The 117,354-nt window shown below is 37.2% G+C and overlaps 16 protein-coding genes, 1 long non-coding RNA gene and 6 pseudogenes across 27 annotated transcripts; 12 read left to right on the top strand and 11 right to left on the bottom strand.

The window, feature by feature from the left end:
- Nucleotides 1–1,196: 1,196 nt before the first annotated feature.
- LOC104756512 (kinesin-like protein KIN-7C, mitochondrial) lies at nucleotides 1,197–7,947 on the bottom strand. Of its 6 annotated transcripts, none has more exons than XM_010479118.3 (23): nucleotides 7,194–7,947; nucleotides 7,001–7,098; nucleotides 6,801–6,890; nucleotides 6,654–6,706; nucleotides 6,277–6,342; nucleotides 6,143–6,196; nucleotides 5,766–5,825; nucleotides 5,561–5,639; nucleotides 5,219–5,286; nucleotides 5,020–5,082; nucleotides 4,792–4,896; nucleotides 4,610–4,714; nucleotides 4,317–4,424; nucleotides 4,111–4,233; nucleotides 3,707–3,871; nucleotides 3,414–3,584; nucleotides 3,067–3,264; nucleotides 2,741–2,881; nucleotides 2,523–2,648; nucleotides 2,387–2,437; nucleotides 2,241–2,288; nucleotides 1,890–2,147; nucleotides 1,197–1,796 (listed from the first exon to the last, which is right to left on the bottom strand). In XM_010479118.3, the coding sequence occupies exons 1-23, from the start codon at nucleotides 7,658–7,660 to the stop codon at nucleotides 1,599–1,601; spliced, it is 2,895 nt and encodes a 964-aa protein (XP_010477420.2). In that variant the 5' UTR covers nucleotides 7,661–7,947; the 3' UTR covers nucleotides 1,197–1,598. The 6 variants fall into 6 exon arrangements, with proteins under 6 accessions (XP_010477420.2, XP_010477419.2, XP_087351390.1 ...); XM_010479117.3 differs by having other exon boundaries at nucleotides 2,741–2,899; nucleotides 7,194–7,847; XM_087495264.1 differs by having other exon boundaries at nucleotides 6,143–6,204; nucleotides 7,194–7,715.
- A 1,740-nt stretch (nucleotides 7,948–9,687) lies between these two features.
- On the top strand, nucleotides 9,688–12,092 carry LOC147923451 (uncharacterized). Its single transcript, XM_087496447.1, has 5 exons — nucleotides 9,688–9,787; nucleotides 9,881–10,189; nucleotides 10,303–10,959; nucleotides 11,043–11,170; nucleotides 11,244–12,092. Exons 1-5 carry the CDS (start codon nucleotides 9,688–9,690, stop codon nucleotides 12,090–12,092), a joined length of 2,043 nt encoding a protein of 680 aa, XP_087352573.1.
- A 6,459-nt stretch (nucleotides 12,093–18,551) lies between these two features.
- LOC104759338 (uncharacterized) lies at nucleotides 18,552–19,664 on the bottom strand. The gene is made up of 2 exons (XM_010482282.2): nucleotides 19,452–19,664; nucleotides 18,552–19,361 (listed from the first exon to the last, which is right to left on the bottom strand). Exons 1-2 carry the CDS (start codon nucleotides 19,547–19,549, stop codon nucleotides 18,818–18,820), a joined length of 642 nt encoding a protein of 213 aa, XP_010480584.2. The 5' UTR covers nucleotides 19,550–19,664; the 3' UTR covers nucleotides 18,552–18,817.
- Nucleotides 19,665–19,742: 78 nt separating this feature from the next.
- LOC104756511 (proteasome subunit beta type-3-A) lies at nucleotides 19,743–21,928 on the bottom strand. Its single transcript, XM_010479116.3, has 7 exons — nucleotides 21,769–21,928; nucleotides 21,447–21,628; nucleotides 21,227–21,334; nucleotides 20,966–21,055; nucleotides 20,531–20,615; nucleotides 20,131–20,225; nucleotides 19,743–20,025 (listed from the first exon to the last, which is right to left on the bottom strand). The coding sequence occupies exons 1-7, from the start codon at nucleotides 21,772–21,774 to the stop codon at nucleotides 19,977–19,979; spliced, it is 615 nt and encodes a 204-aa protein (XP_010477418.1). The 5' UTR covers nucleotides 21,775–21,928; the 3' UTR covers nucleotides 19,743–19,976.
- Nucleotides 21,929–22,259: 331 nt separating this feature from the next.
- Nucleotides 22,260–23,875, bottom strand: LOC104756510 (N-glycosylase/DNA lyase OGG1). The gene is given in 4 exon segments (XM_087495260.1): nucleotides 22,260–22,435; nucleotides 22,437–22,646; nucleotides 22,776–22,986; nucleotides 23,165–23,875. Coding segments are annotated over 4 exon segments (1,107 nt in total). The 5' UTR covers nucleotides 23,818–23,875; the 3' UTR covers nucleotides 22,260–22,402.
- A 4,104-nt stretch (nucleotides 23,876–27,979) lies between these two features.
- Nucleotides 27,980–32,359, top strand: LOC104759337 (SWI/SNF complex subunit SWI3C). Of its 2 annotated transcripts, none has more exons than XM_087495257.1 (9): nucleotides 27,980–28,235; nucleotides 28,388–28,927; nucleotides 29,518–30,056; nucleotides 30,202–30,559; nucleotides 30,661–30,734; nucleotides 30,913–30,998; nucleotides 31,097–31,152; nucleotides 31,248–31,432; nucleotides 31,538–32,359. In XM_087495257.1, the coding sequence occupies exons 1-9, from the start codon at nucleotides 28,220–28,222 to the stop codon at nucleotides 32,096–32,098; spliced, it is 2,415 nt and encodes an 804-aa protein (XP_087351383.1). In that variant the 5' UTR covers nucleotides 27,980–28,219; the 3' UTR covers nucleotides 32,099–32,359. The 2 variants fall into 2 exon arrangements, with proteins under 2 accessions (XP_087351383.1, XP_087351384.1); XM_087495258.1 differs by having other exon boundaries at nucleotides 27,994–28,235; nucleotides 31,257–31,432.
- Nucleotides 32,360–32,801: 442 nt separating this feature from the next.
- Nucleotides 32,802–33,847, bottom strand: LOC104756507 (uncharacterized). Its single transcript, XM_087495259.1, has one exon. The coding sequence runs from the start codon at nucleotides 33,502–33,504 to the stop codon at nucleotides 32,914–32,916; it is 591 nt and encodes a 196-aa protein (XP_087351385.1). The 5' UTR covers nucleotides 33,505–33,847; the 3' UTR covers nucleotides 32,802–32,913.
- A 406-nt stretch (nucleotides 33,848–34,253) lies between these two features.
- On the bottom strand, nucleotides 34,254–39,902 carry LOC104756506 (replication factor C subunit 4). Its single transcript, XM_010479108.3, has 12 exons — nucleotides 37,240–39,902; nucleotides 37,071–37,149; nucleotides 36,822–36,901; nucleotides 36,155–36,277; nucleotides 35,973–36,042; nucleotides 35,820–35,893; nucleotides 35,447–35,567; nucleotides 35,304–35,366; nucleotides 35,161–35,220; nucleotides 34,945–35,070; nucleotides 34,775–34,861; nucleotides 34,254–34,559 (listed from the first exon to the last, which is right to left on the bottom strand). The coding sequence occupies exons 1-12, from the start codon at nucleotides 37,281–37,283 to the stop codon at nucleotides 34,467–34,469; spliced, it is 1,020 nt and encodes a 339-aa protein (XP_010477410.1). The 5' UTR covers nucleotides 37,284–39,902; the 3' UTR covers nucleotides 34,254–34,466.
- On the bottom strand, nucleotides 37,495–39,779 carry LOC104756505 (uncharacterized). The gene has a single exon (XM_010479107.3). The coding sequence runs from the start codon at nucleotides 39,777–39,779 to the stop codon at nucleotides 37,644–37,646; it is 2,136 nt and encodes a 711-aa protein (XP_010477409.2). The 3' UTR covers nucleotides 37,495–37,643.
- A 40-nt stretch (nucleotides 39,903–39,942) lies between the features above and the next one.
- LOC104756504 (uncharacterized) lies at nucleotides 39,943–42,225 on the bottom strand. The gene has a single exon (XM_010479106.2). It carries the CDS (start codon nucleotides 42,194–42,196, stop codon nucleotides 40,112–40,114), a length of 2,085 nt encoding a protein of 694 aa, XP_010477408.3. The 5' UTR covers nucleotides 42,197–42,225; the 3' UTR covers nucleotides 39,943–40,111.
- A 2,073-nt stretch (nucleotides 42,226–44,298) lies between these two features.
- On the bottom strand, nucleotides 44,299–48,037 carry LOC104756502 (uncharacterized). Its single transcript, XM_010479105.3, has 9 exons — nucleotides 47,011–48,037; nucleotides 46,582–46,793; nucleotides 46,265–46,482; nucleotides 46,052–46,166; nucleotides 45,877–45,974; nucleotides 45,439–45,504; nucleotides 45,143–45,232; nucleotides 44,864–45,040; nucleotides 44,299–44,629 (listed from the first exon to the last, which is right to left on the bottom strand). Exons 1-9 carry the CDS (start codon nucleotides 47,640–47,642, stop codon nucleotides 44,591–44,593), a joined length of 1,647 nt encoding a protein of 548 aa, XP_010477407.2. The 5' UTR covers nucleotides 47,643–48,037; the 3' UTR covers nucleotides 44,299–44,590.
- Nucleotides 48,038–50,327: 2,290 nt separating this feature from the next.
- On the bottom strand, nucleotides 50,328–52,315 carry LOC104759336 (auxin response factor 17-like). The gene is made up of 3 exons (XM_019238883.2): nucleotides 52,159–52,315; nucleotides 50,766–51,744; nucleotides 50,328–50,664 (listed from the first exon to the last, which is right to left on the bottom strand). Exons 1-3 carry the CDS (start codon nucleotides 52,260–52,262, stop codon nucleotides 50,485–50,487), a joined length of 1,263 nt encoding a protein of 420 aa, XP_019094428.2. The 5' UTR covers nucleotides 52,263–52,315; the 3' UTR covers nucleotides 50,328–50,484.
- A 2,069-nt stretch (nucleotides 52,316–54,384) lies between these two features.
- Nucleotides 54,385–55,470, top strand: LOC104759335 (putative diphthine methyl ester synthase pseudogene; annotated as a pseudogene).
- Nucleotides 55,471–66,286: 10,816 nt separating this feature from the next.
- On the top strand, nucleotides 66,287–67,454 carry LOC147923450 (F-box protein At1g20360 pseudogene; annotated as a pseudogene).
- LOC147923449 (uncharacterized) lies at nucleotides 67,326–71,054 on the top strand. The gene is made up of 4 exons (XM_087496446.1): nucleotides 67,326–67,493; nucleotides 68,537–68,680; nucleotides 69,887–69,993; nucleotides 70,481–71,054. The coding sequence occupies exons 1-4, from the start codon at nucleotides 67,326–67,328 to the stop codon at nucleotides 71,037–71,039; spliced, it is 978 nt and encodes a 325-aa protein (XP_087352572.1). The 3' UTR covers nucleotides 71,040–71,054.
- Nucleotides 71,055–74,835: 3,781 nt separating this feature from the next.
- On the top strand, nucleotides 74,836–75,995 carry LOC104776284 (F-box protein At1g20360 pseudogene; annotated as a pseudogene).
- On the top strand, nucleotides 75,867–79,596 carry LOC147923448 (uncharacterized). The gene is made up of 4 exons (XM_087496445.1): nucleotides 75,867–76,034; nucleotides 77,078–77,221; nucleotides 78,428–78,534; nucleotides 79,022–79,596. Exons 1-4 carry the CDS (start codon nucleotides 75,867–75,869, stop codon nucleotides 79,578–79,580), a joined length of 978 nt encoding a protein of 325 aa, XP_087352571.1. The 3' UTR covers nucleotides 79,581–79,596.
- Nucleotides 79,597–83,377: 3,781 nt separating this feature from the next.
- Nucleotides 83,378–84,720, top strand: LOC104756501 (F-box protein At1g20360 pseudogene; annotated as a pseudogene). The gene has a single exon (XR_015586012.1). The product of XR_015586012.1 is annotated as an F-box protein At1g20360 pseudogene (transcript).
- A 481-nt stretch (nucleotides 84,721–85,201) lies between these two features.
- On the top strand, nucleotides 85,202–85,882 carry LOC147923447 (uncharacterized; annotated as a pseudogene).
- A 10,148-nt stretch (nucleotides 85,883–96,030) lies between these two features.
- LOC147923446 (uncharacterized) lies at nucleotides 96,031–97,052 on the bottom strand. The gene is made up of 3 exons (XR_015585948.1): nucleotides 96,720–97,052; nucleotides 96,245–96,585; nucleotides 96,031–96,151 (listed from the first exon to the last, which is right to left on the bottom strand). It is a non-coding gene; the product is annotated as an uncharacterized LOC147923446 (long non-coding RNA).
- A 378-nt stretch (nucleotides 97,053–97,430) lies between these two features.
- Nucleotides 97,431–98,746, top strand: LOC109131632 (putative F-box/kelch-repeat protein At1g20940 pseudogene; annotated as a pseudogene). Its single transcript, XR_015586013.1, has one exon. The product of XR_015586013.1 is annotated as a putative F-box/kelch-repeat protein At1g20940 pseudogene (transcript).
- A 469-nt stretch (nucleotides 98,747–99,215) lies between these two features.
- On the top strand, nucleotides 99,216–99,940 carry LOC147923445 (uncharacterized). The gene has a single exon (XM_087495256.1). The coding sequence runs from the start codon at nucleotides 99,216–99,218 to the stop codon at nucleotides 99,864–99,866; it is 651 nt and encodes a 216-aa protein (XP_087351382.1). The 3' UTR covers nucleotides 99,867–99,940.
- Nucleotides 99,941–103,100: 3,160 nt separating this feature from the next.
- Nucleotides 103,101–115,034, top strand: SECA2 (Preprotein translocase SecA family protein). Of its 3 annotated transcripts, XM_087494395.1 has the most exons (37): nucleotides 103,175–104,815; nucleotides 104,935–104,990; nucleotides 105,128–105,400; nucleotides 105,481–105,717; nucleotides 105,818–105,937; nucleotides 106,080–106,208; nucleotides 107,188–107,322; nucleotides 107,413–107,482; nucleotides 107,607–107,671; nucleotides 107,777–107,897; nucleotides 108,089–108,180; nucleotides 108,272–108,337; nucleotides 108,435–108,499; nucleotides 108,564–108,651; nucleotides 108,828–108,893; nucleotides 108,999–109,114; nucleotides 109,589–109,679; nucleotides 109,826–109,909; nucleotides 109,992–110,084; nucleotides 110,198–110,293; nucleotides 110,400–110,485; nucleotides 110,791–110,869; nucleotides 110,962–111,075; nucleotides 111,237–111,332; nucleotides 111,465–111,528; nucleotides 111,628–111,917; nucleotides 112,309–112,364; nucleotides 112,535–112,652; nucleotides 112,756–112,836; nucleotides 113,095–113,174; nucleotides 113,282–113,336; nucleotides 113,469–113,538; nucleotides 113,641–113,830; nucleotides 113,931–114,054; nucleotides 114,135–114,209; nucleotides 114,296–114,482; nucleotides 114,727–115,034. In XM_087494395.1, the coding sequence occupies exons 1-36, from the start codon at nucleotides 103,210–103,212 to the stop codon at nucleotides 114,458–114,460; spliced, it is 5,412 nt and encodes a 1,803-aa protein (XP_087350521.1). In that variant the 5' UTR covers nucleotides 103,175–103,209; the 3' UTR covers nucleotides 114,461–114,482; nucleotides 114,727–115,034. The 3 variants fall into 3 exon arrangements, with proteins under 3 accessions (XP_087350520.1, XP_087350521.1, XP_010496319.1); XM_010498017.3 differs by lacking the exons at nucleotides 103,175–104,815; nucleotides 104,935–104,990; nucleotides 105,128–105,400; ... (1 more) ...; nucleotides 105,818–105,937; nucleotides 106,080–106,208 and adding an exon at nucleotides 106,628–106,965; XM_087494394.1 differs by lacking the exons at nucleotides 107,188–107,322; nucleotides 107,413–107,482; nucleotides 107,607–107,671; ... (26 more) ...; nucleotides 114,296–114,482; nucleotides 114,727–115,034 and adding an exon at nucleotides 106,305–106,536 and having other exon boundaries at nucleotides 103,101–104,815.
- The last annotated feature ends 2,320 nt before the right edge of the window (nucleotides 115,035–117,354 follow it).

Below are 117,354 nucleotides of genomic sequence, written 5' to 3'. Positions count from 1 at the left end.
GATTTTAATTATGTTAAACAATGGATCGATTCACAAATGTATGTTTTGTGGTTAGTGCGAGTTGGATAACCAAATATTTCTCTTTATTGGAATCTGAATGTTTCATTAATTTTGTTTGGAGTGGGAATTAATTAAGTACTACATAATATACTTATTTATGTCATTTTTTGTTTGTTATTGACGTCAACAAGATATAAATTAGAAACATCCACCAAGAAGAGTCCACTGAGTGCATGAATTGCTTAATAACGAAGATTTTTATTTTATTTTTTGTCAACATTTTTATTTGTCAATCCCGTAGAAAAATCTGCATGGGATGACAACATCAACTAAAACCAATTAGCACGTCCACATCGCACGTGGCGTTGAAAACTTCCTTAAAATGCCATAACGTTAATAGTATGTTATTCAAGTACAACGGTTAACCTAATCTGGAAAAATAAATATTAATTTTCAAGTACCCATTAGAGGGGAATCTTGAATCCAGCTGAAAGCTCAACTATTTAACACCAACCCCCAAATTCATTGTTTTTTAGAAAAACTATATAGATATATATATATATATATATATATACCTCTTGATGTAAAATCCTTATGAGGCCATGAAGACAGCCGCGTTTCATGATAATGCGACTTTAGAGAAATATAAAATACTATGGACTAACTCTTATAAAATAGATAATACTGTCTCTAATTAATGTATTGGATTTCTTATATTCAAATGCATAGTGTTTTACGTAGATCTAGCTACTACGTACGATCTATAATTCGATATAGCCAAATGCGGTTTCAGCATAAACTATACAAAATACATACCGTTTTCAAGTTGGAGAAAGAACAAAAAAAATTTTTGTTAAAAAGAACAAACATGTGAAGATTAAAAGTTTATAAATTAATTGTAAAGTAAAAAAAAAAAAAGAAATAGTGGTTGTGGAGAAAAGAAAAAGCCTGGCGGGGTGTTGTAACTTGTAAGTGTACTATAGTATTTTTGGATTATGGAATCTAGATCTTATTTTCTAGTCCCTCTCTCTTTTCACAAACAACATCATGCTTTCATCTCCATCTTCATCATTTGTATGCTTTGCCTTTCTTTTTCCTTGTCAACTTTGTTTATGGTCAATTTTTATACATCTTCATATAATGAGATTTGACCCAAAAAAACACTTCGAACTACGATAGAGTACATGTGGGAGATCTTCGTCCTAATTTGATTATGCCAATTTCAAATATAAATCTGTTACATAAATAAAAGTCAAGTTGAAAAACTAACTATGGAACTTGTTGCAACATCGTCGTTTCAACCTAAAGAACATACAAAAATCGTGAACAAGAAAACATATTTGTGAGTATATTTACATCTGTGTCTGTCATCAGAAGTTAGACTCAAAAGACTATCGAAGCAATTCAAGCAATACAAACCTATTCTGGACTGAATCCCTTGCCTTTGGGAGCATCATGATCTCCAAGAACATTGTTCCCTTTGATGCATCATCATCATCACCTTTCAAATTTGCGTTATAGGTTAATGATGATTCACTTTCGCAGCATTATCTTGGAGCTGGAGTCCCCATACAACTACAGAGAGACCTGGAATTTTTTCACCTGCTGAGTTTTGCGTTTTCATTGCAGAGTCTAGTAACTTCTTCAGCCAAATTCTGGAGTTCTACTGCTGCGGCAGACGCTAATTCTTTAGCATAAGAAGCTTCTTCAGTGAGTTTCTTATTAAGTTTACAAAGCTCATCTTTTTCCTCAATCAGTCTCACCTTCTCCTTCTTCAGATTCTCAATTTCCAATGCCTAATGATGTAAAAAATCCCCCAAAAGTGTTTTATCACAATGACTTAGTGTGTCGCGTAGATGGAAGGAGCAAATTTTGTATGGGAAAGATACCTGAGTGTTGAGAGTTGTTTCGTTGTTCATCTCTTTAGTCTCTTCCTGAGAAAATACTCTATTTAAGCTCATCACGCTAGTCGGTGTTCCTGCTCCAGAGTAGATTTCTGACTCCTCACCATTTCTGTTGCGAGTATTCTTCCCTGATGATTCGTCTCCTGCCATTTGCTGTGTATATGTTGTCTGTCTCTCGGCTAACGAATCTAGTTGTTGTCTTAGTAGCATGATTGTCTCTTGCATCTCAGCGTTCTCTGATTTCTGTGCATATTAGGGTAATAATGAACTTCAAACTGACAATTTCTAAGTGTTCGGACTTTGAAAATACAGAACCATTATGGAGTATTAACTTACAGTCATCTGCAACTGCTCCTGCAGAATCCTATTGTCTGCAGACTTTATCTTGAAATAGACATTTCATAACGAAAACATTGTCAGTGAATCTGATTAAACAAAACTGAGAATGAGAGGTAACAAGAGCTGAGAGAAGTATGGAGTACCTCATGTTCAAAGATTTTCTCATTTAGTTGCGTTGTGAGCTTCGACAAAACCTATATCAAGCAAACACGAGAATATTATCCAAGAAGTGTATTTATCCATCTAAACTCTTGTTTTGTTTTTCATCTGTTATTTTACCTGAGACATTCCAAACGAATCTGCGGCATAGGGAGTCATTCCGAAAATCTCAATAATTTGTTGCTCGAGAACACGTATTTGATTCTTCTTTTCGCTGATTTCATCTTCTAATTTCTGAATTTGATCCTGCAGTCGACAATGCAAACATGAAAGAGGTACTATTATGTTATAAGCTAATTACTTTGGCACTGTTAAGCAAGATCACACGAAAAGCTCACTCTGATATGGAAATCTTCAGGGTTGCGAGTGGCTTGTTCGGAAAGCCGATTTAAGGAGCTGGTACGCAATGCTACTTCTCCAACAAGTATTTTTGTCTGCTCGTGAAGAAGATCCATTTGATCCGCAATAGTAGTTCCAATCTGCCGTATGTCATTTTGCTGGTTATGTGTCAGTAAAAGAAATCTACACAATGACCACTTAAAAAACCTAGGAACAACCTCACATAAGATAGGATGTTCAACTAATAACGATTGAGACATCGCTACTTCCTCAAGTGTAACTACAGAAGCAACAATAAAAAAACTGTGGAAAAATATTTTCTTACCGGAGAAGGGTCTCCTGGTCCAATAGTAGCACTGAATAAGTCTCCAGCAACAGTTTTTCCTGGAAAAGACTTGATAGCTGCTGCATTGTCTCTTCTGGCTGTTTTTGTTTGTGTACACTTAGAGGAAGATGAAGGAGATCCACTTGCTTGGCTCTGGTTACCATCAGCCACTAATGTCCCAGCCAGACCATCAGATTTCTGCATCATTTACATTACCGGTCATGTATATCGCCGAAACAGTATAAAATCATGATTTTAGATTGTGTCATTCAAAATATCAGTCCACAATGCTAACTCCACCTATGAGTTTTGATACAACAGAGAGATCAAAGATGATTAGAGCCTACTTTCATTTTTAGCCAGCCAAGCATTCCACGAGTCTTGTTCCTTTTCTTGTCCTTTGTCATCTCGTCCATACTACTATTTCCATCTCTCGGCTCCTTTAAATTTTCAGAAACTGTGCTTCCAGCACCATCATCAGCCATGTTCTCTCGTCTTCTATCGGGCAAGTATGCTAGCTGTAGGAGCCATGGTGTAAAGTTAAACATCAATATCACATGGTGAAAGGTTGAAAACAGAGATATATTAGTGTGCCACCAAAATGGAATGGTATCCTCAAACGAGGAATTAACATACATACCTCATCCTCTCCAAAAGCATGCCTCCATATATGTTCAGGTTTTACAGAAGCAGCTTGCAGTGAACTTTTTGTTGAAACCAAGATTAATTTTGTCAGTCGCTGAATTCTTCCCATCAGAGCTGCTTTGGCTTCTTCATCTTCCTCCAACCTTGACTGAAGTTTAACCTGACCAGATTTTAGCTTATATAATGAGAAAGGGCACAATGAAAGCAAAGCATGTTATTTCTGAGGAATGCATATTAGGTGTATCTGTATGATCACATAATTTTCTAAAGACAAGATTCGATTAATAATCACTTCCATTTTTTTAATTAAGTAGTAATAGGCATAGCTTAAGACAATTTATTCAAACTTTCATAAAATCAGGCTGCAGCGACAAGAAAAGCTATCTTGCATACACCAACCTGAAGTTTTCGATCAGCCAACTCTTCTTGGTTAGAAACCCCACGCCTCAATTGCGTAAGTTCCTCTTGTAAACACGATATTTCTTTCTGATACTTTTTTATAAGAGACTTTTCATCCATAATCTGTATAAAAAGTTGAAATATCAACAAGAGGGCTCTAGTGAATTTAAGGAACCTCAGAGACATTAGTACCATAAAAAATGCACCTTATTTCGTGAAGCTTTGATTTCAACATGCTTGCACCTCTGAGCGAATTTTAATGTGTTGTGTGTCTCTTCACTTGTGCTGGATGCAGGTGTGATAGTGCAAATAAGCTGAAAAAAAGGTTCAGAGGGGTCAGAAAGCCTATATCGACACACAGCAGTCTCTTACTTGAACCTGATTTCTACAAGAAGAGCTATGTCATCAAAGTGATAGTTCATCAACCAAGAAACACACCTGGTCTTCAGAAACTTCTTAAACAAATTGATTTAATTAGGGAAAGGCATAGAGAACTTACTGATACTCGTCCATGACCACTAAGTGTTGACTGCAAGAGACGTGTAAGTTTAGAATCCCTGTAGGGTATATGAGCTGCCTTAGTGTCTGTCAATTTAGATATAACCTGAAGAAGGAGATTAGGAGTTTAGACACGCACAAATAGAGAAGATAAAATGTACAACTAAAAAAGAACTTCCTTACAGTGCCAAGGGTAAGTAAACTTTTATTGATGGAAGAGCCCTCTTTCCTCCGCTGTCCAGTTATTTCAGTTTTAGAACTTTCAGATCCAGCAAGATCAATAAGGTGCTGCATCGAACAAAGAATCAGAATGTTAGATAAGGAGAGGCACCTGAGTGCATTTAACAGCGACGAAGTGTGACATGGCTTCATATACAATAGCAGAATCAGAATGAACTGTAAAGTAATTACCAACTGAGAAAGAGTAACATCTTCGCCGTCATCTCCCTTTCCATGTGGACTACTTTCTATAGTCTGAAACACACTGTAAACTTTAAGAGAAAGAGCTAAAAAAGCGCCTAGTTGTACAAGAACATCACTACGGTTCTAAGGCATATGTGGAGTTGAGATGGAGACAAGAAAGATACACTTTTGAAGTAATAGGACTTACCAAGGTGAACATTGTGTGGCTCCGGCTGCTAAAAAGATTGACATTATTTGAACCAACATGCCTGTGTTCTGCAATAATTCAAGAAACGACTAAGTAAAACCACAGACCAAACAAAACAGAAATAAGAGAGGTATGGGCCTTATACAGAGATGGAAAAGTTACGACCAATTAAAGCAAATGATGATACTATACGGTCAACAAACAAAATCATTTGCTAGAAGATTACGACCTTAAAACACATGATTTGTATATATTGTCAATGAGGAAAATGTATTTGGGCCATAATAATGAAAACTATGTTAACCGAAAGATGAGCTGATGCTGCTATTAGGGATCTTATACCTTCTCCAGATGCTATTAGGGATAGAGCATGAGCAGGGGATAAGACAACCTCATCTTTAATACCTTCAACATATGTGCCCTATCAACATAAACATAAACTAAGTATACTGAAACTTACGATGCAAATGAAGCTTGGATAAATGAAATGTGTAAGCCCCACATTAGGATTTGATCGGTTTTTTGGGCGACATTATCCACCAGTTACCTGAGAATCCTCTCGTATTCTTAGATTCTGTCCTGTTGGATCTAGTAAGTCATTGATGACCTGTAAGAATAATTCAAAAGACCCTCAAATCTCGCACCAGGTTATTGTTCTAGAAATCAACGGAACGTGTAAGTAAATCTAAAGCTGCCCCAGAACAAACAGCCAATTGTCTCTTTAGAATTCATGAGTTTGCAATCACATATATAATTGAAGTGGAAATTGCTTCCTACGAATTTCTTGAGCATACTCACTGTCTTAGGTTGGATGCAACCTATAGTATTCTTCTAAGATTCTAGGAAGCAACAAATCAATATCGCCAACCATGTCCAATCAATATTGTCTTAGGTCATGTAAATAAACACAGAGCCAGAACCTACCTCATTGTATATCTCTAGATACGAAACACGAAGAAGAAATTCCCGTTCTGGTGTCTGGATAGCTGAAACATAATTAGCTAAAGAATAGAGTGAAAATCCTTTCAAGGAACAAGAACTACAGAGTAACCTATCACCTCCTGAATAATGCTAAACACATCCTTCACTGCCAACGGAATTACTCCAGGTGACCTTTGCTCCCCCTAATTGCAAAAATATATCATTAGGTTAGGTGGCGCAGAAGTGGATGTGTATAAGAGAAACACCTTCTTCGATATCTTTTGAACTCTTAATATACCTATATAACAACTTACATAGTAAGAACAACGGGAAAGGACATCCTACATCTCAATCTCTAAAGATGATAAGTCCAACATGTTATTCTAAACGTATATATATAGTAGAAAGGGTTTTGGTCGCAAATAGCTAATCCAGTTAAATAATGTCCAAGTTACAGCATCCATAGCAGATTTCCGAAAAAAGACATAGTTTCAACCTCTAAAGAATAACTTACATGCATTGTATGAGTCTTGCCACTGCTAGTAACTCCATAAGCAAACACAGTACCTGCACATGGGGAAGGGATGCATATTTTCAAGCTAAAGGAATTTAAAAGCACCAAACTTTTAAGGCCTCCCAACATCAAACATAATTCACATACCATTAATCCCTGACATAGCCCCACTAACAACTTGTTGAGCAGCAATATCATAAACACGCCGAGTAGTTGTTGGTGGACCAAATACCCTATCTGCAAAATCACACTCAATCAATTCGAAAAACAAAGTCCAAAAACAATTACTCTAAACAGCTCAACAGACTTTATGAATAAGAAAATTGTAAAAACTGTGACTGACTAACCAAAGCCATAACAAAGAGCTGGATTGTACTCATTCCGAATAGTGTAGTCTCCATCTGCATACCAAGCTATCTCATCTCCATTATTGACCTCTCTTTGACTAATTCAATATTTACCAAAAAAAAAAACCAAAAAAAAGTCAATTAGCCAAAACAAATCAAATCAAATCAACTGAAGTAGTAAAAAAGACAAAACCTGAGAGGACGAAACCGAATCGTGACGGTAATATTCTCCTTCAGTTTGGAGGAAGCAACAGCCGTAGAACCAGAGGAGGCGGCGGCGGCGGCGGAGGAAGTAGACGGACTAGGACTAGAACGTAATAACGGACTCGAAGAAGCAGCCGGAGATGCAGAAAAGTGAGAGGAAGAAGGAGTTTCCGGTCGTTTCGTCGGAATAGTCGCCGGCGATCGACGAGTACGAGCCGGAGAGATCGTGGATGATCTCTGTGACCTAGAAGCAGACATTGTTGGGAAGGTTAACAGTAAGAGGAATGTGTTCTTCTCCAAAAAGACAGTTACTGTGAAAGAGAGAGAGAGAGAGAGAGAGAGAGAGAGCGTGAGGGAGAGAGAGAGGGAAGAAGCTCGTTCGCCGAAATCAATGGAGGTCACGTCATGTATCGATTTTTTTTTTTTCTCCCACTCCCTCCAAAAAAAAGAAAACATAATCAAAATGACGAAAATAACCTCAGATATTAAAGTACTGTTCTGTCTTGTATTTAATAGGTTACAATACAATTCCTTATAAATGTTTTTTTTTTTTTTTACTCTCTGCGATTACAAATTATTATCACATGGACAAAAAATATAAATTATTTGATGAACTGACAGAAAACAAATTAGAATAATGTTTGCTGAGCTGCCAAAGGTAGTGATAATATTTTGAAAAACAAAATTGTTAGTTGGTAAACAGTATGAAAGAAACCAAAAAAAAATAACAAATTTTTGTTGATGTTTATCTCAGGGTACAGAGGCAACATTTATTTTGTAATTATGTGAATTTTATAGTAAAATAACGAAAATATCCTCACCTAACCATCATTATCAAGGGTAGAATCGGAATAAGGTCAATGAGATCGACGACGTCGTCAACGTTAATATTACAACTTTTAGAACTTGGTGGCGCCACTAGGCACTAGTAGTAGTGAGAAGAAAACAAATCGTGTGTTTCTTCTGATAACGCAACAACATCAACATATGCTGTTTCTGACAGTTCGATGATCATTTTTTGTGTGTTTCTACATTTCTAGAAACGAGCAATCATCTTTAATTACATGCTTTATGTTAGTAAATCTTCAAGTTATATATATGGTTTTCCACATTTGCTCACTAAAGCAACAATTGGTATGTTGTTGACCAATGAACTAAAAATTACCCAAGCATTGTGTTACATTTATGTAGTCCTTTGGTGTACATCACACATTCTACTATTCTAGCTGTTGCCCCTGAAGCAGTATGGAGGAGCCCAGTTACCATAAATACGATCGTTTTGTTTCAATTGAATGCATTAGAGAACTAGAGCATAGAAAACTTCACCGGTGAGAGACATTAAAAACTTAGACAGGTTTTGTATGTGATACAAAATATTAACTTCAATATATAGTTTAGAATTACCACTATAAATTTGTTTTTTTAGCCCTTCGTAGTGAATTACATTTTCAAGTTCATACTCTATGGTTATTGGACTAAGTTTCCCTAGTGTTTAGATTCGACATGTCAGATTTTTGGACTACATGTTAAGAGGAAAAAACAATTACTGTATGTGTATGTTTCTATATATATATATATATATATATTTATATTCAATTTTTTAAATCAAACTATCTAGCAGATCAACAATAGATCTGGCTTAATTTTGCTTACAATAATACTTAATTGTATACAACGAACTGTTTTGCCAAGAAACAGAGAGATTGCTCTATAAAAGTTGACCCAGCTGTGTCAATTAAACAACAGATGCATGATAAAGTTGCTAGTGGACAAACCATAACTGGCTTGTACATTGCCTCGCAGGCTCCATACAGTGATTCCGAAGCAGTTCCAGATATATGGTTCATTTCAGGCTCTGCGAGGACCATGGTGAACTCGAGTTCTGCGTTTTGAACCCTTCCGTGCGAACTTAGACTCTCTGCTCACTCTAACACCATGAACCGGACTAGTGTGAGAACAGAGAATATGCTTCTCCTTCCGAAGTGATTTTAATTGTGGAGGAGCTTGTCGCCGTAAACAGTTCCGAACTAAAATAATAAGAGTTTTAGAATTTGAATTTGTATTGCCTTTTTTTGGAAAAAAATCTCGGGATCCTTTACAAATGACCTCCCCCTTACATATTTATACCGACCCATTTACTACTCAATTAATACGGAATTAATAGTGCGCGATCCGCGCAGCCTAATTAACCCTCTTAAATGCGGGAATCTTTGACCGGGCCCGAGCTGCGAGCTGTCGAGCACGGAACGTCTCCGTGCTCCCTTCCTTTCTCCGGGCCTGATGGGCCGATCAATAACACCTCCTCGGCCCATTAGGCAAGCCTGACTTAGGCCCTCTTGCCTATTGCCCGAGATGGTAGATCGTGGGTACAACAGTTGCCCCCCAAGTCTCCCGAGCTGAATAGTTCGGGAGACTTTTGACCTTCAAGCGATCAATTTTGGGAAACTGAATATTCCCCATATCCCCACGATTTGATCGTGATAATGATGGGATTTGCCTTCCCGAACAGGCCTCGGGGCCCACTAGGTGGCGTGTTGGTTATAAGAGAGAAAGAGAACGGTGTGAGACCTTTCACTTCCCCAGGTAATCATTGCTTCCTTGTGCCGTGTATAAAGGTAAACTCGACTTCTCTCTCACCCCAATTCTTCAATCGTGTTTGTGCTTTTATGTTTTTAGACTTTTCTCTCTCCGAACTCATCGTGAAGATGATGTTCGAACTGGGCTTCGCTCTCCCCCAGATGTGCCCAAACTTCGTCCGCATCGTCATGTGTCTTCAAACTCTGGGGGAAGAGTTCAACTACAAACTGTCCCTAGCCGACTTTCTTCAAGTATACACGGTGAAGACTGGTCGGACTAAGGGGACACTCTATGTAAGCCCGCTTTCCGGACTGAAGGTCTTTGACGACCTTCCCGAGAAGGATGAGAAGTGGCGGAAGTCGTATTTTTTCTTCCCGGTCAACGAGCTCACCTTCGGCCACCTCGCAAGTTCGCACGTATCGAAGTGGACTTCGAAAATTGGTAGAACGGCGCTCTTAGTCAGGTGCCCTTAATATACTATTTTCCTTTCTGTTACTTACTCCTTGTTTTTCTTGTCCCAGATCACTTCGAGCGCGGACTGCTTTGCCCTACATTCGTAGAGTTTTTCTCGAGGTTTTGCAGCCAGGGTCAGATTGCCTGGGACTCCTTTTCGTGCGAAAGGATTAGAGAATCCACAGTGCGGCTTAGGAGTCGTTCCCTCGTTTGCTCCGACCCTATAAGCACTTCGGAGATGAATTACAGAGAGGAACGGGCTTGCCGACTCGCCGAAAAGGAGGCGAAGTTGAATATGGCGGCAGCGCTCGCCGAGGGCAAAGCTCGTCTTCCTAAGAAGTCAGGCCCCTCTTCTCCTGAGGTAGACGGGACTTCGTTACCCCCCACTGATTCTTCCGAGCCGCTTACGGGGGCCTCCGAACCTCAGCCCAGCTCGCCCGAGCCCGCAGTAATTATTATAGCTGACTCCAGTGACGAGCCGCGGGAGGTTATAGCTCCCCCCGTCGAGGTCAGTTCCCAGCGGTCGGACTCATCCAAAAAGAGGAAGGAACCTGAGACTTCCTCGCCTCTTCGCGAGAAGAGCCGAGCTCGGACTAGTTCGTCTGGAGACGAGCGAAGTAAGCCTAGCTCGAAGGATAGGGGTCCTTCCTCAGAGAGGAGATCTAAGGAGTCCGGGGATTCCTCTGGCAGGCCGCCTTCAAAGGAACGTCGTTCCTCCCCCCGAGGTAATGATAACTCGAGGTTTCCTTTTTTTTTTGCTTGCTGGGTCTCGGGGACCAAATAGACTGACGTCATTCGTCCATTTCAGTTCCCCCTGCGTCCCCAGCCGATCTGATGAGGAGTTACACCCGGCCAGGAGTTCGGGTTCCGGCGTTTGCGGACATGTCCGAACTCAACCGTGCGAACTTCTTCCGCTTCGCGGACAAGATTGGCGAGGTTAGTGACACATGCTTTCTCAGTTTTTTTTATTTACCACCTTCACCGTTTTTAACGAACTGTGACTTCCCAGCTAATGATCGAGTTCAACTCCTCGGTGGCGTCTTATGAAGATCAGCTGTTTGCATCTCCTTCATCTTCCGAGGTGAGCCTCCTCCGGGAAAAGATTGCTGACCTGGAAGCCCAGGTGAAGGAGTACGCCAGGTTAGAGGCCGAGAATGCTGCTACTGTGGAGAAAGCCGAACAAATACGGGCTCGGATGAAGAGAGCCGAGGTACAGGTGCTAGACCTCGGAATTGCCAATGAGGACCTCCGAGACAAGCTGAAGAAGGCGGGGGACCTTTACTACGAAGCCGCGGAGGATGCCAAGGCAGCAAGGAGTAGATTGCACGAGATCGAGCTTCGCAATCAGCTACTCGAGGCTGGAAACAGCTGCGAGATTGAGAGGGTGCGAAGGGAGGAAAGACAGGCAATGAGGCGGACTCTCCGTCCTCTGGTCGAGGAGGTGAAGGTCACCTTCGAAGAGAGGGAGAAGCTAGCCCCGCTTCAGATCCGAGCTGCCGAGATTAGGGCTAACCGGATGCTGGTCGAAGAGATCTCTAGAGGCGAGATCCAAGACATGGAGGCCGAGCTCGGACTCCTAAAAACTGACGAGGAGGAAGCTGACGAGAAGGTTTCAAAGGTAACTCCCCGTGAACTCGACCTCGCTGCATTCTCAAACCTTTTGGCGGATACGCCCGATCTCTTATGCAACGAGCACCCGCTTAACGTCACAATCGACGAATCCGGCACTAACCTCGGGCAACTCTCGACTCAGGGGATGGACGACTACCTGGCGACCACTAGGTCGGAAGGGGAGCTAGCGGAGTTGGGCTTGGCCCTTTCCGAGGCGGCGTCTGATCCAGCCCCTCCGAATCAATAGTTCCTATTCTGGCGTTGTCTTGGCACGAGTTGCCCCCCTGTTTTGTAGTACTTGTTTTTAGACTCGCTTCGGAGTGTTTTGGTCGTGGTGACCGCTCCGAGGTCGTTTTATTTGTTTTTTTTTTTAATGTGAACTACATTTCCACAATCTTTCGTTTAAAAAGATGGTACGAGCAGAAATGAACGCGAAGTGAGAACCTCGGCTAAATAGTTCGGAAAAATGACCTCCCAACCTATAAGTAAAGCTGGGTACGAAGTGATTACTTCGGTTTAGATAGGAATTTTGCGAAACTGAGCTTTGACTTTAAGTAAAGCGGAGGACGAAGTGAGGACTTCGGTTTAAATTTTTCGCAAAACTTAGCTTTAAAGTAAAGCTGAATACGAAGTGAGAACTTTGGTTTAGGCTTGCGAAGTTTGATTTCGGCTTTAAAATGGTAGATGCGAAGTCAGACTTCGGCTTTAAATGGTAGATGCGAAGTCAGACTTCGGCTTTTTTTTTTTTTTTTTTTTTTTTTTTTTTTTTTTTTTGGCCATTATTAATAAAAAAAAAAGTTTAAGAAAACTTTAGATTTTATTAATATGGATAGCTGGACCCGAAGTGGGCTGCCTACGTACCCTTATCGGGATCAAGCCAAATCGTAGTTCGATACAAAGACATTAACTGTAGAAAAGTTTAAGGTGTAGAGAATTCCACGACCTCGGGACTGGTTTTCCCTCTGAATCCTCGAGCTGATAAACTCCATTTCGGACTTCGCGAGTAATTCTGTATGGTCCTTCCCAATTGATTCCCAGCTTTCCTGCATTGAGCTCCTCGGTATTCTCATGGACTTTCCGCAGGACGAGGTCGCCCACTGCCAAGGGTCTGCCTCGAATTTTGGAGTTATAGTACCGAGCCACCGTGTTCTGGTAATTCTGGATCCGGACTAACGCCTGGTCCCGACGCTCGTTGATTGTATCAAGAGTATCCTGTAGGAACTCCTCATTTTCCTCTGCTCGGAGTGGGTTCAGCGAGGTACGGACTCCGGGGACTTCTATGTCAACTGGGACTACGGCATCAACTCCGTAAACCAGGGAGAAAGGTGTCTCATTAGTGGCCCGCCGAGGTGTTGTTCGGATCGCCCAGAGGACACCCTGAAGTTCGTCCGGCCAGCGCCCCTTTCGAGCATCGAGCCGTTTCTTCAAGTTGGCAAGTATGACCTTATTCATTGCCTCGGCTTGCCCGTTACCTTGCGGGTAACGAGGAGTTGACTTGTTGAGTCGGATTTTCCACTTCGCGCAGAACTCTTCGAACTTCGAAGAGATGAATTGTGGGCCATTGTCCGTGATGATTTCACACGGGACGCCGTAGCGGTAGATTATGCTCTTAAGCACGAACTGTTCCACTTCGTCGCTTGTTACTTTCGCATAGGCTGCCGCTTCTACCCAGTTGGAGAAATAGTCGGTAAGAGCGAGCACATACTGGACTCCTCCTGGTCCTCGATGTAGCGGACCGATGATATCCATAGACCACCTCATGAAAGGGTAAGGTGCGGACACCGAGGACAGGAGTTCGGTAGGTTGATGGATTGATGGGGCGTGCTTCTGACACTTCTCGCAAGCTCGAGAATACTTTTCGCAGTCCGTGACCATGGTAGGCCAGAAGTAACCTTGCCGTTTGATTTTGAAAGCCAGAGTCCGACCGCCGGAATGATTCCCATTGGGTCCGTCGTGAACAGCTCGCATTAGCATCGCGGGCTCTCTACCGGCCACGCAAGTCAGATAAGGACCTGCTACACTTCGGCGTAGAAGTATTCCGTTGTGAATGCAGTACCGCGCACTTGTGACCTTGAGTTTCCTAGCTGCCCACTTGTCGGCTGGGAGTTCCCCTTTTTCAACGTAAGCCCAGATCGGGCTCCGCCAGTCATCTGCCCCCCAGCTGTTAGAATTCGTGCTGCTCGAGGTGGCATGTGGGATAACGGCTTGATTGTCAGCTGGTGAGCCCGATGATTCCGGAGCTGAATTTTCGTCGAGCTCGGCGAGAGGTGGGTGAACTTCCATTGGGGTAAGCAAGACAAGGTCCAGATCTTCCGAGGTTCGAGAGTCCGCAGCCGTCTTACGAGCTGCTTCCTCAGCGGCCAGCTGTTTTTTCATTGCGCGGGTCACGACGTGTGTGCCCTCCAGCCGGATGCTTGGAAACTGGATGACTTCGACGGGGATGATCCTTGTTGTCGCAGGATCCGAAGTGGAGGCCAAAGATGCTAAAGCATCCGCAGCAGAGTTCTCACTTCGTGGGATCTTAGTGATTTCGAACTCCTCGAACTTGGCGACTAACTCCCGAGCTGTGGACAAATAAGCCTCCATCCGGCCATCCTTTGTTTCGTACTCCCCCAAAAACTGGTTGGTGACCAGCTGCGAATCGCAAAAAGCTCGAAGTTTTCGGACACCAATCCCCACTGCGAGGCGTAAGCCGGCGAGGAAAGATTCGTACTCAGCTTCGTTGTTGGATGCACTGAAAGCCAAGCGAAATGATTGCTCGATCACTTCGCCTGTAGGAGAAGTGAGGCGGACCCCAATTCCTGCCCCCGATTTGGAAGAAGCTCCATCAACATACAGCGTCCATGGAATTTCGACAGTGTCGCTAGCCGAGGAGGCTAGTGGGAGTTCGATCAAGAAATCGGCCAGCACTTGTGACTTCGCACAAGTTCGAGTCCGGAACTCGATGTCATATTCGCTCAACTCAACAGACCATTTAGCCAGCCGCCCGGATTGGCTCGGACTATGTAATACCGTCCGAAGTGGCTGCGTCGTCAGGATTATGATCGTATGGGACTGGAAGTAAGGCCGCAGTTTCCTTGCCGAAGTGACTACTGCTAGGGCCAATTTTTCCATCATTGGATACCTCGACTCCGCTCCGGTGAATGACTTGCTGATATAGAAAATTGGTCGCTGCTCCCCCCTTTCTTCGCGAACCAAAACTCCACTGACCGCACTATCCGATACAGCTACGTAAAGAAAGAGTGGCTCTCCGAACTCAGGCTTCGCCAAGACCGGCGGTTCAGATAGATAAGCTTTGAGTTGGGCGAATGCTTCCTCACACTTCGCATCCCACAAGAAAGTTTTTCCCCCTTTTCGTAACAGCTGGTAGAAAGGGAGGCATTTGTCCGTAGATCGAGAGATGAAGAGGTTGAGAGCTGCGATCCGTCCGTTAAGGCGCTGCACTTCGCGCAAGGTCCTAGGAGAACTCATAGACAGGAAAGCATTAATTTGCCTCGGGTTCGCTTCAATTCCTCTTTCTGTGACGATATACCCCAGAAATTCTCCTGATGGAACTGCGAAGGTGCACTTCGTGGGGTTGAGCTTCATCCCGAACTGATCCAGGACGTCGAAGCAGACTTTCAGATCGGCGAGATGCGAACTGGCTTCCATCGATTTCACCAGCATGTCATCGATGTAAACTTCCATGGTTTTTCCGAGTTGATGCTCGAACATTCGGTTCACCAGTCTTTGATAGGTTGCTCCCGCATTTTTTAGCCCAAAAGGCATCACCTTGTAGCAATAGATCCCGCGGTCCGTAATGAATGCAGTCTTCTCCTGGTCGTCCGGGTTCATTAGGATTTGGTTGTAGCCAGAGAATGCGTCCATGAAGGACATCAGCTCGTGACCCGAAGTGGACTCAACTAACCGGTCGATATGCGGAAGTGGAAAGCTGTCTTTGGGGCACGCCTTATTCAGGTCGGTGAAATCAACGCAGACTCGCGACTTTCTGTTCTTCTTTTTGACAACGACTGTATTTGCGAGCCACTCAGGGTATTTTACTTCGCGTATCTGTCCCGCCTTCAGCAAACGTTCAACCTCTTTGTTAACGATTTCAGCTCGCTCAGGACCCAGCTTCCTTCGCTTCTGCTTTACAGGTCGGAACGTAGGGTCCACATTCAGCTCGTGGGAAGGTGGCCATTCTTTCTTTCAGGAAGGTTATCAGGGCGGCACGGAGCTCGCTATCCAATCCCACTCCGATCTTGATTTCTTGATCCGGGAACTTGCCATTGATGAAAATGGACTCAGTGAGGTCACCTTTTAGCTGCTTCCGAACTGGATTTTTCGGGACCTCGAGCTGTGGTTGCTATTGGATCAGGAGTTTGTGACTTGCGAGGTAACAGCTCCTGGCCGTCCTTTGGCTTCCCAGAACCTCCCGGACTCCTTGTGGGGTCGGAAATTTGACGCACTGATGGTACGTCGAGGCCACCGCCTTCATCTGATAGAGCCAGGGAGTTCCCAAAATAACATTATAGGCCGCAGGTCGGTCGAAGACCGTGAACTCCACCATTTTAACCACTCCTTGAGTGGACACTGGTAATGTGATCGTGCCCAAAGACATCGACGTCTCGCTAGTGAACGAGACCAGGGGTGAGGGCGGTCCTGCGATGTGCTCTTTTCCGATACCAATTCTGGTGAGCGTCTCAAGGAAAATCAAGTCTACCGAACTCCCAGTATCAATTAGGATTCGGCAGACTTCGTGGTTCGCTACATCAAGCGAGATGACGAGCGCGTCATCGTGCGGAGTGTCCAACCCCTCAGTTTCCTTCTCGGAGAAAGAAATTTCAGGTAGATCACTGGCTATCAACTTAGCTCGCTTCGGCTGGGGGCTAGTGAGCTTCCGCTGATGGTCTTTGATCGCAGTGATGGAGTTCCGAAACAGACGTGATCCTCCCATTATCACATCGATTCTTTTCTTGGGAGCTTCACTTCCATCAGACTGCTTTGGTTTCTTTGAAGGTGGAGCGTCCTCGTCCATTTCGGGAATCGCTTTTTGCTCCAATTCTTCAATTGTGACATTCGGCATTTCTCCCGCCACATACTTCTCTGCGAGGAGATGCATCAACTTCTTACAGTCACGAGTAGAATGACTGTTGGTTTTATGGAGCTCGCAGTACGTGTCCTCATCTCGGACCCACTTGTTACTCGGGAGTACGCCGCTCTTGGAGCGCGGTGAAAATGGTGGTTTGGACGGTGAATTCTTTGGAGAATTCTTCTTGGGAGATTGGGTGACTGCGAAAGTGCTCGGCCCGGACTTCGGAGTCGTAGGCGGAGTCTTTTTGGCAGGTGCTTCGAAGCGCGGTTTCCCTGCAGACGGGGCGTTTTGTTTTTGCGCAGCGGCGAGTTTGTCTTCTTCTGCGACTATCCAGTTCGAAGCCCGGTGTAGTGCGTCCTGAATAGTTGGGAAACGATTCACGGACAACTCTTCGCGGAAGTGAGATTCGTGCCACAGGCCGTTCTTAAGCGCGGCCAGGGCTGTGGAGTCCGAAAGTCCGGGAATTTTGACCTGGATCTCCTTGAACTTTGTTATGTAAGACCGAAGGGACTCTCCAGCCTTTTGGCTTAAGTTCCAAAGCTGAGCATCCGTCACCGCAGTTTCGATTAGGCTAGAATACTGCTTGACGAACGAGGTCGACAGCTCGTTAAAGTTTGTTATGGAGCCAGCTGCTAAGGATGCGAACCAAAGCAGTACCGGTCCACTAAATGTTTCTGCGAACAGCTTGCAGTACCCAGCGTCTGCTTCATGGGGCTCGAGGTCCACCCGGCTAGCTGTCAGCAAGAAAGTCTTGAGGTGATTGGTCGGATCTCCTTTTCCTTCGTAGCTCGAGAACTTAATTTTGCCAGTGTTCTTGATGCGGACTCGGGCTATTTGGTCGGAAAAAGGAGTTCGCCTCGACTCCTCGATCACTCGGAATATATCCGGAGCTGAGGTGGTTGCACTATGCATCACAGACCGCATGTCCCGAATTTCGCTCTGCATGCGGAAGATCTCGGGATTGACAGTATATCCCGCAGCCGAAGTGTTTCCATCTACGGGGAGAGGAAGACGGACTGGAACCTCGGAAGATCGGACGACGCAAGGCTGAACCGGTGTGCGAACATCGCCGGCCAGCGGTAGCGCTGTTTGTGTGTTGGTTTGAGGTGGGAACGAATCTCCCGGAGTGACATTTGTTGCTGCTACTTGCGAGGTGGAAGGTGGTGTCACACCGGAGAAATCCAAAGCGCGTCGACGCGGGTTTTGGTCGGAGGACAGGAGGTCGACCCGGTCGGCGTAGGCGCGGTGGGAGGCCGAGAGATCGGCTACGGACGTCGTGACTTCCTCCAAACGAGTGGAAATCTGCCCCTCCAAATTGTCGAAACGTTCAGTAAGAGCGGCGGAGGCGGCTTGCTGATGGTCGGACTTCTCGGACAAGTCCTGCAGGAGCTTCTGGATCACCTCCAAGGATGCCTGATCGGGAGAGCTGGCTGCCATAGCGGTGGTTGTGTGGAATGAACTTGCGTATGAAGTCGGAACTGGTGAGAGTCAGGCGATAACTCCCCTCCTTCTAGCGCCAAATGTGAGAACAGAGAATATGCTTCTCCTTCCGAAGTGATTTTAATTGTGGAGGAGCTTGTCGCCGTAAACAGTTCCGAACTAAAATAATAAGAGTTTTAGAATTTGAATTTGTATTGCCTTTTTTTGGAAAAAAATCTCGGGATCCTTTACAAATGACCTCCCCCTTACATATTTATACCGACCCATTTACTACTCAATTAATACGGAATTAATAGTGCGCGATCCGCGCAGCCTAATTAACCCTCTTAAATGCGGGAATCTTTGACCGGGCCCGAGCTGCGAGCTGTCGAGCACGGAACGTCTCCGTGCTCCCTTCCTTTCTCCGGGCCTGATGGGCCGATCAATAACACCTCCTCGGCCCATTAGGCAAGCCTGACTTAGGCCCTCTTGCCTATTGCCCGAGATGGTAGATCGTGGGTACAACAACTAGCACCATCAGCATGTTGGCTCAAACCCAAGTCAGAACGATGGTCTTTCCTCACACCAACTCTAACACGATGGCTCCTCGGTCTCAGAGACTTTCTAAGACGTTCTTCTTTTCTGCATTCTCGCCTCGATCTATGGTACGTGAACGACCCATCATCATCATCATCATCAACATCATCAGTATCACTATTATCACCACAGTCATTCTCTATATATCTGTGGTGTCTGCGTCTTCTTCTACGTTTAGAGTGCAAGAGATCATAGCAGAAGAAACTACAGCAATAGCTAAGAATGTAGAACCAACAAGAGACCAAAACCCATAGGAATCCGCAGAAACCGTGGATGATACAATGCCAAAACCCAACTTTGTATAGCATGTAGATGAAGAATAGAAAAAAGTAGGATACGATTAAGATTAATGCGGTTTTGGCAAGATTTGCCACGCAGAAATTCTCAATGTAGCATATGAGATCCCACGGTGATGGACAAACCGAACTGTTCCAAGTAAGATTTGTTTTAGTTTCCGGCCTGTAAGCAGTCAAGTAAGATTATGGTAAATATAAGTGTATGATTTTTGTGTATTACCTGCAAGATTTTCCAGATAGAAAGTCAAGTGGAGAACCAAAGAAGTTTCCGATAGAATTAGAGAATCCGGTGAAGAATGAGTCCAACACGTTACCCATCACGACCAACTTCAGATTCCGATTATTATTATGGATAAGTTATACTTGTCTGCCGCAATAGGCAAATTTAACAGACAATAAATTAGAGAGGTTTGAGAAGAGAAAGCCGCTTTGTAACTGCTTAAGATCTGGTGGTTACTGCTAATTTATTTGCAGTTTCACCTGTTTTTTTTTTTAACGTTGTTTCGTGTCCTTTAGTAAAAATGAAATAAAAATAGAAACCAGTGAGAGTACAAGTGTTATTTCTTCGTTAACTCTACGAACTGAAATAAAATTATCCAAGAGGGGAGAGATCAACCATCATCAAGATTCAGGAAGCCATAATTTCAGAGAAGGGAATGATCATATGATTTAACCGGGATGTGAAGGTTACGCTACTTAAAACCGGATTACAATGAAAAACAACTTGGATAGAAGAAGAAGCTGATCAATCCATCCTTCCCTTAAGGATCCTCTCCTTAATCTCTGTAGGTGTTCTGTACAACATATCACCATGAAAGTTTGTTTTAAGAACTAATTTTTGATATCAAAAGTGGGAAAAAAAAAAAGAAGAAACCCATTGAGAAGAACTGAGAACTTACACAATGTAAACATGTCCTCCCCAACCACTCAGACAATCACGGTCAACTGATGAGAGAAGTGCTTGTGATATTGTCTCGAACAATTCCTCAGCTTCCTGAAAAATCCCCATTTTTGTTAAGCCAGAGTCTTTGATACATAGGTCTACATACAACGGAATATGGCTAACAAGCTCAAAGTTTAAACACCTCATGCCAAAATGGACAATTGAAGATATCAAAGAGATAACTAAAAGCTATTTTGATCTCTACGGGCATATATGCACCCTAATTTCAACATTCCATTTTTATATATAGTAACGACCTTAAACCTATCAAACATCAACGCCTAACTGTGGCTATGCATTTGCGCTGACAGATTCAGTAATAAAGAAACAGAGGATAAAGTTGCAAGTGGACAAACCATATCAGGCTTGTACATTGCCTCGCAGGCTCCATACAGTGATTCTGAAGCAGTTCCAGATACAACAAAATCTTTAGCCAACTCTCTGCATTTAGAAGAAAACAATCATTATACCATGTTCTCTGTTATATCAAGCAATTAAAAGAAAATGTAACAGAATATGCAGCCATTAGTTCGTAACAACAAACACAAGATAGAGAAATGTATCAAAAGTTCAAAACAGTATGCAGACGAAAGGGAAAAAGCAACCATGATCATTTCCCACTTATAGGAACAATTCCCAAAACCCCCCCAAAAGCATAATGGATAACTTTCATGAAACATATGGCTCAAGGACTAAACAGACCACACTAACCAAGCTAATGACATTTATATGCAAAAGGAAAAAGCTTCCACACGAATCAGAAATTTAACCAAGAAAATATATGAACATACTTGGCTCCGATAGAGTCCATCGTGCAAATGAAAGGCTTGTCATCATCTCCCAAGCCGGCAATCACAGGTTGGCATAAGTAAGGACCAAACCTGAAATAAAGCAGCCAATCTGAATTATCATTCTGAATCATAATTCAGAGACAAACTTAGCAAATTAGTCCTAACCAGAAGCAAATCAGTCCTAACCAGAATCAGAGGCAGCATCACAAACAACAACAGGCAACTAATAAAGCAAATCGACTTGATAAACTAGGCACTAACCTCTTCTCGTAAAGAATGGCTGAGACGAGACTAGCGAAAGTTTCAGGTTTCATGTCTCTCTCTTCCCGGAGCTGGTAAAGCTTATGACGAAACACCAACCGCTGGTACCTTTCAAACATCAAAGACAAAAACCAAGAAAAAAACTCTCGTCAATTCAATTCAAAAAACGTAAAAACAAAACAAATATGAGGACATGTGGAAGCTAGCAAGATAGTTTTACAGTGTTTGAACATCGGTAGCGAGACCAGAAAGGCCGATGAAGACACGATCGTGGATCTTGGAGATTCTCTGGAAATCAGTGGCGATTGTTTGTAGCTGGACACCGAGTCTACGATCACTGGCGATGGCGAAGCAGTTCTTACCTACCATAGCCACGACGGCACTTCCATTGTACTCGAAGATCTAAATCGCCACAAAATCATCAAACAATTTTTTATCGTTCAGTCACTATCTAAACCATTGAAGCGTAAAACTAATAGAGAGTTTGAGGTCTCTGAGATTCAAATCAAGAAAAAAAGAGAACTGGGAGTGATGAAACTTACCGACATCGGAAACTTAGGGTTTTCAGAGTAGAATTTGGAGCTTTTCCGAACGGAGGAGAAATCTGAGAAGGTGGAGGAGAGAGAGAGAGAGTACTAAGTAAAGTCGACGGTGGCTTGGAGAAAAATCCAGCCGGACTTTTTTTCGCCTTCAATATAGTTTGGGCCTAATTTACGTAGGCCTCTTTTTATTGGGCTTAATGAGGAAAATTAATTAAATTTTGTCGAGATTCATAAAATATTTCAGGTCAATGGTCAACTAAACTGTCCCATATTCATTCACACAACTCCCTTGGCTATGTGATTTCACACAATTCCACTATTCGGTACATTGCAATATACAAGTGCGAGTCGTTGAGACAAAGAGATTTGCAAAGGGAACAAACAATTCGAAGCATGAATGATTAAGAAGTTACAAGTACAAATCAATGTTGAGTTCTCTAGTAAATAATGATCATAAGAACCAACTACGCTCAAACGCCCACACCAACTAACCAGGGAGCCAAATATTGTATCAGCCAGAGAATTGCCTGACGAGCCATTAGTTCTTTGTAAGGTCAAGTTTCTGGACTTGACGCATCGAGGATGCCTTTACGTCTAGCAAATTTCCTTCTGACACTTGGGGTAGAGCATATAGTTATGGCTTCATCGTGCCACAGCTAGTTTCATTTATCTTCCGCAGATGTGTCCGGTTTGTTAATGGGCTGGGAAAACGACTGCAAGAGAGTTTTTTGAGCAGGTAACTCGGCGATGAAAAGCAATGTTTGAGCCCAACCAGCATATTCACCATATTTACTCACAAATGCTTCTGCCACTCGGCCGTGGAGTTTAGCTGTCAGTTTTGCACCAGCAAGGTCTGGCAGTAGATAATTTGTGGCGATCTGATCCATTTCCCCATAACAAAACACAAATAAAAGCTACTTAAGTCACCACAGAAAAATGTATTTGTATCTGAATTTAGCAGTAGCTATAAAATATAGAAACCAAAGATTTCGATGAGCTTTGTTTACCTTCCAGACATGTGTGTCAACGGGAATGGCACTATGCTGATCAAGAGAAAACAGAGCTATGCAAGCTGCTACCTTTGGACCAACACCAGGTAACGTACACAGCTCAGCAACTGCCTCTTGAAGATCCAATTTGCGTAAAGAAAGAAGCCATTCATTACCACCACCAGGCTTTGACTGCAAAGCATTCACTGTACCTGTTATGTATTTGGCTCTGCTCACCCACACAACATGGAACCACAATCAGTATTTGCCACTCAGAAGAACATTACCAATCAGAGAAAATGCTACGAATAATGGAGGTATAAGCTTCAATCAAAGTTTTATCCTAAATGGCTAATTGATCAATAGGCAGTAAAGTTAGATAAGTGTGATGAAGCAAGCAAGCACACCTGTAACCAAAACCAGCCTTTCTAAGTTCTGCTTCAGAAACCCTAGATAACCGATCTAACGATGGGAACTGATGAAATGCAAATCCTTCAATGTCACCCAAATGTAACCCTAAAGAGGAGACGAAATCAACCATCTTGGTAATCCTGGAGATATTATTGTTGGACGAGCACAAAAACTGAATTAAGCACTCGAGCGGATCCTGTCTCAGCACACGAGCGCCACGAAGATGTTTAGCCAGCTCTCCGAAACGAGGATCCTTCTTCGAGAAATCAGACCATAGCTCAGCTAACGAGATCTCGGCATTGAGAAAATCCAGCAGCGCAAGCTCCGCTCCTGATTTAGGGCTAGTGCTGCTGCAATGGACGCAGTAGGAAACCGTGTCGTCTCCTGGACGCTGGCGGAGAGAGACGAGGTGAGGTCCTATCGTTCCGCTGTACTGAATCGCTCCAGTCTGCTTCCACCGGAATGTTTGACCCGTCGGAAAAGTTAACGGTAGAGTCAGCTCCGTGTGGGTGAGTTTTAACGGGAACCATTTTGGTGCTCCTGTTCTGTGTAGCTTCTGTTTCAGAATCGGTGTGACCGGCGGAGACAGAGGTGGTTTCGTGGTGGCGGAGATCGCCGGCGAAGAAGATGTTGCACGAGGTCTCTTCATCGCCGTTGCTCGTTAACGGAACCACCCACGCGAGCGAGCGGACCCTTAATGTATCAATTTAAACCGGTTTAATCAATTTGAACCGGATTAATCAATTTGAACTCAAAAAGAATTGTTTTCGTTATCTCTTTCAATCAATCTAAACCAAAGTAAATGTGATTCAAAAAATTAATTAAAGCTTTTCATTATTGCGATTATGTATAATTTAATTATTATTTTTTTTTCAATCAAACATTAATTAAAAAATAACTCCAACGTTGGTTGCTCAAACCGAAACCGGAAGGTAAAAGTTTACAAAATATATTGTATATATGTATATTTTTATTATCCAACTATATATATGCAATCTATGTAATACGCTTGCTCCACAAGTCAATTGAAAATTTAATATTTTTTTCCTCAAAAACAAAAAATGTCATTTGTCGAAAAATTAAAATGTTAGACATATTAAAGAAAAATATCATAACATAATTCTTAAAGTTGGTAAACATATACTCTTCGGTAACACACACTCTCTCTCTCTGATTTGATACTTTTTCAAATAGTTGACGGTAAATTATTGAACACAGTACTTATTAATGAGAACAAGTTAATCGGCTCGATTCATTCCCAATTAGAAGAAGATAATCATGAGACATTAAAAAAAAACAAGTTAGAGTTGTTTTCAAAGTTCCAAATAAACCAATTTTTGGCGATATAATAGGTTTTTAGATTCGAAATAATTAAATTATATAAAAAATACCCCTCAGATATGATAACATTCTAAGCATTATTCACATTTTTTCATGACAATTTGGAGTTCATTGCTCGATTTGCCTTCCTAAGCAAGTTTTTTGTTGTTTTTTTTACAAAATATGTAGATTAGCTTAGACGAATCCATTGGAGGTTGCTAATCTCTTCCTTCCTACAAGTTCTATTTTTATATTTTTACTACTTCTGTTACTTTTGGTGATGAATAAGCGTAAATAAGAGATTTAGGAATTAAAATATGTTTTCAAGCTGAGATTAAATCATCTCGGCGAGGATATTTATATTAGAATTGGGTTTCATTATAACACCCTTGTGTAAGTTGTGTTCTAGTCCCCTCTTTCATTCTGTTGGATATTTATTGATTCCGGCATGAAGTAGGATTCTTCGGCTTATCTTAGGAAACTCTCCATTTAGCATGAACTATATTTTAACCCGCGGTACACCGCAGACATATAATTTTTATTACAGTTTATATTTTATGTTGTATCTGTTTGTTAAATATTGGATGTTTTGTAAATAGAGGAATAACTAAAATTTTCGGTTGTTGTACGGCTAAATATTTAAATTATTTTTTTAATTCGCAATGTACTTCATAATCATTTGTTTGTTATATTTAGTTTATTTTGTTTAGTATTTAAGATTCTATTTTGATTTTTATTTATAATAATAAAAATAAGGGGTCTAAATACATAATCAGTAATTTATACGGTGTGATTAAGTCACATTTTCCTAATGATTTAATTATTTTATACAATCTTAGTTAAATCAACTTGATTTTATGTCAAATATTCTAATATTAAATAATTAAATAAAGATTTAACCCGTGTTAACACAATAATATTTTATTAATTCCAACATGTTCTCTTTATAACTCATATACTATACAACTTTTAGACTTTTTTAATTTTACATATTCGTAATAGTTAAAAATTTTATTAAGTATATATATGTTAATGATAATATTAAAATAAATGTCAATCGAAGTTTGTTTTACGTTAAGAATCAAAGCTCAAAGGTTTTGGATAACAAAATGGGAATCAAATTGTTGTTTTTTTTTATTTGTAAAGGATTCAAATATAAAATATATTTAAAACATAACAGAATGTGTGGTTAAATATATGATAGTTTATATTTCCATATTGATTGCTGTTATTTTTTTTGTTGAAATGAAATGTAAAATATTTAGGAAACAAAATCTGGAGTGATGTTAGTTTTGGAAAAATTTTAGGGGTTAATGTAAGCAAATAACTTTTTAAATAAACAAAACTAAAAGAGCATAACACAAAATGTACTTCAAAAATGTTAATATAGATATATCTTTCTTGACTGAAAGTTTCGAGAATTGGCAGAAGCATCCACCTCCACAAGCTTAAGTAAATCATTAGTCTCTCTTTTGAACATATGAAAACCTCTATCATCATCATCATTTAGTGATTAGTGATTTAAGAGATCTCTTTAGGGCTTTGAGCTTATCCACTATGAATCCAGGTACTCTCAGTCAACTGTGTATTCGGATCCGGGTATTTTGCTTACAAACCATTACTGATTTTGTTCATCTCTATCGCTTGCAGCTCGTCTTCCTCAAACACCTTTATTTTGCTATTATGGTCGTTAATTTTAGTAATATATAAATTAGTTTAAACGAGTTCATTGGAGGTTGCTAATCTCTTCTTTCCTACAAGTTCTATTTTTATATTTTTACTACTTCTGTTAATTTTGTTGATGTATAAGCGTAAATAAGAGATTTTGGAATTAAAATATGTTTTCAAGCTGAAATTAAATTGATAATTCATGAGGATTTCAAACAGAGCAAGATTATCATTTAGAAAATCGAACCAAACACAAAAAAAAATTAATAAATTATGCCTGATTGTTTTTAATAGCAAATCCCAAAATAAAATGATATTAAAAAGGTGGATTTCTAAGAAAACTAATAATAATTACATAACTAATTATCATTGTAAACAATGACGAACAAAAAAATGAGGAAAAATGTTGAAACTAAATATATAATTATTGAAGAAATATATCTTGTTTTTTTTAAAAATCTTAAAATTTTGTAATGTGAAATCTTATAAATTAGTGTAAAACCAAAAACCATCCTCAAAATGTTAACGTGTTTTATCCCAAGTCTGAGTAAATAGTTTGTTGAATGCTAAACATCCAACTTTGCTAAATATGAAAAAAGTAAACTTAATGATGAATACATGATAGATGTTTTTCATCATCTTATTGTGTGATAAAGAACATATTAATATTTAACTTTTTTTTTTCAAAAATATTAATATTTAACTTTGATAGTGATTATATGATCGATTATTATGATATCAAAAAATATATATATGATACACATGAAATATCTCCTACTTTGTATCGTATTATTTTATGTTAAATTAGTGAAATTATGGTGGAAAATAACGGTTTGATGAGAGGAGTACTGTATGTCTATATGAAGAATTAGAAAAATACTTAGGTTCACCCTTAGGGGTGAACCTATGTATTCACCCCTCCCTTTTCAACCAATCACAATGTTCTATTTAATATTTTATTTAAAAATAAATCAAAATTAATATTTAAAAGTAAAATAAATTAAGGAAACAAATTCTGTATACTTTTATTTAAGGAAAGCTAAATATTGACTTGGTTTAGATTTTAAAATTAGAACAAAATTATATGTCGGTTTGGGTTTACAAATAAGATGGTTAAGGTTTAGATTTTACAATTAGAACGAAATCATATGTCGGTTTGGGTTTACAAATGAGATGGTTAGGGTTTAGATTTTACAATTAGAACGAAATTATATTTTGGTTTGGGTTTACAAATTAGATGGTTAGGGTTTAGATTTTACAATTAGAACAAAATTATATGTCGGTTTGGGTTTACAAATTAGATGGTTAGGGTTTAGATTTTACAATTAGAACGAAATTATATGTCGGTTTGGATTTACAAATTAGATGGTTAGGGTTTAGATTTTACAATTAGAACGAAAGTATATGTCGGTTTGGGTTTACAAATTAGATGGTTAGGGTTTAGATTTTATAATTAGAACGAAATTATATATCGGTTTGGGTTTATAAAAGAGCGGTTTAAGTTTTTAATTTTAGAATAATATACACAGATTTTATTTATTTATATAATAAGGGGGTGAATGAAGAGGTTCACCCCTAAGGGTGAACCCAAGTATTGTGAGAGGAGTATGTCCATGTTAATTGGTTCGGTTAACCACCACACCAGTATCACCCCTACCCTTAATGTATCAATTTCAATCGGTTTAACCAATTTGAACTAAAAAACCGAACAAAACCGTTAATTATATCTTAAATGTGAAACCAAACGGTATCAATACAAACCGAAGTAAATTTGATTATAAACCGAAATCGGATTGGTTAACCAAGCTTGAAATCTTGAAGTCAAACCTGCGTTTCCGAACTTCTTACACAGCCAGAAGGTTAGAATTAACAAATACAGAAGACTAAAAAGAAACCAATGGCGAAATAAATTCCGAGAAAAAGGTTTGCTGTGGGTTGCTCGAGCTCTAGAAGAAATCAGAGCGACTCGGAGGAACAGAAGAAGACAAAGAAAGCAATTCTCTCTTACACTTTTGATTCCACAGAACCCTAAACCTCAATTTCTCTATCTTACATCCACAAGAATGCCAGCTTCTGAAGGTAAAAAATTGCAATTTAGAAACGAGTTTTTTTTTCTATCTTCCCTCAAAATCCAATTTTGAATTGGGATTTGACTTACCCATTTAGATCGTATCTATGGGTATTGTTTACTTTTGCGAATTGAATTACTCTTTTTCCCAATTCCGTCGCAGATAGAAGAGGGAAATGGAAACGACGGAAGCGAGGTGGGTTATCGGCGGCGAGGAAACCGAAACAAGAGGAGGAAGATATCGAGGAAGAAGACGAAGACAACAACAACAACAACGAAGAAATTGATGACGTTGATAATAATAATGCCGATGAGCTTCACCAGAACGGCGGCGCAACTCCCGATCCAGGACACGGTATTGGCGAAGTAGTTGAAGATTCCGGTTCGCGCATCTCTGATTTCCCCTCTGTGGTTAAGCGTGTTGTGATCCGTCCACACGCGTCTGTAACCGCTGTTGTGGCTGCTGAGAGAGGTGGTTTGATTGGGGAGACTAGAGGTCAAGGCTCGCTTCCGGCTCTGGAGAATATTGCATATGGGCAATTGCAAGCGTTGTCTACTGTGCCGGCTGATGCTCTGTCTTTTGATCTCGAGAGGAGTGATGGAGCGTCTTCTGCTTATGTTATCTCTCCACCACCTATATTGGAAGGAGAAGGTGTTGCTAAACGGTTTGGGGATCTGGTCCATGTCTTGCCTATGCATTCAGGTTTGTTTGTTTCTCTTGTCCTTCTGTTCATGAGTTTGCATATGAATTGAATACTTGTAAGTGTTGGCTATGTTGAAGTTAGAAGTGAGGCTTAATGCAGTATCAGATTTTGCTGGTTGGTACTAGTATTGTAGTAGTCATATTTGTTGTCAAGAATTTGATTTTTCTTAAGATATCTCAAAGGGTTCTTATGCCGGTAGCTCCTGAATGTATAAGGTCTTATCTGACTTCTATCTAGTGCGTGGTTCTTAGTTTACATTACTCTGAAAGCAACTCCATTTCATATCAGATTTTTGTTATGGTCTGTGTGATGGAAAGGGAGAGGTATTAGAACTCTTGCACATCATCTATGTATATGTATTAATAAAATTAGAATAACTGCTGGCTTTGAGTAGCCCTAGGTTTCTTTGATCAGAATTGTATCTTGAATGGATTATGCTAGTGATGTCCTCTAAATTTTACTTGGGCTATGTTCTTGGAGGTTATGTTCAGAAGTATCCTGATTTCCCTCTTAGTTTATTTTTATTTCTGATATTTTGGTTCACAGTGCTCGAATTTATTGTTTTACTTTTGCTGTTACATTTGAACAGATTGGTTTGCACCAAATACAGTGGATCGGCTTGAAAGGCAAGTGGTGCCACAATTCTTCTCTGGAAAATCGCCAAATCATACACCCGAAAGTTATATGGAATTCAGGAACGCAATTGTTTCAAAATATATGCAGAACCCTGAAAAGACACTGACGATTTCTGATTGTCAAGGATTGGTAGATGGTGTTGACATTGAAGATTTTGCACGAGTTTTCCGTTTTCTTGATCACTGGGGAATAATCAATTACTGTGCCACTGACCAGTCACATCCTGGGCCTTCTAGAGATGCATTGGATGTGAGGGAGGATACAAATGGTGAGGTCCACGTGCCGTCTGCTGCTTTAACATCTATTGATAGTTTGATCAAATTTGACAAGCCCAACTGTAGACACAAGGGGGCTGAAGTGTATTCATCCTTGTCAAGCTTGGATGGTGACATCCCTGACTTGGACATCAGAATTCGTGAACACCTATGTGATAATCATTGCAACCATTGTTCTCGACCTCTTCCAACTGTGTACTTCCAATCGCAAAAGAAGGTTCTTAGCATGCTTTCCCTCACGCATTACTCTTTGTGTATCATTTATCTGATTTTTTTCCATTATAGACTCAAAACCTTATCTTGCTTACTGTTTCGGATATCAGAGCGCTTCTAACTAAATTTGCTTCATCTCTACTTTACAGGGGGATGTAGTCTTATGCTCTGATTGTTTTCACCATGGAAGATTTGTTGTTGGACATTCTTGTCTTGACTTTGTAAGAGTGGATCCATCCAAATTTTATGGCGATCAAGATGGAGACAATTGGAATGATCAGGAAACTCTCTTACTTCTTGAAGCTGTGGAACTCTACAATGAAAATTGGATTCAGATTGCAGATCATGTTGGTTCCAAATCAAAAGCTCAATGCATTCTTCATTTTCTTCGATTACCTGTGGAGGATGGTCTTTTGGATAATGTTGAGGTTCCAGGTGTAACTAATTCGGAAAACCCTGCAAATGGATATGACCACAAAGGACCAGATTCAAATGGAGATATACCCGGTGATTTTGCTTTCCTCATCTCAAACTATTTGTAGCAATGACGTATTGGCTTTAGTTATGTTCTTTGACATGCCATACTCATTGTCGACTTGCCTCTGCAGGATATTCGGAGCAAGATTCTGACACTGAGATCAAGCTTCCTTTTGTGAAGTCTCCGAATCCGGTTATGGCATTGGTTAGTAAACTTTTTTCGCTGCAAATTTGATATGCTCTTCTCATTAGCCTTTTGATCTCACCTGTTAGAGATACTGATCCATGAATCGGTTGATCTAAGGACTAAACTGTATGCATGTTTTGAGTGAAAAAAATAGTCCTCTAGTAAATGTAAGGGTCCTGATACCGATACATTTTAGGTTGCATTTTTGGCATCAGCTGTTGGACCTCGAGTTGCTGCGTCATGTGCCCATGAGTCCCTTGCGATTTTATCTGAGGATGATAGGTTAGCTCCATGACCCTGTCCATTTTAGATATCTTTATATCTTTGTAGTAGAATGAAGTTTAACTATGGACTATACTGAAACTTCTCAATCTATAAAGGATGAAATCTGAGGGAGTGCAAGGGAAAGAAGCTGGAGAAAATCAGCAGCAAGATGGTAAGGCAGTTTACTTGTTTGTTCTCTTTACAGTAATTTCTTGGCTCCTTTGTTTTAGTCTAATCTTCAATACCTACATGCTTTAATTGTAAAAGAAAACTCAGGAGCACATAAAACATCGAGCCAAAACGGAGCAGAACCACCGACTCCACTGCCACAGGATAAGGTTATGGTAGCATTTAGAGCCGGTCTATCAGCTGCAGCAACGAAAGCAAAATTGTTTGCCGATCATGAAGAACGTGAGATCCAAAGGCTTTCTGCAAATATCGTAAATCACCAGGTAAATACCGGAACCAGTTGCTAAGGAGAATTTGTATAGTTGGTTAATTTATTTTGTCAATAGCGTTTGTTAATTGCTGATATCATTAAAAAAAAAAAACCGCAGCTGAAGAGGATGGAGCTGAAACTAAAGCAGTTTGCAGAAATTGAAACGTTGTTGATGAAAGAATGCGAACAAGTAGAGAAAACACGTCAGAGATTTGCTGCAGAACGAGTCCGTATGCTCTCAGCAAGATTTGGATCACCTGGAGGAATCCCTCCACAGACTAATAATAATAATCTCCAAGGGATGTCTCTGTCCACAGGTGGTAACAACATCAATACTCTCTTGCAGCAGCAACAACAACAAGTTTCAGCAACTTCTCAACCAAGCATCATCCCAGGATTCAGCAACAACCCGCAAGTCCATGCGCAGATGCAGTTCATGGCACGCCAACAACAACAGCAACAACAAGCTTTCTCATTTGGCCCGAGATTGCCTCTCAATGCGATACAGACGAATGCAGGATCAACGGCTTCACCAAATGTCATGTTTGGCAACAACCAACTTAATAACCCTGCAGGAGCAGGAGCAGCAGCAGCATCCATCAACCAACCCTCGTTTAGTCACCCAATGGTTAGGTCTTCCACGGGTTCAGGCTCAGGGTCTGGTTTAGGCTTAAACTGAGAAGTATCTCATTAGCTTTACTTAATAGCTTATCAGTATCCATATTTATTTTATTTCCGCCTTGTTATTTGTTATTGGCTTTGAGACAGACCGGTAGTGTTGTTCCTAAGTTAGTAGTGTCTTGTAGTAACAAAATCATTCTCGGTTGTGAATTAAACAGTTACCAATCTTAATGTCTGCTGTCTATGTCTCTCTTCCCTAATATTTTCACTTAGGGGGGTGTATTCAACTTGAGAAATTTATAAATTCTATGTTATTCAATCATGGATTTTAAAAAGTCTATTAAAATCCACTGTTATTGAACTGATGATTTAAAAATCTACTTTAAAATCCATTAAAATCCCTTGTTATTGAACTGATGATTTAAAAATCTACTTTAAAATCCACTGTTATTCAAAACAGTTTTGTGGATTATGATTTTAATAATTTTTAGGATTCTGGAGGATTCTGGAGGATTTGTTTAGTTAAAAATACAGAAATCCAAATCTCATGGTTTTAGGTGAGATTTGAAAGAATTTTACAGAAAATCATATGAACTTCCCTAAAATCTATCAAAATTCTAAATTTCCTAAATCCCATCAAATTCTCCAAAATCATGGTTTGAATACACCCCCCTTACTCTTAACATTTCAGACCGTAGAAGTTGCCTTTTGGACAATACAGACAGTTCCGTTATAAATGTACATTATAGTTCTTGTCGGAATGAAAAAACTCAAATCCTTTTTTATTCAATTTATAATACTCTAAAAATGTTTTTTTTTGCTAAGGAATTAAAATAAAATTAAGGCTAACAGAGGCGAGACTGAGCCCCATCATTAAAATGGTGTTTTTCTCATACAATCGGAATCAGTGCGTTTCAGCGGCGAACCACGGCGAGAGGAGAATGACGATTTCGGCGAACCCCACCTCGAAGAAACCGATCCCTGGCTTGAATCTTCCGACCGAGAAAACGTTGATCCCGTTTCATAGAAATTCTCAAACTCCGATGATGACGATGACGATTCCTCCTGATCGGTCTTTTTAATATCACCACCGCTCTTACTCTTCTTCCACCCAAACAATGACTTGGGAAAGAAACACCCACCTGCTCGAGGGGAAGAAGAACGGAAATACGGAATCAGAGGTCCTGAACATTGGGAGTCGGAATCTGAAGGCGGCGATTTGAGCTTGAAAGACGACGGAGGAGCGAAGGGAGAAACTGGTCGGCTTCTGGATTCAGACGGCGGAAATGGTTTTAATCTGATAGGAGCAAGTCTTTTGGGAGGTTGAAGAAGAGTGTGGGTGGGGTGATGATGATCATCATCATCATCATCACCGGGTTGGGTTTTGGCTACACCGGGTCGGACTTCCCACTGAAAAGGCACAGCTCCGGGTCTTTTGAAAGAATAATCGTCACCTTCGACCATTGAAATTACATACAAGTACAACAACACCCCCCAAAAGAAAATAAAAAGAATCGATTTGTTTCAAATTTCAAGGTATCATCAATTCATCATCATGTAACAACAAGTAGTCAACAACAATAAACACTACTTATAGTTTTGACCAATTATTTTTTAGAACGTATCCAGATTTATTTTTTACAGTTTTATTTTTTTATGTCAGAACTATAAAAGATTCACCGAACTTTGTTGTGTTGACAGCATTTTTATTTTTATTTAGTTATGTTTTCTATAGTTTTGGATATGTGTGTATCCGAACCTTCCTTTTATGTGGGTGTGAGGAATCTTGGTATATTTATTCACTTGTATTTTGTTGCATTTTCGGAAGATTTTATATGATTATCAGAGGTGATAAACAGAATAAAATCTTATATAAAATCTACTATATTTGTTTCTCTTTTTTTTTTGACATTTTGGGATTAATATCTAACAAATATTGTAAAGAAACACATTCCATAATACACATGATCAATTTCTTACAACAATAAACAACGTCCGAGACATATGATTGAGGTAAAGTAGCACACTAAAAATACAAAGCAAAGTCACACTCTAAATATATGGAGATGGAGATTGTATGTCACTAGTACTACACTACTCCCTATTACAATTGGCATTCATTCTATTATTCTATATGTTTACATTAAGTGAGAAATGTAATGATTTACATGTTAATTGTTATGCTTATGTTTAACGATTTTACCCAATAACAATAGTCAACAGATTTTGTCAATTGATGCAATAAAATAACTCTGCAACAAACCATAAGAGTAACAACCAGAAAAACGTCATAACGCTCCAACTTTTTTTTTATCAAAACCTAAGCTATGAAAAAGTGACATTATGATAACTCAGAAGTCATAAGGAAAAGGTCCAATTCAAGCAGAATCCAAATGCAGAGCTTTATACGTTACATGGTCTTTGCTTTAGAAGTCTTGAGCCATTTCTGAGAGGGCACGAATTGTATTGCTTGCCACATCTAGAAGCTGCAAGTACTCATCTGCCCCATCTACAAGTCGCTGGATACATTAAAAGGAAAAGATATGAGATCTTTTATTTATCACTAGAGGTAACAGAGGCATGCTTAACAAGATTGCAACATATCTAAGATGCCAACTTGACTCAAAACTCGTAATATAATTGAGTCAAGATGTTGGTAATGAATCTAACTTGAGTTTTAAACTAACTCCATGAAAGAGACACAAGTAAGAAAAATTAGTACAGGAAACCTTACCTTATCAGTTTCAGCTAAACATTTGCAGATCTTAGCCTTTTGGATGTCTGTTATGTCATTGTCAGCCTCCACAATGATATCGAATAGCTGAAAGAGAGTTGTATAGAAGTGGTTACAGCCACAATTGCATGACTTAAATGGGGTAAAAATAAGAGAGGGAAGTAGAGAACCTGATTGATGATTTGAGATGCAGGATATCCTTCTGCAACTATGTTATCCACTTCCTTGTTTGCAATATCGAAATCACCACTTTTGCATGCAGTAAAAAGTTTAGTGACTACCTCCAGGGGAACTACCTGATAGATTCGTAAGAGATCCAAATTAACCGTCATTCAATCTGACTTGGTTGAACCTGGCATACACTTATGCAAAACTGGCATCCTTACCCCAGACACATCGAGTAAATCTGTAGAAGTTATCGTTGATCCAAACAACCGAGCCCCACTCTGTGATTATCAGGCAGAAAGACTGGTTCACATTTCTGTTGTCAATTTCGTCTAATAACAAATGTTTTAGATAATTATCTTACCTGCAGATATGTGATGGCCCTACGGAGATCCCCTTGTGATATGGAGCTCAAAGTTGAAAGAGCCTAAAAGGGAAATAACTATAATAAACAGCTTTTTCACAAAACTAAAACAACAAGGCGAACCTTAAGGCTTTTGTTCACACCTCTTCATCAAGGTTGAGACCTTCTTCATTACAAATATGCATTATACGGTGAGTCATGACTTCTTCAGAAAGTGGTTTAAATCTGAACTTTGCACACCTGGAAGCAAGGGGCTCTATGATCCTAAAGAGCAAGAAATCAAAGTTATAAGGGTGATCAATATCAGTAGGTTCATAGTTCAGCTCCACGATATGTTCTTTGTTATGAACTTGAGTAAACAAAAATTCAACAAAAAGCTCAGTATGGGCATATTCCAAATTATAAACAAAAATGCAATATTTAACATAACCAAAGAGAAAATTGGAGAATAAATGAAAGGGAGATGCAAATGAGAACAGAAGAAAAAGAAAAGGCCATTGGGAGAGACAGAATTACCTGCTAATGTAATTACATATGAAAAAGAATCTGGTGACTTTGGAGTAAGTTTCCATAGTGCGCCTCAAGGCGTTCTGGATAGTCAAATAAAATAGATCACGGTAAATACATATCAAGCGCACCAATGCGGAAGAGAAAAGATGTTCAATATACCTGAGCATCTTCTGTCATTGAATCAGCCTCATCTAGGATGATGATCTTAAATGCTGGGCATGGATAACCGCTGAAGAATCAAATTGTAGGTGTTAGAGGAAATACAAACCACACACAGTAAAAACGAGAAAATGACAACCACAACAACAAAAACTTAAGAAAAGCAAATAAAAATTACACACCCTTGACGATGATTAGACCCAACAGCAACAGCAGCAAAATCCTTGATCTTTGTCCGAACAACATTAATGCCTCTGTCATCACTCGCATTAAGCTCCAACACCCTAGACTTGTATAGCTCAGGTCTGTAAAAACTCTTTGGTTAGTTTTACATCCCCATGGTAAATCCACAGATTTGACCTTGCAATCACAGCAAGATGAAATAACAACACACTGACAGTCTCATGAAAACACATTAGTGATATTACTCCCTAAAGTAGCTGAAACTAACTCATATGAGACAACACGAAAAATAGCTTCCAATTTGCTCGAAAGAGGAAACAATCCGAACTCAAAAACCTAATAAAGACTTACATAGCAAAACGATAATGATAGTGTTATTATGAACCGACATCTTAATATAACGTCTAGCTACCTAGTGAGACGACTTGGTTTTTTATTACGCAACCACAAAGAGCCTGAGAGTGAAAATTATCTCAGAATCTGCATCACTTATTCGAGTTATCTAAATCACAAAGCTGAATGTATCATATCAAAGATCACAAGGTCTCTCATACAAGTTAAGCACACACTAATGAATCCATCTAAAAGAATCCAATCCATAACTAGTGCATAATGTAAAAGATACAACACACTAAAATCAGAATTTTGTATCAGATGATAGAGTACCCAAATAGCTGGTGGGCGATGGCAAGTGCAGTAGTGGTTTTTCCTGTCCCTGGCGGTCCGTAAAAGAGCATGTGCGGGCACTACAACAGAGACACAGCAGAAAAAGGAAAAAAAAAAAAAAATCCAAGAACCCAGAATTTAGAGCAGATACGAAATCTAGGGATTTCAAATGTGTATCCGAAAGTGAACCCAATGCACAAAAATCAAATTTCAAAATAAGCTGAGAGTTATTATAAGCAAAAAAATTACATCAGCAGTCTCGAGAGTGTTGGTGAGGACCCGAACCACCTCTTCCTGGTGAGCCACGTCCTTAACCTGCTTCGGCCGGCTGAAACCAAATCGGAAAACAATTGAGTCAAAATAAAATCCGTTACAGTTTCCGTCAACGGAGACAAAGATGAGTAAGAAGAAATCGTACTATTTCTCAACCCATGGCTGTGAGCTCTGAAGAACTGGCGCCATTCCTCTCTTCTCTCTCTCTCTCTTCGCCTTTTTAGTTTTTTCTTCTTCTAATTTTCGCTTCCCAGTTCATTCCCTCTACGACGGAGACTCTTTATAAAACCCTTGTGCGACGTTTTCCCAATTTTCCCGCTCCCGCCGTAAACCCTCCAACTCAGTAAGAGGGTTTGACATCTTTACGATATGACATACATACATAGCGATCTCGATCTCATTAATAGAAAGTTTTTATCTTATGCATATACATTGACAGTCTTCATATACATTGAGTCTCATATTACAACCTGGGATACTGAATCTTTGAAAAAGGATACTCTCGTACTCCACACTCACAACCATATATGTACTACTTATAGATAGATATCAACAAGAGATTTTTCGGCCTTTTAGTGTAGGGTACTTGTTGAGCCAGTGACAGTCTTCGAACGAACAGCTCGAAATATTCCTCCTGCGTAACACCACATCATCGGGGTTGATGAACCGAGGCGACCATGCCGGTGTCCCATCTTCGTAAGAGTTATGTGTCAGCCTCTTTAGATTAGAGCCATCTAGTTTCACTGTGAAGATATCGCCATATGGTTGGTAAGAATGAGGGTTTGAGATCGGTTCCGCGGAGATTCCAGCATAATCAGATGTAAAAACTAAGGATTTACTGTCAGGGCTAAAAACCGGGTGGTTAGTTCTCCCACCCGTCCCGCTTTGGATAAGCTTCCTTAACCCTGTTCCGTTTGGATGTATCAAGAACAGCTCGAAACTACCCGAGCCAGGGCTTTCTCGATCAGATGCAAACGCGATCCATTCGCCATTCGGTGACCAGTTACACATTGTGTCTGTCCACGCACCTTCGGTTAACCTCCATAGACCACCTCCTTCGCCTTTCTCAGCATCCATTATGTACAGGTTTTTGTGACCAGTCCGGCCCGAACGAAACACTATCCTCTTACCATCCGGAGATGGCCATGGGAAAGCATTGTTCTTCCCGTTAGTCGTTAGCCTCCTAACGGACGAGGACTTGTCAGCTGCATCCACATCAATGGAGATGACATCAACCTCTGTTCTCTCTGTCGCAAACGTTGGACCTGAGCTAGAATAGACAATTCCTGGTCGAACCGGATCCCAAGCTGTCGAAAACGCCATTCCATTATACACTTCACGCTGCCTTGAACCATCGGGCTTCACCACAAACACACCAGGCATCCTGACGTATGCGATACGATCACCCTCTGGTGAGAAGGAAGGAAATGAACCATCGATTCTAAAGAGAGAAAGATCCTTTGTGGTGGTTTGAATATTCTCTAGGAAAAGCAGAGGACTTCTCCGTCCATTAGCCTCGCCTCTACAACTATGGTACCCGACTCGAGACGCATCAGGGGACAAGAACGGGTTCAAATGATGACTCTCCGGCGCAACCAAACGAGTCAACTCAATAAACTCATTCCTCTCCAGATCAAATAACTCCACGTGGCGGTAATCCGAGCCAGGTCTCCTCGTCGCCACCGCTATGAACTTGTGGTTGTTCGGTGACGTTGCCGGTGTGAAAGCGTGAACTCCAGGTGGTGTGACTCGCTGAACTGTCACTGACTCTGTAGTCAACCGCTCGTTATCAGGTAAGATCGCTCTGTACACACTGATCCAACCATCCTCCTCGCTTCTTCTATGGAAATACAAAGTGGAGTCATCGACCCAAGACGGCCAACCACCGTGCTCCACCACCTTGACTCGGTGAGTCCCATCCCGAGTCAAGAACACATAAATATCCGTACTTAGCTCTTCAATTTCCCCAGTCCAGCCTCTCTCTCCGTAGGAAGCCACCGCCGTCAAATTCCCGGAAGGCGAAACCGCGGGGCTAAAATCAGCTACACCACTGGGTGTTAACCGTCGGGTTAACCCGGTTCTCAATTCGGTAGAGTAAATAGCGGTCCAGCTAGTTCTAGGCTCACCAGAGTTCTCGTGAGTTGACACGTAGACTAAAAACTCACCACTCAAACTAGGCTTATCTTTAAACGAATTTACCGTCATGCCACTCCGTTGATCAAACCCGGATAACAACAAAGGAACTTGGACTCGAGACGCTGCTTCTAACACCGATCGTCGTCTCCTTTTGGAATCAGATTCGACGCTTCCGTCGTATATTAGATCGTAGTATAAGCTAGAAGTACCGTTTCTCTCGGTGACGTAGATGAGATGCAGAGGAGACGAATCTTCTAGTTGAATTTGGGTTTCATCTGGTAAAAGAGAGATGAGCGCCGGAGAAGGAGACGGGAAATAGCCGTTGAAGTTTACAGATTCTCCATCGGTGATCCGAAACTCGCCGGAAACTGACGGCGGTTGAGCCGTTGAGAGGGCGAATATGTCGAATTCGTAACGCGATCGTCCTAGAGTGGTGAATATGATGGTGTCTCCATCACCAACAGCGTTTGAATTTTGATGCTCCGCCGTGGATGCGTGAAGAAGCATAAGCAGAAGAGACGCGAAGAAGAGCATCTGAGCAATATTCATGGCTGATTGTTCGATGGTAAGTCGTCACTCAGAAGAGACGATTGATAATCTCAAGTTTTATAAGGCGGAGGAATTTTTCAGAGTGTGGTGTCACGTTTCAGATAAGTTTGACACGTGGCTATCATTTGTAACGTTTCTGACAAAAGTATATATCCTCTCTATGTGATGGTGCACACATAATGTGGATATTATTTTAAAAAATAATGGAAATGTTAGAAAATAACATAATCCGAAGAGCAAAGTTGAACATAACAACTAACAACAAATAATTGCGACGGGATAACACACATTCGAATTGTTGCGCGCTTGCTTATCCATTGTCATTTTCACGTTTACGTCTTGAAATCTTGGATAGAGCAACTAGGACCAAACCTCGTAGGCCAGGCGACATCAACAGTAGCTTTGATCTTAGGGAACCACATGGGTGGTCCATCTTCCACGGAATTGTGGGTAAGCCTCGTCAGATCAGAACCGTCCAAATTCACCGTGAAGATCTCACCACCCGCGATGAAGAAATGCGGTACTCCGATGGGCTCAGCCGAGATTCCAGCATAAGTGGTAGTAAACACGATTCTCTTACTGTCGGGACTAAACGTCGAATGCATCGATAGCCCACCGGTCAAGTTCTGCGCCAGCTTCCTTAAACCGGTTCCATCCGGGTGAACCACATACAAATTATCTAAAAACGTACCGGGAAATTCTCGGTTCGATGAAAACACAATCCAATTACCATCTGGTGACCAAGTAGGTATCGAATCGTTCCAGTTTCCATTCGTTAACCGGAACAAACCACCGGATTCACCTTTCTCCGCGTCGATTATGTAAATGTTTTTAGCACCGGACCGAGCAGAACGGAAGACGATCCTTTTACCGTCAGGTGATGGCCATGGAAACGCGTTGTTCTCGCCGTTATTCGTTAGTTTTTTAACGGCGGTTGACGGGTTTGTTGCATCGACGTTAACGGCGATAACATCGACTAGAAATCTCCCTGGTGGTATAATGGGACCTGCGCTTGTGTAGACGATGCCACGTCGAACTGGATCCCAAACTGTTCCAAACCCCTGAGGAAGCACCTCGCGTAGACCTGAGCCGTCTGAATTCACAATGCTAAAGCCTTCTGTGGAAGAGATGAACGCGAACCGATCACCTTCGGGAGAGATAGTCGGGAACGCACCGTCGAATCTGAACAGAGAGAGGTCGTCCGAAGTGGTTTTAAGTTTCTGGAGGAGGTTGCGAGGAGTTTTACGTCCGGTTGCGTCGCCTCTGCATGTATGGTATCCGACTCGGGACGAGTCATGGGAAAGAAACGGGTTAAAGTGATGACTCTTCGGCGATACCAAACGAGTCATCTCGACGAACTCGTTCTTCTTCAAGTCGAAAAGCTCCACGTGGCGGATGTCTGATCCTGGCCTCCTCGTGGCCACAGCGATGAAGTCGTTGTTGTTTGGTGACGCGGCTGGTGTGAACGCGTGAATACCCGGTGGCGTGACGCGTTTAATCTTAACCGATTTGGTGTTAACCGGTCCGGTTTTTGGTAGAATCGCTCGGTACACGCTGATCCAGCCGTCGTCGCATTGCCGGTGGAAATACAGAGTTGAGTCGTTGACCCAACTTGGCCACCCGCCTTGCTTGACCACCTTGACTCGCTTAGTTCCATCACGTGTCAGGAAAACGTAGATGTCTGATGAACCAGTGGCATTCTCAACCAAGCTGAAGACCCAGCCTTTCTCTCCGAAGGAAGCCACGGCGGTCCATTTACCAGACGGAGACACCGCCGGAGAAAAATCAGCGATTCCAGGTGGTGTCAACCGCCGAGTCGACTTAGATTGTAGCTTGGTCGAGTAAACGGCGGCCCAACTAGCCAATGGTTTACGCGGGTTCTCATGTGTCGACACGTAGACGAGATGCTTGTTAGTCAAGACAGGCGTATCTTTCATCGAGTTCACTGCCATGCCGCTATGTTGTTCATCGCCGGAGAATAATGGAACGTGAACTCTTGAGCCGGAGTTGTCGTTGTGGACGACGTCGTAGTTTAAGCTAGGTGTTCCGTCTCTCTCGGTAACGTAGATGAGATGTACAAGAGACGAGTCGTGTGGTTGAATACGAGAACTATTGGGTAGAAGTGAGATAAGAGCCGGAGATGGAGAAGCGAAATGGCCGTTGAAATTAACGGAGTTGCCATCGGTGAGACGGTGCTCATCTGCTGGAGATGGTGGACGTTTGTTTGTTGGGAGTGTGAAGATGTCGAATTCGAAAGTGGGTCTTCCTGTCGTCGAGAACAAGATAGTGGAGCCATTCGAAGTCGTGGGCTTGTTCGATGAAGCTGACGATAAACAGAAGAGAGATATGAGGAAGAAGAAGAGAGTGGTGTTGTTTATTTTCATGGTGGAGAGTACTCTTGTTTTCTGATTTTGCATGTGGGCGGGAACATTTTATAGGTGAAAGTGGTGACATGGATGATTGACACGTAGGTTGACTTTTATACAATCTCTATTCGTATTTATTTTGTTATTTCTTATGTGTTTTATTTTTTTTTTTCATTTTGTTTAGATTTTAGTTTAAATTTTTGTAAATCACCTTTCAGAAAAAGGTTTTCCACAAAGATACTTAATTTTCTATTAAAGTTAGTATTTGGGTTTGGAAGAGCCGAATAGGGTTACTAAATTGCTTATCCTACTTTAAATAAAGACGTTCCATTGATCATAACTTTCCGTTAGATCATAGTTTAATCAAAACAATTTACAATATTTCAATTGGGTACATACATGGTACATTTACAAACTAAATAAAACTACAAATGCCCACATGAAAAATATGTAAAAATTATAGTGCCTATTGCCTAGATACCCATAGGTTTAGGTTACAAAGAATCAAGGAGGATAACATGAAATTATAATTTAACACTAAAAAGGTAAATAACTTCCGATTTTGATTAAAAAACCTTAAAACTCTTATTTTATTCATCTAAAATAATTGTAACTATTGAAAGTAATTGTTGTCTTATTTCTAGTATTTTACAAATTTTTACACATTTATTATATATGTTATGATAGAGATATTTAATTTTATATCTATACAAAACGCTATTCATATTTTACTGTGTGTTGTATTTTTAAAGAAAAGTAATAATAATACAAACATGAGTGAATTAATTGATGAATTATTTTGTACATCCTAGATGGAGAGAGAACTCCATAATTATATATAGACTAGATTAGGACCGTGCTAGAGCACAAATTGAAATTTTTTTTATTTATATTATAGTTTAAGAATAAAATATAATTTATATGATATTTTTTTAAAAGTTTTATTGGATAAAATATTATACAATAAAAGCATATGCTAAATATGATAGCTTGAAAAAATCTTTATTTTGTAAGTTTTATATTGTTAATTTTATAATCTTATGTATGAGATATGATTATGTTTGTTGTTTGTTTTTATTTTAATTTTTGAACATGTTTGGTGAAAATATTTTAATATGACACGTTATTAGGTAAAATTTTATTCTAAACTGCACAATAAGATCTCGAAAATCACGATTAAGTGTGATTGCCAATATTTTATTCCTTTTTATACCTAACAATATCTATTTTGTAACAATACATGAAATACTAAAGATTTTATTTTGGAAATTGTATAAATCATTAAAATATTTTATTTAAGAGGATTTTTTTGGGATATTCTTAAGTATATATTGACCAATTAATCGATAACATTTTTGTAACCAAGCTTTATTTAATCTATAATCTATATTGTAGTCAACTTATAAAAATTATATAGTTTACAAAATGATTTGTGTACATACGTTTTATTATATATGAGATTTAGGAAATTTTCTATTTTTGTTTATTAAATAAAACAAAGAAATATGCTATGGTTAGGGTTGTTTCCTTTTATTATTCTGTTTTTATTTCTTGAAATGGCAAAATCAATCTGACTTGATATTTCTGGAAATGGGAAGATATCAATCTAAATTGAAGCCTTGAAGGTGATGGATCAGATAATACAATTAGAGCCATTTAAAGAGAGTAGTGTCTTGATTGATGACAACAACAAAATCACTGGATGGGATAGCGAAAGTAGATATTAGCATTTTCAATATGTGGCCGTAAATCTGATTAATATGTATGTATGTCTTTATTTAGCTCGGGGAGGTCCTGCGTGGCTACATACACGTAGATCTCAAGGTTAACTTACTCTCAAAACATTATCTTTTTTTGTTGCACAAGAGTATTTTCCATGTGTACATCTTTAACGAAGTCAGTAGTTATGCTTCCGAGTTACTTACCCAAAATCTTTTACAAAAATAATTATGAACGAACTACAAAAATAACTATCGGGCTACAAAAATAATTATGAACGAACGAACGAACATACATATGATCATATCCATGAAGATACCAACGAAAGCATTTTGTTACAGTTATGGGAAATTGGGATTGAAATACACATCAGTGAATCATCTCGACGCTATAATAAGTAACATTCAATATATGATCTTCTGAGCTTTTGGGGCTATACAATATCCCCCATGGATTTTTTTTTTTTCTTTTTTTGGTTGAGCGTACAGAAGAAAGATTACAAGTATCACAAGTAGACAAGAAGATTAAAAACAAGAAAAGACTGAAGGAAACTCACAGACAAATTATGTGGCACAGACTTTAAACAAACAAGTATCAAGTTTCTTCAAGTGCCTCTATCTCTTTAATCATCCATTGCTAGAAGTAATCAGTCCCGTTTCAGGGTCTATCTGAAGCAAACTGTTGTAAAACTTGATATGGAGGCAGCCAGATCCACAACATACGGGCTTATGAGAGCTCCTCCTTGTTGAACTTGTTCCAAGCTTCCTGTACAATGCAAATCAGTAATGAGTAACGGTTTGTGATTCTATGCAAAAGACGAGAAACTTAACCGTATATCTTCAAATTACTAACACAGAGACACGTCCAACCTAATACACCTTTTTGAAATATTGTTTCCATAAAACTCTACTGATCGGTTTGGAGGGAACTAAGATTCTTCTGTCAACATTCATCTACATTAGATTATAGAAAGAGAGCTGCTCATATTTGAGAAAATACCTTCAAAATGTCAAAAACCTTTTCGGCAATATACTTCTGTTCAAGCGTGGCTCCCTTTTGCTGAACTTTATCGGGATGGACATACAGCGTTGCCTTTCTATAGACTTTCTTTACTGCTGACGAAGTGATCAAATCTGTTAGAGAAACGGCCTCCCAACCACATCCAGGCCAGAGTACCTGTCATCGTTCAAACAGAACCAGAACTCAGTGAAGTCAGGAGGATCACATGGTCAGACAGATGTAACAGAACATTAAATTATAATTCATATTTATACTCACAATTTGCAAGGAAGATAACAATGCACGCATGTTTCCTTCTTTTCCAGTTGCCCAACGCCTTATCTCAGTATCAACAGTCTCAGAAATCCTCTGAAAAGCAAAATTAACAAGAATACAATCGTTGGTATTTAAAAAAGCAACAAGGGGTCTCTATGTAGAATTACGAACGGAGATATAAATGTCAAAAACGGCACTATCATAGTGAAGACTAGCAAATCCAAAAAAGGTCAATGTCCATAAATAAGCATTATGACAATGAAGATTCAAACAACAAGATCAAGAAAAGCATTACTCACAGTTCTCTGTTCTTGTTCAATCCGAGATTGATGATCACGGTTATTCATATCAGCAACAGCTTGTGCCTACATTTTAAAAGGCACTGAATTGTGTAAAACCATCTAGAACCAAAATATACAATCAAGTACAAGCTTAACACTGATAACAATGATAAGCATATCAAAACTTAAACTAGAAATTAGTTAAACTATGCCAGACGGTTATGATTATCGTTGATTTTGACATGCTGGCAGGACCATCAAATTGAATAAGGGAAAACCTGACGTAGGGAAAACACCTTTTCTAGAGAACTTAACTAGATTTTTGAATTTGGAGGGGTACTTTCAAGATCAAAAAAAGTTATCATAGATTTTCATATCATCATAAGTTGCAGAGGGAAACAAAATTAAGGGTTGCAGCAGAAGATTTAAAGAGAAAACCAAAATAACAACACATACCACACGGCTCTTTGTTCTCTGTTCACGATCCCATCTGGCCTTTCTTCGTTCTTCGCTTTCCCCTGGGATTTCCTCGAATTGTCTAAATATAGGATCCTCTGTAGATAAGGAAACGTTTTTTAGAAACTAACTCTAAAGTAACCAATTGCTGGAAAAGACATGTTTCAACATATACCTCCAAAAAGTGCAGAAAAGTCATCCACCAGATTTGCTTGAGCAGGAGGCTTCTTTGCATTAGAAACCCCATTAGGCGTCTTCTTTGGCACATTGGATGGTTGCTTGCGAGATGTCTTTGCATCAGAAAGAAGAATAAGGATACACATCAAGTACACATTTTCTTTATTATAAGTACATTGGAACTTGGTTATATTTTGAAAGTCGTTCTTACTTCAGTTGTAGTAGTCCGTGACTTTGGTACACTGCTGGACCGATATCCAGCGCTGAAAAAGGGGTCAAGGTCATCTACACCAAATTCTTTATTCTTTGTTCCAGCATCTTCAGCTTCTCTATATTTACTAGCAGTGTCAGAAGCGGAGGCACTCCGTCGCATAGCACCCATGGCAAAGTCTTCAAGTTCGTCTATTGAAGACATTCCTGAACTCTTAACTGTGGAAATAATTACTCGACTAGTTAGAGCACAATCAAAAAATGGTAAACAAAACCTCTAGTAATTCAACAAAATTTCAAGTTATCAAAGAGATTAACCTCTGTTCACTTTTTGTGTTGGTTTAGGCGGAGGCTTAAGTATTGATGATGTGTGTGACGTAGTTGAAGGTTTTTTCCCCTGAGAACTAACTGAAGCAGCAAATTCTTCAAGTGGATCCACGAACAGACCAGGAGAAGAATGTGATGCAGACGCAGTTGATTCTAGAACCACAAAAGGATCAGACGAATCAAAGTTCAATGTGGTCGTCTTGCTGAAATATCAAACCAAAAAACAAAATATCTCAACAACAGAAAAATTCAAACCATAAACACTTAAAAAAAACAATTTCCTGTACAAAGATGATCGTATTCACAAGCCACAAGAACATTCCATACATGAAATGACATAAGAATCTCAGACGTTATATCTATGATGCAATGGAAACTAGAACCAAAATCAATAGAAATTTGGCTACAAGCGTCACAAACCTGCTAGTCGCCGTGCCACCAAAACCGGGAATCAAACCATCATAAGAAGCATCATTCTTCCCCAAACCCAACAAATCATCAACCGCAGTAGCGTATTGCTTTTCAGATGAAGAGAAAGACCCAAACAAATCATCATTCTTAACATTAGTAGTAGCAGAGGTTTTGGAAGACGGCATAATACCACCAAACAAGTCATCATCAGACGCTTTATTTCCAGAATTCCCAAAATTGGAGAACAACAAACCACCATCATCGTTGTTCAAAGAGGAGGAGGACTTGCTATTATTATTATTAAAACCAGAAGAAGAAGATGACGACTTGTTCAACCCAGAGAAAACATCAAAATCGTCAAATCCACTAGAAGAATTCGAACCCTTTCTATTAATATTATTAGTAGTAGAACTCGCCGTAAAGAAGATATCGTCACCATCGTAGACAGAGCCATTACCAGAAAACGACGTCGATTTCGATTTCGCGTTAACACCAGAGGAAGAGGATGAGGCAGTTGCGAAATTCCAGCTCTGAGCATTGTTGTTGTGATTATTAACGGAACGCTTGGAAGCAGCCATCGGAGCAGATTTACCTTGAGGCTTAATCCCGTAACGCTCCGTTAGAACTCCAAACTCGTCCATTTTCCGCCGATTAAAATCGAGATTTTCAAAAAGAAACAAATTTCACGATTCCCCTAAAAATTTCAAGCTATACCTATTCAGATCGATCCCAGGAAAGGAAACAAGAATAAAAAAATCACGGATCTCACGTAAAAATGGGGAAATTTTCTCAATACGGAAAAGGGGAAATCGGAGGAGAGAAGATTTACGAGAATCTAGCGAAAATAATGTCTCTCTCTCTCTCGCTTTAGAAATTGATCCGTGAGGTACCGCACCGACGGTGTGGAGACGACGACGATAGATATTTTTTTGTATGTTTTTTTACCCATAAAAAATAAAAATGAATAGGTGGGTCAGAGAGACAGGTGGCTTTTGCTTTAAAATTCCCACCTTCCTTTTTTTGTTTTTCCGTTTTCTTCTTCTTACCTTTTATATATCCTTCATAAATATTTATTTTATCAGATAAAATATTCCACTACATTATTAATTAAGAAAATAATTCGTTTTAATTATTGTTTTCTTTTAGTTGTCATTTCTGTTTTTTCTGCTTAATATGATTTCTTTTGGGTATTATTACAGTCACATTGCAGCAACTATGACATATTTCGTCCAACCTACTAGAATGTAATAATATCAAAAGTGGTTGGAGAGATAGGTGGATTTAGCTTTTTTAAAAATTCTCACCTTCCTTTTTTGTTTTACTAGATGTTAGAGTGAGTTCTTACATAATCGATATTCTACCTTTATAAAATAATATAAATTAATATGTTATTATCTCGGTATACATCAAAATTTAAAGACAACATAGTATGAATTTAAATAAAGTACAAAAATCAAATTTCCTTTTGATGATAACATATTTAGTGCAATTAAATCATTTGTATCTTAAATGTCATATGCCATATATTTTTGTAGTTGTAGTCATATTTCAAAATCATTGTGATATATATTTTCATAAAATTTATTTTGTGGCGTTAGTTATGCATATTTTTTTATTTATTTATGGTGATAGCTTAAAGAGATTTAAAATGTTTCAATTAAGAAAAATTCATAAAAATAAACAGTAGGTTTGCAATGTCTCATACATATATAACTAAGTGAGTCTAACCATAGATTATTAGACTAATAGATTTTCCATAAAAATAAAATAAGAAAAATAGCAACTACTCTATTATGTTATTATCTTAAAGTCTTTAATTATGTCTGGATTTTGATTATATGAAATGATAATGTTTTATATACAAAAAAAAAAATAAACTATATATCATATATTACATGTATATCCTATTCAAATAAACTAAACTTTTATTAAGTTAAGATATTATTGGTTAAATGAAGGAAAAATAATGATATTGTAGAATTTATAAAATTATATAAGATTTGAAATATGAGGCGATGAGAGTTATAGTGAGATATGTGACTTTCTTTTAATAGATAATACAGAAATCAATGTATCAAAAGTAAATATTTGAGAGTTACAAAACTGCAATTAAGTGCATACTAATATACTTTTAACATGTTCAATTATATTAAATTAAATTCATTGAGAACACTACTATGATATTATTATGGGAGTTACAAATAAACTTTTATACTTTTCCAACTCCTAATATTAAAACCCATTTAATTTAAAAGTGAGTGTTGGTGAATCCATAATTTGATTCAAAAGTAGAATATGTTACACATTGATCGTTAAAAGGAATAAGAACATCTAATTCTCAAATAAATTTGATTTTTTTTTGTTAAAACCAACATATGTGAAGTTAAATTTAACTATAGAAATTTTTAAAATAAATATGAATAGATTAGAAAGGCAAGAAATACAAAAAAATATATTTTATTTTTATAGAAATAAAATAAAAATTGAAAACAATGTTAAATACATATAATACTTTCTAAATTAAAATATATAATCAAACTCTTACAACACATATGAGATATAACAACATTTGATATTGTTGGGAGAGGAGGAGAGAATGGTTACTTATAGATGATAATCCAAATTAGATAATGAAGATGAATCTTTAAAAATAAAACAATGTAAAAAATATATATAATATTTTCTAAATTAAAATATAGAATCAAACTCTTACAACACATATGAGATATAGCAACATTTGATATTGGTGGAAGAGAAGAGAGTGATTACTTATAAAATGATAATCCATATTAGATAATGGTGATGAATCTTTAAAAATAAGAACAATGTAAAATATATATCATGCAGTCTCTAAAATCATTAAAATTTTATAATGATATTCATTTGATTTTTGTAACCCATACAACAAAAATAAGAAATCAAAAACAAAAAAATGAAAAATGATCTGAGGTATTGTGGAATAGAATGAGAGAATGTGAAAATGAGAAAGTAAAAAAATGCTAATATGAGAGAATTAGAGAATGTTTATTTATATGATAAGAATTGATGAAAGTTATATTTAGAATTATGGGAGTTACAATTATAATTTATTGTGTTTGAATAAAATTGAGTGGTGGAATATGATTAATATATAATTTATTTTATTTCAGTTATAATTTTATTTTAATGTGTGAGTTATTGTTTTTTTTTTCTTCTGCGACGGTGTTGGCGTTGCTCTGTTTCTTTCTTTCTTTGTGTGAGTTATTGTATTGTGTTAATTGAGTCTTAAAAATTGTTTAAAGTACAAATAAAAAATTAGAAAACATTAAATGAAAATCAACAAATAAGGAGAGGAAATCTTACTTTTATATGATTAATCAGAACAAAATCTCATTTACAATATATAAAAAAAAGAGAGAAAAAAAAAGTATTATTAGAACATCGATAACGAAGAAAAGTCAATACTAAAACCTCAATCCGAAAAGTCACAAGGAAAAAAAGTTATCATTCTTTTATGAGAATTAAATCAGGCATGGTCTGTCCAGTCTGTCCAGTGGTAGTAGCCTGAGTCGCCGTCATGTCACCTAATTTTCTTTTCTTGCCAGAGACTGGCTCAGGTACTGGTTCGACTTCCCAGAAGTTGACGAACTCTTCAACACTCCCATATTTCTTATCCCAGTTAACCTGTCATTCATTAAAGGGGAAAAAAAAACAAAGTCAGAGATATCAACACTGGATCAACTTAGTTTATATACTCTAGTCTAGTGTATATATGAATTTAATACCTGTAGTTGCCTCCAAGGAGATCCGTACCAGTCCTTATCCTTCTTAATGCTACTAATGACAGAGCCTTCATGACAAATGACCCTCAGCTGATCTTTAACCATAACCCACTTCCTCACTTTCATCCCTGGAGGCCAAGTTACGTTCCATATAGCATTATAAACTCTTTCTCTGTCAAGAACGAAACTCGAAGAGCCAACATGTGGATAGTATACAACGTCAAATGGACGTCCTATCTGTGACTTTGCCAAGGCTTCACCTAAGGCCTCGACAGACAATAACCCTTTACCAGTCCGGATTAACTTTTGTCCACCATGAACATCATTAACCCTTGTAGGGTAATGGAAGAAAGAATCAACACTAGCGCTTCCTGGAACAGTTACTCGCCGGATTCCAATAGTCAAACCAACTCTAGTTTTTACAAATACCAGTGAGTCTCCAGGGGATAGCTGCTTCGTCAAGACAAATCTGTCCCAGCCATCAGTAAACTTATGTAACTCCAGTGTTGAGTCATAAGTGTGCTTCAGCTTCCACTCCTGGCTGTGGATGTCATGGATGGACAAGAGAGTGTCTTCCTTTGGTAAGACTTTATCAGCGCCCAAGCAAGCTGCAGAAATGGTGCATTCACCAGGATTTGTAACATCACTCTGGTCCAAAACTTTTATGAACCCATCAGCGGATCTGATTGTTTCCCTGCAGCAAGTCTCCTCATTTGGATCATCGTCAGACGTTGGAGGTTTGAGCTTGAAGTATGCAAAGACTTCATCAGTCTTAGGGTCCGCAAGATATTTGGCAGTGACAAGTTCGCACGGTACCATAGCCAAATCAGAACAAAGGTACCTCACTATATCAGAACTAGTAAAATTCTCCACATGACCTTGTGGGGAATAGTAGACACGACCTTGTAAATGATCGAAATCAAAAACCCCAGCGCAGTATGCCCACACTGATAAGTCTATAGATTTATCTTCTTCTTCCATCCTACAAAGCAAAGCAAGAGTATATCAAGAAAAGTAAATTACCAAAATCGATTCTTCTTCTTTGCAAAAATTCGATTCTTCGAAACCCAAATCTCAAATCCGCAAGTAATCGGAAAAACAGAAACCATATGATTATTTCCCAAACCCAAATCTCAAATAGCAAGTAATCAATCAACCAATTTACATCGCAATAAACGCAATTCGATCAATCAAACGATGTAAATTTCACAAAAAAGAGTACCAGAAAATAGAAAAGTATCGCAAATCTTTCACCCTAACTAGACATTTGTTACGAAAACCTTCGAATCTTTCAAATCGCGAACGCTAGTTTTAGGGAGAATCATAATATAGAAACCTACGACTCTTTCCCAGATTCCTTAATCCGATTACACGCACATCGATTAGCCTAAAGTACCTGAGATTTGGCAAATTTGTGTTGAAGACGCGAGGGGGACGAGCGTTGTTGTTCTTGAGCGTTAAGGCGGGAGAGGACTGGAGTTTGTTTTTTTTTTCTTTCATCTTTGGGGTAAAAGGAGTGTGTGTAAGTTCGTTAATGGCTTCAGTTATTATAACGAGACGACGGCGATTATGTGGGCTTTTTCTTGCTTCGATAATATTATGTGTGGTGATGGGTGATGTTTATGTGGGCCTTTTCCATTACTGTTATTGGACCTCCGTTATGCTTAAAGAGATTGTTCTTATTATTTCTGAAAATAACTTCGATACTAAAGAAAATATCAATACAATAAAAAAAGAATGCGTTGCATTCCTGGTGTGACACATCAGCCTTAATATTGAAGCTGGTGTTGACACATGTTAAAATCAACAGCCAATGAAATTATAACAATAATACATGTCAAATTTCTTTTAACAACGTGGACACATCAATTTCTTCTTTTCTTCTTTTTATCAGACGCTTTCTTCTATCTGTCGATCGATTTCAGTAATCTTCTCTTCTTAAAGAGATTTCGATCCTTAGCACAATCGATCGTCCTAATATTATCCGATTCTATAGAGCTATCTCTTTAAGAGTTTATCCAAAATAGTACTTGGCTCTCATACGCTCCTTCCCTCACTCACCCTCGACTCAGCAATTATTCACCGCCGGTGTTTCAGTGACGAAGCTTGGCAGTCAACACCAACGTCGAAGACTTACCGGAGAGTTCTCTACGGTACCTTAAATCTACACCCTCCTCGTTTCCGCTTTGTTTATGTATCTAATTGAATGACTTCGTTTTTGAGATCTTTCCTGGGTTTTTTCTTTTGGCAATCGAGATTAGAGTTTTTTCTATTTTGGGTGTTTTTGTCTCCAGCTTCCCTATTTCGATTATGTGTTCTTCAACTGATTTGTGTTTCACATTTGGTTTCTCCAGTGATTTTGAGAAACCTTAGCTCAATGATCTGTGTTTCACAACTTGTTTTCGAATTTGATGTTCTTGGGATCTTTATTTTGAGCAAGGAGTAGTATGGAATTTTGGTTGAAAGGAGTAAACTTGCTTCAGAGGATTAGACATTTAGACCGATCTTAATCTTTTTGAAATGGTATGAATTTTGATTGTTTTCATGATCTTTGGTGTTTGGTTGAATCTGGGATAATTGTGAGTTTTAATTCGAATCTTTGCAGACGGAGTTAGGATCTTGCTAGGTAAATCAATTACCATAACCTGTTGCTTTAGTTTCTTCGTTTGGAGCCAGTTTCAAAAACTCCTTATCACTTACCCCTATTCAGATTTGACTTTTGCTTTCTATGGCTCCTTATCATTTTCAATTGAATGATTGAGATGAAAGTAGTTAATCTATTTTCTTTCTGGTTAGGCTATACCAAGACGGTGAACTCTTGGAGAAATACGTCAAAGGTAGCTGATACATCATACATGATTCTATCACGTCGCTATTGTATTGTGCTTTGGCTGGTTTGAGTTTTCTTCGTTCGTGTCAGGGGAGGCAAATACTCAGAAGAAGATGCTAAAAGGCGTGGTTCTTAGTGTAGTAGCTTATTGTCATCTTCAAGGCGTGGTTCACTGTGACCTCAAACCCGAGGTTCGGTTTCTCTTTCATGGTGATTAGTTTCTTCTTCTTAAGTTTGGTGGCTTCACTTCTGTTCTGACTTTACCAATGTGATATATTATCTCTCTGTTTATTGATGTTTTTTTTCTCTGTTTCTTTGTGGTTGATTTTGCAGAGAATAAAGTTTTAAACTTTGGAACAAATTCTCAAGCCTTATCTGGTAACACACACCAAATTCTTCTATTATTGTCAATGGCTGTGTTTCTCATCTGTTTTTGATATGTAAATTTCACTTAGTTAGCTTCCACATTCCTTTTGTTAACTGCATAGTAGATCTCTCTCTTATGCATATCTGGTTTTTTGCATTTGATCTTCTGAATGTTTTCTTATGGTTGGCCTTTGATTATTTTTATATATGCATATGGTAGTCTAATGCTTTTGTTAATTCACATCGTCGGTGCTTGATTGTTATATATGTACAGATTTGAGCCCAATGGCAACATAAGATAATCAAATTAAAAAATTAATCTTAATTCATATGTTTAAGTTTAATGTCTTTTTTGCTCCATATTGTTTTGGGAGGTGGTTAGGACCACATCTTCGTAAGTCGGTTTATCATTTTCTTTTTCCAACTATGTCGTCAATCTGGATCAGAGTTTCTGAGGATTATCAAAGTTGTGGTCAACATATTTACTCATTTTCTTTGGATGAATTTTTGTTTGTTTTTGTTGTATATTCCATGTATGGTTATTTTTTAACAGTGATTTGTGCTCATTAGCTGCTTTTATAAGGAGGGGCTGCTTAAATTTCTGCCTTTACATGTGGTCTATTTGGAAATTTTTAGGAATCGAAAATTATTTGTTCATAGGTTTAGTGAGTTGTGATGAGAAAGCTAACACGTAAGTAAAAAATAATGATATTGAAGAAGTATGTGCTGGTGATATGATTGAAGAAGCGTGTTATGCTTTTATCGTTGTTGGTGATCCTTTTAGGTTCAAAATTTGAGTTTTAATGTATCGGTATTCAATTTTATAGCTACTGTAGTTAGTGGGATACTACTATGCAGTTATTTTGGGATTTATGTTTGATGTGGTTTTTGTTTTTTTTGCTGGATGTACAATTTGCAGGGCTACAACTTATAGTGATCTTGTTGTTCTAGCTAAGACACAAAAATGTAGAGGTACTGCACAATCTCGTTCATTATGGAGAGATTGTTTCAATCTCGTTCTTCACTGAGACTTGGAGACCCGATAGCTTTTATGAGAAGATCGAGAAGGACCGCTCTCTTGGACTGCACACTCTCTGTTTGCTATATATCCGAGTGAAAGAGCCCACCTTTGAATCTATTTGCAGAGGACGGAAGTAACAGTATGAACCACCCAGGTATATTACTGTTAATACAGCGATCGAGCAGCTTCTAGAAGTTGAGCAAAAGCATGGAGAATCTGTTTATGGTTCATGGTGAAGACACAAAGTGTGTGGGCTCTGCACTGAGGACCATAAGATAGTTGTTGGAACCATAAGACTCGAGAGTGTTGATTTTGGAGACTGTTGCATTAACTTGTGATTGTAGGCAAGACTCATCATTTGGAAGAAGAGATGTTAGATTTTCATAAATATTAAAATGCAGACTAAAAGACCACAAGAGTAAAGAATACTTGTATTTTTGTTCGAAAAGCTTCACAATGGAGCAAGAATAATGAAGATGTTTTTTGATAAAGAGATTGAAATTAGGAACCGATAGGTGTAACACTTTTCTTCATTTTTGTTTACTCGTAGTTTTGATGTTACATAAGCATAATAATGATGTGATTTCGAATATGGGAAAAAAGTATATTGATGTATTTTTGGTTTTGGTTTGAGGCAATCTTTGCTTTAGAAAATTTCATTATGAAATTTATATGGTATGCTTGTGGCATCTAGAGTTTTTTAATATTTAAATATTAGATTTTGTTTAATGTTCACTAATCATGTTTCTTAAGGTAAAAAAAATCAAAAATGATAATCAATCAACACAGGCAATAATTTTTTTTTATTATAAACAGCATACAAAAATTACTTTAAAAAATATTAAAATACAAACAATATAAAAAACAATCCCGTGGCGTAGCGCGGGTACTATCGTAGTTCTATATAAATATACATGTTTTTTGTTTAAATCTAGATTTTCCTGTTGTGTTTTGGAAAAAAAAAAACTAAATACAAATCACTATGATTGATTTTACAACTGCGTAGTAGTAACATGTGTGTATAACTAAAATTACTAGACTATTGATACTGTAACTGTAAGCTAGAATTCTTATGTAATTTTTTTAATCATACGTGCTAAATTTATTTATCAATATTGGTTTGGAAATTCCCCTTATTTATTTGGTTCAATATCGTTTTATGAAAATAAATATTCCAACTGCTATGAAAAACAAAATTGAATATATTACAAATTTATGTTTAATTCTTCCTGTGAACAAGTATTTTTTGTTAAAGTTTTCAAATAACTGAAACTTTCGAGCCCCTATGTTTTTCAATTGCATGTATACGAAAAATAAAGTTAAGAAAAAAAAAATCCTTATTCTCAACCAAATCGTAAAATCAAATGCCAAACCCAAACTGAACCAAAATCCAAATTGAAAATCATTAACAATTAGCAATTGTTGTTTCAACAACGAAATGATATATTTTGTCATTATCCTATACTTAACAAAAAGGAAACAACATTGTTGGCGAAAATCAAAACAATCATTAAATCAAAACAATATTAAATATAAAATAAAAAATAAAAAATTTCCATTTAACCTAATCAGAGCCATAACTAGCTCCCTTATATATAAAACATGCATAAACAGACAACGACATTGCAACAAGCTGATCCATAATTATAAACTAAAATATCTTTTGTGTTGCATCAGGAGGATATTGGTAGAAGTTCTATTGTGTATTTTCAAACTTGCCGTGGAATTACAAATAGGACAATGTGCAAAGTTCACTTGCTTTCTTGAAAAGACGAAACCTTCTTTTAGAGAAAATAATTTGAAGGTTGCTCTCAATTTTCATTTTCACTTTTTCATCTCTATCTTTTGACGACATTTGTTACTTCTCACAATTTTTTCAAAAGCTTTGGATTAACAAGAGACAAAACTGATGCTTAAGAGTAGAACAGCTCCCTTTTATTTATACAGGTATGTATAGGGGCGGACGCAAGGCATTGAAGGGTGGGGCACGTGCCCCACACTGTTTTTTTTATTTTTTTTCCTTTTCTTCATACAACTTACTCAATTATCTTCAGTCTAATAGGTAATTTTGAAAGGTGCCCCACTCTAATTACAAACCAAAGATGTGCCTTAACCCCAAACGGCCAAACCAGTCATATCAAAGAAGGAAATAAAATATTTCAACCCAAAATAAAACACCCATATAAATTTTTTTATTTCTTATAAACAAATGTATCCGACAATTATTTCTTTTAATTGTCCAAAGGAAGCCTGCGAATTGTAATAACAACGATGGAAGATTTATATTTAGCAATATAGCATCATTGACCTAGTTTTTCCTCTGTTAACTAAAACTTTTTTTTTAATTGTTTTTTTCTTCCAGTTATAACTTCTAAAACAAACGTGTTTATACTTTATAGGAAGTAATTATTTTGTGATTAATTTATTCAATGGAAAATTCTCTAGTTAGAATTATCGTTTTTATTATCTAGTTTTAAAAAACTATTTTCTATGCTTTAAACTTATGGGTTATGTTATTTTATATTATAATTGATAATTTGTTCATATATCAGTATTTCAATCCAAAATATAATTAATGGTTTCTAAAGGGTAGTCTAATTTCGTCTAATTTGTTTTGTTGAAAAAAAAAATTGATAAAGTGACATGATGAAAATTTTATTTAGTATAAAAAACCTATTATAATTTTATAGGTTTTTAAATTTATAATAGAGCTTCTTTTCATGTTTATATAATTTTTGTTCTTTATATTGTGCCCCATGCTAAAAATGTTTCTAGATCCGCCACTGGGTATGTATTACACTTGGAATCATTTATCATTATAAGCCATTCTAAGTACTATTTTTTCTTACTAATCCTTATTTTGATCAAAATTGAATTTTTCCATCTAAGTAATATTTCATACTTATCTCTAAAATTTCTCAAGGGTAAAAAAATTTATGGTAGTTCATTGTATTAGTTTGACAAATGTATGCATCAACTCCCCCATAAGAGACACAATAAATTATTTATGAGCTGTTTTATAAAGACCTATTCTATATATTGGGGGAAAATTATTCATTTTATTTATTAGAGCTATTTTTGGTCTTTTTTCAAAGCTAATACAAGTAATATATACTGAAAAAATTATAATCTATTTTTGAGACATTACAAGCATCGCCACATCATATAATCTAGATAAAATATACAGTTGTAATTTTCATAATAATATAAAATAGAGATTAAATGAAAAATGCTTAAACTTTATCAAAAAAAGACATGAGAAGTGCTTAATTAATTAAATTCAAATAAAAATGGACTACATGAAGTTTAAAGTTTCATAAGTTTTGAGTTATGGGCCCAAAATTTTCAAGATATATATGTACAATTTACTAGAGTTAATGTTCCTAATGATAGTGAATAATGTTTGTCAAAATAACCATTTATAAGATATAGATAAAATTATTTATACTCAAGTATTGTAGATTTTCTCACTATCTTTGTTCTTAAATCAGCGATGAATACAAGAAGCAAACATACTGAATGTAAAGGAAAAATAAACTCAAGTCTCACAACACAAGAACAATCATAATAACCATAGCCAAAATAACTCAAAATTTTGATTAGAATGATTTCAATATCACAGCTGCTCTTCTAGCTTCAGACTCTAGTATCTCTCGTTGAAGTTGTAACTTGACATGTAGTTCATGTTGTATCCCGGAAAGATAACTCCATCATTTCATTTCTATAAAAACTGATCATTCTAAGCACTGGTGGTGAAACCGAGTGAGGAATCTTTTCTTTATGAAAGGTACCTGGCTGGTGGTGAATGGATCGACAAAGAAGATAAATTCCACATTGTGCAGCAGGATTAAGAAGCAGCATCTTCATGCCAATTAATACGAGGAGTACTATTTATCTATTAACTAGAATTTGTACCCGCGCACGCGCGGGACTTTAATTTAAAATATTTCTTATCAATAAAAATAGTTGAGCTCAAATATACTCATTCCAACTTTTGAGTATAAATCTATATAAATACTAAACTTACTTTACTCTGTGATATACAACATATATATTTTTGAAGATAATATTTCTTTGTTATATCTATTTGCGATTTTACGTGGGATTTTAGTTAAAAAATTTCTCAGTAAAAATCATTGAACATGAATATAATCTGAAGATTAAAAGATAAATCTATAAAAATCCCGTACTTATTTTACTAATATATATATAATATATATTGTCTGTTGTCGCAATATTATTGTCGACAATCTTCTGACCTTTTATCTTTAAAAAAGTTCATTTCAAATTCATATCCCATGAAAACTGAAATGACCGACCCTTTTTTTTTTTAAATAATAAATAATAAATATAATATATTAAAATAAACTACAGCTAGTGGTCCCATACCCACTAGCCATCTAACCACAACACAATCAACAGCGGAATAACATAATCAATATCCAATAATAAACCAATAATAAACCAATATTATAGCAAGGCAATATCTCCATACCAAACAACAAGAAACATGAAACCAGCAACCTAGCAATGTTTCTAATGACTCAACTCTAGCACCCTAGCAAATGCCAGACAACATCCAATCGAGTCCCTAGAACATCCTCCTCTTCATTGCCTTGATTCCACGATCACACTTTGCCTTTACCTGCACCACAAACACAAATTGAGATGCATGAGTATTTGATAAACACTCAGTGAGGCAATCCTCCCATCTACTGGGCTATACACACAAGCAATAAGATCTCTACATGCCACAAACAACAATCAATAAAACAAACCAGGCAATATACAAAGCATGCGACGTCCATCGTAACTGAACAAGGGGTGTCGACCGACACCAGACGGTGTCGATTGATACTGAATATCTGGTGTCGACCGACACCAAACTGGTGTCGACCGACACCCTGCCCGACACTCCCGAAAACCCTAGTTTGCATCGACCGACACCTCCACATGGCATCGTTCGACACTCGCTAAAGTCCCGAGCCGTCCTCGCGTTGGTGTCGACCGACACCCCAACTGGTGTCGACCGACACCGATGCCGAGCAGCGATTTCCCTCGATCAGAAACTCCGAATCTCGCCTCCAAGCTTCTCCAATCCGCTCCTTGCACTCCCATAAGCCAAACCCAGCCCAGACAGCAACGAAATATCATAGAGAACTCAAAGAAACAACCACATAAGCACCAAATCACATAGAATCTAGAGATCTTAGCTTAGATAAGCCATGGTCATGCACTCACCTCTTTGCAGGAAGTTTCTGACCAATAAGGACGAATTCCCTCACTCCTAGCAAGCTTTTAACACCTTCCAAGCCTTAGATCTCCCAAGAACAGCAAGAAAATCTCACAAAAACTCCCAGGAACTCAAGAACAAAGCTTTCCTCCTCTTTCTCTCTGTTTTTGACAAAAGCGGCCAAAAGAGGAGAAAACTCGAGCTCCCTCCTTAAAAACCCGAGCTAGGGTTTTCCCTAAACCAACCCCGCAAACCGGACAATTAAAATTGAACCGACCAAACCGGCCACAACTGGTGTCGATCGATGCCTCACAAGAAGGTGTCGATCGACACCCTTACCAAAATACCAAAAATTGGTTTGCGGGTGTTATAATTCTCCCCCACCAAACTAGATTCGTCCTCGAATCTCGAACAACCATCAGTCAAGGACTCTCGTGCAACCGTCTCCACGGCCTGCACTCCTCCGACCGATCTACAGAAGGTCACCTCTAGGCGATAGACTCACGCTCCAGGCGTCATTTGCTCTTGACTTTTTGGACTTTCCTTTACTCATAGGCCTAAACCTTGAGTTTTTATTGGCTCCTCATCAGACCTAAGTCTGCATGCCAAATGATATAAGGAAAAATCCAAACTCGTCTCTCGGGTTGCCACCCTACAGCGCGCCCCGGATCGTCATCCGGAGTCGATATACCAACCATACTCCCGAGCCACAAAGTCTCTGAAAAATGGCAGTACTAGGAGAACCTAAGTCCCCCAAGAGTCGCGAGCAAACAATTCTGAACACGTCTGAGTCCTATCCCTATCCAGGTTTCCTTCCTGTGGCTCGCGTAAAACATCTCAATGTCTTACCAACCACATATTCCCACACCGGGATACCCCATGACCGCACAAGGATCATATATACGCCACAAGGGCCGCCACAAAGGCCAACAAAAATGTCCTCACGAGGACCGCCACCAAGGCCAAACAAAATGTCCTAAAAAGGACCGCCACCAAGGCCACTCGTCCCCAAAGGACCGTCACAAAGACCGTCTGTCCCGAAGGACCGTCACAAAGACCATCTGTCCCGAAGGACCGTCACAAAGACCATCTGTCCCGAAGGACCGTCACAAAGACCATCTGTCCCGAAGGACCGTCACAAAGACCATCTGTCCCGAAGGACCGTCACAAAGACACTCTGGCTAAACAGCCCGCCACAAAGGCCAACAAATGGCTAAAAGCCCGCCACAAAGGCCACACAATTGGCTAAAAGCCCGCCACTAAGGCCACACAATTTGGCTAAAAGCCCGCCACAAAGGCCACACAATGTCTAACAAGACCGCCACACACAGGCACTCTGACTCGAAAGTCCGCCACAAAGGCCACACAATGTCTAACCAGAACACCATACACAGACACTCTGACTCGAAAGTCCGCCACAAAGGCACAAAATCCCCTCCAAGGCTTCCCACCGCTAAAATGGACAAATTCTGACTCCCGCAAAACTTTCCATATTTAGCACTTTCCATTTTTGGAAACTTTCCACTTTTGGAAACTTCTCTTCACAACCCCGCCTCACGGAAACTTTGTACCCCAAACACCACCTCATCTTGTTACTGAGTCGCACAACCAACCACCCCAAGCGACCGAGTAACAAGAGAGATGGGCTGGAATACTCCATTCCCGCTCCAGCCACGGATTACAGATGGGACCAGGCTAAACAAGCTCAAGTCGCGGCTTGCTTCTCATACCACTTCTTGAACCTTGCCTTCATTTTTGCCTCAGGCTCCCAAGTCTGTTCCTCAACACCATCACAGTCCCACAGGACTCTCATCAAAGGAATCTTCTTCTTCCGAAGTTCCTTGATCCTCCTCTCGAGAACCCTCACTGGTCTCGCCTCCAAAGTCATGTTAGGCTGAAGATCCTCAGGAATCTTAGCCAACACCTCCTCTCCCTCACGGAGACACTTCCGCAACATAGACACATGGAAAACCTTATGGAATGCACGCATCACCTCAGGTAACTCCAATCTATATGCCACTGGTCCAACCCGCTCAATCACCCTGAATGGACCCATATACCTCGGACTCAACTTAGTCTCTGACAATGACCTGTTCGGACCCCGCAACATGGCCATCTTGAGGTACACTCTGTCTCCCACCTGAAACTCAAGATCCCTCCTCCTCCTATCTGCATAACTCCTCTGCCTATCCTGAGCCTCCTTCATGTTCAGCTTGAGAACCCGAATCTTCTCTGAGGTCTCCTGAACAAAACTAGCACCAAACATGCTCCTCTCCCCCACCTGAGTCCAGCATAATGGTGTACGACATGGCCTCCCATATAAAGCCTCATAAGGAGCCATCTTAATACTCGCCTGATAGCTGTTGTTGTAAGCAAACTCTACCAGGTTCAGGTGATCTGCCCAATGGCCACCCCAATCCAACACACACATCCTCAGCAAATCCTCCAGCGTCTGGATCGTCCTCTCTGACTGTCCATCAGTCTGGGGATGATAAGCTGTACTCATATGCACCTTAGTGCCCATCTCTGCCTGAAACGCCTTCCAGAACACCGAAGTGAACTTGGAATCCCTATCAGAGACAATGCTCGCTGGCACCCCATGCAACCTGACTATCTCCCTCACATACTTCTTAGCCAAGACCGCTGCTCCATCAGTCTTCTTAATGGCCAGAAAATGTGCTGACTTGGTCAACCGGTCCACAATGACCCAAATAGCATCAAAGGTCCGTGACACTGGCAATCCCACCACAAAATCCATTGTGATCATATCCCACTTCCACTCAGGAATGGGTAAACTCTTCAGTAACCCGCCAGGAACCTGATGCTCAGCCTTCACTAGCTGACACACATCACACCTCGAAACCCAACTAGCAACATCCTTCTTCATCCCGACCCAATGATAGTACCTCTTAAGATCACGGTACATCTTAGTCGCTCCTGGATGAATAGACAACTTGCTCGCATGAGCCTCTCTCAGAATCTTCTGTCTCAACTCCTCATCCTTGGGCACACACACCCGACCGTGCACCAAGATAGTACCATTATCTGAGACCTGATACTCTGAACCCACATCCTTAGAGGCATTCACTAGCCCCAAATCCTTCTCCTGTGCCAACCGCACCCTACTCAGAAGATCTGCTCTATCTACTGCTTCCAAACCCAACGGTTCCTGTGAAACAGCACACAAGCTCAAAGCACTGATCTCCCCTACCAGTGACTCCATCTCCTGCTCCTGAGCCGAAGCTACCCTCTTCCGACTCAGAGCATCTGCAACCGTGTTAGCCTTTCCAGGATGATAGGCTATCTCCAAATCATAATCTGCCACAAGCTCCATCCACCGCCTCTGTCTCAAATTCAGCTCAGGCTGAGTGAATATATACTTCATGCTCTTATGATCTGTAAACACCTGTACCTTTGCACCATAAAGATAAGACCTCCAAATCTTCAGGGCAAAAACTACAGCACCCATCTCCAAGTCATGGGTAGGATAGTTGCCTTCATGCACCCGCAACTGCCGCGATGCATAGGCAATCACCTTCCCATGCTGCATCAGAACACACCCCAAACCAACTCTAGATGCATCTGTATAAACCACATAGGGTTCTCCCTGCTCAGGCAAAGCCAACACTCCCTACTATTTAAAATTTTAATTAATTTTAGTTAATTCGTTTTTATTTATTTTTTACTATTATTAATTATAAGTAATAAATATGCAATGAATGAATATTAAAAATAGTATTTTTTATGCAAAAAAAAAATGATTAGGTGGATGCTGATGTGGAGGAAGGAGAAGTGAGCAAAGTTAACTTTATATATATAGATAAGTGATCATGTTTAGGATGCTTTAATAGATCCTTAACCTTGGTGATTCAAGGTCTTTAAAAATCTACCCCTAATAAGAACATATTATGCTTATAATAAACATGCCTTGTCTGGAAACGTTTCCCTATGGCTATTCATATTTTGCAAGTTTCCAATCTACTCAATTCACTCGATAGTGGCCTTGTTCAGGCTTTGGTAGTTACTACCCTTGATTGTGATTATACATACATACACTTTCCAACCGGGAGAGAACACAATCATCAAAATCTCTGAACCACACAATATGCAAAGCTCATTGGCTTTCTTGAAGAGACGAAACTTTCTTTTAGAGAAAATAATTTGAAGGTTGCTCTCAATTTTCATTTTCACTTTTTCATCTCTATCTTTTGACGATATTTGTTACTTCTCACCATTTTTTCAAAAGCTTTGGATTAACAAGAGACAAAACTGATGCTTAAGAGTAGAACAGCTCCCTTTTATTTATACAGGTATGTTTACACTTGGAATCATTTATCATTATAAGCCATTCAAAGTACTATTTTTTCTTACCAATCCTTATTTTTATCAAAATTGAATTCTTCCATCTGAGGAATATTTCATACTTATCTCTAAAATTTCTCAAAGATAAAAAAATTCATGGTAGTTCATTGTATTAGTTTGACAAATGTATGCATCAACTCCCCCATAAGAGACACAATAAATTATTTATGAGCTGTTTTATAAAGACCTATTCTATATATTGGGGGAAAATTATTCAAATTATTTATTAGAGCTATTTTTGGTCTTTCTTTTTTAGAGCTAATACAAGTAATATATACTGAAAAAATTATAATCTATTTTTGAGACATTACAAGCATCGCCACATCATATAATCTAGATAAAATATACAGTTGTAATTTTCATAATAATAGAAAATAGAGATTAAATGAAAGATACTTAAACTTTATCAAAAAAAGACATGAAAATTGTTTAATTAATTAAATTCAAATAAAAATGGACTACATGAAGTTTTGAGTTATGGGCCCAAAATTTTCAAGATATATATGTACAATTTACTAGAGTTAATGTTCCTAATGATAGTGAATAATGTTTGTCAAAATAACCATTTATAAGATATAGATACAATTATTTATACTCAAGTATTGTAGATTTTTCTCACTATCTTTGTTCTTAAATCAGCGATGAATAAAAGAAGCAAACATACTGAATGTAAAGGAAAAATAAACTCAAGTCTCACAACACAAGAACAATCATAATAACCATAGCCAAAATAACTCAAAATTTTGATTAGGGTGATTTCAATATCACAGCTGCTCTTCTAGCTTCAGACTCTAGTAACTCTCGTTGAAGTTGTAACTTAACATGTAGTTCATGCTGTATCCCGGAAAGATAAGTCCATCATTTCATTTCTATAAAAACTGATCATTTTATACAATGGAGAACAAAAATAAAACAGAGCACGTCGGAGTGATCACTACCTACGACGTATCACCAATCCACTAGAAACCTGAGACTACCTGGCTCCGAAGCTAAGGGCCAAAGGAGAAAACTGGGTCGTTAAGTCCAGGCCTAACTCAAAGAAACGTCAGTTTAATGAATCAACAAATTAAACTCATCCCAGGTTTATCATACAACTTCTCAAAACATTTATAGACTACATCCGTTTGATTAGGATTTGAATTTCATGCTGATTATAACTCATTTCCGTACAAACTGGTTTGATGGTTCCATTTCCCAAATCGCACCAATATGACCCAGCTTAATTGAAACTGTTGACAATTTCTACCATTCAAGATTCAATAACCAATATTACTACCGGTTTAAAATTCAATAACAATTACTATATCTTCCGTAGAATTTTGAAAAATGCCAACTTTTTTTTTGATTTTTTTTTTTTTTTTTTTGTGTGTGTAGTCAAACTTCCCTATGATCCTCGTGTCATCATCATCCATGGAGATGGTAGCGGCCGATCTAGAAATGCAAACTACATGGCAAATTAATTCATTGTTATTTGATTACTAACTTTTGAGATAATTAATATTTATTACTGTGGATATATATATGGTGACATATTGCTCAAATTAATAACTAAAAATTACTTTGCAATCTAGAAAAACTATAGATATATAACCTTTTTGAATTTCCATGATTTCATATATTAAATTAAATTGATACTTTTTTCTTTTATTTTCTTTGTAATTGATTGTTATTTCTTTTCATAACAGACTTTGTTGTCTATATAACAGGCTGGCCAGTACTAAAGTAACACAAGGACAAATGGACAATCAAATCAACATGCAAATTAAAACAGAACTAGGGAGATCTCACTTCGATCCATCTTTGATCATGAATGACTTACCTCTTCATCTTCTCGACGATATTCTCTTCAGATTGGACCCCAAATCTCTAGCGATGATGCGATGCACGAATAGATCGATCAACTCCCATATATCCGACGATCCGAATTTTGAATCTGGATACTCTTCCCGTGTCGTCGGATCCAGTTTGTTTCACCTCATCAACTATGGCGCACATTACGTCTTATGCAAGTCTTTCTCTTCCTGCGATTCTAAGTCAAGAGGAGATGAAGTATATTTGTCAAAAGATCGATGTTACATTTTCGGCTCATGCTCCGGCCTTCTCCTACTATACATTGGTGATCTCTTCGTCGCAAACCCCCTCACAAAGAGGTTTCGAGTCCTGGATCACTCGGGGTCAAAGCTTTTGCCTACGATAGTTGGTGGTGATCCAAATAGACCTGCACGCCTTAACGCTGCTCGTACGGAGAGAGCGATGTGCGTCGGTTTTGCGGTAAATCGAAGTCAAACCACCAAAAGATTCAAGATCGTATGCATACTCGAGACGGAAACGGTGTACGCGTTCGAGATCAGTGACGGATATTTTTGGAGGTTATCGGAAACGACCATCACCACCACCTCCAAAAGTGATCTCATGGCGCGGATGAAACCTGTTTACTTGGACGGCACTCTTCATTGGTTGAGAAACGATGGGAGCCTCATAGCTTTCAATCCGGAGACAGAGAAAGCACGCTTGATTCCTTCCATATTCCATCGTGGAGAATCAGATACGAAACCGCTTTTTGCAGAAGACAAGAAGAACAATCGTCTGACCTTGATATCGGGGACGAAAGAAACAATCTCAGTTTACACACTACTTGGGAATTCCAAGTGGACCCTCACCATGAGGATCAAGAACGTATACATGGAGGACATAAAACTTGTATGTTGGAACGTGGTTGCGTACGATGGCAAGTGCCTTGTGGTAAGGGAGATGAAGAAGGACAGTTATTACAATGGTCTTGGTTGGCTTCATGTGTATGACATGGAAGCTAACAGTTGGAGAGTTTTTGGATCTGTCTGGTGTGGGTACAAAAACAACCGAGACTACTATACGTTTACGCCCTCCTTGTTCTTTGTCGAGGAGGATGAGCAGGAGAAGGTGATTGTAGCTTCCAATTACCTACGCATCTCCAAACTGAATGCAATTATGGGACTCATTTGATTAAGAAACGTATATTCGATTAGGTGTTTTGTAAAGGAAGAAAAATAAACTAATGAGTAATGGGTGAATAAATTAATTAAATTTCTAATTTTCTTTTGTTTGCAATTAAACTACAAAAAGAAACTTGAAAACTCTTACCTATGAGAGGAGATAATATGTTTTGAAAAAATGATTGAATAATACAATGGAAGTGGAGAGAAGACAATTGAACAATCTCAAATTTATGTTATTTCATAAAAACAAAATACAAATGGCCTTTTAATAGGCTCAATTATGGTCCATTATCTCAGAGGGGGTATTGAACTTGGTATTTTAGAAGACTTTAGAAGACTTTAGAGTATTATTAAAATCACTTGTTATTCAATTGATGATTTTTAAAAATCTTTTAAAATCTTATGTTATTCAACTTGGATTTATGTAAAATCATTTAAAATAATTAAAAATCCCTTGTTATTTAATCAATGATTTATAAGGGGGGTGTATTCAACTTGACATTTTAAGTGATTTGTTAAAATTTACAAATCCTATGTTATTCAATCATGGATTTTTAAAAGTCTCCTGAAATCCACTGTTATTGAACTGATGATTTAAAAATCTACTTTAAAATCCACTGTTATTCAAAACAATTTGTGGATTTGGATTTTAATAAGTTTTAGGGATTCTGGAGGATTTGAGAGGATTTGTTTAGTTAAAAATATAGAAATCCAAATCTCATGGTTTTAGGTGAGATTTGAAAGAATTTCACCATAAATCATATCAACTTCCCTAAAATCTATCAAAATTCTAAATTTTCAAAATCTCATCAAATTCTCCAAAATCATAGTTCCAATACACCCCCCTAAAACTTAATTGAAATTTACTGTTATTCAAAATATCACAACTTTTTTAAAAACTACTACTTTGAATGATTATAGGAGATTTTGAATTGTTTTTTAGTTGAAATTATTCTCCCTCAAAATCATACCCTCTGGACGGCATAGTACCATAGAGAAATTGTCGTTAAAGTTGTTGTGATGATGATGATTGTGGTTGTTGTGTACGTTGTCGCTGAACACAGACATGAATTGCTCGTCGTTAAACCTGTCAAAGTGGTGGTTTCCGACGCTGGAGGCAGGTGGTGCAAGGTAAGTGATGAATACGCTGATTGAACAGTCTCATGAAAAATTGATGAGAGGTCGAGAGCATTTATCATGGTCATCTGAATTCTAAAGGCAATTTTTTTTGGTTATAAAGTATCCTAAAATCTCCCAAAATCTAATAATAAATCACAAAGTATTTTTTTTTTTGTCAACTATTGGGCCACAACAGGCCGGCCTATTGGCCCATTAGCCTAATCCCTACGTTCGTAGGAAGCGGGACTCGATCCCGGGTGTGATGGTGCCTTGTGCATTAAGGACTTACCTTTGGCCACTGCACTAAGGTCACTTCACAAAAAAGGAGGAGGGATGCAACACGAGGACTTCCCGGGAAGTCACCCATCCTAGTACTACTCTCGCCCAAGCACGCTTAACTGCGGAGTTCTGATAAAAAAAAATCACAAAGTATTTTTTAAAAAATATTTAAAAACTCTAACAAATAACCAAAAATCTTCTAAAAGCTCAATGAATCTTCCAAAATCCTAAAATACTCAAATCCCACCAAATCCCTTAGGGGGGTGTATTCAACTTGACATTTTAGGTGATTTGTATAAAAGTTACAAATCTTATGTTATTCAATCATGAATTTTATAAAGTCTCATGAAATCCACTGTTATTAAATTGATGATTTAAAAAACTACTTTAAAATCCATTGTTATTCAAAACAGTTTGTGGATTTGGATTTTAATAAGTTTTAGGGATTCTGGAGGATTTGAGAGGATTTGTTTAGTTAAAAATACATAAATCCAAATCTCATGGTTTTAGGTGGGATTTGAAAGAATTTTCCCATAAATCATATCAACTTCCCTAAAATCTATAAAATTTCCAAATTTTCTAAATCCCATAGAATCCTCCAAAATCATTGTTTCAATACACCCTCCTTAAAATACAAATTCAATACCCCCTCTCAATGAATACGGAAGTAGTGCCAATGAAGCATTAGCATTTAGGATTTGGCAATTGTTGTTTCAACAACGAAATGATATATTTTGTCATTATCCCATACTTAACAAAAAGGAAACAACAATATTATTGGCGAAAATCAAAACAACCATTAAATAAAAAAACAAAAAAAATCTCAAATTCCATTTAACCTAATCCGAGCCATACCTAGCTACAAGAGTCCCACCGCCCCTATATATAAAACATGCATAAACAGACGACGACATTGCAACAACGAGAAGATAAACCCTAAAATCACAACTCGTATTATCCCTCAACCATGAAATCGACCACTTTCCTAAACCCGAAGACGCGGGAAGAATCAAAGTCGAAGCGAGTATCCTAAGGCCATCTTTACAGTAAAAACATGAGGGGATGTTCTTAGCCAAAAAAAAATAGAAAATAATGAATAGTGGCTTAGAACACTTTTTTTAGTTCTTGATGTAGTATTGATTTTGGCTCAATTCTAAGCTGACGTGGCAAGCTGTGAATGGATACAATTTTTTGCAAACAATTTTTCACAAATTAAAAGAGGATCTGATTGAGAATATATGAAATAAATTTGGACATTAAACTATATATTAATAAAATAAAATGTTTGTGTGCTTTAATTAAGTAATATGTTTTTTTTTTATCTTTAACGTTTTTGTTGTTTCATAAAAATTTGGTATTGTATTTTGAATTTTAGTAAAAGTTTTATAAGTTTGCAATTTAAATATTATTTTATAAGTTTTTATAATTGAATATATTTAAAAATATTATATTATTAAATCCTATGATCTTAAACATGTTTTCTAAATAACTAACTTTGTATTGTAATATGTACGGGAAGAATCAAAGTCGAAGCGAGTATCTAATGTCTGAAGAACCTATAAGAGATTGCCGGACAGTACTTGCTTTCTCCTTGCCTGCCAAAGATATCCATGATAGCTACTCAAGGTATAGATGGGTACAACTGAATTGCTTAGAGGACGATGTCCGTCTCAATCCCTTTCAGGTTGATTATGCAAAAGTGTGTCTCACTACACTTGCCATCGATGTCCTCTATCCCTCGGTTAACTATTCTCCAGATTGGGCTTTGTTAATTTATATTACTTTTAAGTTCACTCCAACTGATCCTACCATGTATATGCGAGTACCATTAATTGATGAGAGCACCATTCATATGCGATCTAGACCGGCGAGTAAGTCTGCGGTTGAGTCTTTGCCAAGGAAAGTATACAAGAAGACGACGATGTCCAGCTCCGACAAGTGCACTATATGTTTTGATGAGTTTACGATGGGAGAAAGAGTCGTGACGACCTTACCTTGTGGACACGAGTTTGACGATAGTTGTATCCTCGAGTGGTTTGCCACCAATCATGTTTGTCCATTGTGCCGTTTCGAACTACCATATGAATATTAGATGAACACTTTGACCTTTTTTTTTTAAGTATCTAGACTTTTCCATGATTTCATATTTTGTAATGTTTTTTTGTTATTATTTCTAGATTTTTTGTTTTTTTTTTTTTTTTTTTTTTTTTTTTTTTTTTTTGTATTTGATCTGAGTTTCAAAGCCAATCTTCATAAGCTAAACTAACCAACATTGCAACTCGCAAGTAGCACAACTCATTGGCACAAGTAGTTGAAGTCTGTCTCAACCAACAGAGTACTCTGTTTCTCTGCCTCGGAATTAAAGACTAGCCTGGTTTCTCCACTCATGTCTTTTTTGGCATTTTTCCTAGCTCCAGTTTTAGTTTGTTCTACTTGCATATATGTGCTTCATGTTGGGAATATTCAGAAACCCTTTTAGTTTCGTGTTATATAATTAAGTGAACTATATAATATAAAAAACTTGCATAACATCCTAGCTTGAAAAACCGGTACAACGTTAATGATTCATAATTTGTAAACTAAAAGATGACCTTTGTGTGGGCATCAGGAGGATATTGGTAGAAGTTCTATTGTGTATTTCCAAACTCGCTGTGGAATCACAAGTAGGACACCATTGGTGGTGAAACCGAATGGGGAATCTACATACTTATTTAAGTAAACCTTTAAACAAATAACCCTACTTCATGTAAAATATTACACAAAATGCCACTGTATTTTAATACAAAATATAATAACAGAATTTTAGTATTAATTTGTTGTAACCCGAAAATGATTATCCAAAAAAATAGTAATTATTAATTTATTAGATTACAAGATATCATTAATCAAAAAAATTCGAAATTATTTAATAAAATAATAATAAAATAATTTTGAAATTATGTAATAAAATAACTAAACAGATTCTATTTATTGTTTCAGAAATCTTAGGAAACAATAACAAACTATTGAAAAAAACTATAAAACTTAAATTTATTTATAAGACTAAGATTAAACATTTACATATCGAAATCATTTAATAATAACAAATATATATTAAAATTAGGATACAACATTGTTTATATTTTTAAAATATATCTATATACTTATTTAAGCTATGTTGTTAAAAATTTAACCAGTTCTGGTGTGACATATTATGAAAATGCTATAATATTTTAATTATTCTAATAACTAACAAAAGAAAAGTTTAGATTTGTTTACAAAATAATAAAACTCTATTTATTGTTTCATAAATCTTCAGAAATAATAACAAACTATTTAATTGGCTAAAACTTAATTGTTTATACACAATATTCACTATATAAACAATACTAAGTGTATAATGTTGATAATATACATAACCTAATTGTAATTTTCACCTATAAAATTAATATATAACATGTTATACCAATAACTTCAATTTGTAAATTTGGTATATTAAGATCTCTAAACACGATCACATCAATTTGTAATACCAAATCACGGGTCAATACATATTTAGTTGGGTTTTTTAGCTTTACCGAATGTATAATTAACGAATTTGATATTGCACCAAACCAAAATAGTAGTACCAACTACGGGTCAAAATCAGAATATGACCTTAAGTAATTAAATATATGATTTTATAAAATATATAGAATTAATAAATTTTCTACTATTATTTTGTAACAAACAAATCCAAATTTACATAGATATTTCGTCACACTGGTAACATTATTCTACAAAATATTAACGTGTATTTATGAGTTGGGTAATAAAACGGGTAATGAAACGGGTAACGAGACGCTCAAAAATTAAATTAATATCCAATACTCGATCATTATTCACGGATAATATAATTATTATACCTTTCACTCGACTCTAAAGTTGCAGGTACCTTTTTTCGGGACGGATACAAACCGAAAAATGGGTCGAATACAAGTATTGGTAGTAGTTCCAGGTCTACCTATTAGTAGGTTAATATGAATCATAAATCACCATATAGTACTATATTATATAACATGTAAATAAATGATACAACATAAATATAATATTAACAAATAACAAAATAAAATAAAAATTTCCCCGCGCTACCAGCGCGGGCCATTATCTAGTATTTTCTTTATGAAAGGTACCTTGCTTTTTCTTGGTAGGAAAAAGGGAGATACTTCTCATGCTAAAAACAAAAACTAAAAAAGAAAAGAAAAATTACACAACAACTCGTCTCGGGTACATAGTCCCAAGCTCATCTTCTCTAAAAATCTCCACTAAGTCCAGCGGGACTGATGAAAGGTACCTTGCTGGTGGTGAATAGATGGACAAAGAAGATAAATTATAGCTATTTTTGGTCTTTTTTTTAAAAGCTAATACAAGTAATATATACTGAAAAAATTATAATCTATTTTTGAGACATTACAAGCATCGCCATATCATATATAATCTAAAATATACAGTTGTAATTTTCATAATAATATAAAATAGAGATTAAATGAAAAATGCTTAAACTTTATCAAAAAAACATGAAAAGTGCTTAATTAATTAAATTCAAATAAAAATGGACTACATGAAGTTTAAAATTTCATAAATTTTGAGTTATGGGCCCAAAATTTTCAAGATATATATGTACGTACAATTTACTAGAGTTAATGTTCCTAATGATAGTGAATAATGTTTGTCAAAATAATCATTTATAAGATATAGATAAAACTATTTATATTCAAGTATTGTAGATTTTTCTCACTATCTTTGTTTTTAAATCAGCGAATACAAGAAGCAAACATACTGAATGTAAAGGAAAAATAAACTCAAGTCTCACAACACAAGAACAATCATAATAACATAGCCAAAATAACTCAAAATTTTGATTAGGATGATTTCAATATCACAGCTGCTCTTCTACCTTCAGACTCTAGTAACTCTCGTTGAAGTTGTAACTTGACATGTAGTTCATGTTGTATCCCAGAAAGATAAGTCCATCATTTCATTTCTATAAAAACTGATCATTTTATACAATGGAGAACAAAAATAAAACAGAGCACGTCGGAGTGATCACTACCTACGAGGTATCACCAATCCACTAGAAACCTGAGACTACCTGGCTCCGAAGCTAAGGGCCAAAGGAGAAAACTGGGTCGTTAAGTCCAGGCCTAACTCAAAGAAACGTCAGTTTCATGAATCAACAAATTAAACTCATCCCAGGTTTATCATACAACTTCTCAAAACATTTATAGACTACATCCGTTTGATTAGGATTTGAATTTCATGCTGATTATAACTCATTTCCGTACAAACTGGTTTGATGGTTCCATTTCCCAAATGGCACCAATATGACCCAGCTTAATTGATGCCTCCATTCCCCGGTTACTCTGTAAACTGTTGACAATTTCTACCATTCAAGATTCAATAACCAATATTACTACCGGTTTAAAATTCAATAACAATTACTATATCTTCCGTAGAATTTTGAAAAATGCCAACTTTTTTTTCGATATTTTTTTTTTTTTTTTTTTTTTTTGTGTGTGTGTAGTCAAACTTCCCTATGATCCTCGTGTCATCATCATCCATGGAGATGGTAGCGGCCGATCTAGAAATGCAAACCACATGGCAAATTAATTCATTGTTATTTGATTACTAACTTTTGAGATAATTAATATTTATTACTGTGGATATATATATGGTGACATATTGCTCAAATTAATAACTAAAAACTACTTTGCAATCTAGAAAAACTATAGATATATAACCTTTTTGAATTTCCATGATTTCATATATTAAATTAAATTGATACTTTTTTCTTTTATTTTCTTTGTAATTGATTGTTATTTCTTTTCATAACAGACTTTGTTGTCTATATAACAGGCTGGCCAGTACTAAAGTAACACAAGGACAAATGGACAATCAAATCAACATGCAAATTAAAACAGAACTAGGGAGATCTCACTTCGATCCATCTTTGATCATGAATGACTTACCTCTTCATCTTCTCGACGATATTCTCTTCAGATTGGACCCCAAATCTCTAGCGATGATGCGATGCACAAATAGATCGATCAACTCGCATATATCCGACGACCCTAATTTTGAATCTGGATACTCTTCCCGCTTTGTCGGATCCAGTTTGTTTCACCTCATGAACTATGGCGCACATTACGTCTTATGCAAGTCTTTCTCTTCCTGCGATTCTAAGTCAAGCGGAGATGAAGTATATTTGTCAAAAGATCGATGTTACATTTTCGGCTCATGCTCTGGCCTTCTCCTACTATACATTGGTGATCTCTTCGTCGCAAACCCCCTCACAAAGAGGTTTCGAGTCCTGGATCACTCGGGGTCAAAGCTTTTGCCTACGATAGTTGGTGGTGATCCAAATAGACCTGCACGCCTTAACGCTGCTCGTACGGAGAGAGCGATGTGCGTCGGTTTTGCGGTAAATCGAAGTCAAACCACCAAAAGATTCAAGATCGTATGCATACTCGAGACGGAAACGGTGTACGCGTTCGAGATCAGTGACGGATATTTTTGGAGGTTATCGGAAACGACCATCACCACCACCTCCAAAAGTGATCTCATGGCGCGGATGAAACCTGTTTACTTGGACGGCACTCTTCATTGGTTGAGAAACGATGGGAGCCTCATAGCTTTCAATCCGGAGACAGAGAAAGCACGCTTGATTCCTTCCATATTCCATCGTGGAGAATCAGATACGAAACCGCTTTTTGCAGAAGACAAGAAGAACAATCGTCTGACCTTGATATCGGGGACGAAAGAAACAATCTCAGTTTACACACTACTTGGGAATTCCAAGTGGACCCTCACCATGAGGATCAAGAACGTATACATGGAGGACATAAAACTTGTATGTTGGAACGTGGTTGCGTACGATGGCAAGTGCCTTGTGGTAAGGGAGATGAAGAAGGACAGTTATTACAATGGTCTTGGTTGGCTTCATGTGTATGACATGGAAGCTAACAGTTGGAGAGTTTTTGGATCTGTCTGGTGTGGGTACAAAAACAACCGAGACTACTATACGTTTACGCCCTCCTTGTTCTTTGTCGAGGAGGATGAGCAGGAGAAGGTGATTGTAGCTTCCAATTACCTACGCATCTCCAAACTGAATGCAATTATGGGACTCATTTGATTAAGAAACGTATATCCGATTAGGTGTTTTGTAAAGGAAGAAAAATAAACTAATGAGTAATGGGTGAATAAATTAATTAAATTTCTAATTTTCTTTTGTTTGCAATTAAACTACAAAAAGAAACTTGAAAACTCTTACCTATGAGAGGAGATAATATGTTTTGAAAAAATGATTGAATAATACAATGGAAGTGGAGAGAAGACAATTGAACAATCTCAAATTTATGTTATTTCATAAAAACAAAATACAAATGGCCTTTTAATAGGCTCAATTATGGTCCATTATCTCAGAGGGGGTATTGAACTTGGTATTTTAGAAGACTTTAGAAGACTTTAGAGTATTATTAAAATCACTTGTTATTCAATTGATGATTTTTAAAAATCTTTTAAAATCTTATGTTATTCAACTTGGATTTATGTAAAATCATTTAAAATAATTAAAAATCCCTTGTTATTTAATCAATGATTTATAAGGGGGGTGTATTCAACTTGACATTTTAAGTGATTTGTTAAAATTTACAAATCCTATGTTATTCAATCATGGATTTTTAAAAGTCTCCTGAAATCCACTGTTATTGAACTGATGATTTAAAAATCTACTTTAAAATCCACTGTTATTCAAAACAATTTGTGGATTTGGATTTTAATAAGTTTTAGGGATTCTGGAGGATTTGAGAGGATTTGTTTAGTTAAAAATATAGAAATCCAAATCTCATGGTTTTAGGTGAGATTTGAAAGAATTTCACCATAAATCATATCAACTTCCCTAAAATCTATCAAAATTCTAAATTTTCAAAATCTCATCAAATTCTCCAAAATCATAGTTCCAATACACCCCCCTAAAACTTAATTGAAATTTACTGTTATTCAAAATATCACAACTTTTTTAAAAACTACTACTTTGAATGATTATAGGAGATTTTGAATTGTTTTTTAGTTGAAATTATTCTCCCTCAAAATCATACCCTCTGGACGGCATAGTACCATAGAGAAATTGTCGTTAAAGTTGTTGTGATGATGATGATTGTGGTTGTTGTGTACGTTGTCGCTGAACACAGACATGAATTGCTCGTCGTTAAACCTGTCAAAGTGGTGGTTTCCGACGCTGGAGGCAGGTGGTGCAAGGTAAGTGATGAATACGCTGATTGAACAGTCTCATGAAAAATTGATGAGAGGTCGAGAGCATTTATCATGGTCATCTGAATTCTAAAGGCAATTTTTTTTGGTTATAAAGTATCCTAAAATCTCCCAAAATCTAATAATAAATCACAAAGTATTTTTTTTTTTGTCAACTATTGGGCCACAACAGGCCGGCCTATTGGCCCATTAGCCTAATCCCTACGTTCGTAGGAAGCGGGACTCGATCCCGGGTGTGATGGTGCCTTGTGCATTAAGGACTTACCTTTGGCCACTGCACTAAGGTCACTTCACAAAAAAGGAGGAGGGATGCAACACGAGGACTTCCCGGGAAGTCACCCATCCTAGTACTACTCTCGCCCAAGCACGCTTAACTGCGGAGTTCTGATAAAAAAAAATCACAAAGTATTTTTTAAAAAATATTTAAAAACTCTAACAAATAACCAAAAATCTTCTAAAAGCTCAATGAATCTTCCAAAATCCTAAAATACTCAAATCCCACCAAATCCCTTAGGGGGGTGTATTCAACTTGACATTTTAGGTGATTTGTATAAAAGTTACAAATCTTATGTTATTCAATCATGAATTTTATAAAGTCTCATGAAATCCACTGTTATTAAATTGATGATTTAAAAAACTACTTTAAAATCCATTGTTATTCAAAACAGTTTGTGGATTTGGATTTTAATAAGTTTTAGGGATTCTGGAGGATTTGAGAGGATTTGTTTAGTTAAAAATACATAAATCCAAATCTCATGGTTTTAGGTGGGATTTGAAAGAATTTTCCCATAAATCATATCAACTTCCCTAAAATCTATAAAATTTCCAAATTTTCTAAATCCCATAGAATCCTCCAAAATCATTGTTTCAATACACCCTCCTTAAAATACAAATTCAATACCCCCTCTCAATGAATACGGAAGTAGTGCCAATGAAGCATTAGCATTTAGGATTTGGCAATTGTTGTTTCAACAACGAAATGATATATTTTGTCATTATCCCATACTTAACAAAAAGGAAACAACAATATTATTGGCGAAAATCAAAACAACCATTAAATAAAAAAACAAAAAAAATCTCAAATTCCATTTAACCTAATCCGAGCCATACCTAGCTACAAGAGTCCCACCGCCCCTATATATAAAACATGCATAAACAGACGACGACATTGCAACAACGAGAAGATAAACCCTAAAATCACAACTCGTATTATCCCTCAACCATGAAATCGACCACTTTCCTAAACCCGAAGACGCGGGAAGAATCAAAGTCGAAGCGAGTATCCTAAGGCCATCTTTACAGTAAAAACATGAGGGGATGTTCTTAGCCAAAAAAAAATAGAAAATAATGAATAGTGGCTTAGAACACTTTTTTTAGTTCTTGATGTAGTATTGATTTTGGCTCAATTCTAAGCTGACGTGGCAAGCTGTGAATGGATACAATTTTTTGCAAACAATTTTTCACAAATTAAAAGAGGATCTGATTGAGAATATATGAAATAAATTTGGACATTAAACTATATATTAATAAAATAAAATGTTTGTGTGCTTTAATTAAGTAATATGTTTTTTTTTTATCTTTAACGTTTTTGTTGTTTCATAAAAATTTGGTATTGTATTTTGAATTTTAGTAAAAGTTTTATAAGTTTGCAATTTAAATATTATTTTATAAGTTTTTATAATTGAATATATTTAAAAATATTATATTATTAAATCCTATGATCTTAAACATGTTTTCTAAATAACTAACTTTGTATTGTAATATGTACGGGAAGAATCAAAGTCGAAGCGAGTATCTAATGTCTGAAGAACCTATAAGAGATTGCCGGACAGTACTTGCTTTCTCCTTGCCTGCCAAAGATATCCATGATAGCTACTCAAGGTATAGATGGGTACAACTGAATTGCTTAGAGGACGATGTCCGTCTCAATCCCTTTCAGGTTGATTATGCAAAAGTGTGTCTCACTACACTTGCCATCGATGTCCTCTATCCCTCGGTTAACTATTCTCCAGATTGGGCTTTGTTAATTTATATTACTTTTAAGTTCACTCCAACTGATCCTACCATGTATATGCGAGTACCATTAATTGATGAGAGCACCATTCATATGCGATCTAGACCGGCGAGTAAGTCTGCGGTTGAGTCTTTGCCAAGGAAAGTATACAAGAAGACGACGATGTCCAGCTCCGACAAGTGCACTATATGTTTTGATGAGTTTACGATGGGAGAAAGAGTCGTGACGACCTTACCTTGTGGACACGAGTTTGACGATAGTTGTATCCTCGAGTGGTTTGCCACCAATCATGTTTGTCCATTGTGCCGTTTCGAACTACCATATGAATATTAGATGAACACTTTGACCTTTTTTTTTTAAGTATCTAGACTTTTCCATGATTTCATATTTTGTAATGTTTTTTTGTTATTATTTCTAGATTTTTTGTTTTTTTTTTTTTTTTTTTTTTTTTTTTTTTTTTTTTGTATTTGATCTGAGTTTCAAAGCCAATCTTCATAAGCTAAACTAACCAACATTGCAACTCGCAAGTAGCACAACTCATTGGCACAAGTAGTTGAAGTCTGTCTCAACCAACAGAGTACTCTGTTTCTCTGCCTCGGAATTAAAGACTAGCCTGGTTTCTCCACTCATGTCTTTTTTGGCATTTTTCCTAGCTCCAGTTTTAGTTTGTTCTACTTGCATATATGTGCTTCATGTTGGGAATATTCAGAAACCCTTTTAGTTTCGTGTTATATAATTAAGTGAACTATATAATATAAAAAACTTGCATAACATCCTAGCTTGAAAAACCGGTACAACGTTAATGATTCATAATTTGTAAACTAAAAGATGACCTTTGTGTGGGCATCAGGAGGATATTGGTAGAAGTTCTATTGTGTATTTCCAAACTCGCTGTGGAATCACAAGTAGGACACCATTGGTGGTGAAACCGAATGGGGAATCTACATACTTATTTAAGTAAACCTTTAAACAAATAACCCTACTTCATGTAAAATATTACACAAAATGCCACTGTATTTTAATACAAAATATAATAACAGAATTTTAGTATTAATTTGTTGTAACCCGAAAATGATTATCCAAAAAAATAGTAATTATTAATTTATTAGATTACAAGATATCATTAATCAAAAAAATTCGAAATTATTTAATAAAATAATAATAAAATAATTTTGAAATTATGTAATAAAATAACTAAACAGATTCTATTTATTGTTTCAGAAATCTTAGGAAACAATAACAAACTATTGAAAAAAACTATAAAACTTAAATTTATTTATAAGACTAAGATTAAACATTTACATATCGAAATCATTTAATAATAACAAATATATATTAAAATTAGGATACAACATTGTTTATATTTTTAAAATATATCTATATACTTATTTAAGCTATGTTGTTAAAAATTTAACCAGTTCTGGTGTGACATATTATGAAAATGCTATAATATTTTAATTATTCTAATAACTAACAAAAGAAAAGTTTAGATTTGTTTACAAAATAATAAAACTCTATTTATTGTTTCATAAATCTTCAGAAATAATAACAAACTATTTAATTGGCTAAAACTTAATTGTTTATACACAATATTCACTATATAAACAATACTAAGTGTATAATGTTGATAATATACATAACCTAATTGTAATTTTCACCTATAAAATTAATATATAACATGTTATACCAATAACTTCAATTTGTAAATTTGGTATATTAAGATCTCTAAACACGATCACATCAATTTGTAATACCAAATCACGGGTCAATACATATTTAGTTGGGTTTTTTAGCTTTACCGAATGTATAATTAACGAATTTGATATTGCACCAAACCAAAATAGTAGTACCAACTACGGGTCAAAATCAGAATATGACCTTAAGTAATTAAATATATGATTTTATAAAATATATAGAATTAATAAATTTTCTACTATTATTTTGTAACAAACAAATCCAAATTTACATAGATATTTCGTCACACTGGTAACATTATTCTACAAAATATTAACGTGTATTTATGAGTTGGGTAATAAAACGGGTAATGAAACGGGTAACGAGACGCTCAAAAATTAAATTAATATCCAATACTCGATCATTATTCACGGATAATATAATTATTATACCTTTCACTCGACTCTAAAGTTGCAGGTACCTTTTTTCGGGACGGATACAAACCGAAAAATGGGTCGAATACAAGTATTGGTAGTAGTTCCAGGTCTACCTATTAGTAGGTTAATATGAATCATAAATCACCATATAGTACTATATTATATAACATGTAAATAAATGATACAACATAAATATAATATTAACAAATAACAAAATAAAATAAAAATTTCCCCGCGCTACCAGCGCGGGCCATTATCTAGTATTTTCTTTATGAAAGGTACCTTGCTTTTTCTTGGTAGGAAAAAGGGAGATACTTCTCATGCTAAAAACAAAAACTAAAAAAGAAAAGAAAAATTACACAACAACTCGTCTCGGGTACATAGTCCCAAGCTCATCTTCTCTAAAAATCTCCACTAAGTCCAGCGGGACTGATGAAAGGTACCTTGCTGGTGGTGAATAGATGGACAAAGAAGATAAATTATAGCTATTTTTGGTCTTTTTTTTAAAAGCTAATACAAGTAATATATACTGAAAAAATTATAATCTATTTTTGAGACATTACAAGCATCGCCATATCATATATAATCTAAAATATACAGTTGTAATTTTCATAATAATATAAAATAGAGATTAAATGAAAAATGCTTAAACTTTATCAAAAAAACATGAAAAGTGCTTAATTAATTAAATTCAAATAAAAATGGACTACATGAAGTTTAAAATTTCATAAATTTTGAGTTATGGGCCCAAAATTTTCAAGATATATATGTACGTACAATTTACTAGAGTTAATGTTCCTAATGATAGTGAATAATGTTTGTCAAAATAATCATTTATAAGATATAGATAAAACTATTTATATTCAAGTATTGTAGATTTTTCTCACTATCTTTGTTTTTAAATCAGCGAATACAAGAAGCAAACATACTGAATGTAAAGGAAAAATAAACTCAAGTCTCACAACACAAGAACAATCATAATAACATAGCCAAAATAACTCAAAATTTTGATTAGGATGATTTCAATATCACAGCTGCTCTTCTACCTTCAGACTCTAGTAACTCTCGTTGAAGTTGTAACTTGACATGTAGTTCATGTTGTATCCCAGAAAGATAAGTCCATCATTTCATTTCTATAAAAACTGATCATTTTATACAATGGAGAACAAAAATAAAACAGAGCACGTCGGAGTGATCACTACCTACGAGGTATCACCAATCCACTAGAAACCTGAGACTACCTGGCTCCGAAGCTAAGGGCCAAAGGAGAAAACTGGGTCGTTAAGTCCAGGCCTAACTCAAAGAAACGTCAGTTTCATGAATCAACAAATTAAACTCATCCCAGGTTTATCATACAACTTCTCAAAACATTTATAGACTACATCCGTTTGATTAGGATTTGAATTTCATGCTGATTATAACTCATTTCCGTACAAACTGGTTTGATGGTTCCATTTCCCAAATGGCACCAATATGACCCAGCTTAATTGATGCCTCCATTCCCCGGTTACTCTGTAAACTGTTGACAATTTCTACCATTCAAGATTCAATAACCAATATTACTACCGGTTTAAAATTCAATAACAATTACTATATCTTCCGTAGAATTTTGAAAAATGCCAACTTTTTTTTCGATATTTTTTTTTTTTTTTTTTTTTTTTGTGTGTGTGTAGTCAAACTTCCCTATGATCCTCGTGTCATCATCATCCATGGAGATGGTAGCGGCCGATCTAGAAATGCAAACCACATGGCAAATTAATTCATTGTTATTTGATTACTAACTTTTGAGATAATTAATATTTATTACTGTGGATATATATATGGTGACATATTGCTCAAATTAATAACTAAAAACTACTTTGCAATCTAGAAAAACTATAGATATATAACCTTTTTGAATTTCCATGATTTCATATATTAAATTAAATTGATACTTTTTTCTTTTATTTTCTTTGTAATTGATTGTTATTTCTTTTCATAACAGACTTTGTTGTCTATATAACAGGCTGGCCAGTACTAAAGTAACACAAGGACAAATGGACAATCAAATCAACATGCAAATTAAAACAGAACTAGGGAGATCTCACTTCGATCCATCTTTGATCATGAATGACTTACCTCTTCATCTTCTCGACGATATTCTCTTCAGATTGGACCCCAAATCTCTAGCGATGATGCGATGCACAAATAGATCGATCAACTCGCATATATCCGACGACCCTAATTTTGAATCTGGATACTCTTCCCGCTTTGTCGGATCCAGTTTGTTTCACCTCATGAACTATGGCGCACATTACGTCTTATGCAAGTCTTTCTCTTCCTGCGATTCTAAGTCAAGCGGAGATGAAGTATATTTGTCAAAAGATCGATGTTACATTTTCGGCTCATGCTCTGGCCTTCTCCTACTATACATTGGTGATCTCTTCGTCGCAAACCCCCTCACAAAGAGGTTTCGAGTCCTGGATCACTCGGGGTCAAAGCTTTTGCCTACGATAGTTGGTGGTGTTCGAAATAGACCTGCACACCTTAACGCTGCTCGTACGGAGAGAGCGATGTGCGTCGGTTTTGCGGTAAATCGAAATCAAACCACCAAAAGATTCAAGATCGTATGCATACTCGAGATGGAAACGGTGTACGCGTTCGAGATCAGTGACGGATACTGTTGGAGGTTATCAGAAACGACCGTCACCACCACCTCCAAAAGTGATCTCACGGCGCGGATGAAACCTGTTTGCTTGGACGGCACACTTCATTGGTTAAGAGACGATGGGAGCCTCATAGCTTTCAATCCGGAGACAGAGAAAGCACGTTTGATTCCTTCCATATTCCATCGTGGAGAATCAGATACAAAACCGCTTTTTGCACAAGACAAGAAGAACAATCGTCTGACCATGATATCGGGGACGAAAGAAACAATCTCAGTTTACACACTACTCGGGAATTCCAAGTGGACCCTCACCATGCGGATCAAGAACGTATCCATGGACGACATAGAACTTGTATGTTGGAACGTGGTCGCTTATGATGGCAAGAGCCTTGTGGTGAGGGAGAGGAAGAAGGACACTTTTTACAATGGTCTTAGTTGGCTTCATGTGTATGACATGGAAGCTAATAGTTGGAGAGTTTTTGGATCTGTCTGGTGTGGGTACAAAAACAACCGAGACTACTATATGTTTACGCCCTCCTTGTTCTTTGTCGAGGAGGATGAGCAGGAGAAGGTGATTGTAGCTTCCAATGACCTACGCATCTCCAAACTGAATGCAATTATGGGACTCATTTGATTAAGAAACGTATATCCGATTAGGTGTTTTGTAAAGGAAGAAAAATAAACTAATGAGTAATGAGAGAATAAATTAATTAAATTTCTAATTTTCTTTTGTTTGCAATTACACTACAAAAAGAAACTTGAAAACTCTTACCTATGAGAGGCGATAATATGTTTTGAAAAATTGATTGGAGAGAAGACAATTGAACAATTTCAAATTTATGTTATTTCATATAAAAAAATTACAAATGGCCTTTTAATAGGCTCAATTATGGTCTATTATCTCATTGAATTCGGAAGTATTGCCAATGAATTAGCTAACTTAGCATTAGCATTTTAGGATTTGGCAATTGTTGTTTCAACAACGAAATGAAATATTTTGTCATTATCCCATACTTAACAAAAAAGAAACAACACTATTGGCGAAAATTAAAACAACCATTAAATAAAAAACAAAAACAAAATCTCAAATTCCAATTAACCTAATCCCAGCCATACCTAATTCTATAAGAGTCCCACCGCCCCTATAAAACATGCATAAACAGACGACGACATTGTAACCCCTATAATGATTTTTTTTTGCTGACAGAGTATCCCTCAACCATGAAATCGACCGCAATCCTAGACCCTAAGACGCGGGAAGAATCAAAGTCGAAGGGAGTATCTAAGAACCTATGAGAGATTGCCGGACAGTACTTGCTTTCTCCTTGCCTGCCAAAGATATCCATGATAGCTACTCAAGGTATAGATGGGTACAACTGAATTGCTTAAACGGCGATGTCCGTCTCAATCCCTTTCAGATTGATTATGCGAAAGTGTGTCTCACTACACTTGCCAACAATGTCAACTTTCCCTTGGTTAATTATCCAGATTGGGCTTTGTTAATATATATTACCTTTAAGTTCACTCCTATTGATCCTACCATGTATATGCGAGTACCATTAATTGATGAGAGCACCATTGATATCCGATCTAGACCGGCGAGTAAATCTGCGGTTGAGTCTTTGTCAAGGAAAGTATACAAGAAGACGACGATGTCCATCTCCGACAAGTGCACTATATGTTTTGATGAGTTTACGATGGGAGAAACAGTCGTGACGACCTTACCTTGTGGACACGAGTTTGACGATAGTTGTATCCTCGAGTGGTTTGCCACCAATCATGTTTGTCCATTGTGCCGTTTCGAACTACCATATGAATATTAGATGAACACTTTGACCTCTTTTTTTTTAAGTATCTAGCCTTTTATATAAAGTTGATTTTCCATGATTTCATATTTTGTAATGTTTTGAGAGTGTTTTTATCTCTTTTTTTTGGTATTTGATCTGAGTTTCAAAGCCAATTGCAATCTTCATAAGCTAAACTAACCATTGCAACTTGCAAGTAGCACAACTCATTGGCACAAGTAATTGAAGTCTGTCTTAACCAACAGGGTACTCTGTTTCTCACTCATGTCTTTTTGGCATTTTTCCTAGCTCGCTCCATTTTTTTTTTTTTTTTTTTTTGAATAAAATGTTAAATTTGATTAAAAGAAAAAATAACGTTTGTACAACTAGTGCAACATGTGGGTTAAACAGAGAAATCAAAATAAATTGTGGACTTCTCGCTCGCTCGCTCCAGTTTTAGTTTGTTCTACGTACATATATGTGCTTCATGTTGGGAATATTCAGAACCCTTTTAGTTTCATGTTATATAATTAAGTGAAACTATATAATATAAAAAACTTGCATAACATCCTAGCTTGAAAAACCAATCGTTAATGATTCATAATTTGTAAACTAAAAAGATGATCTTTAGTGTTGGCATCAGGAGGATATTGGTAGAAGTTCTATTGTGTATTATCAAACTCGCCGTGGAATCACAAGTACGACAGGCGACAGCACTGATGGTGAAACCGAGTGGGGAATATTTTCTTTATGAAAGGTACCTGGCTGGTGGTGAATGGATCGACAAAGAAGATAAATTCCACATTGTGCAGCAGGATTAAGAAGCAGCATCTTCATGCCAATTAATAGGAGGAACGTACTATTTATATATTAATAAGCGATCATGTTTAGGATGATGTAATAGATCTTGGCGATTCAAGGTCTTTAAAAATCTACCCCTAATAAGAACATATTATGCTTAGAATAAACATGCCTAGTGGCCTTGTTCAGGCTTGAAAAAAATGCCAACTTTTTTGTTTTTGTTTTTTTTTTTGTGTAGTCAAACTTCCCTATGATCCTCGTGTCATCATTATCCATGAAGGAAAAACTATCTTATTATATAAACATTAGTTTTCAAAGTTAGTAATTCATATAATCGCGACATGTGTCTAGTATATCGATAATATTTTGATATGTGTGAAAATAAATTTTATTTAATAATTATAGGAAAATTAAAAATTCTAAAACTAATAGGATTAAAATTAATATTTTTGAAAAATATATAAAACTAAAAGTAATCTATTATATAGGAAAGTTATCTATTAAGTTATTAATTTCAATAGGAAAATATATGCAATTAATAAGGAAAATATTTGTAATTTAATTGCATTTATTATTTATTATAATCATATAGTAAAAAGAAATTCATACAGAAAAATGATTAAAGTATAAAAAGGTTTAATGTGTTAAGATTAGTGATTAACATAATATAAGAAATAAAATAAGATATTAATGTAATTTTCTTAAGTTTTTCAATCGGTGAATGATTTGATAGCGTATTCAATATTATGTTATTATATAAACATTGGTTCTCAAAGTTAATAACTCATGTGATCGCGGCACGTGTCAATTTTAATAATTAAAGATTTTGTGATGTGTTATATACAAGAAACTTTGTTTTAACATATTTGTAAATTATAAAAACAAAATTAAAAATTTAAACAATTTAATAAATATAAAAGATAATTCATATATGTATATAAAAAAATAATACTAATTGTAATTTTAAATTATTAATTCTATAAGAAAAAAGAATTAAGAAAATTATACAATATATTAATATAATACCATAATTAAATAAATAATACTGTTAGTTATTACTCCTAAAAGAAAAAGGATTGTAGACACTAACTTTTACATAAACAAATGATTTTTCTCATAATAACATCTTTGACTTTTTGATTAAGTTATGATAATGTTAATATAGTTTTATTTAAAATTAGTTGGACAAGTAGTAAAACTATTACGTATGAAACAAATATTTTTGAGATATTGTTACTTTTTCAAATATGAGATAAAATTAGTTTTCAGTTTTTTCTTTGAGAATTATGTTTTATTAATTTTTAGTTTTAAAAAAAATATTAAGTAAGATATAAATTTGATACATTGCACATTTTTTTGATATGAAAATTATAAATGTTACTCATTTGGATTGAGTGCATAGAATAAAAATCTAATTTTATTATCATGTAATATACAAAGAAATTTTATTGCAAGATGGAGTGTGTGAACTCTAAATTCATTTAAAAAAAATAAAATAAAAAAAAAATAAATATTTTGAATACAACTTAAAATTTCACATATTTTTTTTATATCCGCGTTAATACGTGGGCCTAATCTAGTAGATATATAACCTTTTGAATTTCCATAATTTCATATATTAAATTAAATTGATACTTTATATATACAAAGTTATATATTTATTAGACGAGGACCTGTTCGATGTGCGGGTTTAATATTTTGTAAATTAAATTAAATTTAACTAAAATATATTAAAATTTATTATACGTTATTTATAAATTTTATTTCTATTATAATACACTGATTGATATGTATTTACAAAATCTTTTATATATGTTACCATTAAAAATGTAATTTTTACACCTAAATATATTCTATGCTACATATATATTCTTATCAGCACCTAGAAAATGTCTATATGAACACATTAAACCAACTATTTTACTTTCACTTCTGCATAGTTTTTTAAGTAATAAAATTGTTGGCTCAAAAAAAATTTTAAATATAAAAAATATATTACATAGTATACTAATCAATGATGTATCATCACAATAATATATTACCACCATAAAAAAAACCTCGATTCTGCCCTCTTCTCTTACGGAGAAAACCATGCCTCCAATCTCCTCCACTATAGAGAGAACCTTGGCTCCGCCTCCCTCCCTTGGGGAAATAACCTTGCGTCCAACCTCATCCACCTTCCTCCCTTTGGGAGATAACCTTGTGTCCAACCTTCTCCACCATAGAGCGAACCTCGGCTCTGCACTCTTCCTGTGTGGAGAGAACATGTTCACGTTTTTTTCCTATTTCAAAATGGCTTGCTCCGACAACCAATGAAAGTAAAAACCTTTTTCTAACGTCACAAAATCTTTTGATAGTAACTAATATTAAATTTTCCAATGTATTCGTGGAAGTGTTTTTTAACACACCATGATGTAGCCTCTGTCTCTGTAATGCCCCAACCGCCACCTTGCTTAGTGAGTCCATGTCCACTCTCAGTCTATGGGCGCACCTATTTATGAAATATATATATATATATATATATATATATATATATATATTCTTCTTAATAATTTTTAATAATTATATTTTTTACATTATTAATATTTTTTTAAAACAAAATATTTTGTTTTATTGTAATCAAATTGTTCCTATTAAATATTAACTTTTGCAAATGTCAAAATCTTATATTGATAAGATTCAAGCAATGAAAGAGAGAGAAGGGAATGAAAAGGATGCATGTGAATTGGGTAACTAAAGAAAAGATTTATAATTTGATGACATTGTTGTAAATAGAGTTATAGTGAGAGGATATGATAGTTAATAGACATAGAAAAAATATCAAAATAGTAGAAAGTGTGTCAAATGAGAAATACTATTTTAAAAAAGTGAGTTAGAATGGAAATACTCCTAAATATAATTTGGAGTTTTTTTTTTGGAATTTTCCCAATATTAATTTATATTATTTTTACTTTTTGGGCAAAAAAAAACAAAAAGGAAAAAAGCTTAACGGATACGTCAGTATATATCTCTTTTCTAGAATTATGATGCAAAAAACATAACCCTATTAGCAAAAATCAGAGAATAGGGGAATAATAAATCTCTGATTCCTTACGGATCTATTGTCTCCCTCCATCTCTTGACTCTTCCTCTCTCGATCGGCTCCATTCGAGGTTGTCGAACTCGAACATGTCTGTTTTTATTGGGACGAGCCTTGGGGATATAGTGATTGATCTTTACACAGACACATGTCCTCTGACCTGCAAGAATTTCCTCAAGCTCTGCAAGTGTAATTACTACAAGGGGTGCGTCTTTCACAATGTGCAAAAGGGCTTCATAGCACAGACAGGCGATCCAACCGGTACATGAACTGGTGGAGATTCAATATACAAATTCCTTCATGGCAAGCATGTTCGTTTTTTCGGCCATGACTCCATGAGATCCATCCTGAGTTGAAACACTTGAAGACTGGCACCGTTGCCATGGCCAGTGCCGGTGAATATCTCAAAGCCTCCCAGTTCTATATCACACTTTGTGACGATCTGGACTATCGTGATAATAGCTTGTGCTATGCTTTTATAAAGTTTGAGACTAAGGAAGCATGCGAATAAGCGGTGTTAAAGATGGCCTGTGCTTTGATCGATGATAGAAGAATACGTGTAGACTTCAGTCAGAGTGTATTCGAAATTTGGAGGCAGTTCCGGCGGAAAGACTCTCAACAACTTGGTAAAAGGTCGGCAGATCATGTTGCTAAAGACTGTGTAGGTTTAAATTACATTGTTAAAGATCAAAACAGGCAACATGGGAGATGTGAAGGCTACGGAATGGTGTCTGCGGGTGATCTACCTAAAATTCCCAAGAGAGAGAAGAGAGAGCATAGTCATCATGGCACTGAGAAGATTCATAGGAGAAGTCCTCGTGGTTATGGTGAAGGGAAAAAACGACACGGAGATGAATGTGACACTGAAGAAGGCAATGATAAGTTGAGTAAGGAGATGAAACTCACAAAGAGAAGACATAAATAGAAGAATATACATAGTTTTGTTGATCTATTAACAATGTACAATATATTATCTGTGTAAGTGATTTGTGTAAAAATGGTAGCGGCCGATCTAGAAATGCAAACCACACGGCAAATTAATTCATTGTTATTGATTACTAACTTTTGAGATAATTAATACTACTAGGATAGTACCCGCGCTACGCGGCGGAGAGGATTTTGTGTAATTTTTTTGTAATTTTAATTATTGTGTGTATGTTTTTTTTTCTTTTTATTATATGTTGTTTTGTATGTTTGTGTTGGATTAGAAATTTATTAAATCTTTAGCATTTTATTTGTGAATTATTTTGTGAATGATTCATTGTGCAGTTTTGTTTTGCTGTATTTGTTTTTTTTATTTTTATTGATGTTTTTAGCTTTTATATGTCAATTAAATTAACACGTATACTATGTACTTTCCCTAAATGGATCAAGTCTCATGGATCATCACAACTCAACTCAACCCGTAGACTGTAATGAGTTAAAACATTTTATCGTAATGACTTCATGATTAAATTGAGTTAGTGGATCAAATGGACCCCACTAGCCTCACTGCTAGCCCGCTAGCCTCACTGCTAGCCGCCCAAACGGACCCCAAGCTGGCCCTGCAGGGCATCGATCCTAACCCATCACTGTGGAAATCCACATCCACCAGTAGGTTATTGGTGCGCCAGGCGTTCCTCGAACCCTGGTCCCCACCCTTTAACAACCTTCCCACAGGACAAGTTGCCACCAATTGATGTGTAACATCCGCGAACCAATTTTTGTAATTTTGGTGTGGGTGTCGATCGACACCCTTGTTGGCATCGATCGACACCATGTTTTTCCGGTTTGGTCGGGTTTGATTTAATTGTCGATTGGTTCGGTTTGGTTCAATTAAAATCCCTAAATCGTGTGTAAAAGGGGAAAACGACCCTAGGTCGTGTTATTTTGTTGGTAGTCGCCGCTTTTGAGAGAAAGAGAAAGAGAGAAAAGAGAGAAAACGTTTCTGTGACTTTCTGGGTTTGTTCTTGGGGTTTTTGGAGAGATCTGAGGCTGTAGGAGGGTTAGCTGTTGCTGGAAACGAAGGGGGAGCTTCTGGAGGTGTTGTTTTCCACGTTTCTCAATCCAATCTTCCTGTTCTTGAGGTGAGTGCTTGACCATGGTTGATCTATGCATGAGATCTCTCTTGTTTGTGTGTTTTCTTTGCTGTTTGTGTTGTTTTGTTGCTTGGGTTCGTTGCTTTTGTGATTCCCAGTGATTTCTGAGGTAATTGGGTGAGTTTGAGACGGATTCGAGATGATTGGGAAGGAGAGTTCGATGTTCGGTTTCGCGCAGATCGTGTATGCAGAGGAGGCATCGATCGACACTAGGAAGCATCGGTCGACACCATTTGGAGTGGCATCGGTCGACACTGTTCAGCATCGGTCGACACCATTGTTTGTAGCATCGATCGACACCGTGAGGCATCGGTCGACACTGGTCTCAGTCGAGACTTGTTTTCCTGGTTTGATGTATTGTTGTGTGTTGTTTGTTTTGCTTAAACTTGAGGGTCTCATATGCTTGTGTGTATAACCCAGTAGATGGGAGGACGGCCTCACTAAGTATTTATGATAATACTTACGCATCTCAATTGTTGTTTGTGGTGTGCAGGTATGTGACGTGGAATCATGGCGATGAGGAGGAGGATGAACTAGGGTCTCGTCTGAGTGTTGTTGGTCTTTGTTATATTGTTTAGGATGGAACCTTGGATAGAGATATGTTAGGTTGCTGGATAGAATGGATAGAAATGTTATTGTATGGGTTTTGTATTATTGATATGTTTCCGCTGTGCATGTAATTGGATGTTGGTTTATTATTGGTTGGTTACTGTGTGTGGGTTGGTTTGTTTAATTAAGTAGTATGGGATACTTAATTATATATTGCATTTAATTAATAAAAAGAAAAAAAAGGGGTCGGGTTGTTTCATTTTGGTATCAGAGCCTTTACGGTTCTAGGATGGTTAAATGGATGGTTAGAGCGGTTAGGAATTTAATTGGGTGAATTATTTTCCTTTTTGCTTGATGCATGATGTTGTGTGATGGAATTGATTATGAGTAGTTAGTCAATTTGTTTGTGGTATGGAGTCCTAGTATCATCCTCTTCGAGCCTTCAATGAGATTCCACGGTAAGTGTTTTTGTGTATTGTTAGTTGTGTAGTGTTTTTAGCTTCTTGTGCGGGAGGTGCATTTGGCTATTGAAAAGTTGTTGGAAAGTGGTGGATCACGCCGGTATCGGGAAATACCGTTGGCGGTGACTTGTGTAAATGGATGTATTGCAAATGGAGTTCGTTTGGATTTTTGACTCGTGAGTCATGTGGAAAGGAAATAGCACGGGAGTCTATAAATGGGAAGTTTCCATAAATAGAAGGTTGCTATAAATGGAAAGTTTCTAAAAATAGAAGTTTCCAGAAATGGAAAGTGTTGAGGTAGATCTAGTCGGGAGATACTCGTTGACATCGAACTTATTTGCTCAGGATAGTGTGAGCCCAACTCATGTGATACCGATAGCTCAATAGACTTTGTGGCCAGAGAGTGGGAGTGGTATGTTTGCTTCGGATGACGATCCGTGAGCGCGCTTTAGGGTGGCGACCTTAGAGCGGGATTTTGAGACTCCCTGGATACCGTAGCTGTGAGCCGTGGCTCGGCAGTGAGCCGGTATGTCTCGAGGGTTGCGACCCGAGAGCGGGGGGAGTGGGCGTGTGAGACTCCCTGGATACCGTAGCTGTAGGCTGTGGCCTGGCAGTGAGCCGGTATGACTCGAAGGTTGCGACCTGAGAGCGGGGGGAGTGTGTGTGTGAGTGACTTCCTGGATGCCGTAGCTTAAGGCGGTTGGCCTGATAGCGAGCCGGCATGATTCGTTGGTTGTGACCACGGACGGGGGAAGCACTGAGTTGTGAGCAAATAGTGTCTTTGATGTGAGTATATTGACTAGAGGGAGACCTCGTGGTTCAGTCGGAGGTGTGCGGGCTGTTGCGACAGTGCACGGGAAACCTTGGCTGATGGTATTTAGTCCGGTCGGGGATGTGCGGGCCGTGTTGACGGTGGCGCGGAGGTCCTTGGCAATTGGACGGTTTTGCGGGATTTTGAGACTCCCTGGATACCGTAGCTGTAGGCTGTGGCCTGGCAGTGAGCCGGTATGACTCGAAGGTTGCGACCTGAGAGCGGGGGTGTGTGTGTGTGAGTGACTTCCTGGATGCCGTAGCTTAAGGCGGTTGGCCTTATAGCGAGCCGGCATGATTCGTTGGTTGCGACCACGGACGGGGGAAGCACTGAGTTGTGAGCAAATAGTGTCTTTTGATGTGAGTATATTGACTAGAGGAAGACCTCGAGGGTCAGTCGGAGGTGTGCGGGCTGTTGCGACAGTGGCACGGGAAACCTTGGCTGATGGTGTTTAGTCCGGTCTGGGGACGTGCGGGCCGTGATGACGGTGGCACGGAGGTCCTTGGAGGATGGACTGTACTGCGGGATTCGAGGACGAATCCTTATTGGTGGGGGAGAATTGTAACATCCGCGAACCAATTTTTGTAATTTTGGTGTGGGTGTCGATCGACACCCTTGTTGGCATCGATCGACACCATGTTTTTCCGGTTTGGTCGGGTTTGATTTAATTGTCGATTGGTTCGGTTTGGTTCAATTAAAATCCCTAAATCGTGTGTAAAAGGGGAAAACGACCCTAGGTCGTGTTATTTTGTTGGTAGTCGCCGCTTTTGAGAGAAAGAGAAAGAGAGAAAAGAGAGAAAACGTTTCTGTGACTTTCTGGGTTTGTTCTTGGGGTTTTTGGAGAGATCTGAGGCTGTAGGAGGGTTAGCTGTTGCTGGAAACGAAGGGGGAGCTTCTGGAGGTGTTGTTTTCCACGTTTCTCAATCCAATCTTCCTGTTGTTGAGGTGAGTGCTTGACCATGGTTGATCTAAGCATGAGATCTCTCTTGTTTGTGTGTTTTCTTTGCTGTTTGTGTTGTTTTGTTGCTTGGGTTCGTTGCTTTTGTGATTCCCAGTGATTTCTGAGGTAATTGGGTGAGTTTGAGACGGATTCGAGATGATTGGGAAGGAGAGTTCGATGTTCGGTTTCGCGCAGATCGTGTCTGCAGAGGAGGCATCGATCGACACTAGGAAGCATCGGTCGACACCATTTGGAGTGGCATCGGTCGACACTGTTCAGCATCGGTCGACACCATTGTTTGTAGCATCGATCGACACCGTGAGGCATCGGTCGACACTGGTCTCAGTCGAGACTTGTTTTCCTGGTTTGATGTATTGTTGTGTGTTGTTTGTTTTGCTTAAACTTGAGGGTCTCATATGCTTGTGTGTATAACCCAGTAGATGGGAGGACGGCCTCACTAAGTATTTATGATAATACTTACGCATCTCAATTGTTGTTTGTGGTGTGCAGGTATGTGACGTGGAATCATGGCGATGAGGAGGAGGATGAACTAGGGTCTCGTCTGAGTGTTGTTGGTCTTTGTTATATTGTTTAGGATGGAACCTTGGATAGAGATATGTTAGGTTGCTGGATAGAATGGATAGAAATGTTATTGTATGGGTTTTGTATTATTGATATGTTTCCGCTGTGCATGTAATTGGATGTTGGTTTATTATTGGTTGGTTACTGTGTGTGGGTTGGTTTGTTTAATTAAGTAGTATGGGATACTTAATTATATATTGCATTTAATTAATAAAAAGAAAAAAAGGGGTCGGGTTGTTTCATGCTTAAACCGGTCAAAATTACCAAACCACTCTAAATTACAAAAACCACTAAACCGGTCAAAATGTGTAAACCGGTCAAAATTTCCCCAAAACAATAGCTTCATCGTTATTTTGATTCTAGAAAAATCAAATTTGATTCATAAGCGTTTGAGTAAAAATCAAAGACTTTCCAATCCTTCAGCTTAAGGTCGCTTTTACCCATGTTATAATTGAGCTTGTTTCTTCTTAATCCCTCTCAGGTTCGCTTCTTCTTCAACCCATGTTATAATTGGCCCTTAAGCTTTTCATGTTCGTATTTTGCTAGGTTTAAGTTGATTTTTCTAGGTTTTGTTTGAAGTATCTGGATTGCCCCTTAAGCTTCACAGTTGATTTTGATGATTTTAAGTTGTATGTGTTCATTATTTCGATGGTTTTGCGTTGTTTTCTAGCTTAAAACAAATTCCATCAAAATCTCTTACATTAAAAACAGGGGATTCATAGTATTTGCAGAAAATAAACAGTTAAAACATCCAGAAAATAAAAAGTTCTCTAGCTTTCCTATATGATAAGTAATGCTTATTGTACATACCATTCTTTAATTTCCCTGCGTCTTCTCTTTTCAGCTTTGACTGAAAATTCTTCCAGCCATACCAATACTCCGCGGTGAACATCATTTTCAATCTTCCTCCGACACACAAATCTGATATTAATAAAATTTCATGCATGAGAATGCATACTCTTATTATAGTCATCCTCTGGTATAATAACCTTGTTCTCTATTCAACCTCACATGTCCCATGACATCTCTAGTCTCTCTAAGCATCTTCTTGTCCGATGCTCCTGAAATTCAGTTTTAAAAAAATAAAAACAACAACAACCACATGATTCACTAATTCAGTAAAAGATGCAAACAAAGTGAATGATTTATATTACCTAGAGGCTTATCAGTCACTTGACAAACTTATGATCAAGTTCTTGAAACTATATATGTTAATCCAAGCATCAACTTTTTACTATTCGTTCTGCCACGATTCTCGAACCAACATACATAGAGAAGCTCGGTTACCTTTTCAAACCTTCATAACACAGGGCAACAATTTTCCATAATCACTATCCCAACGAGCTATTACACAGATAATAAATAAAAAAAAACCTAGATTCAGGAATTGAATTCCATTCCCAATAGTGAGGAGTATCTCCCATGCGATTGAGAAACCATTCATCGTAGATCACATGATACACCTCTTCCCACTCCCTTCCTCTAACCAGATGCTCTTTCATATACCGAAAAAAAAAATCCCAAACAAGCAGAGATTGTTAATATTATATCTAGACCTCACTGAGACATGGAATCAATAATCAAACAGAACTCAGGGAAAAACATTAGGCATCGAGATAAAGGGCTTACTCAGATATCTAGATTGAGTATGTGAAGAAAAAATTAGCAACCTTTTTCTGGTACTCGATTTTCATGAGTTCACCGGCCTATATCCAACAAAATTTCATCCGAAAATCAGATTTCTTGTAGAAACAACATCGAGCAATTGAAGTTCATCCAAAAATCAGATTTCTTGTAGATACAACATCGAGCAATTGATTTTTTTTTACAGAAACGAAAAAAAAAATCGAGCAATTGATTAAATCGAGAAAATCGCATTCAACATCAGTTGGACCGGGGACGAAGAAGAAGAAATCGAGCAATTGAGTAAACGCTCTCGTTTTACTTTTTTTTGGTCCACCTAAGAGTAAAATCAGCTGATGTGTATTAATGTTATAATTTAGTTGGTTAGAGATTTTAACTGAGGTGTCAACACCTGATTCAATACAGAAGCTGATGTGTCAGAAGAGGAGAGCAACGCATCCTACTTTTATTGTATTGATTTATTACTGTGGATATATATATGGTGACATATTGCTCAAATTAATAACTAAAAATTACTTTGCAATCTAGAAAAACTATAGATATATAACCTTTTGAATTTCCATGATTTCATAAATTAAATTAAATTAAACTAAATTGATACTTTTTTTTTCTTTTCTTTTCTTTATAATTGATTGTTATTTCTTTTCATAACAGACTTTGTTGTCTATATAACAGGCTGGCCAGTACTGTAGTAACACAAGGACAATCAAATCAACATGCAAATTAAAACAGAACTAGGGAGATCTCACTTCGATCCAACTTTGATCATGAATGACTTACCCCTTCATCTTCTCGACGAGATTCTCTTCAGATTGGATCCCAAATCTCTAGCGATGATGCGATGCACGAATAGATCGATCAACTCCCATATATCCGACGATCCGAATTTTGAATCTGGATACTCTTCCCGCTTTGTCGGATCCAGTTTGTTTCACCTCATGAACTATGGCGCACATTACGTCATATGCAAGTCTTTCTCTTCCTGCGATTCTAAGTCAAGCGGAGATGAAGTATATTTGTCAAAAGATCGATGTTACATTTTCGGCTCATGCTCTGGCCTTCTCCTACTATACATTGGTGATCTCTTCGTCGCAAACCCCCTCACAAAGAGGTTTCGAGTCCTGGATCACTCGGGGTCAAAGCTTTTGCCTACGATAGTTGGTGGTGATCGAAATAGAGGTGCACACCTTAACGCTGCTCGTACGGAGAGAGCGATGTGCGTCGGTTTTGCGGTAAATCGAAATCAAACCACCAAAAGATTCAAGATCGTATGCATACTCGAGATGGAAACGGTGTACGCGTTCGAGATCAGTGACGGATACTGTTGGAGGTTATCAGAAACGACCGTCACCACCACCTCCAAAAGTGATCTCACGGCGCGGATGAAACCTGTTTACTTGGACGGCACGTTTGAGAGACGATGGGAGCCTCATAGCTTTCAATCCGGAGACAGAGAAAGCACGTTTGATTCCTTCCATATTCCATCGTGGAGAATCAGATACAAAACCGCTTTTTGCACAAGACAAGAAGAACAATCGTCTGACCATGATATCGGGGACGAAAGAAACAATCTCAGTTTACACACTACTCGGGAATTCCAAGTGGACCCTCACCATGCGGATCAAGAACGTATCCATGGACGACATAAAACTTGTATGTTGGAACGTGGTCGCATATGATGGCAAGAGCCTTGTGGTGAGGGAGAGGAAGAAGGACTCTTATCACAAGGGTTGGCTTCATGTGTATGACATGGAAGATAAGAGTTGGAGAGTTTTAGGATCTATCTGGTGTGGGCTCACAAAGAACCTAGAATACTATACGTTTACGCCCTCCTTGTTCTTTGTCGAGGAGGATGAGCAGGAGAAGGTGATTGTAGCTTCCAATGACCTACGCATCTCCTATCTGAATGCAATTATGGCACTCATTTGATTAAGAAACGCATATCCGATTAGGTGCTTTATAAAGGAAAAAAAATAAACTAATGAGTGAATATATTAATTAAATTTCTAATTTTCTTTTGTTTGCAATCGAACTACAAAAAGAAACTTGAAAACTCTTACCTATGAGAGGCGATGATATGTTTTGAAAAATTGATTAAATAATACAATGAAAGTGGAGAGAAGACAAAACAATCTCAAATTTATGTTATTTCACAAAATACAAATGGCCTTTTAATAAGCTCAATTATGGTCCATTATCACCATGAATACGGGAGTATTGTCAATGAATTAGTTAACTTAGCATTAGGATTTAGCAATTGTTGTTTCAACAACGAAATGATATATTTTGTCATTATCCAATATTTAACAAAAAGGAAACAACATTATTAGCGAAAATCAAAACAACCATTAAATAAAAATAAAAATAAAAAAAAATCTCAAAGAGTCCCACCGCCCCTAGGCTATATATAAAACATGCATAAACAGACGACGACATTGCAACAAGGAGAAGATAAACCCTAAAATCACAACTCGTATTATAATGAATTTCTTTGCTGACAGAGTATCCCTCAACCATGAAATCGACCGCAATCCTAGACTCGAAGACGCGGGAAGAATCAAAGTCGAAGCGAGTATCCTAATGTCTGAAGAACCTATGAGAGATTGCCGGACAGTACTTGCTTTCTCCTTGCCTGCCAAAGATATCCATGATAGCTACTCAAGGTATAGATGGGTACAACTGAATTGCTTAGAGGACGATGTCCGTCTCAATCCCTTTCAGGTTGATTATGCAAAAGAGTGTCTCACTACACTTGCCATCGATGTCCTCTATCCCTCCTCGGTTAACTATTCTCCAGATTGGGCTTTGTTAATTTATATTACTTTTAAGTTCACTCCTACTGATCCTACCATGTATATGCGAGTACCATTAATTGATGAGAGCACCATTCATATCCGATCTAGACCGGCGAGTAAGTCTGCGGTTGAGTCTTTGTCAAGGAAAGTATACAAGAAGACGACGATGTCCATCTCCGACAAGTGCACTATATGTTTTGATGAGTTTACGATGGGAGAAAGAGTCGTGACGACCTTACCTTGTGGACACGAGTTTGACGATAGTTGCATCCTCGAGTGGTTTGCCACGAATCATGTTTGTCCATTGTGCCGTTTCGAACTACCATGTGAAATTTAGATGAACACTTGGATATGAAACAATCCCCGAGTCGTTAACTTTTTTTTTTTTCCATTATTTTCATATTTTGTAATGTTTTTGGAGTGCTTTTATCTCTTCTTTCTTATTATTTCTAGATATTTTTTTGTATTCAATGATCTGAGTTTCAAAGCCAATCTATATATAATAGCAAACCCACTTTTTTGTGTCAACTTTTAATCCAACGGATGAGATTAGTTACAGTTTTAATCCAACGGTTTAAAATTATTAATCGTGTCTTTTTGTCGCACCCCCATCTTTTAAAAGTCACACCTCTTAGTCTTTGCATCTCTTTGTTGTACCTCTTGGTTTCAAAAATCACATCCATTATTTTTTACACCTTTTAAATCACACCTCTTAGTTTTTGCATCTTTTTGTTGTACCTCCTGGTTTCAAAAATCACATCCATTAATTTTTACACCTTTTAAATCACACCTCTTAGTCTTTGCATCTCTTTGTTGTACCTCCTGGTTTCAAAAATCATATCCATTAATTTTTACATCTTTTAAATCACACCTCTTAGTCTTTGAATCTCTTTGTTGTACCTCCTGGTTTCAAAAATCACATCCATTAATTTTACACCTTTTAAATCACACATCTTAGTCTTTGCATCTCTTTGTTGTACCTCCTGGTTTCAAAAATCACATCCATTAATTTTTACACCTTTTAAATCACACCTTTTAGTCTTTGCATCTCTTTGTTATACCTCCTGGTTTCAAAAATCACATCCACTAAATTTTACACCTTTTAAATCACACATCCTTAGTCTTTGCATCTCTTTGTTGTACCTCCTGGTTTCAAAAATCACATCCATTAATTTTTACACCTTTTAATTTCACACCTCTATGTGTTACACCTCTTTGTTGTACCTCCATGTTTCACATCTATTAATTTTTACACCTTTATATTTCACACCTCTATGTCTTACACCTCTTTGTTTATTATATATAAACTTTTTTTGACTACATAAACAAGTTTCGAAAAAAAAATTTCTGAGTACTAAAGAATTGTATTATTGAAGTATTTTTTTAACTTTCAAGCATCAATCTCTAATTCAAGGTAATTTAATATTTTTGCTGCGAATGACCTGTAGTGTTTCTTGGTTAGATTATTATTACTGTTAGTCGACACTATTAAGTTCATACATTAATCTTATTTTTGTTAACTTTTAGTCTCTTCAAAAATTTTAGCCTTTCCGGTTTTTATATTTTTGCATGGCTAATGTTATTAAGTACGTGTGCCATATTTTTTGCATGGCTAATGTTTTTGATTCTCAATGTGCAGATTTTATTTTTGACTTTTTGGAAAAACCAATACCAAGATACGAGAGGCATGATGATATGCAGTGATGCTGGAGCTACGGATAAGCCAAATTTTTTTAACAAACATGGTATAATTATAATTTTATATATGTTCTTATTTTAACCTATTTTTTTCTAACAAACATGGTATAAATGTTAATTTTTTTTCCATTAGATGTCCATGATCCAGGTTAGTTTGCATTTTTTGTAAATAAAGTTTTTAAAAATTTTAGTTGAATTATAATTTCTTATACTTTCTGGGTATCAAACATTTTGATAATATATTGAAATATTACAAATGAGCATGGAAATAGAGAGCTTGTGACAACACAAAATCAAATTCTATAAAGCGTAAGCACGACCAAATGACAAGTCAAGCTAGAAAGAAAAGATCTACTAAAGGTAACTTATTTAGTCATTGATGACTTTCTAATCTGTATATACAACTTTTTAAAAACATAATGTATAACAGTCACTTTTAGAGTGATCTGGAATCTGCCAAAAAAAAGAAAATGCAAAAAATTTATAAAATTAGTGTTTAGCCTAAAGAAGAGAACATCAAACGGTGAGATATTATTATCACCTGTTTCACCACATCAACTTTGTTTTCGCTGTCGTTTATTGAAGAACATGATGGTACCGATTCATAGACATAAGTGGGAAATCAAATAGAGGGGGATGCAGCCTGGATGGAGAGTAGTCGACACGGTGGAATGGGATGGATTGGGAGAGACCAACATAAAATCCTATGTTCTATATTTTATTAATTTTCTGACGTTTTTAGTTTAATTGAATTATTTTGATTGAATAGCTGATGAGTGTACAAGTTTTTGTCTATATGCATTCTTAGTCTGTTACGTCTTGGATTTTTTTTCTTTTCCAAAGAGGAATATATGATTTGAAGCAAATATTACAAATCCATGTATCAAATGTGTTAGTAGGAAATAAGGCAATCAAGATTAACCCATTAAAAGGGAGGAAAGAAGGGGGTCTTTTGAGGGAAAACGTGAGACCAATATGCATGTAACTGTGGAAAGCATTATAGCCAAATATATATCTCTAAAAGTTGTAGCTGAAGAATGTGAGTTACTCTATACTAACCAATTAGGTTTGATTGGTCCGTCATATAAAACTCGGTTTTGTACATATCTAAAAGTGAGAGAAAAAAACATCCACAAGCATAAGTGAAATTTTATATATGGTTAAAAGTAATGTTCATAGTAAATCATTTGTATACAAACTCCACTTGCTTACAACATCGGAATATTGATTGTGATTTGTGAATCAGTAATCTATGGAAAGAGAAATCGCGTATCAAAGTGAAGGGGAAACGAAACTCAATCCAGCCATCTACTCTGATCTCAATCTTCGACCTTCCTTCGATAAGTGGCATTTAGTATTTTCTCGATATAGTAAATAAACCAAGAGAGAAGCAGCCTCATATGTATTTTGATTGATAATGATCAACAACAAAGACAATTTCTAATAGCGAATTAAGAAAGGATACCAATATATAGTACCATATGGTCGGAGACAAACATAAGTAAAATTTTATATATGGTTAAAAGTAATGTTCATAGTAAATCAAACTCTAAAAAAGGCTCACTTTTATGTATGATAACATAAAATATAATAACATTGAAATGAGTCTTTGGCTTTTTAATCAGCAGAACGCAATAGCAAGAAGTGAAAATGATCAAATTGATTGAGAAAATAAAGAATTTAAGATGAATTACAAGTGTTAAATTTCAATTTAGGATTTCACCTCCCCGTGCGGCAACGCACGGGTCGCTTTCCTAGTCTTCATAAAGCTAAACTAACAGGGTACTCTGTTTACTCATTGACAAGTAACCAACAGGTACTCTGTTTCTCTGCCTCGGAATTAAAAACGTGTTTGTGTTGGTAGAAGATCTTTTGTGAATTACCAGAAATACCCTCAGGACTAAAACGTTGGGTTTTTAGTCATAGTGTATAAACGTCGTCGTATAAACTCAGTTGTTCATCGAATCGAATCATCGAAGGCGATGGAGCCACCGGAGTGTCCGGTGTGTCTACAATCTTACGACGGCGTGTCCTCAGTTCCGCGCGTGCTCTCCTGTGGACACACGGCGTGCGAAGAATGCTTAACGAATCTTCCCAAGAAGTTTCCGAACACAATCCGATGTCCAGCGTGTACTGTTCTCGTCAAGTTACCTCCTCAAGGACCATCGGCTCTCCCCAAAAACATCGATCTTCTCAGACTGTTCCCTTCTGTTTCCCAGATTAAGCTTGAACCTAGACGGAATTGTAAAAACAATCCCGTTGAATTCGTCGTTCGTTCATGGTCCGACGACTTTTACGCCACTTGGAAGGATCGGATCTTAGTCCACGACGCCGTCTCCGTGGAAAACGGTGAGAGTGAAGTTACTGATCTTGCTTTATCTTCGTGTTTATGTGGAACTCTGAAGGATGATGAGTCGAAGGTGAGTCTTTTACGTGTTGCCTCGTTTGAGCTTGATGATTGTGACTCTTTCCTCAAGTATAGTTATGTCCAGAGGATGATGAGTTGTCTGTGGGGGATGAGAGAGGAGGAGAGATATGAGCTTGATGCGATCGTATCTATTAAACAGAGAGGTGTTTCTAAAGTTTTTGGCTTGTGGGGTGATTTGAAGAATGGGGTTTTGTATTTAGTGGGTGAGAAGCTTACTGGGGAAGAATTAGATAATCTCACTGAAGATGCTGATGATACTTCACGTTTAGCAATGTTTGGTATGCAAATATGTGAGGCGCTTATTAATCTGCATAAGGAAGGGGTGATCTCAGGCTGTTTGAGTGTTTCTTGTGTGAAGTTTGACGAATTTGAGAATGCTTATGTTGATTTGATTGAGTTGATTGAAACTGGTAGGAATGTGTATCAGATTATCGCTGAAGAAACTAGATCTTTGAGAAAACCAGTTGGTGTTTCGGAAATGGGTTTGATTTTGATTGGATTACTACAGAAGGGTATTTTTATGAGCTCAGAGGTGTTGTTTGAATTGTTGAAAGAACAGAAGATGTTGATAAAAAATGCCAGCTCAAAATCTTTGGTTTCGTATAGCTCTGATGTTTGGCCAGTTTGTTTTCTTCTCCTCAAGCTTCTTCTTGGAAAACGGTTTACCGAGGAGCTGATTGGAAGCGTACATTGTGTGGATGCAAAAGGATGTGAAGAGGGTCTCGAGGATCTCTTGGTGCTTTACACTGGTATTATGGAGAAACTATGTTTGGAATCTGAACTCCAAGGGAAGTTTAAATTTATGGTTGAAGTTCTTCGCCAATGTTGCTGTCTTGATCCTCAGGGTCGTCCAGTTTTGACTGATCTATGGAAATGCATCAGGGACCTAGTCATGAATCCTAGGTTCAATTCTCTGAGTGGATTGCATAAGACGGTTTCTGGGAAAAGAAAAGAGTTCTGTTTGTCTCTAAGTGAATTATGTCACCTGGTAGATGTGAAAAGTAAAGAACTGGAAGAAGCGTCGCCTGGAGCACAAACTGGCGGTGAAGCAGAGGAGGGTAAGGTTGACATAGATTTTGTTGGGAGACTTTCAGAAGGAAAGGTTAAATCTAAAGACATGCGGGGACACCAAGACTCTGTCACGGCTCTAGCGGTTGGAGGTATACATACGGTGTACTGTTTTCTAACTTTTTACCAATTATTATATGTTGAACAAATGATAACAATGTACTCAACCTTCCTTTTACGACGCATCTTTATGTCCCTTTTCTCTGTATAGGTGGGTTTCTGTTCAGCTCCTCATATGATAAAACTATCCTTGTATGGTCTCTGAAGGTACAGATTCAATCATGATTCCACATATATATTTAGTGATAGATTCTTTACAGATTTTTGGTCGTGTTCTTCTTAGCTCGGTAACAGCTCTCTGATTCTAGCTATATAGATCTTCATGTAAAACATTCTATATGCAGGACTTCTCCCATGTGCATACGTTTAAAGGTCATCAGGATAAAGTAATGGCTTTGATGCACATAGACGGAGCAGAACTAGTATGTGTCAGTGGCGACGGTGGAGGAGGTATCTTTGTTTGGAGCACTAGTTTCCCTCTGGAAGATCAGCCGCTAAGAAAGTGGTACGAGCCAAAAGACTGGCGATATACTGGAATTCATGCATTGGCATACTCAGAATACGGGTATGTGTATAGTGGCAGTGGAGATAACACTATCAAAGCTTGGTCATTGCAAGTAAGTTAATTTTCCTATACACTTGTGAAGCTTGTCTTGATAAAATTTCCATTATAATTTGAAGGTGATTGTTTTCCCAGGATGGAAGCCTGGTTTGTACTATGAGTGGTCATAAATCTGTAGTTTCAACGCTTGTTGTGCTAAATGGAGTACTATACAGCGGAAGCTGGGATGGAACCATTCGATTGTGGAGTCTAAGTGACCACAGTTTGTTGACGGTGTTGGGGGAAGAGACTCCAGGTATTGTGAGATCTATTCTGTCTCTAGCTGCAGACGATCAAACCCTAGTGGCAGCTTATCAAAACGGAGATATACAGGTTTTTTATGTTTCCTTAAAGAAAACATTTAGCTTGATTTGCTTCATTTCACTCTTATTCTCAGTCTCTAAATCCTAGGCTCTTATGATTCTTTCATCAGATATGGAGGGATGATACATTGATGAAGTGTACAAAAATACAGAGTGGTGCAATTCTCAGCATTGCCGTGAATGGTAAATGGCTATTCACTGGAGGTTGGGACAAAACCATCAATGTACAGGTAGTCCACTAGTTTGTAGACCCGAGCTTATGACGAATAATCTACAGATCTAACCGAAAGCGTAAAAAGAAAATCTATAATTTCCTATTATATGTTGTTGGATTTTTCTCCTAACATCTGTTTCCGAACCACTGGTTTGTAGGAATTGTCAGGAGATGAGATATCACTAGACTGTACTCACGTTGGATCAATCCCAGGTTCATCAGTAATCACATCTTTGTCATATTGGGAAGGCAAGCTCTTTGTAGGGTTTGCAGATAAAACCATTAAGGTGATTCTTAGTCCAAATTGTCTGTATTTTTTTTCTTCTTTTTTGGTTTTGCATTCATGGATTGTGACGAGAAGAAGTTTTGTCTCAATATTACAGGTATACTATTGTGGATGCTAACAAAAACTACAATTTTCTCGTGGAGTTTTCATTCTTCCATAAGTTAGTTTCCTCCATAGATTCTACTCTAAAGAATGCTGTGTATATCTAAAAAATAAATCAGCCATGTCTATATGAATCCTTTCGTCCCATCTGTGTATATATGTGATTCACAATTTGCATATACAGTACGTTGAGATTAAATCAAATACAAGAAAAGATTAATTCTTAAGCTGAGTGACATATTGCAAGAGTCTAAAATATTCAGGGACTTAACAGTAAAATATTTATTTATAAAAAAAAAATATATATCATTTTATAATAGGGCCAATCAATTTAGCGCCACCGTAACAGAGGCAAAAAAACAATTTGAGCGAGGCACAGAACGAGAATTGAGAGACACTAGAGCTTCCTTCATCCATGGAGGCTTGAACCAGAACAACGAGAAAGTTACTGTAACAAAAGCAATTTTTGTATTATGGGTTCTGTTTCGAATTTTGTGAACCCTAATACATGCCAGCCAGCTCCTTGCCTCTTGTCTCGAAGTAATAAGTTCCCATGGACAAAACCCGTATCTGGTGTTTTGTTCCCTCGTTCCGTCACGCCGATTCAGAGGTGTCACCTTGTTCGAAGAAACTGCGTTGTCTCTGCTTCCCTAATGGTATGATTGATATGCGTCAACAATCTTAGTTCCTGTAATCCGAGAACTTTGTCAGTACTTGACGCACACCAACTGTTCGATCATTTGTCTCGTCTGTATCTTTTAGCTGTTTCTGGTGTCTCTTTTCTCTCATGGGATTCCTTGTGAATGTGTGCGCTTTGGGATTTGAACTTTCTTCCTCAGGGTTATGTTACTTCTCATGTTTTATTGACTTATTTTTAGGGGAATTTGGGTCGTATGAAGAGGAATGTACAAGATTTTACGAGCATGAATTATTGGGTTGTGCGGGACTACTACCGTCTTGTGCAATCTGTCAATTTCCTTGAACCATTGATACAAAGCCTTTCCGATGAACAGGTTCGACTTAGCCTTCACTGCGTGAGAGCTTTCATTTCTTAGATATGATTCTTTAATGTATTTTAACTTTTTCTTGTTTTTACTCCTAAGCTGAAAGCTAAAACCTCAGAATTTCGAGAAAGATTAATGCGAGGGGAGTCCCTAGCAGATATGCAAGCTGGTTCGATCAAAATCTTACTTCTTAATTTTTTTTACTCATAGTTACTTTTTTATTGACAATGTACAGTTTTAATACAGCTATGCAATTACTTTCTCACTTTTGTGTGTGTGTTTTCCTTGTATAGAGGCATTTGCTGTTGTCCGAGAAGCTGCAAAGAGAACAATTGGAATGCGTCATTTTGACGTGCAGGTCTGTCTATATCTATATTCTCAAATTTGTAATTCATGCTGGTGTATTTCTATTATCTTGAAGAGAGGTTGTTGGGTATACTTATGTTTTAAGTTGCTGCATCAGATAATTGGTGGAGGAGTGCTTCATGATGGATCTATTGCAGAGATGAAGACAGGTGAAGGGAAAACACTAGTCTCCACCTTAGCTGCATATCTTAATGCTTTAACTGGTGAGGGCGTTCATGGTATGTTGTCTGCTCTCTCTGGCTTCTTTACGACTTGATCATTTGCTGAAATTTTGAATAAGGCAAGTGAGATGTATGGCCTGGCCTGGTTGCCTCAGTTTTACTACATATTGTTCGACAATGATATACCTATGAAGAATATATCACTTAGCATCTAGTTAACACTGTTATTGTTGATTTTCTATTGGCAGTGGTTACTGTGAATGATTACCTGGCCCAGCGTGATGCTGAATGGATGGGTCGTGTTCACCGCTTCTTAGGACTTTCAGTTGGTCTCATTCAGGTAGGTTACACGGGTGCTATTTGCCTCTTACCTTCTAGATTTTTAAGTAGAAAACTTATGGCATTTTCTTCTAAAATGATTTAACAATTAGAGAGGAATGAAAGCTGAAGAGAGAAAATTCAATTATAGCTGTGATATAACATACACCAATAACTCAGTAAGTATTTCATTCATATCGTATCTTCTACTTGGATTAGATCTTTTTTTTTTGTCATCTCTCATCTCTTTTCTACCAACACTTTTGCATAACTCAGGAGCTTGGATTTGATTATCTACGAGATAACCTTACTTCAAACCGTGAACAACTTGTGATGAGATGGTAAATCCCCTAAATCTTTTTATTCCTTAGTTTGATTTTAATAGTGACAATTTGTGACGCACAGGCCAAAACCATTTCACTTTGCAATAGTTGATGAAGTAGACTCAGTACTCATTGATGAAGGCAGAAACCCTTTGCTGATAAGTGGTGAGGTAATGTAGTTCATTATAATAAGCTTAGAAATTTATTATTCTTCGGAGACTCAGACATTTGGATTATAGTTTGAATGTGGTTAAGAATGGTAGATGCAGCAGAGAAAGAAAAACAATAACTTTGGGACACAGTTTCACCGATTGATGGGGTCCTTTCTGTTGTACTTGTTTCACAGGCTAACGAAAATGCCGCACGATATCCAGTTGCTGCCAAAGTGGCTGAACTTCTCTTAAAGGATATTGTGAGTTTTGTCGTTTCCTTTTTCTGTTGCTTTATTGCGAGCATTTTTATTTTTATTTAAGGAAGTGGATTTTTCTAAAATGATATTTGAAATTCTTGTTTATAGCATTACAAAGCTGAACTAAAAGAAAACTCAGTGGAACTCACTGAAGATGGTATATCTCTTGCTGAAATGGCTCTTGAGACTGTTGATTTATGGGACGAAAATGATCCATGGGCAAGGTATCTAATTGTTACTATTACTGATATTCTTGATGCTTCTATATCGTTATGTAGAACTTCGGTAGTTGGCTTTTAGTAGTAAGATTTTTGAATGGTGACTATTTAGATTTAGTTGTCATAGTTTATATGTTTGGCCAGTTATTGGTGAAGATATGGGGTAAAAATGCTGTACTGGTTGGTGCTGATTAATGGCTTATGGCTGAATAAAGAATAGTAGGGTATCATTTTCTTACATAATAATCATGAATTTCTTAGGAGACAGCCTACTCCTGGATATTATTGTATCCGCTTATACTGTTTTACTCAAATTTTAAGAAACTGTTTATGATCTGTTTTCATATTCACAATCCTATCATGTTCTTACAGATAGTAGTCTTTTTTCCTGTTTCGAAATAAGTGTTTTCTCATATTTGGTGCAACGCTTCTGTGCTGTTTTTTTGGATCCCTGTTTATTGAAAATTTTGATTATTGCAGGTTTGTTATGAATGCTTTAAAAGCTAAAGAATTTTACAAGCGGGATGTCCAATATATTGTGAGAGATGGGAAAGCACTAATCATCAATGAGGTATAAGTAGATTTGGCTTCAATTGTATTCAGTATTTCATTTCATAAATTGCGTGAGATAGCTAGTAATTGTTATGTAATTCCATTTATATCTTATTTAAAAAAGTATGAGGATTTGAGTAAACAAAGGATTTTAATTTTCTTCAGTTGACTGGAAGAGTTGAAGATAAAAGGAGATGGTCTGAAGGAGTTCACCAGGCTGTCGAGGCTAAAGAAGGTCTAGAGATTCAGGTTTGTCACCCGTATTCATAAGTTGTAATGTAAAAGTATGCTTCAAAAACTTTCATTCATGACGGTAACTCTTTGATCTTAGGCTGATTCGATTGTTGTGGCTCAAATTACCTATCAGTCACTTTTTAAACTCTATCCAAAGCTCTCCGGGATGACTGGGACAGCAAAAACAGAAGTATGTACATGGGGATTCACTTTGACCCATCTTCTTAATTTTTTCCTGAACATATTATGTTCTTGACTGCATAACGCAGTTTAAAACACACGTGTTTCTTCACCTTCTTGCAGGAAAAGGAGTTTTTGAAAATGTTTCAAATACCTGTTATTGAAGTTCCTACAAATTTGTCAAATATTCGTATCGATCTACCAATACAAGCTTTTGCGGTAAGCATCCTTAAAACTCAACTTTGTGTTTGCATTTTTCGTCTCATTGCTAAAAGTTAAACAAAGTGTGCCTTCTCATTCAACCCTCTGGTATGGTGCATGCTAGACTGCTCGGGGTAAATGGGAATATGTTCGTCGAGAAGTTGAAGACATGTTTGGGCAAGGTCGACCTGTTTTAGTAGGAACAACAAGGTATCTCCATGCGACTAAAACCACTTTAGAATCTCTTGCACACATAGACTTAGGCATATTTATTCAGGATTTCAGAATATATCGCAATGTCCTGATGTCAAAAAAAAAAAGAACATACAGAAGAAAGATTCAGGCCCTCTTTTCTTGGAGATACTTAAAACACTGACATATGTATATGTTGAATTTCTTTATCGAGTGTGGTTTATGTTGGCAGATCTAATAATGAACCAAGGAGGACTACATAAGAAGATATATTTTAAAATACATTACTTTTCCATTATTAACAAGTTAGCGTCATCCTGCAGTGTAGAGAATTCTGAATACTTATCAGAACTGCTGAAAGAATGGGGAATTCCTCACAATGTCCTGAATGCCCGACCCAAGGTGAATCCGAAAATTGTCCCTCTGCATAGCAAAAGCGGCATCGCTCAAATGATGCCAGCTAGTTCTGATATTATGTTTGTTCCTTCATTCAGTATGCTGCCAGGGAAGCTGATTTTATAGCCCAAGCAGGAAGAAAATATGCCATCACCATTTCTACAAATATGGCTGGTAGGGGTACTGACATTATTCTGGGAGGAAATCCGAAGGTATATTGGCTAACGTCTTTATCTTTTACCAGATGTTCGTCTAACCTGCAGTTGATTGTCTTCTTAGAGCATTCTAGCTGTGTATTATTTTTATCTTTTTTGTGATCTGTACATTGATTTCCTGCTCAAAAGTCACCTGCTTTGTTTGTGGGTTTAATCAGATGCTTGCAAGGGAAATTATAGAAGATAGCATCCTTTCATATCTAACGAGTGAAACTGTGGCTGATGATATTGACGATAATGAGTTATCACAGAAGGTATACGTGCTAAAGTATTCATATTATGATCTCATTACATAGGTATTCATAAGAATAAAGGTCGAAAGATCATTTACCCTATTCTACTATCCCATTGTAGAATAACTGAACTGTCCTGTAAAATCATATCAGGTATTGTCAAAAATAAAAGTGGGACCATCATCATTAGCTTTGCTAGCTAGAGCTTCACTTATGGGTTTGCCTCTATATCCAACACTTATTTTAGGAATTTGTGCGCATAGTCTTTGGATTATGTTTGATGTTTAGTTTCTTCATTTGGAATCAATTGACTCAGCAAAATATGTTGGCAAAAGTGAAAGTAAAAGCTGGACAAGGAAAAAGGCAAAGTCCGCGATCACAGAATCTTTGGAGAAAAGCCAGACCATGGATCCTCTGCAACTGCAGAATCTTGTCAACGAGCAGTCAGAAATGTACCCATTAGGCCCTGCTATTGCTCTGGCTTATCTGTCTGTCTTAAAGGACTGTGAGGCCCATTGCCTGCATGAAGGGTCTGAAGTGAAGAGGCTTGGAGGCCTTCATGTGATTGGGACATCTTTGCATGAGTCTCGGAGGATTGATAACCAGGTAAGCTATTAGTTTTGCTGATCTGCCTGGATGCTACTTGTTTGAAACAAATGTGTTAATCTTATTATTAGTTTTAAGTACTAGAGCAAACCCTTCCCCCAACCTGTCATCTCCAGTATATTGTTTTGACTTGCGAACCTTTAAAAATATGTTTCCTGGACGACTATCTAGAATGGTAGTATGATGAACAAAGAATTACATAATCTTTGTTCTTTTTACGAGTGAAATGCGATAATTTGTTTTCTCGAATTATGAATACAATAGTATCATTTTATTGTGAAGATGGTAGAGACCTTGCAGTCAACACGACATGTCATTTGCCGTCTTTGATGAATTCAAATGACTAAATGTATAATCTTCCAAGTTTCTGCTTCCATATTATCTTTTATAGCTTCGGGGCCGAGCTGGAAGGCAAGGAGATCCAGGATCCACGCGGTTTATGGTAAGGTAATCAGATCGATTATTCTCCGGAACTAAACTCTCTGTATTAGCTAAGTTACACGTAAAAGACTTCACTGCTTTGATAATATAAAATTTGCATCAATCTGATTTTTTTTGGGAATCATACCAGTCTTTGTTATGCAACATGCTTCATATTACTGTTAATTTGCTTACAGCTTGCAAGATGAGATGTTTCAGAAGTTTAATTTTGATACTGAGTGGGCTGTGAGACTTATATCAAAGATCACAAACGATGAAGATTTACCAATTGAAGGTGACACAATAGTAAAACAAGTAAGGAGTTCATTGTTCTATTTTCTTTCTGGTTCCTTCATTGGTTTTTCATACAAATATTGTCTATTTCTGCTAATCTGGCTCATCTCATTCGACATTGTAGCTTCTAGCTCTCCAGATCAATGCAGAGAAATACTTCTTTGGTATAAGAAAAAGCCTGGTCGAGTTTGATGAAGTGTTAGAGGTACCAGCTTTGCCAATTATTTTTACTGGATTTGCATCTTAACCATATGGAAATATATATCTCTAGTACCATGATTATAAGCTTGAAAGACTACAGCTGTTTTCTCTTTACTTTGTTGCACACTTTTTTCATCTTTTACTGCCAGTTATACTATTTGAACGGTTATCGGTTGACCAATTTAAGTTTGAATTAGTTGTAGTTCATACCATATGTATGGTATATTCTGTATCTAAACAAACATTTTCTTTTCTTCTTTAGGTTCAAAGGAAGCATGTCTATGATTTAAGGCAACTACTTTTGACCGGAGAAAACGAAAGTTGCTCCCAGCATCTATTCCAGTAAGCACTACGTTGCAGTTACCTGTGTTTCATGTGCATAGTTTTTCAACCACTGACTCTTGAGTTTGAGATCTCACTGACTTAACTACATTATTATTATTTTGCAGATATATGCAAGCTGTTGTAGATGAAATCGTCGTTGGAAATTCTAATCCACAGAAGGTAAATAAATCTCTTGTCCAGTAAAAATTTGCCAAATAAGGGTCATCAAACGCATTTTTCTCTAGAAAAAATATCTTGTTAATTTTTGCTGCAATGTTTAATTATTTCTTAATATATGATCTCTTGTGGTAGCATCCAAGATACTGGAGCTTGGCCAAGTTATTGAAAGAGTTTATAGCTATCACAGGGAACCTACTGGATGGTAAGCTTTATTCTTTGTTTTCCATCTACTGCAGAATAATATCTTGCTTCTTGAGAAAAAAATCCACTCTCTCTCATGAGATCTAACAATAAGCTCTATCAGAGTCATTTTCTGGAGTCACAGAAGTAACCATGTTACAGTCCCTTGAAAACCTGCATGAGACAAGTTCAATAGATATGGAAGATTTTTACCTTCCGCACTTGCCAAAACCTCCAAACGTTTTCAGGGGAATTCGCAGAAAGAATTCTTCACTGCGACGTTGGCTCGATATCTGCTCCGATGATTTGACGGGGTGAGTACTAAAGTTAATAAAGTCTTTGTATAGATTGTGTCGACCTGTGTGTATCTTGAGAAAGACTTTGAGTTTAACTCTTTAAGGATATCGTCTGTAGGAGTGGGAGGTACCGGACATCAATTAATCTTCTGCGGAAGTTCCTCGGTGATTATCTGATTGCTTCATACTTGACTGTTGTTCAAGATTCTGGCTTTGATGATGGATACATAAAAGAAATAGAGGTACGTGATTATTTATGTCTCTACGTGTATTCACATGATTGACATTACCATGTCTGATCGATTTTCTTTTTGGGACATAGAGAGCAGTTCTTTTGAAGACATTGGATTGTTATTGGAGAGACCATCTTGTGAACATGAATAAACTAAGCTCAGCGGTAAGGACAGTGATCCTTATCTGTTTTTTTTTTGTTAGCTTTTTCCCGCTCTCTATCTGTCTGATTCTCATGTTAAATCTCAACAGGTGAATGTCAGAAGTTTTGCGCATAGAAACCCTCTCGAAGAATATAAGATTGATGGATGTCGGTTTTTCATCTCAATGCTAAGTGCAACCAGAAGGCTAACCATAGAATCAATCTTGCAGTACTGGTCATCACCGATGGATTCCCAAGAACTATTCATATCTTAAGACTCGATTGTTTCAAGCTGAGGTACCACACTTTACATTCTCTACTACTTATATACAATTGAATGCTAAAAAACTAGGCAATGTGCCCATTAATGCTCAAGTTTGATTACATCATGCTTTTAAATTGAAAGTTAATCTGATGTGGACGTTTAAAACAATGATCAATCTATCAGTGTCTTACAGTCCTCATGTTCCAGATGACACTGATGTCTTCACAATTTCTGCATTTTGCTGTCTATGCTAATGAGATCTCTAATCTCTGGCAGGTATTTTAACCAGACGAAATTTCACATTGGTAAATACACGGACCAGTTCGGTCTGGGTGATATTTTGGTATAACTAGACCAAAGTTTGGAAAACGAAGCTGAACACCGAACCTAATGGTTATGGAGTGGCGTACCGGGTTTTGAAATACACACTCAACGTTTTCTTTATGAGGGGGAAATGAATGTACAATATCACTGATTCACTGTTTATTGTCGATGATTATGATGTAAATGTGATTATCACAAAGAAGTATTTATTTGCGAAATCAGAACATGATGCGTATAATATTATTGATTGCTTGTTGAAACGTTGGGCGAAAACGCCAGCATAGTAAGAAAAAGTTCCAAAAGAAAAGTTTACATAAGCGTATGCTCTTAAACACAAAATCAAAGAAATAATATTTTGATTGGTGACTGGTGACCTCTGCTGTTCTTCTTGAATATATAACAGAAAGCAGAGAAGAAGAAGATGAAAAATCCATTTCATTGTAGAAAGTGATTAATCATAAGGAAATAAATTCAATACTTAAGACATTTTCTCCATAAACCTAAATTTTATTGAACCGGATCTGTTTACATTAGAATAAATAAACACTTTGGCGGTTTCGAGAGAGAAAAAAATAGGAGAAAAAAAATGAAACAGAAAAAATCACGCGTTGCTAAAAATAGAAACATGTGCATTGAGTCATAAAGGCATATAGAAACTGAAAAACACCAGCATAATAAGAAAAGGTTCCAAAATAAATGTTTACATAAGCGTAAGCTCTTAAACACAAAATCAAAGAAAAAATATTAATTGGTGACTGGTGACTGGTGACCTCTTTAGTTCTTGAAACAGAAAGCAGAGAAGAAGAAGATGAAAAATCCATTTCATTGTAGAAACTGATTAATCATCAGGAAATAAATTCAATGCTTAAGACATTTTCTCTGTAACCCTAAATTTTATTGAACCGGATCTGTTGTTTACATTGGAATAAATAAACACGTTGGCAATTTCGAGAGAAAGAAAAAAAAAAGGAGAAGAAAAATGAAACAGAAAAAATCACGCGTTGCTAAAAATAGAAACAAGTGCATTGAGTCATAAAGGCATACAGAAACTGAAAAACGCCAGCATAGTAAGAAAAAGTTCCAAAATAAATGTTTACATAAGCATACGCTCTTAAACACAAAATCAAAGAAAGAATATTCATTAGTGACTGGTGACCTCTGCTGTTCTTCTTGAATACACAACAAAAAGCAGAGAAGAAGAAGATGAAAAATCCTTTTCATTGTAGAAACTGATTAATCATCAAGAAATAAATTCAATGCTTAAGAAATTTTATCCGTAAACCTAAATTTTATTGAACTGGATCTGTTGTTTCAATGGGAATAAATAAAAATGCTGGCGGTTTCGAGAGAAAGAAAAAAAAGGAGAAGAAAAATGAAACAGAAAAAATCACGCGTTGCTAAAAATAGAAACAGGTGTGTTGAGTCATAAAGGCATAAAAAACTGAAAAACGCCAGCATAGTATGAAAAAGTTCCAAAAGAAATGTTTACATAAGCGTAAGCTCTTAAACACAAAATCAAAGAAAGAATATTGATTAGTGACTGGTGACCTCTACTCTTCTTCTTGAATACATAACAGAAAGCAGAGAAGAAAAAGATGAAAAATCCATTTCATTGTAGAAAATGATTAATCATTATGAAATAAATTCAATGCTTCAGACATTTTCTCCGTAAACCTAAATTTTATTGAACCAGATCTGTTGTTTACATTGGAATAAATAAACACGTTGGCGGTTTCGAGAGAGAGAAAAAAAAAAGACAAGAAAAATGAAACAGAGAAAATCACGCGTTGCTAAAAATAGAAACAGGTGCATTGAGTCATAAAGGCATATAGAAACTGAAAAACGCCAGCATAGTAAAAAAAGTTCCAAAAGAAAAGTTTACATAAGCGTAAGCTCTTAAACACAAAATCAAAGAAATAATATTGATTGGTGACTGGTGACCTCTGCTGTTCTTCTTGAATACATAACAGAAAACAGAGAAGAAGAAGATGAAAAATTCATCTCATTGTAGAAACTGATTAATCATCAGAAAATAAATTCAATACTTAAGACATTTTCTCCGTAAACCTAAATTTTATTGAACCGGATCTGTTGTTTACATTGGAATAAATAAACACTTTGGCGGTTTCGAGAGAGAGAAAAAAAAAGGAGAAGAAAAATGAAACTGAAAAAATCACGCGTTGCTAAAAATAGAAACATGTGCATTGAGTCATAAAGGCATACAGAAACTGAAAAATGCCAGCAGAGTAAGAAAAAGTTCCAAAATAAATGTTTACATAAGCGTAAGCTCTTAAACACAAAATCAAAGAAAGAATATTAATTGGTGACTGGTGACCTCTTTAGGTCTTCTGGAATACATAACAGAAAGCAGAGAAGAAGAAGATGAAAAATCCATTTCATTGTAGAAACTGATTAATCATCAAGAAATAAATTCAATGCTTAAGACATTTTCTCCGTAAACCTAAATTTTATCGAACCGGATATGTTGTTTACATGGGAATAAATAAACACGTTGGCGGTTTCGAGAGAGAGAAAAAAAAGGAGAAGAAAAATGAAACAGAGAAAATCACGCGTTACTAA

The sequence above is a fragment of the Camelina sativa genome, chromosome 17 (genome assembly GCF_030686135.1).
Source record: "Camelina sativa cultivar CO46 ecotype springtype chromosome 17, ASM3068613v1".
Taxonomy (NCBI): domain Eukaryota; kingdom Viridiplantae; phylum Streptophyta; class Magnoliopsida; order Brassicales; family Brassicaceae; genus Camelina; species Camelina sativa.
Note: the sequence above shows the minus strand (reverse complement) of the source record. Positions and strands in the feature narration are given on the sequence as shown.

What these genes read in the sequence shown, in the direction of transcription:
- LOC104756512 (XM_010479117.3), bottom strand. Translation starts at nt 7,660, where the DNA reads ATGTTTTCTTTTTTTTGGAGGGAGTGGGAGAAAAAAAAAAAATCGATA. An exon ending in GAATACGAGAGGATTCTCAG is followed by an intron (nt 5,640 to 5,765) that starts GTAACTGGTGGA and finishes TTATGTTGATAG; the next exon opens with GGCACATATGTTGAAGGTAT. An exon ending in ATGCTTTTGGAGAGGATGAG is followed by an intron (nt 3,585 to 3,706) that starts GTATGTATGTTA and finishes TGGCTCCTACAG; the next exon opens with CTAGCATACTTGCCCGATAG.
- LOC147923451 (XM_087496447.1), top strand. Translation starts at nt 9,688, where the DNA reads ATGATGGGATTTGCCTTCCCGAACAGGCCTCGGGGCCCACTAGGTGGC. An exon ending in CACCTTCGGCCACCTCGCAA is followed by an intron (nt 10,190 to 10,302) that starts GTTCGCACGTAT and finishes TTCTTGTCCCAG; the next exon opens with ATCACTTCGAGCGCGGACTG. An exon ending in ACGTCGTTCCTCCCCCCGAG is followed by an intron (nt 10,960 to 11,042) that starts GTAATGATAACT and finishes CGTCCATTTCAG; the next exon opens with TTCCCCCTGCGTCCCCAGCC.
- LOC104759338 (XM_010482282.2), bottom strand. Translation starts at nt 19,549, where the DNA reads ATGGGTAACGTGTTGGACTCATTCTTCACCGGATTCTCTAATTCTATC. An exon ending in CTATCTGGAAAATCTTGCAG is followed by an intron (nt 19,362 to 19,451) that starts GTAATACACAAA and finishes TACTTGGAACAG; the next exon opens with TTCGGTTTGTCCATCACCGT.
- LOC104756511 (XM_010479116.3), bottom strand. An exon ending in GCCATTCTTTACGAGAAGAG is followed by an intron (nt 21,056 to 21,226) that starts GTTAGTGCCTAG and finishes GCTTTATTTCAG; the next exon opens with GTTTGGTCCTTACTTATGCC. An exon ending in GGAGGACATGTTTACATTGT is followed by an intron (nt 20,026 to 20,130) that starts GTAAGTTCTCAG and finishes TATGTTGTACAG; the next exon opens with AACACCTACAGAGATTAAGG.
- LOC104759337 (XM_087495257.1), top strand. An exon ending in TTCAAATGGAGATATACCCG is followed by an intron (nt 30,560 to 30,660) that starts GTGATTTTGCTT and finishes TTGCCTCTGCAG; the next exon opens with GATATTCGGAGCAAGATTCT. An exon ending in CAAATATCGTAAATCACCAG is followed by an intron (nt 31,433 to 31,537) that starts GTAAATACCGGA and finishes AAAAAACCGCAG; the next exon opens with CTGAAGAGGATGGAGCTGAA.
- LOC104756507 (XM_087495259.1), bottom strand. Translation starts at nt 33,504, where the DNA reads ATGGTCGAAGGTGACGATTATTCTTTCAAAAGACCCGGAGCTGTGCCT.
- LOC104756506 (XM_010479108.3), bottom strand. Translation starts at nt 37,283, where the DNA reads ATGGCGCCAGTTCTTCAGAGCTCACAGCCATGGGTTGAGAAATA. An exon ending in ATATGTAATTACATTAGCAG is followed by an intron (nt 35,568 to 35,819) that starts GTAATTCTGTCT and finishes CTTGCTCTTTAG; the next exon opens with GATCATAGAGCCCCTTGCTT. An exon ending in GTTTAGCTGAAACTGATAAG is followed by an intron (nt 34,560 to 34,774) that starts GTAAGGTTTCCT and finishes TAATGTATCCAG; the next exon opens with CGACTTGTAGATGGGGCAGA.
- LOC104756505 (XM_010479107.3), bottom strand. Translation starts at nt 39,779, where the DNA reads ATGAATATTGCTCAGATGCTCTTCTTCGCGTCTCTTCTGCTTATGCTT.
- LOC104756504 (XM_010479106.2), bottom strand. Translation starts at nt 42,196, where the DNA reads ATGCAAAATCAGAAAACAAGAGTACTCTCCACCATGAAAATAAACAAC.
- LOC104756502 (XM_010479105.3), bottom strand. Translation starts at nt 47,642, where the DNA reads ATGGACGAGTTTGGAGTTCTAACGGAGCGTTACGGGATTAAGCCTCAA. An exon ending in AACACAAAAAGTGAACAGAG is followed by an intron (nt 46,483 to 46,581) that starts GTTAATCTCTTT and finishes TTATTTCCACAG; the next exon opens with TTAAGAGTTCAGGAATGTCT. An exon ending in AGAGAACAAAGAGCCGTGTG is followed by an intron (nt 45,505 to 45,876) that starts GTATGTGTTGTT and finishes TTTAAAATGTAG; the next exon opens with GCACAAGCTGTTGCTGATAT.
- LOC104759336 (XM_019238883.2), bottom strand. Translation starts at nt 52,262, where the DNA reads ATGAAAGAAAAAAAAAACAAACTCCAGTCCTCTCCCGCCTTAACGCTC. An exon ending in ACAAATTTGCCAAATCTCAG is followed by an intron (nt 51,745 to 52,158) that starts GTACTTTAGGCT and finishes TTTGCTTTGTAG; the next exon opens with GATGGAAGAAGAAGATAAAT. An exon ending in CTCCTTGGAGGCAACTACAG is followed by an intron (nt 50,665 to 50,765) that starts GTATTAAATTCA and finishes AATGAATGACAG; the next exon opens with GTTAACTGGGATAAGAAATA.
- LOC147923449 (XM_087496446.1), top strand. Translation starts at nt 67,326, where the DNA reads ATGAAGAAGGACAGTTATTACAATGGTCTTGGTTGGCTTCATGTGTAT. An exon ending in AGGAGGATGAGCAGGAGAAG is followed by an intron (nt 67,494 to 68,536) that starts GTGATTGTAGCT and finishes TGGACGGCATAG; the next exon opens with TACCATAGAGAAATTGTCGT. An exon ending in CTGGAGGCAGGTGGTGCAAG is followed by an intron (nt 68,681 to 69,886) that starts GTAAGTGATGAA and finishes AGATAAACCCTA; the next exon opens with AAATCACAACTCGTATTATC.
- LOC147923448 (XM_087496445.1), top strand. Translation starts at nt 75,867, where the DNA reads ATGAAGAAGGACAGTTATTACAATGGTCTTGGTTGGCTTCATGTGTAT. An exon ending in AGGAGGATGAGCAGGAGAAG is followed by an intron (nt 76,035 to 77,077) that starts GTGATTGTAGCT and finishes TGGACGGCATAG; the next exon opens with TACCATAGAGAAATTGTCGT. An exon ending in CTGGAGGCAGGTGGTGCAAG is followed by an intron (nt 77,222 to 78,427) that starts GTAAGTGATGAA and finishes AGATAAACCCTA; the next exon opens with AAATCACAACTCGTATTATC.
- LOC147923445 (XM_087495256.1), top strand. Translation starts at nt 99,216, where the DNA reads ATGAATTTCTTTGCTGACAGAGTATCCCTCAACCATGAAATCGACCGC.
- SECA2 (XM_087494395.1), top strand. Translation starts at nt 103,210, where the DNA reads ATGGAGCCACCGGAGTGTCCGGTGTGTCTACAATCTTACGACGGCGTG. An exon ending in AACTTCTCTTAAAGGATATT is followed by an intron (nt 108,894 to 108,998) that starts GTGAGTTTTGTC and finishes TCTTGTTTATAG; the next exon opens with CATTACAAAGCTGAACTAAA. An exon ending in TCCTGAATGCCCGACCCAAG is followed by an intron (nt 110,870 to 110,961) that starts GTGAATCCGAAA and finishes TCCTTCATTCAG; the next exon opens with TATGCTGCCAGGGAAGCTGA.